Source organism: Megascapheus bottae, chromosome 12 (genome assembly GCF_031878675.1).
Source record: "Megascapheus bottae isolate mThoBot1 chromosome 12, mThoBot2.hap1, whole genome shotgun sequence".
NCBI classification, from domain to species: domain Eukaryota; kingdom Metazoa; phylum Chordata; class Mammalia; order Rodentia; family Geomyidae; genus Megascapheus; species Megascapheus bottae.
This window is the reverse complement of record NC_143520.1, coordinates 28,047,983-28,192,161: the sequence shown is the minus strand read 5'-3', so window position 1 is coordinate 28,192,161 and position 144,179 is coordinate 28,047,983. Positions and strand designations below refer to the sequence as shown.

Here is a 144,179-nt window from a genome sequence, read left to right as displayed (position 1 = left end):
AGCAGAACTAGCTCTGTTCACTGTGAATATTCTTTCACACTTCAAGTAATATCACTCTAGAAAATATCTTAAGAGAATTACATTATCTTCTTGATTATCCCACAAACATAATATCAATTAGCTCAACATTATCACACTAGGAGTAATTTATAATTATATAAATTCAGTGTTTAATAACTTCCCTATTATCTGGACTATTTTGAAAGTAGATATGATGGAAGAAGAGGAAGTGGAAAGTAACACAAGTAACACTTCGCATCTTATGAGGCTAAATAAACAGAACTGAAATAATAAATAAATGTTTTTCTTTGTGGCCAACTCTCCTGTGCTTAAAAATAATACTTGGGGTTGTTGGTCTTCCGAAGTCATGGAATGGGAGACCAAGAATGAAGATTATGGTAAGCAGTGCTGTTTATTCTTTATGATAGAGGGACTGCCATTTGAGAAGTTGTGATGGTAAGGATGGTGGCACTGATGATGGTGGTAATTTTCCAACTGTCTTTATGGACCACACAAAGGAATGGGTGATGGAAGCCAAAACTGTGCAATTCAAAGCCTCATTAGTGGCTCAATGTAAGCCCCCAAAATGCAGCCCTGATGGAAGCAGTAAGTGCCAAAATGGTCTTTGTTTCCTGTTTTCCTCCTACCCATTTCCAGCTTTTAATTGAGGGATCATTTGTTAATTTAATTTGCTTTCGACAAAGGAAAGAGAATAGATTCCCAAGAAGGCTATCTAAAAGTATTCTTCAAGATGGAAAACTTTGAGAGACATTCCCTTTAATTCTGAGCATCTCTAATATTCAGGGAAACTTCTGTGGATTTTCAAAGAGGTTAGTGCTTGCTACCCATGAACATGTTTGGTGGGATCAGCCATCCTGCCTGAAGGAACAACTAATCAGAAGAGTAAAGAATTTGCACTCTATCCAGCCTAGATGACCACAATGGTGATGATGATCTTGATTAGCACAGAGATAGGAAAAGAAGAAAAAACTGACTTACTATCCATATTTCCAATGTCCAGATTATCTGGATTCTATCACGCATCACTGAGTATACTGTAATGACATCTTAATGTAGAAAAAATAAGGATGCCAAATATCCCAAGTTTAATTTACTTTTTATAAAGCTAGCTATGAAGGAACTTTTCAAAATTCTTATTAAAGAAATGTAGGCATCTGCCCTGAAATGCAGAGGATACAGAAATGGTAGCTCTCATTTTTATAATAAGAAAAAAAGCTGAAAATTGAAAAACAACTATTTTTTTGACTCATCAGAGGAGAAATGATGTGGGGCAAATACTAATTGAAGTCAGAGGAAATAGACAGGTTGGGAGACTAGTGGCTGATTGGGGGCAGACAAAGCTGAAGTTTATAAACTATTAAGACTAGACACTGAACTTGAAATGGGAATGTATTGTTGAAGACTGACTGTAGGACACCTTAGGAGAGGGACACTCTTTGGGCTATATTATTTATTAGAAGGTTTCATTTTTTTTATCAGTCCTGGGGCTTGAACTCTAGGCCTGGGCACTGTCATTTAACTTCTTTCACTCAAGTGAGGTGCTGTACCACATAAGACACATCACCACTTCCAGCATTTTGGGGTAGTTTATTGGAGATAAAAGTCTCAAGGAGTTAATTTACTGGGCTAACTTTGAGCAGCAATCTCAATCTCAGCCTTCCGAGTAGCTAGCATTGCAGATATGAGCCACCAGTCTGGGCTACATCTCACATTTTTAATGGCTTTGGCTTCAGAAACAACATCAAGTTTCCACAGTTAGTAGCTGATTTTTTTTCAGAGTTCTGATTGGGAGTGAGGAAAGTGATCATTATAAAATGTGAGAAATTTCACTGTCATACCGGCTTACTTTTCAGGGCAAAGCTTTTTCCAAAGCTTTATCCTACTGGAGAAGAATATTTCTCCAACTCCATTCCAACCTAGCCTCATTTCCTCACCCATGTATGTGTGCATATGTGTAAAAACATTTCTCCATTTTTCTACCACATACAGATAGTGAAGAAACAGCAGATTCCAATCTAAAGAAGGCCCTCACCAGAACACAGGAATGCTTGACACCCTGTTCTCAGAATTTAAGTCTTCAGAACCATGATAAATAAATTTACTACCTAGTCTATGATCCAGCCATAATGAAGTTCTCATGAGAATCCTTTGTAGCAACATTTTTGGATGAAGGAACATCAGCTTAGAGAGTAAAATAACTTGCTCAGCAGCACATGATTAGTACTTTAGATTTCATTCAAATTCAGCCAATGCATTTACAGAGTCCATGTGTCCAAATAAGGGTCATGGGAATGTCACAGCAATCACATTCCAAGTAAAGGATGCCTGGCAAATCAAAGCCCATTTTCAAAGGTATGAAATGTTAAGGGACCATTTCCTGATATATTCTGGCCAAAATATCCACAGCATAATTTCTTCTATTTTTTTTTCTTTCTTTTTCTTGCAGCTCCGGGAGTTTGAACTCAGGGCTAGGCACTGTCCTAAGGCTCTTTTTCTCAACTCTAGCACTCTACCACTTGAGCCACAGCATCATTTCTGGATTTGGTTCTTTTTTAGTGCTAAATTGGAGATAAAAGTCTCACAGACTGTCTGGTCTGGCTTCAAACCCCCATAACCCTCAGATCTCAGCCTCTTGAATAGCTACATAATTTCCTTTTTATACAACCTTATACTGGCAACTTCCAAAAGAAGTTCTTGTTCTATAAAGAACATCTAGAGGCTTTATCTATGGATGATTATTTGGGGGACATGTGCCTTGAATCCTTCTGTTTTCCCTTCCCTATCTCTGTCTCTTTCCTCAGTGCTTTAATCCTATAGGACACTTTCCTTCTATCAACTCTGGAGCAAAATAAATCACTCACTTTGTTTCTTCCCCAATAAGATATATTTGCATGGCAAATATAAATATAAAGCACTCAAGTGCTTGAGATTATGAATAAGAAATTCAGCTTAAAGTTTTCCATGTTTCTGGGATTTTTCTGAGAAGACATGGCCTACTTCTCATATGGCCTAATTTCTACTCCAATCACAGAAAAATGAGTTCTGATTTGATCACTCTGCAATGTTTATGTCTTTGTTGATACATCTTGCACCCTACTTTGATCGATGCTAGAAATTTTTATGCCAAAGAAGCTTTCTTTTCCAGTATCCAAGATGAGCATTTGCTAGAGACATAACCAGAAGAAAATAGCAACTACACCCCAAGTCCACTAGTGAGAACAGAATGAATATAAAACAAGGAGTTTAAGTTTTTTTTCTTCGCTCTTCCTAAGTGTGTGAGGAAGTGAGCTTTCTTCATGGTTTCAAGGACTCTGGAGAAATTTTATGTAATCACTACTTCTGACAGTTTTCCATAAATCTCTGGGAAAAAAAGACAGGAAAAGGTTTCAGAGCTGGTCCATGGGGACAATGAACTTGGAAAGAAGCCTGAGAATTCATGTGACTCAGCGCAGACACGTGGGTTGGTTTATGCACTGAATGCCTTCTTTCTTGTGTGCTTTCTTATACACCAGCTTCAGATAGTTCCTTTCACAACCTTACCACTGATTCTGGAATCAGGCAGAATTGTTTTTGAGCCTGATGACATTGTATTTCTAGTGAAGTCAGCAGAGGAGATGCCATCTTCTGTTTCCTTCAGCAACAACAATCAGGCAGATGAGTACTTGGAGACTGTACTAATATAACACATTTCTTTATGCAAAACATCTGTTTTCAGGACTAGAAATTAAATTTTCTCTTTTATTACTCACTCATCATGAATCTAAAAGATTTTAATGAGATCTATTTAGCAATTGCTAAAAATCATGTCTATAGAAAACACATTTATTTCTTTATACAAAAAATGCACCTCTTAAACAACAGCAAAACTCCATCCACAGCTCTTCTGGCTGTTGTGCCCTTTTGTTGTTCTAATATTGGGATTCAGAGAGTTCTCTAAGTTTTGACTTTGACAAGCTTCCTGTATCAGTTTCAGTGCAGCTCGCACATCTGTTTTTCACTGTGGTCCAGAGACAGATGTGACCACTCCAATAACTAATTTGCTAAATGTGATTTTGTTTTCATGGATATCATCTTTGGGTTGATAAATCTTTATAAAATCCTCCTGAAATAGTCTTTTTTCATCCTAATCCTTGTGCATCTAACAATTTCTGGGACCCTGTTTCTCACACACAGGAAAGAATTTTAAGGAAAACAACTGGAGTCTGCTAGAAAAAATGGAATTTTTCAGGTGAGGAACTGAATCTGGAATTTTCACAGCCGCATGAGCTTGGTCAGGAAAGGAGGCTAGGTGAGGATAGTTGTATGGTGCATGGTTCCGGGAATTCATCCATCTCTAAGTACACCCAGAGGAGGAACGTTTAGTTAGGCCAAATGTGGATTACCTCACTGCAGGTGCTGCAGAAATATTACAGCTAGGTCACACTCAAGTCCTGCAGTGTGGACGGCTCTTTCCTTCTTTCCAAATGAGATTTGGGCCAGTGTAGCTCAAAGTTCTAGACTTTGAGGCAAGAGGAAGGCAGACAAGTGGGGGCAAATTTTGCAGTCTATAAGGTTTGGGAATCAAAGATAGAAATGTTAATGACTCCATAAGAAACTCTGAATCCAGCATAAGGAAATAGCATAAGCTCAAGACCTGATGCATGAATTAGGAAATGCAGAAAAACTACTGATAGACAGCATTAAAAAATAATATATATTCTAATAAGCAGTCAGATTGTAAATGCTGAGCTACTACTTGCTGACAAATTCTTTATATATGTACATATGTGTATATATACTTATATATTAATGTATATATATATACTTATGTGTTTATTTACATTTGATGACTGTAGAGATACATCCACAATTGCTTCCCAAAGTGCTCTGCCAAATGTATTTCAGAAGAAAAGTGAAAATATTTAAAGAACTTAATGTTCCCCTACTATCTCCTCTTCTACTTCTGGCTTTTAAAGCAGAGTCACTGGCATCGATTGCCAGGGCAAACCATCCGTGGAGACTGAACAAAGAAAGGTAAAGACAAGGGCAGGAGAAAACTCAGGAAAGACAAGAACAGAGCTGCCATGGTGCAGGAGTGTCCTATTCTCTGCCTACAACCCAAATATTCCTATTTAACAAACGGAACTTCCTTCTTTCCTCCTGTCCCCACCCCCAACCCATCGTTTCCACACCTGGGATCTCAAACTAGGCAAGGAAGTGTAGAAATAGAATGTAAGATGTATTGGGTTGTTTCCAAGTGGAGGGAAGGAAGTAGAAGCCGGATCCCACAGCTAAAGCACATGAAGTTTTTCCTAAGGGGACAAGGAGCACATAGCTTTGGGAATTTGAGAAAGAGTTTTGTTGCATGTCAAACCCTGCTTTGTGCCTTCACCCTTCTCCACTTCTGAGTCATTTCCACATGTTTACAACTGCTGAGCTTTCACGCGGAGGTCATGTGATATATGTTAACACCTCTGCTGGGTGTGGGAGCCCAGAACAGCTGCCCAGCATGTGTTTCCAATGGTCTGGAGTATGTTCTAGCCAGAGCATGTCCTCAGGAGTCTAGTAAAACACTTCATCCTGTCTTCCCCTTTAGTTTCTCCGGATCTGTGCATGTGGGAATTGTGAGATAAGTGTGGAACAGAAGGATTGAAATGAAACTTGTCTGTGGGGTGGACACAGAGGTTCTGATGAGGGGACAAGTGTGCAGGAGACATTCTAGTTTTGTATGGGTGACAAATCAACAGACCATTCTGTTGATTGGGCATTGAGGTCTCTGAGTATAATGAGTGGCTTCAATAATCCAGTGTTTCAAAATTTTTCCACCTCCAATTATATAACCCAGGAAATACTGAGTTCCTTCCTCCCTCTCTTCCTTCCTTCCTTCCTTCCTTCCTTCCTTCCTTCCTTCCTTCCTTCCTTCCTTCCTTCCTTCCTTCCTTCTTTCCTACCTTGGTTACTTCTTCCCCTCTTCCCTTCCTCCATCCCTCCCTTTTTTCCTCCCTCCCTCCCTTTCTTCTTCTCTTCTTCTTACTCCACTTCTCTCTCTTTAAGTAGTGCCAATGACCCTTGATACAGATCTTTTCAAGTTTCTGATTCCAGTAATGTACCAGAAGCACTGAAATGTTCTTCAGCATCTGTCTTTGCCCAAGGATACAAACATTTAATCATGAACTCAAATCTCCAAAGAATGGGTACCTGATTGATATGGAACATCTAATTCCCTAACCTACTGTGGGAGCCAACTGAGGTATATTATATATATATACATACATATATATATGTATATATATACATATATATATATATTCTCTTCAAAACAGTGCTGAAATAACAGCATAGCCACTGGATATAAAGTTTTGCTTGTGCAAGATGACAGATATATTTTGTAATTTTGGACCAGCCCTCCCATTTTCTAGCCCATTCTCTTGCACCTTGGATAGGGCTAATATTCTTGTTGCCTCAAGCTCTGGCAATATCACTGTATCACATAGATTGGTTTTCTGGATAGCTGATATGATTTACAAAGACCGTCAGAATAGTCTAAACACTTCACTACTCTGGCCCCATCCCAATGTCATATGTTTTATGAGATGACTTCCAATTGTAAATAACTTGAAGACAGCTATTCTGTGTTAATGGTGATATTTACCTTGCTAACAAAAGAACTTTGTAAATCATATTTATTTATAGGAAAGGATAGTGAATTGCATTGTTTTGCTTGTATTTTTTTCCATGAAGCCAGAATTTGAACTTGGTGTCAAACCCTTTCACTCATTGGCTAGCACAGGCTAGTGAATTTCTATCAAAATGACTTAAAAATGTAAAAAGCACTCCCCACACACACAAGCACACGCATTTTCTTCCAAAAACATGCAAGAAATTTTGTGTGTATGAGGAAACAGAAAGTTGTATCTTTGAAAAAGTTTTTGAAAGAATTCCTTCTTCAAGGATATCAAAAAGATGGTAAGTTGGTATTCTTCAAGAGACAGTAAGTTCCGAAATTTGATTTAAATACATAACAAAAGAATCACAGGCTGTATTTCTGATTCCTACTCTAACTACCACCCCCCAAAAAATCCATAGAAAAAGGATTTGATCTTTTCCCATTGAAGGAAACTGTTATGACTCATTTTTTTCTATCCTTGGCTTTTATTTGCGTACCAACATACTTGGCAGATAAAGAGGCATTTGAATCCCTTAGTCATACGGTTGCCCCTGAAAGTATTCTCTACATCTTGTACAATTTTAAAGAAGTAAATAACCATTATACTAGTATTTTATTGTTTTAAAAATCAATAATAAAATAAATATATGTATATATACGTGATATATATCTACACAATATATTTCCCATAGAATAATATGGTCAAACACTTTACTACGCTTACTAACATTGAATCATTCTTAAATTCCATGTACTATTCTTGTCTTAGGAATTATCTTTTCCTTACAGCTTATTTTAATTCTGTGTGTGGGGGGTACTGTTATCATTTCACATGTGTATAATATATTCCAAATAATCATATCCTCTTTGTTTTACTCTCCCTGCTCCTCCCCTTCTTGAAACAATTTTTTTCTGTTTTCAAAATTGCAACTCATCTATTTCTACCATGTTCATTCTCCTTCATCTCCTTGTTCTTTTAATGAATATTTTAATTGATGATATTGTATCTTATTTTTTTTCCTGTGCTTTCTTTGATGATCTATCTAGTATTTTGGGCAATGTTGAATTATCTAATCTTTGCAAATTTAAAACTGATTTGTGAACCTCCTTTTTCCCTGTAAAACTAATTTCATAGACATATGCTTTTTATTTTTGCATCTCATATGGGAGTTCGCTAATGGTTCTTTTTTTTACATGTGTTGGATTGTGTTCTGATTTTAGCACATTTATTCACACAGTCTTAGAAAGTATAATGTTACTGATGCTTAGATTACTGAAATATTTCTAAGTAAGATACAACCTGACTGACTTACTTCTGCTATTTCATGTCACCCCATATTCGATGTAATTTTTTTAAATCTGTCATTAACAGAGCTGACATTTTTGAGTTAACTCTATTGTCATGGGATCTGTCATATTAAACTTTTATTATGTAAACTAGCAAAAATGTGAACATATTCTCTTCGAGGTTTTACAAAATTAAATTTGTATGTCAAAATAATTTATTACTTGGGGACTAGGAATGCAAGATCAATGGTAGAACATTTGGCTACCACGTGGGTTTCCATGGGTTCCATCTCTGCTACTATGAACATTGTTGGTTTTTTATTAAAATAAAATTGTTACTTAGTTATTAAAGCTGGCATTATTTATTAAAAAGGGCTATCAACTTATGCTGTAAAAGTAAGTGGTGGGGTTTCGAGGTCAGAAGATGGCACTAAGACAATAGGGACCCAGCCTAGCTCTCTCCCACAAAAAGAGAGAATCAGGGAATGCCAACTATCTTAAGAAATCCACAACAACAAATTCAAGAAGCAACAGAGAAGTGCTCAAACTGGAAAAGAAATCCAGTTAAAGTTTATATCCAAAGTTCTCAAAGAATCCAAAACGCGAGGACCCCCTCCCCCACCCCTTGCTGCGGGCTCCAAGCCGTGGAAGCCGCAGCAGAGGGCACTAGCAGGTGGCAGAACACAGACGTAGAAACCATCAAAGACTGGAGGTGGACAGCACAGGCAGCTGTAGAGACCAGAGGGGAATCGAATGGTCCTCCAACACCTTGGAGCAGCTTACAGCCAAACACCAAGCAGTCAGTAGTCCAGGGGGTTCCCCCAAACCCATCGGAAAAGCAGAGCAGGAGGTGAGCTACAGAAATAACCCACACCCGCCACCCCGCCCAAGAAAGACTGGCAAGTGGAGAGGGGCAAGGAGTTCAGAATCCTATCCCTTCCCCCAACACCCCTCCAGGCCATTGACTGGAGACTGACAGGTGGGCGGGCACTAAGACCAAGCACCCCACCAAAGGGGGAAGAGGTGTCCCTGCTCCCATCCATCCAACAGCCTCCTCTTCCAGGCCACTGAAACTGGAGGCTGAGGAGCGCTGAGACCCTGCCTTCCAACAGCCTGTGGGGGTGGGCAGGAGTCTGGGAGCAAGCCTCTGTTCCACCCAAAACTGAACTCTAAGCCAGATGCCCACCTGCTGGGAGTCTCCAGCAAGACAGCACCAAGGGGCTCCCCACAGAGTCACAGACAGGCTTTCTGCCAAAGCTATGGAATCACAGCAGGGAACTGAAGGGCATACCAGCAGGGGCCAAGCTCGCCCTCTGAGAGTCAGAAAGGTGTGGCTCCCAGAAAAACAGAATGGAAAAAAGACAGCCTCTTCAACAAGTGGTGCTGGCAGAACTGGTTAAGCACCTGCAGAAAACTAAAGTTGGATCCTTCTTTGTCACCCTGCACTAGAATTAACTCAAAATGGATCAAAGACCCCGAAGTAAAAGTGACACACTGAAAACTTTACAAGAAGGAATAGGAGACACACTAGGCCTCCTTAGCGAAGGTCGAAACTTTCTCAATAAGGACCAAGAAACAAAAGAAATCAGAGAAAGGCTGGATGAGTGGGACTGCATTGAACTGCTCAGCTTCTGTATGGCAAAGGACATAGCTAGTAAATTAATTAGGAAGCCTACAGAATGGGAGAAGATCTTCACTAACCAAACAATGGACAAAGGCCTCATTTCTAAAATATATCAACGGCTCAAAAAATTCAATCACTCCAAAACTAATCTCCAAAGAAACAACCATCCCATTGAAAAATGGGCCAAAATCTTAAAGAGAGTCTTCTCTGAAGAAAAAACAAAAATGGCCTATAGACACATGAAGAAATGCTCAACATCTCTTGCCATTATAGAAATGCAAATCAAAACAACTCTAAGATTCCACTTCACTCCAGTTAGAATGTCCATGTCAAGAAATCAAATAACAACAGATGCTGGAGGGGATGTGGCCAGGAGGGATCACTACTACACTGTTGGTGAGAGTGCAAACTCATTCAACCACTATGGAAAGCAGTATGGCAGTTGCTCGAAAGATTAAACATTGAACTCCCCTATGACCCAGCAATTCCACTACTTGGCATTTACCCAACTGTCCAGAAACAAGGACACACTAAAGCCACTAGCACAATGATATTCATTGCAGCACTATTTACCATAGCAAAGATATGGAACCAACCCAGATGCCCCTCAGTTGATGAGTGGATCAACAAGATGTGGTATTTTTGCACAATGGAATTCTATGCTGCTGTCAGAAAGAATGACATCGACCCATTTGTAAGGAAATGGAAAGACTTAGAAAAAAATCATATTAAGTGAAGTAATCCAGACTCAAAGGAACATAGATAGGCTCAATGGTTTCCCTCATTTGTCATAATCAGTAGAAACCTTGGACTCTCCTAGCAGAGACTTGCAATAGAGCAAAACCTAGATACATAAGGCCATATAGTATGAGGCTAAATGAAAGGCTCTCCAGGATATAGAAACAAAAGCCATATAATGAGTGATTGTTGTCCTTAATGTACTAAGTTATCTCTCATCTCTTTTGCTGTCCCTTGGTTATCTCATATTGTCATGGTATTTCACTTTGTTATCTGATATATTGGATATATGCGTATTTGGTCATTTGAAATTGGATAGGGAAGGGGGAAAAACAAGATGAGGAGTTGGGATAGGGGGAGGAAAATGGGGACCAAGACATGAGAAAAGGTATCAATGTATGCGAAACAATGCACCTTCTATCTGGCAAATATAATGTAACCCTTCTATTAATTACAATAAAAAAATATATGAAAAAAGAAAAAAAAAAAGAAAAGTGCACTCCACCTCGCAGCCCACATCCTCACCTGGGCCCCGCCCCTGGGAATGGGGTGGAAGCCAGTTGGGCTAGTCTAGCTGAGAGCAGTAAAAAAAAACACCCAAACCCCAGGCCCTTTGCTGGGCCCCGCCCCTGGGTACAGGGTAGGAAAACCGATGGAGCTAGTGGACACTGAAGCGCTCAGCTCAATCCCACCGCCCACTGTTGGGCCACTGGTTGGGCTGAGAGCTAGCTGTGCAGCAGCACACAGCTGCAAACTCTGACCTATTTAGCAGCGGAACTAATTTGTCTGAGAACCACAAGTATACACAGACTCCCAGAACCACCAGTCCCAAGCCAAGTAAAGACCGCCACCTACCGACCACACAGTGAACCTACAACAACTGTCCTCGATGCCTCGGAAAGCACAAAAATGAATTATGACATATATAATCAAAGTCCCGCACAAAGCCAAGAGGGAACAAGAGAGAAGGGAAGAGAGAGATGTTATCATCCCAAGAAATGACACCTGAAGAGACACGAAATATGACTCTATTCAAGGGGATGATTCTGGATATAACTAATGAAATTAAGGCAGAATTCCAAAAACAAAAGCAGGAAATTGCCAAGGAGCTCTTTGAACTCAAAAGAGAAGTGGAAGAAAAGTTTAAACCCTCTCAGCAGACATGATCAACTCAGTGTCCACAATTCAAGCAAAAAATGGAGGCATTAAGCAACAGATGGACTGAGATGGAAAATAGAACATCAGGAAACTAAGATAAAACACAAGAGCTGGAACAGAGAATCATGACCCTGGAAAGATTAGTCAGAATCCACCAGAGAGAACTCCAGGACCTGGCAGATGCAGCCAACAAATCTAATCTTCGTATGATAGGAATTGATAAGGGTGCCGAATTCCAGGACAAAAGAATGCAACCATTATTCGCCAAAATCATAGCAAAGAGCTTCCCCAACCTCAAAAGGGAAAATACTGACATTATTGAAGGTTTCAGGATTCCAAACAGGCAAGATCCTAGTTAAGACACTAGACCCGAATACCAAGGAATTGATCTTAAATGCTGCAAAAACAAAGAAAGAGCTATACTACAATGGGAAAAAAAAATAGAATTACAGCAAATCTCTCCACGCAAACCCTTAATGCAAGAAAAGCTTGGAAAAACATCATTCATGTCCTGAAGACCAACAACTACCAACCCACACTGATATATCAAGCAAAACTAGTATTTACATTTGAGGGAGAAACAAGAATATTTCACTCCAAAGAGAAGCTTTGTGAATGTGTGCACACTAAACCAGCATTACAAAGAAATATTAATTACTCAAAAACAAGTTATAGAAAATCAAGAACCCCCATCAAGAAGCAAATATCTATAATTCACTAAACACAAAAGGGGGAAAAGAGAGAGAGAGAGAGAGAAAGAAACTTAGAAGTAAAAATAAATAATGACAATGGGCACTGACTACTTCTCCATAATTTCCCTAAATGTGAATGGACTAAACAATCCAATCAAAAGACACAGAGCAGCAGACTGGATTAAGAAACATCACCCATCCATATGTTGCCTCCAAGAGACCCACCTCACTGCCAAAGACAGAAACAAATTCCAAGTGAAAGGATGGAAACGAATTTTCCACTCCAATGCACCATGCAAAAAGCAGAAGTAGCAATCTTAATCTCTGACAAAATTAATTTCTCAGCAAAATCAGTACATAAAGATATAGACCGCCACTATATATTAGTAAAGGGTACAACCCATACCCATAATATTACAGTTATAAACATTTATTCCCCCAACACAGGAGCACCCAAATTCGTCAAACAAACTCTCTTAGAATTACAGAACAAGATAGACTCAAACACAATCATAGTGGGAGACCTCAATAACACCACTCTCAACAAATGACAGGTCAACTCAACAAAAGTTAAGCAAAGACGCCATCAACTTAAATGACACCATAGACCAGCTGGGCTTAACAGATATACACACAGTCTTCCACCCAATGGCAAAACTTTTTACATTTTTCTCAGCAGCACTTGGAACACACTCCAAAATAGATCATATAATAGTTCATACAGAAAACTTAAGCAGATACAAGAGGTCTGATATAATCCCATGCATTCTATCTGACCACAGTGGAGTCAGACTAATTCTGAAAAATGCAGTCAAAGTCAAAAAACATTCAAATACTTAGAAGCTGAACAACATACTTCTGAATAACTGCTGAATAACAGATCAGATCAAAAAAGAAATTCAAAACTTCCTTGAATGTAATGACAATCAAGAGATATCACAAAGGAACATATGGAACACAGCAAAGGCAGTTCTAAGGGGCAAATTTATCGCACTAGGAGTGCATATTAAAAAGACAGAAGAAGCTCAAATAAACAAGATTAAAGACCCCACAGGAATAATCACAATAGATACCCAAGAAATTCAGTCCATAATGAATAAGTACTACCAGGGCCTATATTCAAAGAAACAAGAAAATCTAGCAGAAATGGATGATTTCTTAAATAAATATAGGCTACTCACACTGAACAATGAAGAGGTAAATGAATTGAACAAACCAATCTCTTATAATGAAATTGTGGAAGCAATCAGGGAAATGACAACCAAAAAGAATCCAGGTACAGATGGTTTCTCTGCAGAATTCTACAAGACGTTTAAAGATGAAGTAACACCTATACTCTTGAAACTCTTCCGAGAAATAGAAGCAGAAGGAGCAAGACCAAACTCATTATATGAAGCTAATATTACCCTCATTCCCAAACGAGGCAAAGACCCAACACAAAAAGAAAACTACAGACCTATCTCTTTAATGAACACAGATGCAAAACTCCTCAATAAAATATTAGCCAACAGAATCCAGAAACAAATTTAAAAAATCATACACCATGATCAAATAGGCTTCATCCCACAGATGCAAGGCTGGTTTAACATTTGCAAATCAATCAATGTATACATCACATCAACAGAGCTAAGGATAAGAATCATATGATAATTTTTCTGGACATGGAGAAGGCATTTGACAAAATATAACACCCATTCATGTTGAAAGCACCAGAAAAAATAGGAATAAGAGGTACATTCGTTAAAATAATTAAAGCCATATATGACAAACCTACAGCCAGTATTATACTAAATGGTGAAAGACTAGAACCATTTACCTTAAAATCAGGAACTAGACAGGGATGCCCACTCTCTCCACTTCTCTTCAATATAGTGCTGGAACCCTTAGCCAGAGCAATAAGGCAAGAAAAGGACATCAAAGGGATCCACATAAGGAAGATGACATGATCCTCTACTTGAGTGACTCAACAAACTCCACTCCTAGAATTAATAAACTAGCAAAGTGGCAGGATACAAAATTAACCTTCTGAAGTTCAGTAGCCTTCTTGTACACCAACAATACACAAACAGAAGGCCAAATCAAGAAAATGATCCCATTCACAATAGCCCCCAAAAGAATAAAATACCTAGGAATTAACTTGACCAAAGATGTAAAGGAATTATTTAAGGAAAACTATAAAAGCCTAACGAAAGAAATTAAAGTGGACACTAGGAAATGGAAAGACATTCCATGCTCATGGCTAGGGGGAACCAACATAGTGAAAATGACTGTACTGCCAAAATTGATATACAAATTCAATGCAATCCCCATCAAAATCCCAAAGACGTTCTTTACTAAAATAGAAGATACAATCCAAAGATTCATATGGAACAAGAAAACACCTAGAATAGCCAAAACAATTCTAGGCAAAAAGAGCAATGCTGGAGGTATTACAATACCAGACTTCAAACTCTACTATAAGAGCCATAATAACAAAAACCACCTGGTATTGGCACAAAAAACAGACCAGAATATCAGTGGAACAGAAGACCCAGAAATAGAACCACATACCTATAGGCAACTTGTATTTGACAAAGGAGCCAAAGATATACAGTGGAACAAACACAGTCTATTCAATTATCGGTGCTGGCAAAACTGGGCAGCCACATGCAGAAAACTAAAAATTGACCCTAGCCTTTCGCCATGCACAAGCATTAACACAAAGTGGATCAAAGACCTCAATGTCAGACAGGAAACCGTGAAACTGCTACATGATAGAGTAGGAGAGACATTGAAACTCATAGGCACAGGCAAAAGATTCCTGAACAGAATCCCAGGGTCACAACAGATTGGAGAGAGACTCGACAAATGGGACTACCTAAAAATAAAAGTTTCTGTACAGATAAAAGCATAGTCGCAAAAGTAAAGAGACAGCCAACCAACTGGGAAAAGATATTTACCAATAATACATTTGACAAATGCTTAATATCCAGTATCTACAGGGAACTCAAGAAACTAATCCCCCCCAAACCCAACAAACCATTTACTAAATGGGCAAGGGCACTAAAGAGAGACTTAATCAGAAGAAGAGGTTAAAATGGCAGAAAAGCACATGAAAAAATATTCATCATCCATGATCATAAAGAAAATGCAAATAAAAGCAACCCTAAGATATCACCTTACCCCAACAAGAATGGCCAAGATTTTGAACTCAGACAATGACAGTTGTTGGTGGGGTTGTGGAGAAAAAGGAACCCTACTACACTGCTGGTGTGATTGTAAACTAGTTCAGCCACTCTGGAAAGCAGTGTGGAGGTTCCTTAAAGAACTGAAAATAGACCTTCCCTACAATCCCGCCATACCACCTCTGGGCATCTACCCTGAACATCTGAGGTTTGAAGCCAGCAGGGCACTAAAGTCTGTGAGACTCTTATCTCAATTAACCATTGGAAAAGTGGAAGTCAAGCTGTGGCTCCAGGGGTAGAGATGTAGCCTTGAGCTGAAGAGCTTAGGCCCAGAGTTCAAGCCCCATGCCCGACAATAAATAAATAAACAAACAGATAAGAAAGAAAGAAAGAAAGAAAGAAAGAAAGAAAGAAAGAAAGAAAGAAAGAAAGAAAGAAAGAAAGAAACAAAGAAAGAAACAAAGAAAGAAACAAAGAAAGAAACAAAGAAAGAAAGAAAGAGCGAGCTGGGTGTGGTGGCTCAAACCTGTAATCCTATCTACTCAGAAGGCTAAGATCTGAGGATCAAGATACAAAGAAAGAACCTGAGACTCTTATTTCCAGTTAACCTCTAAAAAAATGGGAAGTGGGGCTTGGCTCAATGGTAGGGTGGTAGCCTTGAGCTGAAGAACTCAGAGACAGTGCCCAGGCCGAGTAATAGCTCCATGATTCACCAAAAAAATAAAATAAAATAAATAAATAAATAAATAAATAAATAAATGGTTGTGTTAGCACTCAACATTGAAGTAGGCAGAGCATAAAATTAGAAAGCCATCTTAAAAAGTGGCTTCTTGTTTTTCTTTTTCACTACTTTGTTAGTCTTGGTGTTTGAATTCAAATCATGGGTGCTTGTCTCTGAGCTTCATCACTCAGGACTTGCACACTCTCACTTTGACTCACAGCACTACTTCTGGTTTTCTAGTGAAAAACTGAGATCAGAGTCTTATGGGCCTTCCGGTTGGGGCTGGATCTCAGCCTCCTGAGTAGCTATCATACCCTGACATCCTGTAACTTCCATTTCTTTCTCCCTTTATGTTATTCTTATCTCACAATGGATGTGGTCTACCTATTTGTGTTATAGAACATTATAGCTGAAAAGGAATATATACATTATTTTCCATAAGAGTTTAACAATCCCTATTTACAGATGAAGAAACCAGAGCCACAGTTCCTTGAGCTGGTGGATGAGACTTACTGTTTCTACTAAGGGAGACAGAAAGAAAGAGAAAGAGACAGACAAACAGAAGACAGACAGAGACAGAGACATAGTGACTCTCTGGGGAACAAATTTCTTACCAGGACCCAGTTTTTATGGACTTTCTCTTAGATTATTTTATATTGTAATACCAGAATATTACTGAATGAATAATTTATAATGAATAGAAATTCATTTTTCTCAGTTCTAAAGGCTAAAATGCCAATACCATGGAAACAACCAGAATCTGGTTTCTGGCAGTGAATTCTTTCTCATGTCCTTACATGATTGAAGGGCAAAGGGCAAAAAGAGGACAAATGTTGTGCCCTCACATGGTAAAAAGGAGCAAGGATACTCTCATACATTTGTTTTATTGCACATTAATTGATCTGTGAGGACAGATCACTTTCCTCTCATTAGGCCTCATCTCCCACCTTTGTTGTATGGGAATTGTATCATTGAGAAGGAGTTAGATCATACCAACAGTAAAGAGTCTCTAGCTATGAATTACTGCTTAGAAAAAAGATCAGTTCAATTTCCAAATGTAGAAATAAATATATTAAAATTAATGAAGACTCTTACATTCACATGGCTCCAGTGATTTGGGTTACTAGTTAGCTAATTAAAAAAAATCAAGGTAAACAACAAAACTAATTTTAGACTGTGCTGATTAGAACTGCCAAATAATCTTTACTTATTTATTGTAAAGGTGATGTAAAGAAGATTATAGTTACCTTAATAAGGTAACGAGTACTTTTCTTTTTAAAGTGTTACCTGCTCCCTCATTTTCCTCCATTTTCCCTCCCTGCCACTCCTCCCTGCTAAGCTGTAAAGCTGATCTCCAATGTAGTAGTTTCTATTGTGTATCATTGTTGCCTTGTGCATCCTTTATCCCGCCATTTCTGATATAGAGACTTCTCACTAACCAATCAGATGCCTTTTGTCTCTTGCTCGGTTTAACACATCATTAAAATTTTGCATTTTGTAGAATTCTCCAAATTTTCCCCTGACCCAGGCCACCGGAGTGCTAAACCACCGTTGTCTTGGGTTGTGCCATTCATGAATTGTCTGTAGAAGTGGGTTTTTTTAATTGTAATTAATAGAAGGGTTACATTACATTCACCAGATAGAAGGTGCATTACTTCACAAAGATTGATACCCTTTGCCCTCCCCCTTCCCCCCGCTCTTCTTTATTCCCCCCCTTCCCTATCCAATTTCACCATAACCAATTAAGCACATATAAAATATATCAGATAACAAGGTGAAATATTGTAACAATATGAGATAACTGAGGGATAGCAAAAGAGGTGAGAGATAACATAGTACATTAAGGACAACAATCACTCATTATATGGATTTTGTTTGTCTTTAGAAGTTTTAGCAACCTTCTTGTTTATGTTTTAACACACATGAATGTGCGAGAGCACATGACTAATGATAATCAAGAGCCTTAGAAGGGGCCAATGAGCATGGAGGACACCCTAACCTATCCTTCATTTGTTTCATGCTGTGTTTAGCTCTGCTTCCCACATTTCACTGAGCATAGAATGGAGACTTTTTAAGCAAGTGGCAGAAGGCTGTAGAAGTGATACCAGTTTTAACATTCTAGGTACCACGACTGTTGTTAAAATTACCAAAGTTCTCTGAGGCCTCATCAAGAGAAAAATTTTATTTCAATGACTTGAGAAAAGTTTCAAAAATCCTAATCTAATGGTAAGACTTCCTTGGTAGAAACTATGTATGCTCACCGCACTCAAGGTGACCTCCTTAGGTCATTCTGTTTAAAACTCCTAAATAAAATAGATGCAGTCCCCAACTAGTGACATATTCCCATTATCCATTTATCAATCTGATGTCTCTCCTCCCCATTTTCAACCCCAAGAGAGACAAGAATACCTGAAAAAATAGCACTTGAGCCCATTAATACTTCTTTTCTCTCCTCAATAACATCTGCAGTGAATTAAGTTTCCACTGACATGCAGAACAAAGCATGAGTCATGGAACAGCAAATAGATGTGCTCCTGGCTTCTGTGCAGAGGACATAGCTTTAAATCCTGAGGGCAGCCCGCTCTGTAGCAGATACATGGACACATGAAAAATAAATAGTTCGTATCCATTTGTATAGTTGCAACTATACATACATATGTATGTACATATATACATGCGTACATACATATACATAAACATATGTGTACATGCATACGTGCGTACATGCATACATATACATATATAAACAGACACATAAATGCATGCACACACATATGTGCAATGGGGAGTGAAAGAGAAGTTTACTACATAAGGAAAAAAGTCAGGGCAATTTTCCCCACCTCAAGTAAATATTTCACAGTTTCACAAGTTCTATGTTGATTCCTAGAGATCTATGGTTGAGTTTCTACAGAGCTAAGTTGATAAAATTTAAGGAATTAAAGTTATACATTGCTTCTCTGTTATTCTGAGTGCTTATTATTTTTTTCTTTATCATAAGAAAGCACTTACCAAGTTATTCATTAGATCTGTTAATAAGTTCTGTACGAAACTCTACTTCTTGTTCAGTAGGAAAAATGATTTTCATCTGCTGTAGAGATGTTAAGAAGATATTTCTCCAGAACTATAAAAGATAATGGTACAGAATGAAAAGGAAGAGGCTCTGAAGAAAAGCAAACCTTAGATTGAACACTGTATCTGCTACTTACTAGTCACTTATTTACACCATATAAAGACTAATCTAGAAGGGTAGAAACAGAAACAGAAAGCTCCTGACAGGACATAGATTCTCAGTAACATTGTTATTAAATTTCAACCTCTTCTCCTAGTACTCAGAGCCTGTAGGACAACTGAATTCCCAGTCAGGTTAATTATTGCTTGTCACCCTTGCTGAACAAGCTTACCCGGTCTTCCTTCATTATTCCCCTCAGTTATCACTGGAAATCTCTGAGATGATGGTGCTAAATATGAAGTAAGAAGCAAGTCCACACATGTTGTTCCACTGCTTCAAAATCCCTGTCTCTGCTACTAGTGACTTCCAAAAGCAAAGCATGACTACACATCATGACTAAGACTTCTAAGGTTTCTGCATGTCAAAGATGCAATTAAGGGTGGGGTGACAGAGGAAAACAATAGTGAGTAGCCAAGACCCTTTGGCTTATAACCAAAGCACTCAATATTGGTCTTAACAAAAAAAATAATTAGGGTGTTTTGGCTTAATAACATCTATCTATAAAGATTCAAAAAGGGCTAGGAAGCTTGGCCTCTTTCTATTTTTGTCCCTGCTTTTTTTGTTTTTATCTTTGTGGGCTTCATTTTATATAGGCTTTTGTCTTGTGGAACTCCCCATAGATTCAGGATTAAATCTGCTAAATCTCATGTCAGAGAGGGAGAGACAGAAACCTCGTCAACCCATTTTCCAATGAAAAGGTTGGAAATACATTCCATTGGCTTGTCTTGCTTTGTCTGTTTGTGAACTAAACAATGTGAGGAAGACGATTACATCTTTGTCTCCTATACAATTTCCCCAGACACGATGCATGGGGCCAGTTCCATTCACATTCGAAAAATCTTGAATGTAGGAGACAAAATTCCTTAAGCAGCTTTAACAGAAACATGCATTGATTCTGGATAGAAAAAAAAATGACTTCACTTTTAGTGATCCTCCTAACTCTAATTAGACTATCTCCAAGACTTTAAATAAACTGCTTATGAAATTCAATTGTGGCAAAAAAAATTTTTACAAGCTCAGTTTTTCTCTTGACTAGAAATCTACTTTCAGTGTAACTCTATATCTTGTCCTTATGCCAGTAAAAGGATAAATGGTATTTCACTAGCAACCTGCCCAGACCATCATTGCTCCTTTCTACTCTATTCTATTGTCCTTGCACTGTCACATTTTTGAGCCAAATACTGTAATTCTCTTGTAGATCAATCAATGGTTATGGACACAAAAACATGTCAACTGCTTTTAAGTTATGCAACTATTGATCCAATTTGAGTTGATTTAGAGGGGCCTTCATTCGTTCCTTCTTGTTGCCATCCTCTTCTTCCACCTCCTCTATCTCTCTTCCTTTCTCCTCCTCCTCTTTCTCCTTCTACTCCTCAATATTATTTACTATTACTACTATGTCAGGTGATCAGTATTCTCAGATGTTCACACTGTCCTGTTGTGTGTCAGATTGGGCACTGGTGGCTAGCCTAAAGCTTTCAGCAACATCTAGGGCCCCTGAGATGGGTGGTATAAGGCAATTCACTACAGCTATGAGTAAACTCCAGGGATGGAGGTTGTCATGGTGCCGCCTATACAAGAGGAGTCCAGCATCACAAAACCAGCACATCTAGTGTGCTTTCTCACTGCTCTACCAAGATCCTGTTCCATTGGGAAACAAGCAAATGCAGCTTGTCAGATGCTATTTAACTTTCAAAACTAGAATCGAAGTAATATCAGCTACATTTGCTTTACATCTGATTTCTAAAATATAGTATGAGATGTCACAGTGACTAAATATAAGAGAAACCCAGAAAGAAAATTCTCTTCCCTCTGTATTTTCAAAGATAACATTCCTGAGCCAAAGAGGAAAACTGAGCTCAGCTAGTGGAATACTTTAAGGACTACATTTTATTTCCCAGAGGCCAAATGTCAGTTACTTAGAAAGAGCCTTAATCCATGATGTGACTGCGTTCATAGCAGTGTTCTCTTTACTGACCATAGAACAAGACTCAGAAACTGTATCCATTACACACTCAAACTCCAACAGAGTGTGACTAGTGAGGGCAACAGAATTTGATATGACTTCCTTATTCAAAAGGCTCCATTTACCTTATGCCTCAAACAGGAACTCTCTTGCTCAAATATTGCAAACTTGGACATTCCTTTTCAATAGTGCTATTTTGTAAGAAGTAGAAAACAAATTTTACTGACTTTCTCAACTATCCCCAATTGCAGCATAATTATGAAGACTCAGTCAAGTTTATTTTATATACATAAAAACTGCTGCCAGGTGATGGTGGTTCCCACCTGTAATTCTAGTACATGATTTGAAGCCAGCTCTAGCTGAAAAGTCCGTGAGATCCTTCCAAAATTGTGAAAAGTGGACCTTTGGCTCAAGTGGTAGTGTGCTAATCTTGAGCTCAGGGACAGTGCTCCCCAACTCTGAGATCAAACCCCACGACTGGGGTTTAAGTTAAAAGTGCCAGCATCAAAATAATGGAATTGATATATTTGACCTTCTCCATCTCAGTATGCACACACCGATTTTTTTTGTCTTATAAGAGTACTCTATTTAAATTCATTTCATATAATGGAAGGAGAAATAGGTATTTTTAAAGATTCTTTGGTTACATGCTTGATTAGAGAATTACAATTCTCTACAAGCTTTATTGCTCATTGTATTTTTTAATCAATAGTGTAAATGACAAATTATGATCAACCCAAAGTTAATCACAAACATCTTGGAATTTATTAACAGAGAATATTGAAAATATTTGACATCTGATGGAATGTATAACTAAAAAAGTATAAACATATACTTTAAAATATTGATATGGATTATAAGAAAGATAAACTAAATTCTTCCATGCTCTCTTCATGCCTCCAAGAAGAAAATTTCAAAGGCTTTTATAATTAGAACCTTATTTTTTACATAATACTGTAATCTCATTGATTTAGGGTTATAAATACCCTGAATGTTTTTGTAACTTATTGGAGCTGAAAGTATTTATTTTGGTTTTTTGATCACATGCGTGATATAGAGATTTTTGTCTTTAATCACTTAATATCCATTTCTCAAAGAGGTAATTGATTAGTTATCTCAGAGACCGATTTGGGGTGATGTGGCTGGAGTCAGAATCAAGTTCTTAGTCAATGACCCACTGCCTATTGGTGAAATGCCCAAATTAAATGGCCATTTGATTGAACTACATGGCTGGAAGCATTAGCGATTTAGTAAAGCCACCAGACTGATAGCACGACACTCTCATATACATAAAAGAGGCTGAATGAAAAGATAGATGTGGACAGCTTTCCTTCCAAAACAGAATTTTAGTCTCAAGTGGAAGGAAAGCCAGTGCTTTCCCAGACATACAAAGAAGCCCTCCTCTCACTCCTCTAAATGGAGTCATTGTTGAATATACACAGATGCCACGCCACCCAACACACACACTCACACACCAACAGAGGAAATGACTAAATTATGGCCTCGGGGAAACAACTCCATACAGTCTCTTATTTTTGTTTTGTTTTATTTTATTTTATGTTGGTTAACTTAGTCTTTGTCATGCTATAGTCAATGAGTCTTCAAAGTCTTTCACAAAACTTCTGGTTAAACTGATCACAGCTCTAACATAGCTCACTTAAATGCCTGAAAGAGATAATTTGTCCTTTTATTTTTCAGTTGTCTAAATGGCTGATTTCCAGGAATAAATCACATCACTATGTGATGACTGACCTAATGTAGTAATTATTTCAAAATAGCAACTGCCTGATAAATTCATTCAAAGCCAGTGCATGTGGTAGTGAGGAATTGATCCCAGGGCTTTTGCATGCTAGACCACACTCCTTATTTTGACTTCATTGTTTCTGATGATTAGTTCAATTCTTCGCCAGGTATTATTTCTCTTTTTTTTAATTTTTTTATTGTAATTAGTAAAAGGGTTACATGATATTTGCCAGGTAGATGGTGCATTAAATCACATACATTGATACCCTTTCACGTGTCTCTTATTTCAGGTATTATTTCTCTTTATGAGTGCTGCCCTTCTGTGTCTGGCTGGACAAGTAGGAGTCTCCAGTCCAGTCCTCCCTGATTGATGCACAGACTTCTTGTCCTTTCTGTCCAGATGGTGGTTACCAGAAATTAAACAATAACCCCTGAGGGTATTTTCCTACGCATAATTCATTAAATTCCAGAAGTCCTGTTTTTCTCTTTTTCTTTCTTTCTTTCTTTTTGCCAGTCCTGGGGCTTGAACTCAGGGCCTGGGCACAGGTCCTTGGGCTTTCTTGATGCTAGTACTCTATCACTTCAGCCAAAGCACCACTTCTGGCTTTTTCTGTGTATGTGGTACTGAGAAATAGAACCCAGGGCTTCCTACATGTTAGGCCAGCATTCTGCCACTAGGCCACACTCCCGGCACTTAAGTCTTATTTTCTTATACTGAAGTAGGTACCAGGTAGTGTTTTGATATAAGATGTTAAATAATCATGTCTCCAGAATAGAGGGAAGGATTGAGGGAAAGAGACACAGGCAGATAGATTGAACTCACAACATACTGTGGCCAATTCCAAATCATTAGTGCAACCTCACTGAACATAAGAATTGGAAGAAGCATACATCTGCATGGTGCAATGATTTTGTCTACAAATATAACATGTGTAAATAACTTTATAAGAATAAATAATAGTGCACTTGTTAACCAAAACAGCCAGTATCTCTTTTCTCTGGCATGTAATCATAGCTATTCGGGAGGCTGTTGCTTGGGGAACTGCTGTTTGAAATAGTCCATGCAAAAAAAAATTCAAATTATCCACTAAAATGCCAGAAGAGGCATGTCTCAAGTACAAAAGCTCTAATCATAAACAAGAATGGTGAGGGAGAGCATGAGTTCCTGAATTCATAATAAATATAAACAAACAAAATATAGAAAAATCTTAACTTTGGGGTACTGATAATCTTTGATTTTCAATATAACTATAGGTTTATTAAATTTAATTTTTACTAATGGCAGCATTTAAAAAGTTCAATCACATCAATGAATTTGTGAAATTCTTTTTTTTAATTGTATTTTACTGTTGGGCTGATGTAAAGAGGGGTTACGGCTATATTCTTCAGGTAGTGGGTACATTATTTCTTGAACATTGATAACCCTTTCCATGTTTTTCTCACATTTTCCCACTCCCCCTCCCAATTATCTTGCTTTTCCTCTTTCCTCCCCTATTTAAAATAAACAAATAAACATATTCAATATACCAGGTACTAAAGTCAGATACAATGACAACGTTAGATAAACCACAAGGAGAGAACCAAAAAAAAAAAAAAATGGAGAAAGAGAGAGAGAAGAAAGAACCTTACACAGTAGGTTGAGAACAACAAATACAAAAATAAGACTACTTTTTCTATAGCCTGGAGTTCATTTTGCTTATCCTCATCCTATATGTTCATATCACATAGCTATTGAACTATGAAAAGACTCTGAAAAAAATCATACTAAGTGAAGTAAGCCAGACCCAAGGAGACATAGGCTGCATGGTTTCCCTCATTTGTAATAAGTAATACATATCCAGGATTCTCATAGCAGAATTTGTTAAATTATATCAATGTTTTCAGGTCTAAAATATTGTCATTTTTTCAAAAGGAAGTTTGTTTAAAGCATTTGCTTTACTATTTGATCCTCATAGCAACTCTAGAGATTTGGTGCTATCATTGGTCTCATTTCACAGATGAAGAAATTAATTCAAAGACTAAGTTACCTACAGTCTCACAGGAAGCTAATGATAGATCCAGGACCTTGGTAGGCCAAGCTTAAGTGTCCTCTTTCACTCTGTGTTTTCTTTCATCTAAAATAAAAGACTATGGTAGGGATATTTTTGGTTGATCATTCAGGTTTTAGAAAACTAAATGGACTCCTGCTTTTAATATTTGCTCAAGAAAATTCTGTTAGTGCTTACTAAACCATAAAAATAAAAGTCACATGGACATTCAATAGCTAAGTCCCAATTGAGTATGGTGACAAAGGACAAAAAAGTTCTGTTTTCAAGGCATTATTGGTGATCTAAACTAATCATGAGGGATCAGCACACATATCCAATTTAGGGACATCCTGTAAAATAACTCCTGTTCTCTTCAAAATGTCAGTTCAATAAATACACAAAGAAAACTAAGGACAAGTTTCAGGTTAAGTGAGAGTAAAGAGACACAGAAACAGGACACATAGTTTCTGTTTCCCTTTTGCAGTAAACAATATTGGGATCACCAGAGAAACTAGAATAAGAACCATAGACTACTAATAAGGACTAATTAGATAACATTATCATACAGATGCTCATTTTTTTATAATTATGCTAATATATAAGAAAATTCTTCATTGATAAGGAATAGCCCTTAAAATATTTAGGAGTGAAACAACATTAGGAAGCAAATTACTCTTAAATTCAGAAAAGCAGCATATAAGGATATATGTATATGTGTGTGTACATAAGTACATGTGTATAAATACATGCATGCATTTATATGTGCATATATATGTTATATACATATAGATGTATATATAATATATGTATGCTTTTTGCTATATGCTCAAATAAATTCCACAAGTATACCTTAAGACATAAATAAAATTCTTTTTTTTTTTTTTTTTGCCAGTCCTGGGCTTGAGCTCAGGGCCTGAGCACTGTCCTTGAACTTTCTCAAGGCTAGAGCTCTACCACTTGAGCCTCAGCACCACTTCTGGCTTTTTTCTATGTATGTGGTACCGAGGAATCGAACCCGGGTCGTCATGCATGCTAGGCAAGCACTTTAACCACTAGGCCAAACTCCCGGCCCAATAAATAAAATTCTTATGGAAATTCAACAGCCAAGTCTCAGCTAGTCCAGATTGCAAACAAAGGACAGAAAGCCGAAAGGTTAGTTCTATTCTCAAGGCACTATTTGTAATCTGAACTAATCATGAGGAGTCATCACTCATACCCCAACCGGAGACATCCTGTAAAAATAACTGGCCTGTTCTCTTTGAAATGTCATCAGAGAGACATGGGAGGACCAAAAAGTAGTAAAATGCCCAGTCTGAATAAACTGAGTCAAAGAGTACCATGCTATTTTCCTTGAAAATTTTCTGTAATCCTCAAAGAAATTCTAAATAAAAGGTTATATACAATCCCAAAAGTTAATAATGAAACTTTCTTCTCTTGTTCCATAATGAATGCAAACAAATTAACCTCCTTATACTTGTTCTTTATATACATGTATATACATTCAGTTTCTCTCTCCTGATCTCCTTTTTCTATCTGGACTTCCACTATTTTTCTGAGAAAAAGTTAAAAACCTCAGTATGTTGAGTTGATGCCCACCCTCTACACTAGCTGCCCTTGGGTAGTTTGCATTATCTGGTTCTAGTTTCCTCTTAGATTTGTAGCAATGGCTGTGTGCATACAGCCTTCCTTATCTTATCAGTAGCCACAAGCTAACAATGATTGACATGGCTGACATGACTCAGATAATTATGGAACTATAAAGTGCAAGGTACAAGATTTCCAGTGTTCCAGGTTCAGCCAGTAGCTGAACTGAGTCAGAACATGTGTCTCCCTTCCAAGCAACAAAGGACTTGCCTGACATCATACCAATAATTTAATAATTTTTACCACAGTGTACAAAAAATGGTAAAATCACTTTGAATATTACACAAAGAGACCTGCTTCTTTAAAAACATTCTTCATAATAAATGAAAAGGCTAGGTGCTGGTACTTTGTGCAAATTCTAGGTACTCCAAAGGCTGAAAATCCATGAGACTCTTATCTCCAATGAACTGACAAAATGTTAGAAACAGAGCTGTGCCTCAACTGATAGAGCTTCAGCCTTGAGTGAAAAGTGGGAAACAACATGAGGCTCTTAGTACCTGCACTAAATGAATCATCGACATCATCAATTGATTCAAAAGTGAAAGTGAATAGATTGTCTTTATATTAGTATGCTACCTCCACAGTTTCCCTTTCTGTTTAGTAAGTTTTATAGTATGTTTTGTTGTTTTTTTTTTTTAAGTGCTGGGTGGCTATGTTGTGTTTTACAATATATGTTCAAAGGTCAAAGGAGTATGTTTTTATTTCACAAATTGTTCACTATTTCATTATATCAAATTTAAAAGTCCAAAAAGACAATTCTGTCCTACCTTTAAGAAAAATAAAATAAATAAGAAAAAAAGCAAAAGTATTGGAAGATAGCAACAGCTTTCATAACTACTTCTAATGGAAACCAGGAAATTTGGTTTTATGTAATTTAGGTCATTTTATCAGAAAGCAAACCATTTGTCTTTGATTATGCCCTTGCCAGAAGATCCCCAATTCATTAGTGTGCTATTAATGAGGCTGGATTTTAAAGCAGGTGTTGTTAAGTGCAATCAGAGCAGCTTTATTAAGCCACAAATTGTCTTGCGATGACAAAGGAAGTCAGATTGGTCCATGGCAGTTAACCTTTGTCTATATGCATGACCTGGCTGATTAAACAGCAATTGATAATGACCTTGAGACTAGCAAAGCCAGGAAAGGGTGACGCCTGATGCTGGCATTCATTGTATGTGATATGAGTGACAGGATGATCGTCTCTTTAATTTAGAAATCTATAACATAATTCCAAAATTAACCAATATTGTGGTGCAATGAGCCGCTAATTTATGTGTATTAAACTGATATTTTCATATGCATCTTATTTCAGTGTAAAATATTACTGATGAGAGAAAGATAGTTAACTTCAATTTGAAAGTGTTTTGACTGGCCATCCTTAGTAGTTAGAAGAAGATTGGAAAACAAAATAGATTTGCTTTCCGATATTCACTGATTTCTTTAACAAACATACTGAGCTCCCATCATGTTGAAGAGGCTGGTGAGTTAAACACGGATCCTGTGTCTGAAGAGTTGACAATGGGGTGATAGACAAGCAGTCTGATTTTATTACAATTTATTCAGTGTAACAACAGTTTATCCTTAGCACCTGAGAAAATTTCTTTCTGTTACTCTTAAAATCTTAACTGACTCCAAAAATGCAAAGGTAGAAACAGAAGATAAGGAAATTTAAATTTAGAGAGTGTATGTTACATGTTAGATATCACATTCTTAGTTCCTCAATGAATGCTTATCATATTGCTAGATAAATCTGGTGGGCCTCATTTCACAGACCAAAAAAGAAAAAAAAAGAACTCATAGATTTAGTATTTTACCTGAGTTCAGTTAACTACTAAGAATCTCACATCAGTCTCTGTCTCTAAAATCCACACTATCCTAAAATACCATGTGAAAACACTCAAGAAAAATAGAATGAATAAATGGAAAAAAAGATGTGCTTTGTGCTGCCAGTTGTTGATATGTGTGTTTTTGTGAATGTGAGAGTGTGTGTGTGTGTGTGTGTGTGTGTCCTACTTTGTTGTTTGGTTTTTTGGAATATTACAGTGGGTGACACTGCCTTTAAATCAATTTCAAACAGCATCTGACATTACGTATTTCCCCATAATATTTGCAAGTTCATATTCTTGAACACATTCTATGACTTGATCATTTACCAGGCATCTGGCTCCTCTTTTTAGAAGCTTTTATGAAGTATTTTCTCAAGATAAACAATACAAAGATGAATATAATGTAAAGTTCCATTAATGCGTATGCTTCCCATCTTGGTATTCCATTTCATTCTATAGTATGTTAATAAGTATAATATGTTTAAATAGATTTGTTTAACTGTTAAATAAAATAAGAGGGCCCTTTTCTTACAGCAGGGGCTTTCAGAACCTTTAATATGCTAATGATATTGTGACTTTCCCAAGGAAAGAACAACATGGTATTCCAGGGTTCCCAAGCTTTCTTGACTAGGAATCTCTTTGTCCTTTGAACACCAATTAACAGCCACAAGAATCAGAGTGTGCAGAACCCAGAGAGGCCTTGTCTCTAAAACATTAAGCAGCCAAGTAACAGCTTAGAGTAGGGAGAGAGTTTGAAATAATCTGAATGAACAGGATGATCATTAATCAAATAAATATAAATGATGTTCATAGGAGTTGCCTAAAGCAAACCTCAATAGTTACTATAGCTATTAGGTGAGTCTCCCTAGCTCCTGCACCTTTTCCAAATGACATTTGAATGAGCTATTCCTTTTCACATTATACAAAAGGTAATTAAAATATTAATTGGGGGAAATTGAATGGGAAATTTTGAAATAAGCCCTGTAGATTTGGTAAGAATGAACTAAAACCTATAAATATATGAATTACTTGGAATTTCAATAAATGCATTATTCTAAGACAAACCTGTTAAAATTATAAAATCGTCTTTCAAAAAATACATTGTAAAATCGACTTCCCCCGATCAAAATCTCTGATGGACACTAGGAGTGTTGTGTCAATCTCTCCTGAGGAGGGAAATACCTGTTACCTCTTGAGGTTTTCACCATTGCTCTTCCACATTGTTTTCTGGTTGCCTTCATTCAACTGGCTGCCTGCTGGTAATGCAGTGCTGCTAACTCAATAAGAAACTTTTCAACTCTGCATCTGCAAGTGTAAAGCCTCAAATTACAGGTTATCGCTGCCACTCTGAGTCCATTTACCATGTTATAATTGTTATTGCTATGGTACTTCCTGCTTTGGTCCTGTTACTGAACGAATCATAGGAACCGTGAGAGCTGACCTGCCCTATAATTCCCCCTTGAATTCCCTGGAATGCATCCAAATATGCTGCAGAATTGTATCATTGCTGGGAAACGCCTGAACTCCCAGGGGAAAACAAGGAGCCTGGAAGCTGGAGTATTATGTTTAAAAAGACATCAAGTTGAGTTGCTAGGGTGTCATAATTAATCTGTTCTATGCAAATGTTTTTTTCAGAATTCCTTGGAAGATTGCTCAGGTCCACTTAATTTAATAAAATCCTATTTCTTCCTATCTCCTATTTAATCTATTACAAAAGAAGGAGATCTTCGAACGAGCTGATGATAAAACTTTTAACAAGCATTAATGGAAATGAGGCCACTTGTTCACTGGGTAGCACCATCAGATGACTTTTCACCAATGATAATGAGCAGGTCAATAGCAATGATGCCTGGGATTTGACCATTAGAACAGAACAAGAATGACCCTCATCTTCCTCCATGTGTGTCTATTTCTTTGTCAAATAACCATCAGGTCTGAACAAAGATTCTTTTTACAGGTGGAGCAACTATGCAGACCATAACTTGAATAGGTAGAATTATTTTGGAAAAAAAAAGGAAAGTATACTTTGTAGCTAGCAGCTATTTCAGTTTTTCTTAGAAAAAGAAATACAATTACAGGGTCATAATCATTTTTGGTAAATTGTATTTCTCTGCTGGGTCATCGGTACAGTAGGGATGGGGTACATATTCTTTGGAAGATAAATTGCTCAGCAGTATTCTCAATCTCTGCATTAGAAACGACTTGCAGGGATCTGCCAGGGGACATATTCTGTCTGCACAGGTGAACCCACTTTTCCCAGCTACCTTTCAGAGAGAAAGGCAAATGGAAAAACCTTAGAAGTGATTCCCAGGGAAATGTGAACACTGCTGGAACTGAAACTCTTATTTTTCACCAAAATGATGACTGTGACCATTAGACAAAAAGTAAGCAATATTGAAGATGGCATTGTTGGTGGTCAGTAAATAAACATGGATTGAAAATTACACCTAACGTGCCTCAGTTTTCCATATCTACTTTTTTTCTGAGTTGGGATATTGTTAATTTTGCTCTCAGAGTTAGATGCAATGTAGTGTGATAGCCTAGTACCATAATTCCCAGATGGAGCAGTGGGAAACCAGGGGCAGTGCTAAGGCTCAGCAGCAGAGTCCTCAACCAAAAAATCCAGTGGTCATCACTGACAAAGTGATCAGCACCACAGAGTTTGAAAGTTTTTGGATAAAATCTTTGCAAGTAAGACAGTTTGTAATTCACCAGTGATCCATGTGAACAAATACCCAAACTCCGCTGGGATAGAGAAGCTAAGAGGAAATTTGTGAATTAAGAAACTTGGGTTATGTGATTTCTTGAGTGTTTTCGATCCTTATTAACACTTAGATTCCATTGTACATAGTCCAGTCCTGAAAGTCAGAAAGTCATGAGTTCAAATTCAGACTCTGTTCCTTCATAGTTCTGTGCTTTTGATTAGCCTTTCAGAGTCTCAGTTTATGCGCCAGTTCTGAGTGATAGAGGAGGTGATGTGTGTAGAGTACTTAACACAGTAGTCGGAGTAAGGGTTGATTAGTGTGATTTGGAAGCAGAATACAGAAGAAAAGAGGATTCAATCTTCTATGTCTTAGAATTAGGAAAGGGAAGTCCGTCTGAATGCTGGTTTTCAGCTGTGAGGACAGGCTGTTTCAGAACAAATGAGTGAGATTAGGTTGTGTTACTGGACTCAAGCTATGAGAAAAAATGTTGACACATCACAGATATTTGATTAAATTACAATTTTTAATAATGGAGAGCAATTTATATTATGTATAAGATGTTAATATAACATTTCCTTAAACCCTCCCAGCTTTATTTTTATATGGCAAAAAGAGGGGGGGATACATAACTGTTGGCACTGTATTTGCAAACAAGCAGCAAGGAAGCCCTGCATTAATTGTAGAGATGAAAGCATGATGCTGTTTGTATTTATCTATGTGTATCAGGGCCCCAGACAGTTTGATTGGGGAAGTACTTCATAGCAAGAGCCTGAGAGGCAGCAGCTAAATAGATGCTTCTTTGCTGGGAGGTGTTCGGTATCAGACAGGGCTTTGTTGACCTTGTTCCTGTACACAATGAGTCTGTGTGGAGAGCTGTGTGCAGCAGTGCCTAGGCCTCTGTTTTAGTTCTTAATTTCTTTCACAGCATCAAAAGGCTTTTCTATTCAAAAGCTTTTCTTTCTCTTTTACCCCTGAGCCTCTGCAATTGAGGCAGAGCTGCAATCTACCAGCAGCAGCCTTTGTTCTGGCCTTTCAGGAGGCTGGGGGAACAGTGTGAGTCCTTCCTAATTAGCCTGTGGACCAATGGAATACTTCTCCAAGCCAGGAGAAGCTGCAATCCCACAGCCCAAGGGGCAGAAAAGGGGGAAAGGCCTCTTTAATTAAGGCCCAACAAAACCCAGTAAAAATGCTATTTTACTCTCTAAAAACGTCTTGTTTTTAAAATCCCTGTAAATGCTGGCACATGCACATGCTTTTAAACAGTGCCTTTGCTTTTGCCAATGTACTGTCAATCCACTTTGGCTGAAGATTGCAGAAATTATTGGCTCATAGAATTTTGGAAGCCAGCAGTCTCAGGCTGTGCCTGTATCTGCATTCAGACAAGGAACCCAGCTTGTCCTGGAGGCAAAGAGCTGATAATCAGGAGATGGTCACTACTTGTGAAAGTGACTCATGGTAGCCCATCCTATGAGCCTGGCATTTGCACAGGACATTCACAAGTGTCACCACACAAAAACCTCAACCTCCCTGGCACCACACATGTGTTAATCTATTACTTTTCACCATTGTTTGTCCCCTTTCAATTAAGTCTTTTAAATATAATGCATTTATTTTTTTTCTTCAGTGATTTTTTAGTAGCTTAATAGTCTGCAGGTTCCAATGCTAGTTTGAATATGGCACTGTGAAATAGCCTTCCTGTCTATCCTCTATCTATCTGTCTATTTATCATCAATGCCACTCCTGGGTCTTCCCCGGTACCAAAAAAAAAAAAAAAAAAAAAACGGATTAGGATTTACATCTTTATTTCTAAACCAAAACACTTAACTGTTATTTAAAACTTGCAAATCAAAAATTTTGAAGTCATACAAAGGCCGCCCATTTAGAAATAATCATTCTTAACATTTTCTTATGAAATAGACTCTCTATTCACTTGATCATACGTGTGGATATATGCTTAAGTCACAACATAGAGTTGCATCATCATTTTTAATGGCTGCAAACTAGTAATAGTTTGAAAAATAGCAAAAGTACAAAGGAACATAATTTTTGTGTTTACAGTTATTTGACTTGATTTTGAATTATCACAATATTCCACAACTTGTAAATTCTCATTTCAATGAGGACTTTTGTGTTTTATACATAACATAGTCTAGTTATATGCTTGATAAAACAGAATGCTGCATATATTTTACACAATAGAAATAAGAAATGTATACAAGCATAAGCAGCCTTTTTATTTATAATTTTCCATGACACTGATTCCAGTAGGACAGTTGCAGATAGTGTGAGTTAGTCAGTAAAGGCCAGTGTTCTCTGAAAGCTCTTTGTGAAAATGTCACAATATTTTGGCTTGTTTTAAAACTAGCCTATGTCTATACTGCACCAAATATTCAGTCAATTTCCTACAAAGTTGGTCAGGCTTTGAAATGTTTGGCACGTTTTGTGTTTGTGCTGCCATGCCTTAGGCATCAGGTTGGCACAGTCTGAGTTAGAGCACAGAGGCAGGGGAAACAATACTCTACTGACTTCGCTATTTGTACTGAAATACATTTGCCTTTAAAATAGACAACACACGATGTATTGGGACAAAGATGAGATTTTAAAACAGACTACTCACCAGGCAATGGTATTTCATGCCTATAATCCTAGCTACTCAGGAAGCTGAAATCTGAGCATCACAGTTCAAAACCAACCTAGGTAGGAAAGTCTAGGAGATTCTTACCACTAATAAACTACATACGGGGAGAGAGAGAGATAGAGAGAGAGAGTAAGAGAGAGAGAGAGAGAGAGAAAGAGAGAGAGGGGGGGGGACTAGCTGTGGTGGCTTAACTACTGTAATCCTAGCTACTCAGGAGACTGAGATCTGAGAACTGAAGTTCAAAGCCAGCCTCAGCATTAAAGTCCATGAGACTCTTATCTCCAATTAACCACTAGAAAACCTGGAAGTTGTGCTGTGGCTCCAGGGGTAGGGTGGTGGCCTTGAGCTGAAGAGCTCAGGGACAGTGCCAAGGCCCCACGACCAACAGGAAAAAAAGCTCAGGGACAGTGCCCAGGCCTGAGTTCAAACCCCATGACTGGAAAAAGAAGGAAAGAAAGAAAGGAAGAAAGAAAGGAAGAAAGAAAGAAAGAAAGAAAGAAAGAAAGAAAGAAAGAAAGAAAGAAAGAAAGAAACTCAGGCTACTCACAATCCAGTTTCTAACCACTGTCAAGACCTCAAGGACATTAATTATAAAAGGAAGAAAATGTCTTTCAGTACTGCCATAAATGACAAGTATGATAATATTAAGTTAGTGTTTCATAATTTATCGTATCCAGCAAGGACTCTCTTTTTTTCTTGTTGGTGGTGCTGGTCCTGGGGTTTGAATCAGGATCTGGATACTTACTGTCCCTGAGCTTTTTTGCTCAAGGGTAGCACTCTATCACTTAGAGTCACAGTAGTACTTCAAGTTTTCTAAAATAAAATGAGAAAATTCATGTGAGGAAAAGTCTTGGGTATAGTCTGCAGAGAACAAGAAGACACATATTCCACGGAAGAACATGTGGAGACTGCCCATTGTCAGCCTGGCGTGGAACTGGGTATTATCATGTAATTATATGCTTTCACATGTACCATCTTATTTAATTTTCCCAGTTATTGTATGTATACAACCAGAGCTGAGAATGTTTTGGTAATTTACCCATGATCACATACCTCTTAAGTGCTGGAGTTGTCCAGTGACAAGTTGTCTATTTCTATAGTTTATGCTTAAAAGCAACAAATCCATGGACAGAAATTCATAGGAAGCAACTTGAAGAAGGACATAAAAATCAATTTTAAAACCAATAGTACTTTCAAGTGAAATTTATGGCAGTAGAAAGAAAAAAAGACTTGCAGAAGGATGAAATAGAAGAAATGATTATAGACTAGTTCTTTTTTTTGGCCAGTCCTGGGCTTGAATTCAGGGCCTGAGCACTGTCCTTGGACTTTCTCAAGGCTAGAGCTCTACCACTTGAGCCTCAGCACCACTTCCGGCTTTTTTCTATGTATGTAGTACCGAGGAATCGAACCCGGGTCTTCATGCACGCTAGGCAAGCACTTTTAACCACTAGGCCAAACTCCTGGCCCAGATTACAGACTAGTTCTAAGTGGTAACTGTATGCAAGGAGAGCTCTGAGCCTTATTATCAGCAGAAACACCTGACTCTGTTTTAACAATTAAGAAAATCCCATCAGAGGAGAGGGAATTATTTCTTGAGGCTTGTAATAATCAGTTTAATCTTTATATAAGTGTACATAAAGAATCAGGTCTTGTCTCGTAATGTTTAATGGGTCTCTTTTTGATTTTCATCTCATATACCACCATAAACAAATCAAATTACTTCCTTTAATAATCTTCTTTTTACTAGTTAAAGTATGTAGCTATACAAGCCTCTCCTTAATACATAGTGACTGACCATTATTGTTCTTTTTTCATATAATTTTATTGTAATTAATAGAAGGTTTACATTATATTCACCAGATAGAAGGTGCATTACTTCACAAATAATGATACCCTTTCTCAAGTTTTGGACCCCATTTCCCTCCCCTAATCCCCTTCCCTCATTTTGTTTCCTCCCCTTCCCTATCCTATTTCAAATAGCCAGATAAACATATATACAGTATATCAGATAACAAGGTAAAATGCTGTAACAATATGAGATAACCAAGATGAGAGATAACAGTACATTAAGGACAACAATCACTCATTATATGGTTTTGTTTCTATATCCTGGAGGTCCTTTTGTTTATATATGGCCTTATGTATCTAGGTTTTGTTCTATTGTAAGTCTCTGTTAGGAGAGCCCAAGGTTCCTACTGATTATGATAAATGAGGGAAATCATTGAGCCTATGTTCCTTTGAGTCTGGTTTACTTCACTTAATAAGATTTTTCCTCTTTCCATTTCCTTACAAATGGGACAATGTCATTCTTTCTGACAACAGCATAGAATTCCATTGTGTACAAATACCACATCTTGTTGATCCACTCATCAATCGAGGGGCATCTGGGTTGATTCCATATCTTTGCTATGGTAAATAGTGCTGCAATGAACATCATTGTGTGAGTAGATTTAGGATGCCCTTGTTTCTGGACAGTTGGGTAAATGCCAAGTAATGGAATTGCTGGGTCACAGTGGAGCTCTATGTTTTGTCTTTTGAGGCACTGCCATACTGCTTTCCATAGTGGTTGAATGAGTTTACACTCCCACCAACAGTGTAGTAGTGATCCTTCCTGGCCACATCCCCTCCAGCATCTGTTGTTATTAGATTTCTTGATCCTGGCCATTCTAACTGGAGTGAGGTGGAATTTTAGAGTTGTTTTGATTTGCATTTCTTTTATGACCAGAGATGTCGAGCATTTCTTCATGTGTTTATAGGCCATTCTTATTTCTTCTTCAGAGAAGACTCTCTTTAAGTCTTTGGACCATCTTTTATTGGGATGGTTGTTTCTTTGGAGATTAGTTTTAGAGTGAATCAATTTTTTAGCTGTTGATATAAAGGAGCCAAAAAAATAGAATGGAAGAAAGACAGCCTCTTCAACTAGTGGTGCTGGCAGAACCACTTGCAGAAAACTAAAGTTGGATCCTTCTTTGTCACCCTGCACCAGGATTAACTTCAAATGGATCAAAGATCTGGAGGTAAAAATAGATTCACTGAAAAGTTTACAAGAAGGAATAGGAGATACTCTAGGTCTCCTTGGCACAGGTTGAAACTTTCTTAATAAGGACCCAGAAACAACAAATCAAAGAAAGTCTGGATTAATGGGACTGCATTAAACTGCAGAGCTTCTGTATGGCAAAGGACATAGATAGCCAACTAACTAGAAGCCTACGGAGTGGGAGAAGATCTTCAGTAACCATACAACAGACAAAAGCCTCATGACCATTATTATTCTTATTCAAACTCTAAATACTCGTCTGATTTTGAACTTCAGTAATTGTCCCTAAGCTCAAGATTGGTGTACACAGATTATAAGGAAGGACATTTGAATGCAGTCCTTGTGCTTTGTGCATTGTGCAATGGCCTTTGATAATGGGAATCATCAAAAGAAAAGGACAATTCTTTGGGGAAAGTAAATAAAGTGTTTCAACTTCACTTTTTCTGGCAAGTTTCTTCCCTAGTTAACCAATGTTAATGTATCAAGCATTGGCTTGACAATAAAGTAAACCTAATCTAGCTCTGTGTCAGAAAGGAGCATAAATCAGTACAGTAGTGAGCCATTACTCACTTTTCCTATACAAAAGACACATTACTTGAAAATGCATTATCAGAGAGAAGTGTCACCAAGGCTTGGAAGCTGACTGAGACTATGGAGTAGTATTCCAGTGTGATCTTAGGATACTATATTGGACCTGCTTTACCACTGCCCACAACATAAAGAAGGAAATTCATCTTTCAATTTCAAAAGCAAGGCTCTTAGGCTATGACAGGACAAAAAGTTAGTTAATGTTGAGTCATGATGCTTTGTGTTCTGTTATATATTTTGTTTGCATTCTTTTGTTTTAAACTTTTGCCTTTGCTCCTCTTACCCATGGGCTTTCTGTACCCATGACCTGCTTCATTTTGCTTTATTTAAATTGACAAAAATATTCTTTCCCAATTCACAACCAGAAACAATCCCAAATAAAGGTTAAAAATGGAAATAAATTATAATGTTCAGCTTTAAGTTGAAATCAAATTAGACAAAGAAGCATTTTCTGTATTTTCTGGTTACTGTTAAGTTGAAATATATTAGGTGTAACAAGTGAGAAAGAAAAATAATATAAAGAAAGCCAAACTGACTGCTTACTATAGTTTGTCAAAGTAGTATTTGGTATACAATTTGGAAAGAATGTTCAGAAATTTATAAGAGAAACTAAAGTATAATTCAAGAAAGATTTAAAAATAAGTGAAGAGAAATATTAGGCTTGATACATTTCAAAGGACTATTTCATTATTGTTGTTCTTTCACAGTGATTTTTGTTGTAACTATTAACTATATAAGCACTTTTCCATGAATTTTGTTAGTTTAGTCCTGGATTTATAACAAGATTTTTCTAGGGCTGTGCTCAAGGACATGTCTTTTGCTTTGTCTGAAAAATATTCCTATCTCTTTGAAATATGTTTAATAGAAGCTTAGTAAATATTCCTTGGATAAATATCCATGTACAAAGCAGGGAACTAGTGGTTTGGCTTTAGAATTCTCCAAATGAAGCAAAGAATAGAATATATAGAGATGGGCATAAGAGAATATCTGTTATGGGAGCTGACTTATGAAACTCTGAAGCTCCCAAGAGCTGCCTCCGCAAGCTACAGACTCAGGAAAGCAAGTGGTACAATTGAAATGCAAGACCAAATTTCTGAGAAGTCAGAGGGTTTCTCAGAGTCCGGCGACAAGACCTCTGATATCCAAAGACAGATGAATTTTCCAGCTAAGGAAGGAGCCAGAAACAGAGATTAAAGGACAGGGAAAGAGATTGAATCTGCTCATGCCTTTTTGTTTGATCTGTGCCTACAAAATATAGAAGATGCCCACTGGTATTTTAAAGGCTTGATCTTTTTCTTAGTCCATTGGTTCATGGGCTAGCCTCTTCCGGAAACTCCCTTGACAATATGACAACATGCTAATAATGTCACCAACTAGTGATCCTTAAAATAATTAATGATAACCTTCCAAACACTTGAGCTTCTTTTTCCTATTTGTATCCCTTCTGCTTTCTTTCCTTCTCCCTTGTCCCTTCTTTCACTTTTCTTTTTACCCTTTGTGTTTCTTGTTTTTCCTATTTCTCTCCGCACTTGTCTTTCTTTCCCTTTTCCTTTCTCCAGTTCTGTTTCTTTTCAGTACTGTTTGTTAATTTGTCTATTACTTAGCCACTGATCTCTCAAATTCTTCATTATATAGAGTCAGTAGTGAGTCTCCAGGATGGAAGTAGTTGTCCGGTATACTGGATTGACCACTCACAATTGTAAGTGATAATCCACATTTCTGTAGCTTTGAGTACCTGGAAAGAATTTTCTACCATCAGCTAACATCCTAGATATTGAATATATTTGCCTCGGTGTATTCTACAATGCATATTGTATTCTACAATGTATATTTTATCCACACTGCAATTCTGGTGAGATTATGAACATGGAAACAATATAAGGAAAAATAACATATTTCACAAAGGTTAAAACTCTACTAATGGGACAATGTAATCTATCTGTTGTATTATGCTCCTGTGTTCTCTAAGGAGTGTCTGAAATCTAGGAGGTATTCCCACATGCACACTTCCACTGGTGTCTCAAAAGCTCTCTGAAGGCAGTAATTGTACAATGGATCTCCGGCATCCCTTGATTTCATTGTGCTTGCAGCAAGTGCTCTGGGAGATTACATTTCTCTGGCTCAAGTCACTGTAACTGGGAGATTAATATTCACCGGCAGTTGTAATCAGTCTATGGAGACTTGGGTCACTCTAAATTTCAAAGGGTAGGGGAAATATTCACTCAAAAACTCATGAAGACTAACCCCAAATACCTCTCCCATTTTTGCTTGTTTACTTCCTGTCACCTTAAGAATAATCCTGACTTTCCTGGTTCTCTCCTAGGACCAAGGGCAGTGCTTTGAGTACTTAACTTGAGTTTACTTTTTATTTTATGCCAATCCTAGGGCTTGAACTCAGGGCCTGGGGCTGTCCAGGAGCTTTTGTGTTCAAAATCTAGTGTTCAACCAATTGAGCCACAGCATCATTTTTGGCTTTTTTGAATTGAGAAAATAAGAGTCTCATGGACTTTCTTGCCCAAGCTGGCTTGAAACCACAATCCTCAGAACTCAGCTTAATGAGTAGCTAGGATTACAGGCATGTGCTACCTCTCTAGGCAGAGTATATAACTTCTTAAACCTCCCACATTCCTCTTGTACTACACATGTGTATCTTCCATTTTCCAAATACCAACACTTTTGTTTCAAAGTATTCAGTTGCTATAATATGAAATGCAGCCCTAATCTGATACCATAGAGTCTATTGTCACTCTTCTTGCTTTGAAACCCCATTGAATTGGATCCTAACAGAGGTTTACTTCTGTTAGGAACTCAGTTCCATGACTGAGCTTCTCTTTCTCTCACAACTTCCATCCAGTAATTCCAGGTAGGAAAAAAAATAATGTGAGAGAGGGCATGTGGGGACGGAAATGGGGACAAAAACATAAGAAGGGGTATCAATGTGTGAGAAGTAATGCACCTACTATCTGGCGAATGTAACTGTAACCCCTCTATACATTACCCTGACAATAAATTTAAAAAAATAATGTGAGATGGTTCAGCCACTTTGGATGAAAATTTAATAGATTTCCAAATAATTAAATATATTCTTACTCTACTATTAGCAATAATATGCCTAATTATGGAACATTATTTGGCACTAAGAAAAGATGAACTACCAAGCCAGGGTAGATAGCTACATGAATATTAGTAAGTAGAAGAACCCAACATGGAAAGACTATATGATGTGTGACATTGTAGGAGACTATGAAAAGGTGAGTGATCACAGGGGTTGAGGAGAAGTTGGTAAACAGGGAGAACATAAAAGACATTTAGGGCAGAGAAAATACTCTATGTGATATACTATCTTGAATTGTAGAGTCAATGGTGTAGGCAGCATCAAGAATGAATGGACTATGGGCAATAAGGTTGGGCCAGTATAAGTATATTAACTACAACAAACTGTATTCGTGCTTCCCAGATACTTTGTTTGTTTGTTTTATACAGCAGCAGTCTAACTAGATGTGTTATCTACTTTCAGTTTGGCAAGTAAAGTTATTAAAAGGGTACTCTCTATTGTCTTCATGATTGCATAAATGTAGTGTTTTAAAATTTTATCTTTATTTTTACAGTTCTTACTTTTCTAGGATTGTATCACTCACCAGGAAGATCAGTAAGGAGTCCTCAGAAAACAATTAGAGAACCCTAGGATTCTTAGTAGCATTAATATTTGTACATTTTCTTTACTATACTGGTCTGAATTTTAGGGCCTCCCAAATGAATATACTGAAATTCGAACTCTGAGCTAGTGGTGTTGGGAGGAAAGGTCTTTAGAAGTTAATTAAATAATGAAAGAAAAGCTTTGTTGGATGTGATCACTGATTTTATACCCCAGGGAATCACTTTACCCCTGAAACCATGGTAAGAAGGGCCTATGGAAACCAGAAAATGGGCCCTCTGCAGACATACAATCTACAAGATCATTATCTTAGATTTCTTAACCACTTGGATGTTTGGAAGCACATTTCTCAGACTGATCCAGCTTAGAGCATTTTTGTTATAGCAACTCAAATGCACTAACTCATTGACCAGAAACAACTGCTAGGTAGATGGAACTTCTGACCTCTCTGTTACCTCTGTTTGTTATTGATTTCCCCCTTCCCAATAATTTAAATTCTTATGGAAATTCCACACAAGAAATGCCCAGTTTCTAAGCTTCTCCTGTTGCAGTGTACATGCTTGAAATATGGACTTACTAATAATTTCTTGACTTTCTCATCACTTTCTTAAGAACTACAACAAAGAAAAACCTTACACTCATTTTAAGTGTTCCATTGTGACATGTTCAGTGACTATATTGGTGGACACTAAAGAGCTATAGAGACTGTTATCTAAAAGTATGAACTACAGAGCATGGCTTTTCTTTATTCAACCTAGAATGTCTAACTGAATGGTGTAAAATAAAGAAAAATATGTAGGAGTGCCATCCATCAACCAAATTCTAGTAAAATGGACTTAAATTTTGTTTACAAATTATCTTAACCTGGTTCAAGTTCTAAAAATATTTTATTATATTAAGTAGTTGTAGAAAGGAGTTGACATTCGACAATCAGTTCATGAATAGAATACACCCTTTCAACATTCTGACACGCATAATCTCCCAAACCACCCCTTTGCTCACTTTCCTGAAATTTTGTAAGTTTTATGTTGGATTTTTGGCTGTATTCTCCACACTTAGCCCTGACCTTCTCGTATACCTTTGTGTATCACTTTTTCTTTTGTTAATGCATCAAGGCAAAATATAAACTCATATTCTATTATCTTACTGTCTTGAAACTTATTTCTTGGTTCCAATATCTCATGAGAGTAAAGAATTTTTTTGGGGGGGAGCATCTGTTTAGTCGGATTCCCCTCCTCTTCCATTTCCAACCCTCCTTCTCCTGCCCCCTCCCTCACAGTCTCCATTTACACAGTCCAACGAGCAGGCCTGCCAAACAGTCTCAAATGGGCTCCATCTGCTCACTACCTAATCTCTATTTAAATCAAGCTAAATGAACACTTCTTTTTCTGGGAGAACTGGGCACATTTCTGTAGTAGTATTGTATGGAAACATCTCTCCTCACATCTTCCACAGCATTCATTTCTGGGGTTTGTTATTCTTTAAGATCTTTTCAGACTATGTTGTAATTAGCACTGGAGCTTTTGCTTATTTTTAAAATGCTTGTCCAGTTAACACACACACACACACACACACACACACACACACACACACACACGAAATAAAATGAAAAGAAAAAGAATAGAAAAGCTTGTGGTTATTTGGCTCATTTTGTCAGTGAAGTTAGCCACAGCAGTAATTATGCTTCCCTTTTTAAAGAAAGCATTCAGAGAATGAATTACTCTTCTAAGTTACCTACATTAATCTCATCCATTAGATAGTGTGGACATTTTATCTCGGGCTAGCTACCAAAAAAAGTGTCTACTTTCTATTACCTTTCACATTTGACCTTCTTTTTCTCTTCCTCCATTTCCGGTCCTCAGTTACTCTAAAAAAAAAAAAAAGAAAAGAACAAAGAAAGAAAAAAGAAAAAGAAATCAAGGAAAAGAAAAGCAATGTTACTCTATTTATAATGATCAATTTGAAACAGAATGTATCTTGTGTTCTCTGAATGCACAGGAGGAAAAGTGGGTTTTCACAAAATCAAAGTATTTGAGCTACTTTAAGGAAGACTAGGACCAATATTAATTGGTTTCAGACTTTGTCGATATATTTTTTAATAAAACACAAAAAATTCTTTGACTGAAATTCAAATGGGAGCCTAATTTTCCTGCAGAGATTTTTTTTTTTTGATCTGTGAAAACTGTTTTTGTTCCACTCCCACAGAGGGAGGACATTTTAGCAAATTATTACGAATATCATGAGAAGTTCTTTCCTCTCTTTTTGAAACTTTAGAGTAGAGCCTATAACTTTTATAATCCAAAAATTATAGATGAGTTTCTTCCCGATTCACTCTTGACAGTCCAGGTTTTTTGTTTGTTTGTTTGTTTTGCCTTTTTTTTTTTTGCTCTTTAAGGTGTGGACCGTCCTGCCAGGGCTGGCTTTGAACTGAGATCCTCAGCTCTCAGCCTCCTGAGTAGCTAGAATTACAGATGTGAGCCACTGGTGCCTGGCTAGATAATTTCCTTCATAAGCATAACAATTATCTACTTTTCCAAGAATTTGGTCCCTGTTCTGCTCACTTTCCCTCTGTAAGACATTGAATACATTAATTAGCCTCTTTGATGTCTCATCTATTTAATAAGATAACATAATAAGCTAAATCTTATTAAGTATAATATGAATAAAACCTTATAATTTTGAGGATAAGACTCTCCTTTTCTTAGTATCTACAGCATCTAGTATTTTCTTACAATATAGGAACTTATTTTGATGGTTATTTGATTCCATGAGCAAAAAGTAGGATGGAGGAGTAGAAAGTCAGTGCTATGAAAAGGCTATATGTTCCATAAGGCCATATAGTATGAAACTAATTGAAAGGACCTCTAGGATATTGAAACAAAACCCATATAATGAATGATTGTTGTCCTTAATGTACTATGTTATCTCTCATCTCTTTTGCTGTCCCTTGGTTATCTCATATTGTTACAGTATCTCACTTTGTTATCTGATATATTGGATATATTTGTATTTGGTTATTTGAAATTGGATAGGGAAGGGGGGAAAACCAAGATGGGGGGTGGGGGGGGAGGGTAATGGGGACCAAGACATGTGAAAGGGTATCAATGTATGTGAATTAATGCACCTTCTATCTGGCAAATATCATGTAACCCTTTTATTAATTACAATAAAAATATTAAAAAGAAAAAAAGAAAAAGCTATATGGTGGTAAAGAGATTTAAAATTCTTTTTTTCACAATAAAGATTACATAATTTAATATAAATGACCAAAATCCTTAAGAGGAAATTAAAAGCAACTGTCTTTGGGCATTTTTGCTTTCTAATTAACACCTCAAAGCAGAGTCTAAACTAATAGAAGTTTTGATAATATTCTACGTACTTTTTATTTTTTATTATAAAGGTAATGTATAGAGAAGTTGCAGTTATATAAATTAGATAATGAGTATATTTCTTTTTGGACCATATCACCTTTTGCTTTGCTCTCTCTCATTGATGATGCATTTTTTTTCAAGCTCCAGTGGTCGTAATATCCCTGAGCCTCTCTTTGCTCAATGCTAGCTCTCTACCATTTGAGCCACAGTGCCACTTCCAGCCTTTTCTGTGTATGTGGTACTGAGGAATCAAGCCCAGGGCTTCATGCATGCTATACAAGCATGTACAACTTAGTCACATTCCCAGCGACTGATGACACTTTTTGTAAAGCATCTCTTAACTTACTATTGCAGTCAACCAGCATTACAACAGCAACAACAGCAAATATTATTACCGCACTTGCAATGTCCTGGGTACTCTGTCAAGTGGTTTATGTGCTTTATTTTACTTCATCTTTAAAAAATGACACAAAGAAGTTAGTATATCAGCAGATTCCCCACAAAGAGAAAGGTGACTAAGTTCTACAGCAAACAGTATGTGGACAGTACACCTTTGAGCCACTCTGTTCTTACCCGCATGCTGTTATATAATCCTGTCCTTACAGAAGCTCTGTAGTTCCATGCAATCCTGTTTACCCAGCCTTTCTTTGTTGCATTTCTGGATTTTTATTTAGGAAGTTTCACCTGTGCCAAGGAGCCCTAGTGTTTCCCCTCTCCCATTCTGTATCTGATCTTGACTTGGGGTCTTGGATCCATTTGGAGTTGATTCTGGTGCACAGTGATATAGAAGGATCCAATATGGGTTTTCTAAATGTTCATAGCCAATTCTGCCAGTACCAATTTTTGAACAAACTGTCTTTCCTCCATCTGATAATTTTGGCTCCCTTACGGAAGACATAGGTCTGCGGGGTCTTCATGTTTATTCTCAAGTCTGTTCAGGTGCTAGTACCAAGCTATTTTTTTGTAACTATGGCTTTATAATAGAGTTTGAAGTTTGGTATTGATATTTAGTTCTTTCCACTAAGGATTATTTTTGCTATTTGTGTGTTTTCTATCATTGGAAAGGTTGGCTACACTTTCTCCCAGAATTGCCCTCAGCTAAAGAGAGCTGCTTGCCTATAGGTACTCTTCAGATGTAGCAATTCATCTAATTCATTCCTGGATGCAGCCACACTAGGACCCTTCACCCATTTGTTGATTCCTTTAGGTAGAAAAAATACCTCATTCATATATATATATATATATATATATATATATATAAAGTTATCTTTCAGCATGATGCATAGAATAGAGTAGCTATAAAATAAATGTGCTTAAAAAGTAAATGGGCTTGATTCAATGAATGCAAATGAGAGGATGAGAGACAAAAACTAGTCAATGTAATGGAGATGTTTGGGAATCTTGACCTGTTGGATTTAATGAACCATTTTGTTTTCTTTCTGGCATTTGTGTCCCACCAAAATTTCATCCAGAGCTTAGGTATAAAGGACAAAGACGGCAGACACAGCTTGGGAGTTATCAGAATACAAATGTTGCCCTTTATCCTACGTGGCAAAACTGCAATTTTAAACATGAAACTGTACTTCCAAGTCTTCTTTGAAAGTGAATACAGATATAGGACAGAACTGTGTAAGGGCATGTTTGAGAGAAGATTTTTAAAGACTCCTTAAAATAATGATAGGCTCCACCACATTCTGTCCTTTTCCTAAGCATCTAATACTTCAACACCTGCAGGCAAAAATTGTGGGAACTGTGTGACAAGTCATTGACTGACCACAAAAGAAAAAGTACCAGGTATCATAACCCTATTATCCTGAATTAGGGTGTCCCAACTCAGAATTCTGCCTTATGAAAAAAATATAGACTTAAGCCAGTGTGTGCTTTTATGCATTTTATTTCATATGATACATACAATCCATAATTGATGTTGGATGAGATGCCTCTCCACCAAGAATTTAGAATTGGAAGTATAGATTTAAGGGGAGGGGAAACCCTCCTAAAACCACACCAAACCAAAAGAAAACAAAGCTGGAGATAGCTGGGAGCATTGATTAACACATGTAGTTTGAGCTGCTTAGATGGCTGAGATTGGGAAAAATTATCATGCAAGGCTAGAAAAAAACCAAAAAGGTAGGTATGGTGATCCACTGTTGTCTTCTCAGTTTTATAGGAAGGAGAAATAGAAGAATTGTGATCCAGTCCAGCTTGGTCATAAATGTTAATTCTATTTGAAAAACAACTTAAACATCAAGAATTGAGCTTAATCAGAAGAGTGCCAGGCTAACAAGCACAAGCCATGAGTTCAAATATAAGTACTAAAAACAACAAACAAACAAACCCTGGAGGACACTTGATCTAAAGAGATGAGTAAAGATTACACAAATCAGTTGTAGATACAGAAGGCTCCGAAGAAGGCAATGGTATTGAGGAAAAATGAATAATCAACATTTGAAACACAGCAGAGGAAACCATTAAGAATTAAAATATGGGACCAGGAGCATAGCCTAATAGTAGAGTGCTCACCTAGCATCACGAAGCTCTGGATTTGATTCCTCAGTACCACATAATGAGAAAAAGCTGGAAGTGATGCCATGGCTCAAATGGCAGAGCACTAGCCTTGAGCAAAAAGTCCAAGGACAATATCCAAACCCTGAGTTCAAGCCCCAGGACTGGCAAAAAAAAAGAATTATAATTTTGCCTGCAGATTTGATATTTAGGAATTTATGTAGCTTACTGCGCCAGTTGAAAAAATAACTGAAGCTAGGGACAGTGGCTCATGCCTGTAATCCTAGCTATTCAGGAGGCTGAAATCTGAGCATCAAGGTTCAAAGCCAGCCCAGACACAAAAGGACATGAGACTCTTATCTCCAATTAACCTCTAGAAAACAAGGGGTAGAGCTTGGCTCAAGGGTAAGGCAATATCCTTGAGCTGAAAAGCTCAGGGATAACACCCAGGCCCAGGTGTATGGTTCTAGTCTTGAGCTGAAAAGCTCAGGGATAACACCCAGGCCCAGGAATATGGTTCTAGTCTTGAGCTGAAGAGCACAGGGACAATGCCCAGGCAGAGGTCAAGCCCCATGATCCACCAAAAAAACAAAAAGAAAGAAAGAAAGAAAGAAAGATTCGTAATTCTTAGTGACATTCATTAAGCATGATTCATTTATTCAACAAATAATAGTTGAACACAAAACTACTACAAGATAGTATACTTTGCAATTATATTCAAAACAGACTGAGAACTTAGAATCACAACATTGATAGAAAAGTTTTCTTCTGTATGAATTAAATGAGATCATTGATTGCCTCGGGTTTTTAAAGTGCCTTAAATCTCTCTAATGAAGTCTTTGAACAAAGACCAAAATATAACATATTACTCATATATCATGGAACCCCAAATCTCTTACAGATGCTAAAAGACATATAGAATAGAACTTAAATGTTTGATTTAAAAATTATGAAATTGAGTCATAAGTCAGCTACATTTATTCAGACAGAAACAGTTGGCTTTTGCTAGTCTGTTCACATTCTATACATTTTCCTCAAAGAATATTATGAATGTTCAAATACTAACAGAGGAGTACAAAATAGAATGTTTCTGATATGAGATGAGAAATAGGCTACCATCAGCTACATGTGACATTTCTAATTTCTCTCACTTTCTTTGTCTATTATGTCAAGGAGGAGGAAAAGGAGGAAGAATTGGCACATTTCCTGTAGTGTGCACAGATGACACTTGTGGAGAATCATGTTGAGAGGCTTGACCTCTGTTGCATAATAAATGGATTTCTATTCTTCTCCCAGACCACCGCATAGCCACAAATCAGTAACATGGTCAATTTATAGATGGTAACAAAGCAAGCTAATGCAACAATATGAACTGATTACTACATGAAGAAACATGAAAGCGAGTGGGAAGATGAAAAGCACAAGACAAAAATACATATTATTTTGCACACTGGGTTTGGTAGCAACAAATGAGAGTGGTCATGAGGTCAGGAAGGTGATAAGGAAGAAAGAAATAGAGACCGTCCACTCCTGGGCATCTGCTTGAGATAGAGGGGTGAGAATTCTTCCTGTCTGGGTCACTATAATTTCAATTTCTAGCCCTTGTAACTCACCAATAGCTTTCCCAAGGGACTTCACAGAATATAAATGTGTTTCACAAATTTTGAGAGATCCTGTTTCCTTATGATATTTTGCTATTGCTATTGTTGGGGTGTATAGAAAACACTATGTCAATGAATGATGCTAGAATAACCTGACTGTTCAACAGAGGATACTTGTGTATGCTTTATTCCATACTCACGTTGAACTCAATGGGAGCCCTAGTTACAGGAAAAGAATGAGAGACACTACAAAAGGGACAAGTAAAAAATCAGTCATGATGAACCACATTATGTGTGAACAACGAATAAAACCCAAAAATCTAAAATGACAGTCATAAGAGATGGACAAATTTGTGTAAGTATGTATATTCTTATCACATTTATTAAAGATATTCCTTTAAGAAAATACATTTAGCAAAATACTCAATAACTTTCAGTATTTGGGGTTTCAAATGACAGTAATATACAAGAATATGTGAGATGCACTTACAATAATAAGTGCATATACAAACAAGACAGAAAATAACAACAAAAAATACTACTTTTAAGAAAAACAAAATTTGTTTCAGAAAAGGAAAAGTAGCCATAGAATCACACATGGTTCAAGCAAAACTAGTACATATATACTCACAACAATGTAAATAATGAATATTGATCTGCTCATATTTGTTTATTGCTAAGTCTTTAGGTTGGAGAATTGTATGTGTCATGGATATGTGCGTAAACATATAGCAAAACTAGGCACCAGTGACTAATTTCTGTAATATTAAATACTTTGGAGGCATAGATCTGAGTATTGTCGTTCAAAGCTAGCCAAGAAAGGAAGGTCCATGAGACCCTTATCTCCTGCTCACCACCAAAAAACTGAAAACAGAGCTGTGAATCAAGTGGTAGAGTAGAAGTCTTGAGCAAAAAAAGCTCAGGAACAGCAGCTAGGACCTGAGTTCAGGTCTCAGGATGAGCACCAAAAAAGTGGAAGGGGATAAATAATGTACCAAAGCTAAAAAGAATAACAGCAAAGTAAGCATAGTTGCAACAAATTTCATGGTACATGAAAACAGAAATAGTACAATTTTTTTTTTTTTTGCCAGTCCTGGGCTTGAGCTCAGGGCCTGAACACTGTCCTTGGACTTTCTCAAGGCTAGAGCTCTACCACTTGAGCCTCAGCACCACTTCCGGCTTTTTTCTATGTATGTGGTACGGAGGAATCGAACCCGGGTCTTCATGCATGCTAGGCAAGCACTTTAATCACTAGGTCAAACTCTCCGCCCTAGTACAATTTTTTTTTTAAGTGGTTGCCTCTGGTGATGAGGAAATGCTGAGTAAGATGGTGTTTGGTGATTGCCTTCCTTTAAAAAATAATTCCACATTTTTAAGATTGAGCTTGTTTAGTAATATAAAAATATCAAAATGCATTAAAATTGTCTACTCTAAATTAATGAGCAAAGAAAAATCTTACTATTAAAGTAATATTTGCACTAATGGTTCATACAGGTATTGCTTCTGTAAGAGTTAGTTGTTTTATTATTATATCAAGTTGTTGTACAAAGGAGCTGCCATTCAGCAAAGCAGTTTATGAATACAATGCATCTTGATCAATGTAACTGCCTTGGACATTTTCACCCCTCCTTTCCATTTTCCCCCTTTTCTTCATTCTGGGTTTCATAGAACGCCCTGAAGAATACTGCGGTTCCATAACATTTGTAAGTGTATGATTTGTTGTGAGGGAAGTACTGAGAAATGGAGGCAGGAGGAGGACTTTTGTTTTATCCACATCAGTAAACATAATTATTTGAACACTCAGATACTATTTTATGGATGTTAAATTTCTGCATAAAAGAAAATTTATGCCAATCTTGAATTAAAATGATAGTGAATTAGTCATTTCATTTATATTAGCATTTGTTTGCACACTATCCGAAGCACTGTAGGTGGCATTTGGAGAGAAGGATTTGACTGAATAATTCATTTATCATTTGGAGACTGGAAAGATACAATGGTGAGATGCAAAGGGACAAATCTGATAGAGTGGTATATTTGATGAGGTTAAATGAGATCATTACATACAAAACCATGTTGTACATTTTAGAGTGCTGAATAAATGGATGAATTAATTTTCACACCTGGAACAGATGCAAACAAATGATAAACCACAAATGAGCAAGTGGCAGCCCAGAGACAGGCTGTTTTTCAATGTGACCCAAAACCACTCAGAGCTTTCCAGAATTGATTAGCATCCAAATAAGCACCCAGACAGTTAAACATTTGGCTACAGGAATCTTACTATCAATTGTAGCAGTTAAGGGACATTCAATCTCTCTAAGTTGAGATTGATGGCTCTATGGGAATCATATGTGGTTAACTAGGTTGCACAGAGAGCTGGCTGAGTGCAGCCAACGTTTTTGCTTTGATCCCCATGTGGGCTATCTGGCTTGGTTCTATGCCTTAGCCACAAACAGTGCTCCAAACCCAGCAGTCTTAGCACTGAATGCCTTGGCCAAAAGATTAGATAGGGCAGTGTAGTAAATCCCTGTAAATCACTCCTGTCATTGAACAAAGGATTCAAATGTTATTCAATGGTACAGGTAACTAATAGCACATGTTAAGAGTAGTCAATATATTACTGTTTTTCTGGTGCTGCTTAATGCTGCTATGCTGGCAACAGCATTAACATTTCTACTTTCTCTAGGCTAAGGTACATAGATTCTCAAAATTGGATGAGACTCCTTATTCATTGAATCCATTCCACTGAGTGATGCCGAAATTCACAGAAATCTTTTTTTAGTGCATGATAATTACCCACAAAGTGGTTCACTATGATATTTTACACATGCATATACAGCTTTTAAATAAAACAATCCCTTCATTTACTCTCAATTTTTTCTCTATCCCTATGACTTCCACTTATTTAACAGCTTTTAGTAAATTTTATTTTGCTAATTTGATGCATAGATGAAACCCATTTCTGTGTTTCTTTACTCTCTAACATTCTCTCCTCTTCTAATCCTCTTAAATGGCCCTACTATATACATACATATATATAATTACTATTATTATATATATTATTTATTTAATGTTTGGAATGGGAGTACTACCAGGAAAGAATGGATATGATCAAAATATTTTATGTACATGTGTAAAAATGGCACTATGAAGTCTGTTGAATGAGATTGCTTTGGGAAGTGGGAAAAAGAAATGGAGGGAGAGAGTTTGATTTTGATAATTTTTTTGCCCATATAGACATGTCAAAGAAATCCACTTGCACAACTGATTCTAATTTTTAAAGGAATTTACAGAGTTCCTGGAATAATAATGTTGACAGTGGTCAGGGGACTGGAAAAGAGCCTTCCCTCCAAATGACTCACTGGATTTTTAGACAATGGTTGTGAAAGTTTCTTTCTGAAATGGATCAACTAGTCCTACTCTACTGTAAAATTGTCTGTAGTCAACCAATGTTCTTGTATGTCTTTTCTATCCTGGCAAGGTAATTCTTTAACCATCTCCACAGCCTGCTTTTCAATTTGAAACAGATATATTCTATATCATCCATGTCTTTCTGTAAAGAAGAAACAAGACACGAAAGAAACCAAGTTTTGGTCCTACTTTAACCCCCTTCCTCTATAAAATTTCTTGCCTATACGGTTCTATGAAAACATCACAAGAAAGAATAGCTATTGGCTGTCTGTGTAATCCCGCTGTTGGTCTCACAAGTTTTACCGTGTTCTGTCCTCTAGTACAAGAACAACCAGGGCATCATGTTAAGCACCAAAATGAAATGCTGGATTCGACCTGGTATTGGCTGATAAATTATTTTGCAAGTCATGTGGTTTCCACACCACTGCCTCAAACGAAGACCTATTCCAGCAGTCTAAAGATGCATCATTAGAAATTATTTCTATTAGGCAGTTACTGTACATTGATTCGACTGTAAGGCTGTATATAATTATACAAGTCAAAAATGTTAAAAGAGTGACTATATCTTGGATGTTTCTCCCTTCTCAAGCTCATGTTTAAATACAGTTGCAATGATATAAAGAGTTGTTATAATTAAGAAATTAGTTGAGGGTTTTCCTCTTCTGTTCTTTCCATCCCTATTTTCAGTTCTTAACTTGGGACTTTGACCAGCATCCTAGCATCACTTCATCCATGGCCCCCAGCAGTGCCGATGTACAAAAGCAAGTTAAGCACGTGATGGCTTTTATTGAACAGGAAGCCAGTGAGAAAGTAAAAGAAATCAATGCAAAGGCAGAAGAGCTCAACATTTAGAGAGGTCATCTACTACAGACCCAAAGACTGAACATTATGGAGCAGTTTGAGAAGAATAAAACACAGATGGAGCAGGAAAAAATATCGGATATCCAATGGGATGACTCAATCAAGAGTGAAGGTCCTCAGAGCAAGAGACAACCCTCTCACCCATGTGCTGAATGAGACAAAAGAAAGACTCAGCAAGGTGGGAAAAGCACAAACAGATACCATATGAAGCTACATGGACTGGTACCAGTTTATGGAGCCCCGGATAACTGCATTGAGGAAGCGATAGTTCCCTCTGATAAAGGCTGCGGCGCAAAAAGTGATTCTGATGTATAAAACTAAAATTAAAATGATAGTGATTTCAGATGAGTCCAAGGAAATAGCTGAAGAGGTTGAAGTCCACAATGGGGACAACCAGGTAAAGATATCCTTCACTCTGGAAAGTCCACTGGTTCTCTTAGCCCAGCCGATGATGTCAGAAGACCAGGGAGCTTTGTTTTGTGCAAATGCCAGTAGGAAGATTTTGAACTAAGACTCTGAGAGGTGTAGGCTGCCTGCTGCTCTGCATTTGAAAAACCAAGATTCTACAGTAGCTTCCTCTGCTTAACTAATGTTGCTCCATATTTACAGATGAATCCCCTGCTGTATCTAGTGTCCTGGTCTAAGGCAGGTGGTGTGAGGCCCATTCCTGGTTCCTCTGCGCTTCTACAACGTGAAGGTGAAATCACCTGGTGCCAGTGGATGTCTGTTGAGTTTTCTTCTGTCTCGCTGTTCTTGTGTCTAGTGTAGGTGTGTCCTGCATGTTCTCTTCCCACTCTTCGGTGTAACATGCACACAGAATGTTCATCTTCCTCAACTGCAGTAGTAAAGTCACTTTTCTCCATCTGTAAATGCGACGTAAAACCTAACCCATCAGTATCCTTTATCTACCAAAACAAAAGATTTTAAGAACAACAATCACAAGAGATAAAGCTCTTGTTACTGTAACTGACTTTGTTACCTGGTATATTTTTACATTTATTTGATTATTTGAAATAAGAAAGAGAATGGGGGGGGATAAGATGATTGGAAGGGAGTGGGGATGGGAAATGGAGACAAAAACATGAGAAGAATATCAATGTGTGAGAAATAATGCACCTCCTATCTGGTGAATGTAACTGTAACCTCTCAATACATTACATTTTTTAAAATCATTTTAATGACATTTGAAAAAAATTATATGTTAAAAAATGTGAGTTGACTCTGTGGGCTGTGGTCTTTATAAATAAATGAATGCCATCAAAAGTGAATGAGTTCATTATTATAGGAGTGAATTTATTATGGGACAAATAAACTCCTTTTATCTCCCTTCTCTCCTCTTTCTCTGGCCTGCTGATTAGATGATGCAGGAAGAAAGCCCCCCAGACTTGCTGGATTCATTCTTGAACTACTAGTCTTCTGAAACCATGAGCTAAAATGTTCTATTCAGTATATTCACTTTGTGGTATTGCATTATGGTAGCACAAAGTGAACTAAGAAACAATTGAGTATTTTTATGCAATGAAACTCTCCATTCCCATTTACTAATGTATATGAACAAATTATCTTAGTTCTTATAACCATAAGAACAAAAAATTAATAATATTAAAGCTGAATGCTGTTTCATTCTAGTAGTAAATCATGTAAGTGCATTTAGGAAGCAAATTTTTAACTTCAATTCTTGTTAAAAAAAATACATCTCCACCACAGATTTACTTTTTACGCTAGTAAACTTATATTCAAATCTGTAGTAACTGATGCTTGTTTGGTCAATTATAATAACTGGTCAATTATAATAGTTACAATAATTTTCTCAACTCAATCTGAATATTTTCAGCACTAAAAAACTTATGGCCATAAAAATGTTATTGTATATATATAATTTTGTACATATTCTGCTTACAGAATTATAGATGGTTATAGACATTTTCAAATATAGAAATTCCAAATATGGAAAACTGGAATAGAAATACGAGTTATCATAGACAAAGAACATGTCAGGAAAATTGGCAATACCAGCTTGACAAATTTAGTGAAATTAGTGAGATCCTATCTCAGGAAAACAATGTAAAAACTCAGGAAAGTAGCATGGCTTAACTGATAAAAGCTTGTCTACCAAGAATAAAGTCCTCATTGTGATCCTAAGTGTGCCTCCAACATTAATACCACTGCATGGATGAAAAAGACTGACCATGGTCAAAATATTTCATGTATGTGTGTGAAAATAGACTTAAAAAGCTTGTTGAGATTGATTTGGAAAAAGGTAAAGAGAGGAGGAAGGAGAAAACAGAGGGATGTCTCATTAAGGCGCATTGTGTTGATATATGGACATCTCAACTTGGAACTCCTTGAACATATAATTAATGTTAATAAAATCTTTAAAAATTACCAAAAAGGAAAGAAAAAGAACAATACCAAATTTAATACAGATAAAAATTAAGCCTATTTCTGTATCTTAAAGATAAATGATCACAGATGTCAAGTTATTACATTATTTAAATCCCATTGAATACATTTAGACATCTGAATTGGCTGTTTCATTTTTCAATGCCTCCCCCCCCCAGTATTACAGAAAATGTATTCTTTGTAATTAAAGATTTATATCTTTCTAAAATAGGTTTGATGGAAATTGAGAGATGTCCAGCTAAAACTGTCATGAAAGTTTTTTTTTTTTTAATGAGAACTGAAAACATTTTAGGGTATTTTTTCCCTCATGTATGCAAAATAGTTGAATTCAATCTCCCCAAGTCTCTTTGGGAAGCTTACTTCCACTAATTCTAGACTAAACTTCAGTATTTAAACTATTTAAACTTTTCATGTCTTCAGTAGAGGCAAGATGCCTACATCTGAAGCCATATACTGAGTAATCAGGACTTGTGTGGTGAGACAGAACAGGGGTCAGGGAGAAGAACAGTACTCATAGTCTTGTGCTTTGCTCCCCCTTTTACTCTTACTGCTGCCATCAACTCTTCCTATTACACCCTTCCTAGTGCAGGAAGCTGGCATTTCCCCACATTGACTCTTCATGATTCAAGTATTAGATGGTTGCACTTGGGCATAAAAAATGTTTCTTAAGCAGAGTTTCAACAGAATATCTATTTCACCTACTTGTGGGCCTTTTAAATTGTCAATGTTGTAATGACTGTCAGAATTCCATCTGTGGGCTCTCCACAGCCAATTTTTGTCATGCTGCACTTAAATGATTGAAACTACTCCTTGCTTATTGATTTTTATACCACATGACACAAAACCCTGTCTCTCACAGAGTTTTGAAAAAGCAGACTGTGATGCCGCCACAACCTTTGATTTGATTTGAGGGCCTCATTTCCTGCCTGATTGAACTCGTGTACTTTTATGAAAAATTGTTCAGCCTCATCAGACAATGATTCGGTCCTTTGAGGAGCACTGGAGTGGGAGGAACAAAACATCTTCCTCCCAAGGAAAAGGACATCTGGCATAGGGAGGCCCAACAAGAAAAGCAAACAACCTGGATGATATTGTCCCAGGTAGAGCCTGTGGAAAGGCAGTGCTTTGGGGCTTCAAAAAAGTCAGAAGCCTTATCTGAAATCAACAAAAGGGAGCTTGCAAATTTTACTTGGCTCTTACCTAATGTTGCAATTATTGCTTTTAAATAATTTTAAAGGATTGCCAATAGTTTTAAGCTTGGTTATAAGTGAGGCACATTATGTGTAATATATTATAGAATTGTATATATATTTATATATAGTTTTGTATATGTATATTTATAAATAGAAAGGTTAAATCTTTACCTCCTAGCAGCAATATATCTGTGTATCTACCTCATAGCATTAGGAGAGATGTACACTAGGTTGTCACATAATTCCTTCTAATTCCATTAGTGGCAATCTATCCTATATGCAAAATCATCAATAAAATAGCATCATGGGAATTTGAAATATCCTCCAGGGAATGGATTGATAATAAACTCAATTATCTAATGATTTGCCAAGTTAGGAGTAATCAGTATCTAATACCAGATGAGATAAAACAATGACCAAATCAATGACTGGAATCAAAACTACAGTTGCAATCCTGTTCTAGAGACCAGTAATTTCTCAAGTCCTCTGTGTTATGTCTTTATGGAGGAAAGAGATATGCTATTAAAATAATGGAGGAGTGGGGCTGGGAGTTTGGCCTAGTGGTAGAGTGCTTGCCGAGCATACACAAAGCCCTGGGTTTGATTCCTAGGTGCCACATACACAGAAAAAGCCAGAAGTGGTGCTGTGGCTCAAATAGTAGAGCACTAGCTTGAGAAAGCTCAAAGACAGTTCCTAAGCCCAGAGTTCAGGCCCCAGGACTAACCAAAATTAAAATAAATAAATAAATAAATAAATAATCCCAAAACAATGGAGGAGCCCCTTTTCTCTTCTCTGACAGTTCTTTTTTTCATATATTTTTATTGTAATTAATAGAAGGTTTACATTATATTCACCAGATAGAAGGTACAATACTTCACACACATTGATACCCTTTCTCATGTCTTGGTCCCCATTTCTCTCTCCCCACCCCCGTCCCTCATCTTGTTTTCCTCCCTTCCCCATCCAACTTCAAATAACCAATTAAGCATATATCAAATATATCAGGTAACAAGGTGAAATATTGTAACAATATGAGATAACCAAGGGACAGCAAAAGAGATGAGAGACAACATAGTACATTAAGGACAACAATCACTCATTATATGGCTTTTGTTTCTATATCCTAGAGGTCCTTTCATTGAGCGTCATACTGTATGGCCTTATGTATCTAGGTTTTACTCTATTGCAAGTCTCTGCTAGGAAAGCCCAAGGTTTCTACTGATTATGACAAATGAGGGAAACCATTGAGCCTATGTTCCTTTGAGTCTGGCCACTTCACTTAATATGATTTTTTCTAAGTCTTTCTGTTTCCTTACAAATGAGGCAATATAGTTCTTTCTGACAGCAACATAGAATTCCACTGTGTATAAATACCACATGTTGTTGATCCACTCATCAACTGAGGGACATCTTGGGTTGGTTCCATATCTTTGCTATGGTAAATAGTGCTGCAATGAACATCATTGTGCTAGTGGATTTAGGATGCCCTTGTTTCTGGACAGTTGGGTAAATGCCAAGTAATGGAATTGCTGGGTCACAGTGGAGCTCTATGTTTTGTCTTTTGAGGAACTGCCATACTGCTTTCCATAGTGGTTGAACGAGTTTGCACTACCACCAACAGTGTAGTAGTGATCCCTCCTATCCACATCCCCTCCGGCATCTGTTGTTATTAGATTTCTTGATCCTGGCCATTCTAACTGGAGTGACGTGGAATCTTAGAGTTGTTTTCGTTTGCATTTCTTTTATGACCAGAGATGTCGAGCATTTCTTCATGTGTCTATAGGCTATTTTTATTTCTTCTTCAGAGAAGACACTCTAAGTCTTTGGCTCATCTTTTAATGGAATGGTTGTTTCTTTGGAGATTAGTTTTGGATTAGCAAATCTTGTAGAAAAAGCTTTTACCTGCCATCTCCACTGTAGCGGCCAGAGAAGCTAAATTTTCCCAGTCCCTTAATTTCTCTTCTTTTGCTTGTATTTCCTATTACTAAAATCACCCCTCAATGGTATTTTTGTTCCTTGTTTTTATGGCCAAATGCATGCTATACATGCAAATTTAGGATGCCCACAAGGAAGCCAAAATTAAGCAGAAGTTTGCATCTCAGGGTTTCAGCTACCCGAGGAAATTTGGAAATTGGGCCTTTGCACGTGCTACCTCTTCCTGAATTCTCTTGCCTACATCCAATCTCATTCTTCAGTGAGGTAAGTAGTGTTCCATCTCCAAGATATGTCTAAACCTGACACTTGAATGTGAACTTACTTGAAAGTAAGATCTTAAGATATAATCAAGTTACAGATCTTGAGGTGAGTTCACAGCTGTAAAATGGACTCTAAATTCCATGACTAGTGTTATTCTAAGAGGAAGAAGAGGAAGATTTGAGCCAATTGGACTCAGGGGGAAATAGAAAGCATGAAGATAAAAGCAGGAATTGGAGGGCAGTCACAGGTCATGAGCTGCCAACCATTGCAGTCAGATCTGGAGAGGAAAGAATCATGGATTGAGCCCTTCCTCCCTGAGCCTTCTTGGAGTATATGTCAGCACGTTCAATTAAAACTCTTGCCTCATAAACTGTGAGAGAATAAATTCCTATTTTTTTAGGCCAATTCAGGTCATGATTATTTATTGGGCAAGTCCTAAAAAATCTGGTGCTTGGATGCTGCGGGAGAGAGTCTGTGAAAGACATCAAGAGCTACACTTCAGGGAAGAAAAAAACCTATCACTAAAATGGTAGCATGTCCTCTAAATCAGGCTCAGAGCACAAGCCAGACTTCCCTGGAAGATTATTTCACCTGTCATGAAAATTGTTTTGTAGAAAATGACATAGGATTAGGAGAACTGCCGATGTGATGAAAAAACATTTATTTCTCCAAGGGCCCTATTAGTTATCTGAATTTTTCTTCGAAGAAAATGAAGATAACAAGTGAGCAGTCAGTCTGCCAGGAAATCAAAGCATTATGAAGAATCTTATTTGTTTATAAAGATTTCAGTTGAATGGATGTTTGGAAACCAGTAGGAAGTTTATGCTCATTATTGAGTGTGGGATAATGGGTGTAGGAGGAGGAGGTTGTCACTTTATTGGTGAAAGTGTAGGTGCTACCTATTCTACAGCTCTCAGGAGTCCATAATCAAGCTCTCTCCCTTTCGGAACCTCCCCTCACCCTATTGAGATGTGCTGCCTAGGGGATCCCGGGAAAGCTCAGCAGCATACTGCCACTTCCATTGGGTACCTTTGAGATCTGCACACTGGCCCTTTGGTGATGGGGAAGTTATCTATCTTCCTCCTACACTTTAACTCTGCATGCATTGGTCAGAGACAGTGTCCTTCAAGTTATGCCCATACTGCTTCCTCTTCCCTTTTTTTGTCTAGGGAAAGAAGGAAGAATCTAGCCAATTCAACAGCTAACTCATCACAAGTCAAGGAGAAGGAAATACAACATCTTACTTTAATTTTTTTTTCTTTCTTAGGGATTCAAGAAAGAAATATCAATTTGCATGGTTTAACAAGTTTATGATTTCCTTACTTAACCCTTTTTATATAAAACAAACCTCAATGTTGGAGCTATGTGATTGTTTCGTATGAATGATGATGATATTTGATTTTAAAAAGGAGTAGGCCAGGCATAACTGTAATACTAGTTACATAAGATTCTTTGAGACTCTTATCTCCAGTTAACTAACAAATTTAATCTCCAGTAAATTAACTACCTTAAGTAGTAAGCTGCTGGCCTTGGCCACAAAAAGTTCTGAGACAGTACCCAAGCCCAAATTTCTAGTCCCAGTACCAGCACAAAAAATAAAAGTAGAAAAAAATGGTCACTTTTATGGATTAGAATTTATATTTATTATGTGTATAATGGATATGTAATACAAAATTCACTAGTACAAAAATATGCTAATGAAATTCTAATATAAGCACTAAAGTTGTAAAGCCCCAGTCTTAATCTAAAAAGATTTTCATGTCAGTGAATGAGCCAATAAAATTAAAAACAGTATTCCTTTGAACTCCTTATTTAGGAGTAGGTAAGGAAAGACACAGTGGTTTCATTTTATCTCCATTGATAGAAGAGTCTCCAGTGATTGCTACTAGTTTTAAAGTCTGGATCATGCCTGTAAGAAACAGATATTAATAATAACAGTTTTGTAGAATAGTTTTGCATTGTAAAGGTAATTTTTGTGTAGAAATAAATAACAAAAGAGAAAACTAAATCAAAACCAATTTGTAGGTCTTAGAAACCTAGTTTACCTCAGTTTCTTTTTATTTATCTACAGAAGAGAAGAAGGGCACTCAGAATTACTGGATGTACATGGTCATGGGTAAAGCACCCTGCCCCACATTTTCAGATTAACTTTCTGTGTTTTCAGTTTCCTGCAAACAATTATAGCCTAAAATAATGAAATAGCTCTTATTAGTAATTTCTTACTGTACATGATTTGCAAACTCAACTTTATCACACTCACAAACCTATATGTGTACATGTATGTATATATTTATTATGTGTGTGTAGGTACATGAGTATAGGAACATATATCTATGTGTGTGTATGACGTACTATCTGAAGTTTCAGGTAACAATTCTTAAGTTTTGAATATATTCTACACAAATAATATGTGACTATTATGTTTCAGTTATCATATTCCAGATACAAAACTATTTATTTTGGTAAGTAAATCTTATTATATTATGTGGCTCTAGGAAACAAATGATACCACATTAGTGGCCCAAAACGGGAAGTTACTTTGCATTAAATAACACATCGCAATAGCTGCAGCAGTCAGCCATAGAAATGAGACTGAAAGCACAATATCCCAAATCTTTGTCCATTAAAATGCTAGAAAATCTCTTCAAGAAATTGAGGGAAAAAAGGGTTACCTACAAAGAAAGGAGAACATATTTGGAGAGTTTATGTAGACATTATTTACAGACAAGAAAAATTATTTAAAATGCCATGATTTTTCTAAAAAACCTAAGCCCAACTTTTTTGTGTATAAAGGATTTTTCTTCCAGTTCTGCTGCCATCCATAATTATTTTGTGTCAATGTGCCAGTTCAGTGTATATGCAGCTACAACAGTATGTGAACACTTAGTTTATTCATTTAGCCTCCTGAAAGAGAATGGGGGCCTCTTCACAATAGGATAAGGCAATGTTGATGTAGAAAAAGAAAGTACTAACTTAAATTGTGCCTAGAACAGTAGGTGACCACTGAAAAGCAAAATGGAAAATATATTCTTTCAAAATATGCCTTAGTCTATAGTACTTGAATTTTCTAATTTTTTTCATCAAACTTTCTATCATTTGGACCAAACATAGAAGAGAAATATTTTTAAATATTTTAGATTATTACATAGATTAATATGTATCTATGACATACAAACCCTCAGCTTAATTTTAATTATGTTCTAAAACCTAAGTGTCAGTGATTGTATATAGAGATTCCCTTCTTGAATACTTATTTGTTAAACATGACATTTGAAATATGATGTAAAAAGCAATGTTAATAAATTCTTTAATAAAAAAGTTTGTTTTAGGGTTGGGAGCATATCCTCTTGGTATAGTGCTCACCTAGCATGCACAAAGCCCGGTTCAATTCCTGGGTTCCACATACACAGAAAAAGCCAGAAGTAGTACTGTGACTCAAGTGGCAGAGCTCTAGCCTTCAGCAAAAAATGTCCAAGGACAGTGTCCAGGCATTGAGTTCAAGCCCCAGGATAGGCAAAACAAAACAAAACAACAACAACAAAAAAAACCAATTATTTTAGCTCAAGGTTTTAGAGGTTTCCCTCCATGGTTACCATTCTTCACTGAGACAACTGTGATGTGAAACAGAAAATCATAGTAACTGAAATGTGGAGAGGAGGATGCTCAACTCACATGGAGAAAAAGAGAGAGAAAAAAAAGAAAGGAGAGAGAGAGAAAGAGAGAAGAGAGAGAGAAAACACAGTAGGCATTTCCATGTCCCCACTGATTTGATTTCTCCAACTAGCCCCACCTCCTACTTTCTACCATCTCTCAATAATGTTATCATATTATGAATCAATCAAGACATCATATCCTTCCTGATCCAATCACTCCCCCAAAACCCAAGATCTGAAAAGTAATATATTGAACACAAAGCTTTGAACATATGAGCCTTTTGGAGGAATACTTCATATCCAATGTACAACATTATCATTATATTGACTGAAAAATCTTAAAGATCTACTTCAAAGAAACATTGTAGGCACAGCATTCATTGTAAGATTGACATAACAAGCAAACTGAGTGAGCACACAGAAAATCCTTGTGTTGGTAGTATATGAGAAGTATTGAATTAATTCTTCTATGCACAATATTACAAACACCCTTAATTTTTTTCTACCTTTTGCTAAGTACCAGGATACTCTTCATTTACATATGGTATCATGTTACATGATTTCTTGGTTGATTAGTTTATTTTCTCATCTGTTCATTCAACAAATATTATTTGAAAATTTATGGTAGAAAAAAAAGCTGTCAAATAGAAACAAACATGAAGAAGACATAACAATCTTGTCCTTAAGAAGCTCATAGTAAACAGGAAGACATAAATTAATGCATAAACAACAGTAATGTAATTGCAATACATTCTAGGGAAGAGAGGTATATGGATCATGGAAGAAAAATGATTAACCTTGTTTAGGTGAATCAGAAAGTTTTCCCAGAAAAGTGTTTATATTTAAACCGGAACAAGGAGATGGAAAGAAAAAGAATGGAGACAAGGGCATTCAAAGCCAAGGAAATGAAAAAGAAATCTGCGAAAATAGAATGTAACTCCAGACTGTAATTTCTCAGGACTTCATCCGGGCCAGCGGATGTTCTAAACATTTTCTTGTATTGACTCAGTTCATTTCACCATAAAGCTATAGGTAGGCATAGTTTTCAAACTAGAATATGCCAAGTGTATTGTTAGCATAGCTCTGATTCCAGCACCCTCATTGTCCAATGTCCTGATGAGAACGTATGTTGGGAGCTGAATGTAGGGTCAGGCTGGCCCATGAATCTGCATTACTGAGTAAAATAACCACAAAAAGAAACGAGCTGTCTTGTATGACGCCATGCCCATGAACTTTGAGCTATATCATCAGTACTGTGAATTACTTTCTGCTGAGACTTGATTATCATTATGTACAAGTGTGTTATCACTTTATCACTCTCTGCTGAGACTTGATTATCAGTGAACACCTGACAGGTTCTTGTTTTGTAGAGACTATATAAGACTGGAAGGAGAAAAAAATGACCACTGTGGTCTTAAGCTCACGGCCTTTGGCTGTAGTCTTGGACTGTAGCCCTCCGGACCCCATCTATTACTTGTCTTGTCATTTCTCTTTCTTTTCTCATCCTCACCCCCTATTCAAGTATCCGCCTTGTTGCCGACTGGCTCCAGCAAGTGGCGCCTGAACAGGGACATGAAAACCTGGGACAAAGATAGAGAACTCTGCTTTAGTGAGTGACATGCATCAGATAAGGAAGGTAGAGAGTGGGAGAGTGTATAGTCGGGAGTAAGAAATAATGGGACAAGGGCCAGGAGTTTGGCCTAGTGGTTAAAGTGCTTGCCTAGCATGCATGAAGACCCGGGTTTGATTCCTCGGTACCACATATATAGAAAAAAGCCAGAAGTGATGCGGAGGGTCAAGTGGTAGAGCTCAAGCCTTGAGAAAGTCCACGGACAGTGCTCAGGCCCTGAGCTCAAGCCCAGGACTGGCAAAAAAAAAAAAAAAAGAAAGAATGGGACAAGGTAAAAGCCGCAAGTTCTATGTGCAGGCCCCTAAAGAAAAGACCTCTGTACCAAGACATGTGAAAGGGTATAAATGTATGTGAATTAATGCACATTCTATCTGGCAAATATCATGTAACCCTTTTATTAATTACAATAAAAATATATAAAAAATAAAATAAAACAGAAAAACATATGGCTATAAAAAAAAAAAGAAAAGACCTCTGGAGATAAGTAGGAGTCGGTCGACCCCCCTGTATGTCTGTGTTTTATTTCTTCTAGAAAGTGCACTGTGGCCTAAAACAGAGAGGAAAAGCTGGACGCAGTAAGCTCTCTAAGCCTGGGTGGTCAAAGGACGCCTTGACGCCCCCTTCTAGGGTTCTTGTTGATAACAGGGCATGTCTGAGAGGATGTGTGAGTTCAAGTCTCACTGGCAAGACATGTCTGAATCTAATTACTGCTTTTTCTTTTGCTTGAGGCAGGTTAGGATGGCCTCCGCTGGCCAGCTACCAGGGAACAAAAATCTCCATAGGAGAGGCACCCCCTAAATTCAGGACCCCATGTTCTTTCCATCACTCTGATAGTTTAAGTCCAGGCATGCCATCAGAAGTTTGGGAGTTAATTGAAAGTCTCTGTTTCTCTGTCTTGTTCTTGTTACATGTTTTTCCTCATGTTTTGTGTGTGTGTGTGCGTGTGTGCGCGCTCGTGTGCGTGTGTGTATGCATGTGTGCACATCTTTGTTATCTATTTGAATATTTCTGGGGAGTAAAAGTTTTGGCCCCACCTGGGCTAGGTCTCAGGCCTGGTATGGCTCCTCCGACTCAGCTGCAATTGAGGCAAGTAGAGGTCAAGCTGCAAGCTTAGTCTAGTTTCCTTTTTCCTAAAAACCTGGCTGAAGTGATATTCTGGAGACAACTGGTGGCAGGACATAGCATGGTTCTCCCAGGTTTAAATTCGGCCCTGGCATAAACTGGTATGTGAGATGGCCTAGTCAAAATTGGGAAAATGACGAGTCATGTTCTAGGTGGGCTAAATTTGGTGCTGGAAAACTCCCACCAAATAATAATTTCAACTAAGTTGCCTTGTAAAAAGTTTTGTTTGGAACCTGATTCTCACCTGCAAGAAGACTGGCAAATCTCTCGAAATTAATTTTGCGTGCTTTAAGAAATTGTCAGCATGCTGTATAAAACAATGGATGAATTTATGCTTGAAACACAAAGGCAATTGGGTAACCTAAGTTTAAACTTCAAGAAAATGATTGGGTTTGAATGTTTCCAATGTCTCAAAGGATTATTGTTTTGTTTTAAAGATGAACTGGTTAAAATGATTTTTCTAAAGATTCTGAAATCTGCATTTAAAAAATCTGGTATTGAATGCATATAGCTGTCTACATAGTAAACATTGTATCCTTTTTAGCCCAGAGGCATTAGGGAATTTGCAATTTATTTCCTTGAGTTAAAGTTTGGAGACAAGTATCAGAAATTTAAATGTAAATTTGTTTATCAATGTCAGAAACTTTGCCTGTCTGTTTTTTAAAACTGTTTATTGCTTAATTGCTTGCTTGCTCGCTCTTATAAGTTTCTTTATATCAATTTCCAGCAGGCCCATGGAGAAAGACAGCAGATCCTTATTCAGAAGTTTGTGGACCTGAGGCTGTGGACCCCATTCATCTGTATATAGGCCTATATAGGTAACTAAAGCATTGTTAGGTTGGCAGAGATTAAATTCCCCAAACAATCAAGAAAATGCCTTTGCAAATGGGTGCTAAGTAGGCTACACTGTTGTAGCCAAAGAAAAGGTTTGTGTACTTGTTAAATGTTGTTTACTCCAGTTTGGAGTAAAATTTCGCTTCTTTTAAAATAAAGACAGGGGAGATGTTGGGAGCCAAGTGCAAGGTCAGGCTGGCCCATGAAGGGTCAGGCTGGCCCATGAATCTGCATCACTGAGTAAGATAACCACACAAGGAAATGAGCTGCCTTGTATGACACCATGCCTATGAACTTTGAGCTATATCATCAGTATTGTGAATCACTTTCTGCTGATACTTGATTATCATTATGTACAAGTGTGCTATTGCTTTATCACTCTCTGCTGAGACTTGATTATCAATGTAACACCTGACAGGTTCTTGTTTTGTAGAGACTATATAAGACTGGAATGGGGAAGAAAAATGACCGCTGTGGTCTTAAGCTCACGGCCTTAGGCTGTAGTCTTGGGCCGTAGCCTTCCCGACCCCATCTATTACTTGTCTTGTCATTTCTTTTTCTTTTCTCATCTTCACCCCCTAATCAGGTATCCCGTCTTGCTGCCAGCTGGCTCCGGCAAGTGTGGATGTGGAGAATAGTCTAATGTGGCTAAAGCTAGTTTATTTGGGAATAGCCCAAAGCAGAAACTTCCCTGTAGGCAGTTCATGCCTATCTTCTTAGACTAAGCTTACAAGTAGACTTAATTCAGCAGAGAAGCTTTGAGAAACATTGTGGGGTGCTCTGGCATTACAAAAGCCAGAAAATAGAAAGGGAGTAGTAAGAAACATCCATCACTTGCCATATGTTGGTCTAATTACACATACAAATGAATAATTCCCAACCACCTTAAAGCTGAAACACTGGATTTTGTCACTCTGTGACATTTTTATTCTCCAACCAGCCCTCTTCAAGTGTTAATATGACATATATTTATTTTTCAATATAGATAGTGTATTGAGGATTTTATGACATTGCTTAACATACTGGGAGATAGCTGAGGTGTGACAATTACCAGAGGGCTGGTATAGTGGTTTTATGGTTCCATCTCTTGTAGCATAACACAGAAGCACATGCACACATGCACATGCATACAGGCCCATGGATTCCTTTTCCTGAACAGATTCTTCTTTTTGTCAGGAAAGAGTGCAGGCAACTGGTGGAGACACACTTGATCCTGATATCAGTTGGTGCTAGTGTTGCTAGGCCTTCATGCAGCTCAATCAGTTATTGTTTCCCTTAGGAAATTGCATCTGGTCACTCATGAGGGTACCACAACTAATGGCTGGTACTCAGGTCAAAGGCAACAAATACATCCTTCGTGCTTCATGTGGAAAACTGCAAACTGAGAAAAGATCTCAGGAAGTGGAAATTTTAATCAGTGGACTATGAAGGATCAAGTGTGATCTGAGACCCCTGGATTGACAGAGTCTAAAAGGGACCTTATAGTGACCCCACTGATGCATTTGCACATGTATCATTTGGATTATATTCTTTGCCTAGTAGATCAGTAGATATTTATTTTGTACCCCTTCACTCTAAACTGTTAGATATATAGAAGATAAGCCTTTAAAAGATGGATAGCTATCTTTAAGGCTGATGCTTCATTGGACCTTAATTTGGAAGAAATAAAGGAAGAGAAAGAGCAGGATGTAAAAAGGAGGAAGAGGGGAAGGAGGAATAGTAAGAGAAGAAGGAGAAGTAGAGAAACAGGTCAGCATAAAGTCCCTGTATCTAGCACTAGTCAAAGTCACATGCCTGATCTAAGCCTGTAGGTGGAGACCCAGGCAGAGCCTAGCCCCTGGAACATACTAGAATACATATGCTAACTCTATTACTTTGACCTCAGATGTGATCTGTGGGGTTGCCAGCAGAAAGAAAGGGGTGTTTAAGGTGTAGTTCAGAGGTAGAGTGACTGCCTTGCAAGTATAAAACCCTGAGTTCCAACCATATTACTATCAAAAGTAAACTATTTGAAAAAGAGAGAAAAGAGAAAATGGCTTCTTGTTGCTAAAAAGTGTAGGACAACTATTTTTAATATATTTTATTATAATTAATAGAAGGGTTACATTATGTTCACCAGATAAACGGTGCATTACTTCACAAACATTGATACCCTTTCTCATGTCTTGATCCCCATTTCCCTCCCTCCACCCCCACCCCATCCAGAGAACTCAGAGTTATGAGATTAATGATCTTCCTAAGGCAACTGCTCTAGTTTACCCTGTTAGTGTATTACTCTCTCATCCAAAGAAATAATTTTTTTAAAGGAAGTTGAGTGTCAATGGCTCACACCTATGATCCTCAGGAAACAGATCTAAGGATCTAAGGATCTAACCAGTCTGGATAGAAAAAAAATCCACGAGAGCCTTATCTTCAATTAAGCATAACACAAAGCTGAAGTCTGAAGTTTGGACATGAGGTACCAAGTATAAGGTCACCAGTCCATTCTACTGAGATCACACAGGGTCACAGACTGATTTCTGTCACAACAGAGCATTTGTTTTAGAAACACTTAACTAACAAGCTGTGCTTTAGGTGAGGTTGGTGAAGCTCTCAGTGCTTTTTGGTGCTCAGGTCTCACTTTAAACAAAAGTTTCACCCAGGAAGAATTAACCAAATTCCAGAGGCAGAATTCCAGTGTGCTTTCTGTTATTGATGGATAAATCTCAAAGCTCTAACCCAATAGTTAGAGATAAGGGCCAGATTGACCAAAAAAAAGCACCACATATGTCCTTAGCCTCTTATACAGTGTCCCACAAGTCTCTAAAATAACATTTTAATTCCAGTAATAAAGGTTGATTTCTGAAATTAATCACGCCAATTAACAAGTCACTGATTAAAATTAATCTTTGACATTCAACATGTTAATTAACTGAACTTTTCCTATTGAAGTGCTTATAGTAGCCACTTCCAGAATGTGTCCTTTCAAATATAAAATTGGCTGGTTATCTCTACATTGTGAATTACTTACTGATTATTATGCTTGCTGCACCTGGCTTGTAGCTTAATATTACCCACATACAGCATATCACATTATCTAGGTTAGTTATCCTTTCTCTTGGCTGCACATTAGAATCACCTAAGGAGCTTTAAAAAGGAAAAATAAAATAATCGAATGCCCAACCACTAACCCCAGATTCTGATTTAATGTGTCAGTGGTAAGACCCAGATATAAGTATATTTTTTAAAGTCCTTGGGTGATTTTTAAACAGGGCTGACAATCACTGGTTTCTGCTTACATATTTTGAAATGCATTACTGCCAAGGTAAGAGCAATTAGCTGAGCCAAGTGGAGAAAGCTCTGTTTCAATGAAGCTGGTGTTCTCCAGAGGCCTCATGGGCACTAAGTATTAACCCTGTGATTTCTCTGGCCCTCAGACAGCCAAGGGAGCCATAGCACGTTTACTTCTGGACTCCAAAACATGTCTTGGCTTTCCTGTGTCCATTCTCTGCATAATCAATCCAATTTTGGGTAGCCAGGCCTTGGGAAAATACAAAGCAAAGAAAAGTAAAAGTTAATTAGAACATTGTATTTGCATGTAAAAGAGCAGATGTTCTACATAAAGGAATTTGTTTGAAAGACTCCATTCCTGAGAAAAGTTTGGGATGAGTCAGAACAGCTGTTCAGAATAGTTTTCTTTTTCCAAATCCTGATACTCCATGAGCAAGCTGTCCTGAATCAACAGCAGAGATGCAAAAGTTGAACTTATTTTAGCCACGGTGAGCAAAGAAGCAGATAGATACATGAAATGTATCTTGCCCTTGACTAGACCATATTTTATGCAAAAAAAAATGCTTATTGGGAAAGTATACTTATTCATTATCTTATTTATTTCTTTTTATTATTTCTAATGCATCCCTTTCATCAGACTTATTAAGAGGTGTTGACAGAATAAATTCCATATATGAATTACATATCACCTTTACACTACTGTGTATAGTTTCTGTCTATTCTAAATACTGGTTGTATTCTCTATTTCTTCATTGTCTTTGCCCTTCCCCCTTACCACACACACACACACACTCCCTTTCTATTTTATCTTGTGTCAGCAACTATCTGAAATACAAGCTCTATAAATTCCAAAGTAGATGAGAATAGAAAGAAATAATGTCTTAATTTCTTTGGACAGGGCATAGACTACAGTGGCCAGGTAGAATATTCTTAGACTCAGTATCCACATCTCTTGTTTCTTCCAATGTCTCCAAATAACCCCAATTTGTACATCCCCACTGCAAAAATAAATAGGGACTAACCACAAAGTCCAGGGCTTTCTTTCATTGAGCACCATAGATATTTACAATTTTCTCTCATGTCATTTAATGTTATGTTCCCATTTTACTATCACCCTCATACCATAATTGAGATTTCCAGTCTTTCCAACAGTGCATTTAAATTATGGTTCTCGTTTGGTTAAGGAATTATATACATACCGTGTGTGTGTGTGTGTGTGTGTGTGTGTGTGTGTGTGTGTGTGTGTATGTGTGTGTGTGTGTCCAGTGCCTGAGGTGTACCACACATCAATTAAACCAGAATATCTAGAGGCAGAATGGGATCCAATAATATTTTAATCATCTTAGGTGATTCCAATGACTCAGAAACACCGAGTAACAAATGAAGCTCCTCCAACCCATTCACCAAATCCCCAAAGTGATTCTTAGACTTTATTATGTAAAAGATTCTCTGTAGGGTAGGATGGTCAGATTAGCATATAAAAATGCAAATTCAATTAAAACTGAATCTTACTTATACCAAGGATAATTTTTAGTAAAAGTATGTCCTCTTTGAGCTACCTGAAATGCATGTTTAAAGGACATTTTGTATTTTATCTGGCAAAACTACCTCACAGGGGTTTATAACACTGCAGGATTCTGGACCCACTCTAATACAGTAAATTGAGAGTGAGTTAAGTTAATCATATATATCATATATATTACATATATATTATATATTATCAAATATATCTCGTATATGTTATATATATAATATCATATATATAATATATATGATATATATTTTTTGGGGGGTCAGTTGTGGTGCTGTCCCTGAGCTCTTCAGCTCAAGGCTACTGCCATACCCCTGGGCCTGGGTGTTCTTGAGCTCTTCAGCTCAAGGCTACTTCCCTATCCCTGGAGCCACAGTGCCACTTCCAGTTTTCTAGTAGTTAATTGGACATAAAAGTCTCATGGTCTTTAGTGCCTGGGCTGGATTTGAACCTGGATCCTCAGACCTCAGTCTCCTGAGTATCTAGGATTACACTTATGAACCACCATGCCCTTCTAAGTTGATCATATTTTTAAGATGAATATAAAGTTATATCATTTCCTATGACAAAAGAATATTGTTTCTTTTTTAATTTTTTTTTATTCTTTATTTTTTTGCCAGTCCTGGGGACTGAACTCAGGGCCTGAGCACTGTCCTTAGGCTTTCCTCAAGGTTAGTGCTCTACCACTTGAGCCACAGCACCAGCTCTAACTTTTGTATATATGTGGTACCGAGGAATCGAACCCTGGACTTCCTGCATGCTAGGCAAGCACTCTACCACTAGGCCAATAACTCCCTGCCCCATATTGTTTCTTTTATCAACATTATTTTCCCATTGGTGGCCTGGGCTTGAGCTCAGGGCCTGAGCACTGCCCTTGGACTTTCTCAAGGCTAGAGCTAGCTTGCATGCTAGGCAAGCACTCTACCACTAGGCCTTAAAAGCATCAATATAGGCCATGGGCGGTGGCTCATGCCAGTAATCCTGGCTATTCAGGCGGCTGAGATCTGAAGATCAAGGTTCAAAGCCAGCCCGGGCACAAAAAATCCTGAGACTCTTATCTCCAAATAAACTCTAGAAAACAGGAAGTGGGGCTTGGCTCAAGGATAGGGAGGTAGCCTTGAGCTGAAGAGCAGAGGGACAGCAATCAGGCCTAGTTCATGCCCCATGACCCACTAGAAAACCCCAAAAAACAAACAAAAAACCATCAAGATAGACACTAGTAAAGGTTGAGGATTTGAATAGGTTTCCTTCATTGTTCAGTCAGCACAAGAACTAGAATTGGGTTTAGTTACTGGAAGTGTATATTGGGTATACATAGTTACTGGAAGTGTGTATTTCATTCTCTTTCGCATTTAGACAGTAAGCATTCTGAAATCATTATGTATTCCTTATTTTTTTGCCTGTTTCCATTATTAGCACTTATGTAATTCTACATCTTGACCTGACATAGAAATTAAGACTATCAAGACCCTGGTTATGAAACATGATCACAAAAGTACCCTGGAATTATAGTAGAGATATTTTAACTCTATCCACAAAAGCAAAGAATAAAATGAAAACAACAGGAACAAAATATGGTCACTCTGTTACTCAGAACTATTAACAGAAGCTTATGATATGCAGAACTCTGTGGTAAGTGCTAGAGTCAAACTGAGAAATACAATCTGACCCTGCACGACAGCAGGAATTCTCAAACTTTTGATCCTAGATTGATGTCACACCTAAAGGAAGTTATTGGGAAAATCAAAGAGGCTTTACTTATCCATTAATACTTTTTAAAATTCACAATCATAATCTAGGCTATAAATGCTTATTAATATTTGAACAGGAAATAACTATTTTGTAAAGAATAGTGAGGAGTGGCATGTTTGGGGAAAATTTTTTAAATATCTGACTTAATAGAAGACAGCTGGACTCTCATAGCTGCTCCTGTGTTCAATTTGTTGAGTGATGTTTTGGTTGAAGGACAGAAGGAAAATCTGACCTCATACAGACATGTAGGGTCATCAGGACACAAGCTTTACTGGAGGAGCACACATGGTGACCCTGTGGTAGGTTAGACCCAAGAAGTAACAGTGATTAGAGCAGTAGTTTCAGCACATATTTGATTACATTGATCCTGGTTAGCTAACATTTTTGTCTGAAATGTGCATACATACACATTATTATCAAGCAAAGCACAAAATTTGCTTACAGTGATGTTCCTTGTTAACAATAAGAAACATAAATTCTACATTTTTAAAAGTGCTGAAAACTGTATTTTCTGTTTCCTTTCAAATCTTTACAGATTTGCTTTCATCCTATAATTGAGAGGAGTAAAAATGCCTGTTCGGTCACTTCCTTTCTTTAATGTATGTTTCCACTATTAGTATTTTTGTTAGTCTGCTATCTCTCTTTAAGAATTATTTCAAGCCATTTCAGGAAAAGTACTTATGTGAACCCAGAAAATATAATTCACCCAACCTACCTGAGCGACAAGAAGACTCAGCCATCAAGACTATCAGACTGATTGCTGCAGCTTTGTGGAATCCCGTTTTCCTCCCATTTTGGACAGCATCAGTGACAAATTACCAGTGGTAGGGATACTGAGGATGGGAGCCAGAATTAAGCAATGAGTTAATTATATGATTCATACTTAAATTTTGCATTTCCATCACTCTAAGTTAAAACTTCTGATATTTGCTTTCTGCCCCACATGTGTGGCCTGGGGTAGTCCCGCCAGAGCTGATCACTGCAGTGAACCTGGTGTGATTACAGCCCTATTACAGGGCAGGGAAGCACTTACAAGGGCCACTTGGCAATGTCAGAGTGCAGGAAAACCTTACTAGAGGAAAGAGTTCTTCAACTGTTTGAAGAACAGAAAAAAAGAAAACAAAGGATTATTCTGGTGATAGGAGCAGAACCTCCCAAACAAGGAGAACTTATGTTACTTTGATGGGAAAGCTTTTGAAATCTTCTTCTTTGAAAATTGTGGGGGGAAAATAGGAAGTTTTGATTGATTGATGAGCAAGTGACCAGCAAAATCACAGATACAAGACTCATTAATTTCTATTTGATACTGCATCTATTTGGCCAAATAACCTTAAGCTCTTATGTGGATGACTAGAGATGTTTACCATCTATTCATACATTTATTCAACATGTTTATTGAGCTCTACTGATAAAATTGTCAACATAAGAGATGAATACTTCATGAAGCATGTATGTTAGAGAAGAAAAAACTGATTATAATGATTTTAAAATGTGATGAATGCTATTAAGAAAAAACAAATGGGCTGAGATAGAAAAATCTATTAGACTAGTTAAAGATGACATCTTTAAAATGGTACTTAAACTGACATATGAACGATAAAAAAATCCCTAGTGTGACAGTACAAATTTGTTATCCTGACTACTCAGAAGATAGGAAGATCGAGAGACCTTGTCATAACACAAAATAGAAAATAAAAGGTCTGGGCACATGGCTTAAGTGGTAGAATGCTTGTATCACATGTGTGAGACCTTCTGTCCAACCTGTTTAAGCTGCAAATCCACCTCTCTCTCTCTCTCTCTCTCTCTCTCTCTCTCTCTCTCTCTCTCTCTCTCTCTCTCTCTCTCTCTCTCTCTCTCTCTCTCTCTCTCTCTCTCTCTCTCTCTCTCTCTCTCTCTCTCTCTCTCTCTCTCTCTCTCTCTCTCTCTCTCTCTCTCTCTCTCTCACACACACACACACACACACACACATGTCTGAAAACCCTCTTTACCATGCATGAAGGATTACAGGCTGATGGCTCATGCCTGTAATCCTAACTATTGAGGAGGATTACAGATCTCAATCTGAGGATCCCAGTTCGAAGCCAACACTGGCAGAGAAATTCATACAACTCTTCTTCAATTAATAAGTAAAAAGCTGGGGCTGGGAATTAGGCCTAGTGGTAGAGTGCTTGCCTAGCATGCATGAAGACCCGGGTTTGATTCCTCGGTACCCCACATACATAGCAAAAAAGCCAGAAGTGGCACTGAGGCTCAAGTGGTAGAGTGCTAGCCTTGAGAAAGTCCAAGGACAGTGCTCAAGCTCTGAGCCCAAGTCCAGGACTGGCAAAAAAAAACACAAAAAACAAAAAAACAAATAAGTAAAAAGCTACAATTGGGGGCCCAGATTGTGGCCTAGTGGTAGAATGCTTACCTAGCATGCACGAAACCCTTGTATTTTGTAACACATGAAACAGAAAAGGCCGGTGGGGGAGAGGGTAAAGGGTACCAAGACATGTGAAAGGGTATCAATGTATGCGAATTAATGCACCTTCTATATGGCAAATATCATGTAACCCTTTTATTAATTACAATAAAAAATTAAAAAAAAAAAACAGAAAAGGCCAGAAGTGGCTCTGGGTCTCAAGTGGAAGAGCACTAACCTTGAAAATGCCCAAGGGCCATGCCCAGGCCCTGAGTGCAAGCCCTAAAACTGCCACAAAAAAAGTTAGAGATGGAGCCATGGTACATGTGGTACAATGTCAGTCATGAGAAAAAAAAAAGTTGAGTGAGAGTTTGAGGCCCTGAGCAAGCCCCCAAGTATTGGCACAAACACACACACACACACACACAGAGAGAGAGAGAGAGAGAGAGAGAGAGAGAGAGAGAGAGAGAGAGAGAGAGAGAGAGAGAGAACATAAAGGAAAACCTTTCCATTAACAGTGGCACATGGGAAGGTCCTGATGTGGGATGTAGACATAAATCAACTTAAATCAACTTCTGTCTTTAGCTAGCCACACAGGGAACTTGAAGAATAAATAATGGGTCTGTGCATGGCACTTTGGCGTAACAGCTGCATTTTTCTGGTGTGTATGGTGTGTTATGTCCCTCTTCATTCTTCTTCAAGTGACTAAAATAGTGAAACAAAAACTTGCCATCTGAGCCATGCCCACTATGTTTGTCATCTAGAGAATTTTGCACTGATAAGATCACTCAGGCGTGAAGTGAGGACAAGGTTCATCATGGTCAATGCTCAAAAAAAGGGGGGGGACTTTTTTGGGGGGCCAGGGCCTAATGTTCTTGGACTTTCTCAAGGCTAGAGCTCTACCACTTGAAGCCACAGCACCACTTCCAGCTTTTTTGTCTATGTATGTGGTACCAAGGAATCAAACCCAGGTCTTCATGCATGCTGGGCAAGCCCTCTACCACTAGGCCAAACTCCCAGCCCATGGGGAGGAATTTTTAAGGTGAAGCAATATTTTTGCCAGTACTGGGCTGGAGTTCAAGGCCTGAACACTGTCCTTGGACTTTCTCAAGGCTAGAGCTCTACCACTTGAGCCTCAGGACCACTTCTGCCTTTTTTTCTATGTACGTGGTGTGGAGGAATTAAACACAGGCCTTCATGCATGCTGAGCAAACATGCTACCACTAAGCCAAACTTCCGGCCCTAGGTGAAGCATTTTTAAGATAAAATACAGGTTTGAACAAGCAATTACAAGAATATAGACAGGAAAATCCAAAGTCATGAAAGGAAGTAGAAATGTGTTTATTTCTAATTTACATTTAGTAATACATTACACTATTTAATGATCTTATTTCATGTTATGCTATCCTTTAAAGAATCTTCAGAAATATCTAGTATACCATTGCTCTAATAATTTAAAACATAAATATGAAAGGTGCATAAGTAATGTATTTCCATGGTTGCTGAACTAATGATGAAATATTAGGTCATGCTCATAGCTAATATGTTTGGTTTTGTAGACCCAACATTCTGCATACAATTTCACTTAAGTGATGTCCACTGGGAGTGTAGAGTTGTAGCACCAGAGGGAATAGGATTTAGATGTGTGCAGGGTACATTTCATTTTCCTGGTCTCTGACACTCAGCAACAATCAATGAGGCACTGATAGCATTATTGATCATAATGATGATGCTGTTGATCTTAGGAGTCATTCTAAGCCCTGCAGGCCTCTGCTCAAAGGATCTTGTTTCAAAAAAGAGAGTGCTTTCCAAGATGTGGTGAGTTTGACCCTTTACCCTCCGGGAGAATAAGGAGCATGTAGTTGGGAGTTGGGATTAGCCTGTGACTGAACTTTAGATTTAGTACCTTTTCAAATTCTCTTATCATTCACAGAAATGTTAGGCCTGGGTTGGCCTCACTGCCAAGGATGTCTGCCCTTGTGGGACTCCATTTCAGTTTCTGCTGCTAAACACAATGCACAAGTTCAGCCTTGTGAACCTCAAATGTCATTCCTCCGTCCTGGAAGTTCTGCCTTGCAATAGCCTTACTTTCAGAGTAAACCGGTTATGATGGCATAACTATTGCATGAACAAACACAACTTGAGTCATGTTTATTTTTCACCTTTACTGAAAATGTATTTAAATGATATTGCTCTTAGAGGAAAACTCCGACAAGCCTGTGAGTTCTAGCTATAATCCTTTCATGTAAGAAAAAATTAGTTCTCAATTAAGAACTCAGAATACAGTCCAATATGTTAATAAATAGCTAATTTAACAACTTTAAATCTTTTTTCATCTCCAGTTGAGATAGCATTAGCCATAACTAATGTCTCTGTCTTCGCTCATTTGTCTTTTCACCACTTTCCCCCCAAAGCACACTATTTCTTGGTAGCCAGTTTCTGATACTTCCAGGAGGGAGATGGAAATGGTTGATCTGGCCTCTGGTTTGCAAGATGGTGTCAGGCTCCCCAGTGATGGAGAACCACATAGGTCATTTTACTTTCCCAGTAGCTACATTAAAAATGAGCAAGCAAGTATACTGTTGATAATAACTTTTGTCTAACATACTCATATTTACAAACACTTCAGTATACAAATGGTGTATCAATTATTAATGAGATCCTTTATCATTCCTTCCCCAACATAAATATCATAAATCTCATAGGTAATTTATAACCAGGGCATATTTAAGTTTAGATGAGGCAAATGTGACTGGTGACTGTTATGCCAGACAGAGAAGATCTACTGAAAATCCTTTTATAGGCTTCAGCTTGTGAAGTGTGTTATTAAGGAATAATTGTTCATAGTCAAAGTTTCCCCATTTTAGGCCTACAATCCAATGGTGTTTTCTTGTTATTTTGTTTCTTAGTAAATTTACAGAGCTGTGCCTATATGTCCTCAATCCAACAATAAGACATTATCATCACCCCCAAAAGATCCTTTGTAATCATGCTCCGTATTTAATCTACATTCTGCCTTTATAGGTCTGCCTTTTATAATGCTTCTTATCAATCAAATCATTTGGTATATGATGATCCTTTTCATCTTCCATTCATCTTAATTGTTTGAGGTTAACCTGAATGTAGTATATTTCATTATTTCATTTCTCTTCCTTGCCAAAAAGTATTCCATTATATGGTTATACCAGAATTTGTCTGTCCATTCTTTGATTGATAGAATATTTACTTAATTAATTATGAGTGATTATAAACAATCCTATTATGAACATTTATGCTAACATCATATGTATAAATATCTCTCTCTTTCTCTCTCTCTCTCTCTATATATATATAATATATATATATATATATTTCACTTTACTTTATCCTGGTTGATTCCAAAGATTGAGATCTCTGAAACATCTGGAAAATTTGTGTTTAACTTGCAAAAAATTGAAAATTTATTTTCTGTCCACTGAGTCTTTTAAGATGCCCTTGTTCTTAAAAGAACATAAGAGACAGAGCTCTAGATATATATAATTTTCACTAAAACCTCTGCATATAGGGCTATGCTTTGATATCTAATGGTGATTAAATGTCCATATATGTAGATATGAGACCTAGAACAGAACAATTTAACATTGTCTTCTAAGTATTGAGAGTGGAGTGCATATCAAAGCGAGGAAATGGTAAGCAATCCCTGAAATCTGTTTCCAATAACTTCTCAAAAATAGGCAAGATGACATAGGAATCAAAAGTACATCAAGACAAAATCTTCTTGCATAGAGTTTCTAATGTAACTAGTGTATACAACAGTTTAAGGAGTTCATGGACAAGAAATTTTCAATTTATGTGTATTAAAGCACAACATGCTAAAAGGTCCTCTGGTGTCCTGGGAAAGGCAAGATTTCTGGATAAAGGTCAGTAGTGGTCAATATGACTTGGAAAGAGACCATGTCTCTCTCAACTGCTAGCTTTTAAATAACAGTGTCCCAATTAAGGGGGGGAGGAAGGAAAGGAAAGACATACTGGGAAGACTCTCCATGGATTCGAAGGAACTATTCTGTTGTTTCTTATTTGTAGCAGCTTAATAATCCTGTTGGGGTTTTCAAGAAAGCTTAAAGGCAAAGTCAGGACTCCAGTGATTTTCCTTGGTGTTCAGTGGAGAGGAATGGAAAAGACAATGTGTAGATTTAATCAGCATTTGATTTTCCTCATCCCTTTGCATGTAGAGAGGAGCAGCTGGCTATAGGTAATCTTGCTCTTGGGAATTATCAACTAAAAGAAAGAGACAAGCAGTAGCTTCTACAAAGGCAGCTTTTATGAGGCTGAGCAAAAGCATCACCAGGGAAGCAGCTGGGTTCACCATTTTCATCCAAGCAATTATTGAAAGAGATAGATGGTTTTCAAGGTCAGTGATAGAGAGGGGAACTAATGGCCAGCCCTTCCTCTGGGAGAACATTCACAGAAGCAAAATGGATGAAGATGTCAATTTCCTGCCTGCCTGAAAGAAACTAGGGCCAGATAGTCTTCTAGATGGAAGGCTTCTCTCATTAGACAAAGAGGACCAGAGTTTGAATCTCAAGTCCATTATACAGCTCTTCACTGTTAGACTCTGAGCATATATCTTAACTCTAAGCTTTGGTTTCCTTATTGGCCACATGTACCAATAATATCCATTTTGAAAATAATTTTAAGCATTAAATGAGATAATGAAGTAGGACTAACTTCCATCCCATCTTAGTAGCTAAACAAACTAATTTATCTACAAGTCTTCATCAAATAAATCTAGTATTACCTGTCCTTGCTTCCTATCCTCTCTTCTCCTCCTTCCTCCTCTCCCCTTGTCCTCTTGTCTCTGTGTCTTTGTTTCTCTCTATCTCTCTGTCTCTGTACCTTTGTCTTTCTCTCTGGTGTTACTAGTATTAGCATTCAGGTTGTATAGTGTTTTCTAGGGTTGATGCTCCACGACTTGAACCAGTCCCCCAATCCTTTTTGTTTCTAGCTATTTTCAAGAAGGGTCTTGTGCTTTTTGCCTGGACCTACCTGAGCTGTTATTCTACTTATGTTTCCTTTATGACTAGGAATATAGATTCTGTCCATTCCTTTTTAAATTGTTTTAGCAAATTTTTATTATTCTGTTTAAGTAGTTACACAAGGGAGTTGTCATTTAACAAAAAAAGTATATTGGCAAAATTTTTGCCAATAATTTTTCTCATTATTATCAAAGCTATTATCACATATAAGCCATATCATCTTTTAAATATATTATCCTAACAACTGGAATCAAAGCATATTTATTTTTGTAAACAAAATTCAGTGAAGTCTTCTTTCTATGCAAATTTTCTCTTTGATCAAAGCCAATTAACTATGATAATATGCAATTTCTATATTTGGTTTTTAACCCATTCAAGCTTTTTCATCAGAGAGCTAGTCTTTGGTAGGGCCCATTGGTTTTAGGGGCTTGGATGTAATGGTATGTAAAAGTGGGTTTTGTTAAGATACTTTTACAATCAAGCCCTCAATTGCTATGAATAGCAATACAGACCTAAAGAAGATGGTTTTAATCCCTACAAAAACCAAATTATTGCATGATTTGTTAACAGTCAAGGAACTGGTTTAGTTGCTGTTGTTGCTCATTTGTTTCTTTGGATGCATGGCCTGACATACTCACCTATTGACTCCAATGGATATAGTCAGAATTTTACACTGTGTTCCAAGCTCACATAGATCAGAATCCCCGAGAACATGGATAAAATGAAGATTCTTGGACTTGATCTACTAAAAATAGACTGTGAAACTGCTTAGCAAAATGTATTTTATACAACCTTCCACATGGGACAAATCTTACTTTGGCTGCATAATAAAAAAGATACTCTGGCTGGGTACCAGTGGCTCACACCTATAATCCTAGCTTCTCAGGAGGCTGAGATCTGAGGATCATGGTTCAAAGCCAGCCCTGGCATGAAAGTCTGTGAGAGTCATCTCAAATTAACCACTAGAAAACCAGAAGTGGTGCTGTGGCTCGAGTGGTAGAGCACTAGTCTTGAGCTGAAGAGCCCAGGGACAATGCCCAGGAAGAAGCGTCTGCATAGGAACTAGAAGGAGTTTCACGGTATTTCTCTTCATTTTCTATACACATAGCAGGTTTCCCCTTCATTTTTTGAAAATGTTCTACTTTGAGATTTCTGAGTCATTAAAGAAGAACCAGAGGATTAAGTATAATTCATACACAGGGCCTCAAGTTGATTGGTTTTTGATGAAGATAATGTCATGTATTTGCATTTCTGACTCCATTTTTCATTGAAGATGGATACAATCTCAAGTCACACTGGAGCCTCCAGTTAAAAATTACTCTTAAATACCAAAGGCAACCAAGGCTATATTTACAATGGACTTGCCTTTTTTTTTTTTACAACTATAGTCATTATTCTTGCATTCAGCCTTTTTCTTCTTATTAAAAGATTATATTACTTTGCCTCCCACTAGATAATGTTCAATCTACTTTCTAACTGCTTTTTAGGTTTAAACTGAAATAAGTCAATTTTACTACACAATATGTGTACTCAATATGTGGACTTCAACCCATTGAGTTCCAGTTTGCCTGTCTGGAAAAGGCATACCCCCTCTGGGTTTATAAATGAGACCGGCTGTAGTCTGCAGGTGCAATCATTTTGTAGTAGCCCAAGTCAAGATTTACATATGCAAATGTGGATGGATGTGCCCAAACTGAGTAATTGTGCATGCAAATAGGTGATTAAATAGACAATTACCAAATCTGCATGAACAAATGGAAGTTGTGCATATTCAAAAGGCAGGGACACCTGAACACCATCCAGACTCCAAGCCTGGGAAAACCTGGACCCTGGGCCTCACAGTTGCTATATCCCAGAGCAAACCAGGATCTCAAGTTGCACAAGTGGAATTTACACTTTGACCTCAGCTACCATGGTAATGACCAGAATTCTGATAAGGTCATCTACTAGAAGAACCATGGGAATGGGATTTGATTTCTGCCATTTATATACAAGATATAAACTGAAACTAAGAAGTTTTCCTATTTTCAGTAGGAAGAAATGATCTTTGGAAATTTTACTTTACCATTTTACAGGTTCACTCCACTAAGCTAAAAAGAAAAAAAAAAAACAAAGGTGTAGAGAATTCAATTCAAGATAAAACAACATATCACAATGGATGCAACTTTGGAACATGCTTTCTCACATCTGTGGTGCTGAAAATGAAGGTAGGGTTTGTTCGCCCTTAGGTAGCAGTTTTTAGTCTATCTTCATGGGGTAAAGCCAAACACCCATTGCTTTTAATTCTCCATTTCTTCACATTTCGAGATCTCAGTTCTCTACCTCCCACATAACAGTGATGGATGGTGTTGTCAGTGAAGTACATCAATGAGAAATGATTTCACATATCCAGGGGGGCTTTTCTGACAAAAGATTAGTGGCAATGCCTAGACTAGCCCACCAGGAGTCAGAGATAAGCAGAGTTTGAGAGAGCTAAAGAATACTGATTGCTAAAATTCTCATATATTTCAAGAGGTATTTCATTTCTAGGATATTCTATTTTTCCCATGTTCAGTTTTGTAGCAACTGCTTCAAACCTCTTACTTTACAAAGCAAGGCCATTACTGCAGACCATAAAATCAATTACTAAATTCAATCAATATCCTAGTTAAGTGGAATAATTTTTTTTTATTTTGCAACCTGTCAAGAAGATATTTCAGAATATTCTTACTAGATGCCAGAAGTGAATGGAAATACCCAGGATCTACAGATGGAGACAATAATATGCAGTCTGTGAAATCATGCAAACATATAGAAACATGAGCTACAGTTATTCAAAGCAAAAGCCACACCATGAAGATCTAACCTCTTGTGTAACACTTCATCATGATCTCTGTGCAGGTGCATTAGAAGTTAATCAAGGATATTTCTAGCATTTGCAAGTGTCATATGGAACATCTGGCCATAAATATATTTAGGGGGGAAATTGAGTAGCATAGTATTAGAAGCTAAAGAAATTAATTTTTACTAGTAGTACTAGCACTAGTAATAGTAGAAGTAGCAGCAGCAGTAGCAGTAGTTTATGTAGTTGTTTAAAACTGGCTTTAATTCAATTGGTCAATTTATGAGTGCAAAGATTATGATCAATGTCCTTCTCATCATTCTTGCTCACCTCTCCCAACCCCCTCCATTCCTTCAAGTTACGTGGTTCCATGTTCACATATGTACATTGAGTATCATGACTATATTTGCTCACCATTCCAACTATTCCCACCCCCGGTATAAATAAAGCCTTCAGTTCTTTAATTTCCATGAGTATCCAAAGAAGACTTTCACCAATATACAAAAAAATAGGGATAACAAATATCACAAAGCAAATATATGTCTGTGTCTATGTCTCTGTCTCTCTATATACATATACAGTGACAGTGACACGGATAGTTAAAAATGCAAAAGTAAATGAAGTTGCTAATACCTTAACAAATCAAGGTAACGAAACCAAACCATTCGATTCTCATTTCATTGAAATGCCAGGTAATTACAAAGGAAAGAAAAAGGGTTCATTTCTACACAAATAAAAAATAGAATTTAATTTTAGCATGTAAGTAGAGATGGTAAACAGATATGTATCTAGTAAGTCTCCACCTTTCAGCACACTGCTTAGGACTGTCCAGGATGAAATGTGACGTACACAGGCACTTCCACATTGCACATGGTAAAGTTAATAGTTTCCCGAGGAAAATCAATCACGTAATTGGTTTAGTCACAAACTGAAGTAGGATGGGTTTGTCCCCTGAAATATCCCTTTATTAGAAAGGGTAACTAGTATACTATTGTTGTTCAGACTTTTACATATTATTGTTTTTGAAAGTGAAATGAGCTCTTCCCTTTAAGGAACAGAGGTGGAAGACTAACAGTATTTGTTGTTGATAAAACGAAAACTTTTAAGCAGCAATTCAAATTCTAAAAAGTTCTGATCAACACCATGGGTAACATACCTGCTCTGTTCATCAACTAGTACACACACACACACAGGTGTCAGAAAATCTCTTCTTGACAAACACTTAGGACCACTGATATCTTAATTGGGTGTAGAATCACCTGCAAGCATACACAAACTAAATGGTACAGAGTGTACCTATCCTGTTGGGATTGGAAAAAGAAAGATTGTTTGCCACTTCACTGTAGAACTAAATATTGTTTTAACTTACAAAAGGATAGAATACACAAGCAAGCAAGAGTAGGAGACAGGAGTAAGGGTAAGACAGGAAAACGCTAGAGTAAAATTCAGTAAGTGTTTTCAACCAATGGATAAATGACTTTTGTATTAGAAACTCAGTGCACCAGACACTGTCAAGGATTACTCAAACTCCCTATCAAAACAATCATGTTGTTCTACACATATGAAAAATTGTATGTGATGTGTATCATGCATCCTGCCCCACAGGACTTTGTTTCTCTTGCTGATACACATTTATCTTGATGTATTAAATCCAGTTGGGTTGTGCCTGCCTTGTCCAATAATGTATGAACGTTCCCAGGGCAAGAGCCACGTCTTATTCATCTTTGTTCCTTTAATGGTTAAATCCATAGTGAAGTAGATGCCTGATAGATCTTTGGCGATCTTACCTTCTCAAAAGAAAGGGTATAATATATAATATACAAAAGGAATGAGTTCTGCCTAGCAAAACTTTGGCTTCCAACAACTCATATAGGAAAGGTTTCAATATTTCAACTTTACTCATGATCTTTACCATAGTTTCTGTAGACATTCTTTGCCAGATTAAGTACATATGCCTTTTGCTCCTTGTTTGCTGACAGTAGTGACCCTGAGGGCTTGACATTTGCATTCCAGAAGCCACCTCAGCTTCCAAATTCTCTCATATTCCTGACAGCATAGCTCCTGAAGCTGGGGTTCACACTGTCAGTTGCACTGGCAAAATAGAGATAAAAATCTCCACATTATTTCTGATAATAATGATGGCTCTGAAAGCCCGGGGAAACTTCAATAATTGCCTCAAATGAAACTTGTCTATGAAACTTTGAATTCTTTTCAATTGGGATATTGTCCTTTGCATGAAATGAGTTGATGAAAGTGGAGCCTGGGGTGTGGGGGAGAAACAAAAACGTTTAAATTGTGAATCCTGGTTTTGCTCATCAGCAGAGTGTGACCTGAAAAGGTGTAATGTGTATAGAAGAAGCTTCTTTTCAGAGTAGATCCAACAATAATTAAGAGATATGAAATTAACAGGTTTATTGTCCTTGAACTAGAAGGAAGAAAGGATTAACAATGACCAGTCTTTTTCCTGTCTTATCTCAGGGTAGACAATCTTAAAATATTTAGTAGGTCATTCTTTTTAGTGGTTCTGTTGTAGTTGCTTTCAGATAAGCAAAGCAAGGATTTTTATCTGGTCCTCTTGTATACAATGAGACTATGCCATGGGAAACGTTGCAGCTTAGGGATTGGTCTCCAGTGAGGATCAACTTGTCTTCAGGACCCTCATCTAAGAGCCTCTTTTTTGTGTGAGTAGCTCTACCAGAGAAGCTCATGCAGTCAGGAGAGGCGTGGACACGGCAGTTTTGGCATGCCAAGTGATACCTGCTCATCCATCATTCCATTTAGACAAATGAAAGATTACAGCCCTGTGAAAAAAGGCAGGCGAGCCACACAATGCTTTGTTGCACAAAGTAAATTGCTAGTTTCCTGTGATCTTTCTGACAAGTAAATTACTGCAAGAAAATAGCATAGATGGGAATACAATGACAAAAATGCAGAGGCTTGGTCCTTCAAAGGAGTTATTAGACCTCAGACACAAGCAATTCGAAAGGATCGCAGAACTTCACTCCACCCTTAAAGGGAGGATGGCTTCCCCCTCATGGTTCCATAGTGTATCATGAAGAAAAATAATGTGCCAGATAGGGTGAACAGTGGATTCCTCAGTAATCAAATATCCTCCTTTCAAACTCAGGAAGATGTTAAATAATGCATATACAAAAAAAAACTTGGCTGAGAGGATTGCTGTGATGATCACTTTTCCAACTTATCACAGAAGACAGAAGTCATGGAAAAAAAATATATATATATTTCAAGGTCACCATTTCTCACCCCAGAGTAGTTAGCTAGAAGGGAGGCTCAGAAAGGCCAGACATGCTCTATCTCCTTAGGTAAAAACAAAAAAAATCCAAAGATAGTCTCAACCTCTATATTATTTTTCACTTAATAAGAAATAAAATTTAAACACTTACTTTGTTTCTTAATGAAACAACAAAAAATCCATCTCATAAGAATTCATTTCCCTTTGGTTCAAAGCCAAAACCTGTCAAGCATTTTTCTAAAACTTGTATGAACTATTGAGACAAAAAAGTAAAACCTATGGTGGGGGTGGGGGGGAGGGTAATGGGGACCAAGACATAAGAAAGGGTATCAATGTATGTGAATTAATGCACTTCTATCTGGCGAATATAATGTAACCCATCTATTAATTACAATAAAAAATATATGAAAAAAAGTAAAACCTATATTTGCTAAGTGTAATAGTGTAGGCAAAGGTATCAAATACAATATATCCAAAAAAATGTCATATAGTAAACACTAAATACTATCAATTTCTGAACTTTAAAGGTACTCTGAGAATTACCTGAAAGTTGACACACTTCAAACAATTAATAATCAACTAAGGTTTTCAGTGAGATTGAGCAGCATGAAAGGAATTCTCCAATATATAAGACAAGGCTTCGGGCCGGGAGTTTGGCCTAGTGGTTAAAGTGCTTGCCTAGCATGCATGAAGACCCGGGTTCGATTCCTCGGTACCACATACATAGAAAAAATCCGGAAGTGGTGCTAAGGCCCAAGTGGTAGAGCTCTAGCCTTGAGAAAGACCAAGGTCAGTGCTCAGGCCCTGAGCTCAAGCCCAGGACTGGCCAAAAAAAAAAAGACAAGGCATCGGTGTTGATGCTGACAGGAGAAGCAGAGTATGCTATCTGTGGAGTTTCTCACATATAAAATAGAGTTCATGCCTAGAAAATGCGGAACTTTGGATCATTGAAATCCCTCGCCAGAAGATCTAGCCCTCAGCCAGCTCAACCCATGTCTTGTGTCTCACAGCAAAGGCAGAAAGTCTTCAGGCCTCATGAAGGGTATGAGGTTGTTGGAGGAAGCTACCTCAAATGGCACCAGGGAAAGCATAAGATCCAGATAATTCATCATGTTATATCTAACGCAATAAAAATAACCCTTGTTTTCCTGGATCAGGTTACAGAAGTCAGGATTCAGCCAAATTGGCTAGCGAGACATACACAAAATGCACAGGGGCTGGGCATCAGTGGGCTTCTGTAATACCAACCACTCAAGAGGCCAAGGTATGATGATTTCAATTAATCTCCAACTCAGCACCAAAAACAGTCAGATATGGAGCTGTGGTTCAAGTAATAGGCCTCAAGCAAAAAAAAAAAAGCTTAAAGACAGTGCCCAGACCCTGATTCAAGTTCCAGTACCAGCACAAAAAAATAAGAAGAAAGGGAGGGAGAGGGAGGGGGGTGGAAATAAGTGCTAATTATTTTCCCCAAAGCTGAGAGCCTCTGTGATCCCAAGTCACTGATGACAATTCTTTAAAAACTATATATATATATATACACATATTATATATTTTGTATATTATATAATTATATGTAAATAGGTACTATATACTATATGTAATATATAAAAAGTGGTGCTTCATTTTCCATTTCTTTATTGTTTTGTCATAGGTACATCAAGTCCACTTCCATATAAAAAATGGATCTATGGCCTTGAAATCACAGGTTTTTTTAGATGCCAGACCTATGACTTCTTCCTTTACATTTGAAGAGTGTTATTTGAGTTCAGTACAGCAAACATGTTTGTGCCCTTGCTGTGTAAATAAGACTTTGTCCCTGCCTTTGAAGACTTATATAGCCTTGTTCTAAAGGTAGACACATCATTACAAAATGACCTTTGGGACTTAGCTTTAGATTCTCTGTCTTTTTGCCAGCTATATCCCAAATGATCCTTTACTCCAAGGCATGTGGGTCACATGCACATGTACAAGAAGGAAAGACTTGCTTCTCGCTTGAATGAGCAAGCAGACTAGACATGCTTGAAAAGGTTACATTCATTGTTCCTTCTTTGCGAGCTGTTTATTTGAGGGATCCAGAGCTTATTTTGTTCCTAGGAAGTTTTCCTACCTGGTGTGACTGAGTAGGTCTCACTTCCTGATTCAGAGGGAGATGGGGGGCTAAGAATCCCAACTGAGTTTTGTGATTGCTGATATAGGACCACATCTGAGAGCACTAGTAAGCAAGATATAAAGTACATTGTATGTGCATGTAATGTGTCATGTCTAAAAGCATTCATGGCCATAGCCACAATTGAGGAATGTTTCCATTTCTTTCTGAATTTCTGTGGTTCCAGATCATAAGTTTAAGTCCTCAATTCATTTTTAGTTATCTCTTACAGATGATGTGAGACAAGTTCCCATCTTCATTCTTTTGCATGAGGGTATACAATCTCCTAGCAATATTTGTTGTGAAGACCATCCTTCCTTTCTTGTGTCATCTTGGTGGCCTTATTGACACAAAGTGAAGGTTAATTTCTTGTTATTTTGGGGTGTGTGTGTGTGTGTGTTTGTGTGTCTGTGGTGTATGTGTATGCCAGGGCACTCAAGGTCTGGGTGTTGTCCCTTAGCATTTTTTTTATGAACAGCTCGAGCTTTACCACTGAGCCAAACAAAGCTCTACTTCTGGATTTTTTCAGATTAATTGAAAATACGAGTTTCAAGCCAGGCGTAGTGGCTCACGCCTGTAATCCTAGCTATTCAGGAGGCTGAGATCTGAGAGTTGCAGTTCAAAGCCAGCCCATGAGATTCTTACCTCCAATTAATCTGCGCGGGCTGTGTTTGAATCATAATTCTCAGAGCTCAGTTTCCTGAGTAGTTTCAGGAGTGAGGCACCAGCACCTGATTTGTCACTGTCATTTATATAATTGTGTTGAAAAAGCATTAAACACATTTTTCCCTCCATTTCTGGCTTGACCTTTAATTCTCTGGTAGAATTTGAAGCACGAGTGGTTCAATGCAGTTCTATTTATCAGTTGATTCATTAATAGATCTAGCAATATAGCTAAAAACAAATCTGTGCCCAGTTGAAGTCTATAATAGTTCTCATGTTTTATTTTTGAAGATTTGTAGCTTTTACTTAGATATTAAGCTATGTGACCTGTATTGAGCTAAATGTAGCATGTTCTATGCTAAATAAATTGAAGTTTGGGGGTACTTGTTTCAGTATCACTAATTGGAAAATTTCTTACTCAAATAGCCTTATCACATCATCTCTCTCAAAAACTAGTTGTCCAAACATGTTTGAGAACATTCTACTTTTTGTATTTTATTTCACTGTTAATTTGTCTGTTATTAAACATCAATATCACACTTTTGTAATAAATGTAGCAGTATTCCTTCAGGTTAGATATTGTTAGTTTTTCAACTTCATCCATTCCTGTTCAATACTTCTTTACCTATTCTAGTGATTTTACATCTCAATATAAATTCCAGAAACAGTTCATCAATTTATGTGGTTGAATTTTCTATTTTAAGAACTTTTAATATTTATATCTTCTTTTGTCTCTCATACAATTATAGTTTTCAATGTACAGATTTTACTTCTATTTTTCCAGATTTGTCCAATTGTGTTTTATATGCTTATGCTTTTTTAAGTTGTCTTGTAAGTTACAGTTTTAATTTCTAATTTTTGTTACTAGAATGTAGAATAACAATTGATTGGTTTATAAAATGTATCCTTTATACTTGATAAACTCCCTCATTACTGTAATTATTTAAGATTCCATCTGATATGGACATTGGCAATCATATCACATGTGAATCAAACCAGTTTCATATCTTTCTTTCCAAATTGGATGTCTTTTTTAAAAATTTTTATTATAATGCATAGAGGGGTTAAAGTTATATTCACCAGATAGAAGATACATTACTTCTCATACATTGATACCCCTTCTCATGCTTTTGTCCCCATTTCTCTCCCCCCACCCCTTCCCAATCATCTTTTTTTCCCTCCTTCCCTTTCCTATTTCAAATAAACAAATAAATTATACAATATATCAAGTAACAAAGTCAGATACAGTAAAAATGTAAGATTAAACAAAGGGAAACAGAGTCTCACAATAGCTCAAAAGATATGTACATATGACCAGATATGAGGATGCTAAGTGAAATGAATTCCAAGATATGGAAACAAGAGCTTTTGTTGTTGTTGTTGCTGTTGTTGTTAATGCTCTGTGTGAAGTTTTCCTTTTTTCCCCCATATATTTTTTTCATATATTTTTATTGTAGTTAATAAAAGGGTTACATTATATTCACCAGATAGAAGGTGCATTACTTCACAAACATTGATACCCTTTCTCATGTCTTAGTCCCATTTCCCTCCCCCCACCACCACCCCTCATTTTGTTTTCCCCTTTCTCTATCTGGTTTCAAATAACCAAATACATATGCATATAATATATCAGATAACAAGGTGAAATACTGTAACAATATGTCTTCTTGGCTTATTACCTTCACTTATACAACTTAGCGTCAAAGCAGGGAGATTAAACATCCTTATCCTGCTCCTGAGTTTAGGAAAAATGTATTGAAAGTCACTCAGCAAGTTCAGACTGAGTTCTCCTCCTTCCCTAGAGTGCTGAAAGTTTTTATTATGAAAGGCTGTTAAACTTCATCAATAGGATTTTCAGTATCTATGAATATTTTTTCTTTTTATTTTATTGACATAGTAAATTGTAATGACTGAGTTTGAGGCATTAAACTAGTCTTCCATTCCTGGGTGAGTCCCTCCTGGTAACAAAGTCTTGTATTTATTTAGAGTTGTATTTAAGTTTACTTTTTTTTTTAACAAATGCAAGGATGTACTTTTAAAACAAATATTTCTATAACAAGGTAATAATCTCAGGTTTTGAAAGCCAGTTCCAATCTAAAACAAACCTTAATTTTAGTAAAAATTATATGTACTTCTCTAAGACCAAACTCAATATCCAGAGATTATTCCAATGAGTAAATATTTCTAACATATATTTGATCTTCCTTTGGATTTATTTAAATCATTACTTATGCATCTAAATCATTGACAAAGAAAGACAGAAAACTTAAAAAAGAATGAAGTATAAGCAAACATTTTAAATCACATGGAAATATTTTAAAAAGAACAAAAAGTATACCAAGTTCTTCCAAATGCTATTTTTATATTAAAGTAGTTAAATAAATGAAGACATCAGTTTATTAGCCAAGATTTAAATATAACATTTTCTGATATCTTTTCTGTCTTTTTGTTGTTGTTGTTGTTGGTCCTGGGGCTTGAACTCTAGGCCTGGGTGCTGTCTGTGAGCTCTTCAGCTAAAAGCCAGAGCTTTACCACCTGATCCACAGCACCACTTCTGATTTTCTGGTGATTAACTGGAGATAAGAGTCTCACAGTCTTTAGTGCCCAGGCTGGCTTTGAGTCATGATCTTCAGTTCTCAGCCACCTGAGTAACTAGGATCACAGGCATGAGCCACCAGTGCCTGACTGTCCTTTAAGTTAAAAATAAAATGTGTTTGCCTCCAAAGTTACTGTAATTACACATCTCACCTTGATGTGGACATTTCTGGGTATTGAGGATATATAATCAGCTCACAAGTTTTTAAAGTTCACTTTTGTGACAGGAATGGAGGGTGCTTTTATAAACAGGTTGTTCTCCCAGTTGCACAGCCATGTCAAGTGCCTTCTTTAGCATAGTGCTCTTCTCTTATAGGTTTTATGTTAATGAAATTGCTCCCCTTCTATCCAAATACCAAATCACCTTTTATATATTTATCCTCTCCCTATCTTATCCTGACCTTGAGAAACTTGTCCTTTCTTTACCTAGGCCTCTTAGTTTGATCTTGATCTCTAAGTTCTCTAAATGACATTCATAGTCAGATCTATAATTGCCATCTAAATACCAGATATCTAGGTAAATAAGGTCAAACGAGACTCTAAAGGTCTTCAGATCTAAATCTGATGATTGCATGTCTCTAAATGGTTCTAAGTTACTCCTATAGAATTAATTTTCATTTTCAAATAAATGTCCCTTTCCATGTTCCAGTTTATCTATCATTGGTTTTTAGTTGATGCTCAACAAATAACTTCATGATAATAACTGCAATAGGGAATTAACAGTTGAAAAATTTCTTTGGCATGATTCTCCAAACAATCAAGGGCAATGTGCTAGAAAGAATGCATAAAGAAAAGCAATTTTCATATTCTCTCACGAGAGGGAAAATTGATACAACCCTTTCTGAGTACAGTTAGGCAATGTATGTATCAGGAATGCCAGAAGTAATCAAATCCTTTGACCTCTGTACTTGAACATCTTGGAATGTATCCAAAAGAAATAAACAGAAAACACATACAGACTAATGTAATAAAGATTCAAAATACTATAAGTTATAAACAGAGTTCTGAACACACACCAACATCTAAACAGAGGATTTCTGAAAGAATTTAAAATATGTCTAAATGGTGAAAAGTTGTTTAGTTCAGTCATGATAATGTTCTGAAGCAATATTTAGTGATATAAATATACATTGGATTGAATAGGATTCAGACATTTAAAAAGAGTCTGATTGCAATGCTGGTTAATACTTACAGGCCAGGAGCCGGGAGTTTGGTCTAGTGGTACAGTGCTTGCCTAGCATGCACAAAAACCCGGATTCGATTCCGTGGCACATACATGGATAAAAGCTGTGAGTGGTGCTGTGGCTCAAGTGATAGAAAAGTCCAAGGACAGTGCTCAAGCCCTGAATTCAAGCCCCACGACTGGCAAAAAAAAATATTGACAAGTCATACACACACACACATACACACACACACACACACACACACATACACACACACATGTTAGATTATTAGAAGTTAATTTATTGCAAATATCCAAGGGTGATATCTTTGATCAATCAGATGTACTTTTATTACCAAGTTTACTTTATCTTGTAGGCATGCAATTTTATAAAATATAAGGGAACATTGTGAGTATTACTTAGTAATTCATACTTAGTACTCTAACTTTCACTTATCTTCTGTTATACATACATATACATGTATATTTATGTGTATGGATGTATATATATATATATATAATCAGGCTTGAGAATAGAAGAGAAAAGCAAAGATGGTTGAGGAAATCATTTGGGATAATTCTGCTGTGTTTTTCTTTTTCACCAGAGGACTGAAATAATCTCAAAGAAACATTCATAGGCATCACTATATATGTCACTTCTTCCATCATCTCAGCTTCAACTGACTCTCTTTTTAAATTGGAAAATCTAGTTCAAATTTTCTTTAAGAGAGCTGAAATGAACATTATTGCCTACAAGAAAATTAGTTCAAGCCAGCCATGAAGGAAACGAAGGCAGAAATATAAACAGAAAAATTAGATGAACCTAAAACCCTTCCACTGGGTTCTGGTGGCTCATGCCTATACTTTTAGCTATGCAGGACGCTGATAGCTGATAATGGCAGTTTGAAGACAGCCTGGGCAAGAAAGTCCATGAGACTTTTATCTCCAATTAATTTGTTGTGTTTCTGGGTCTTTATTAAGAAAGTTTCGACCTGTGCCACGGAGGCCCAGTGTATCTCCTATTCCTTCTTGTAAAGTTTTTAGGTCGTGTGAAAAGCATCAAATTCTCAAACATCCCATACTATGTCATTCTGGTTCACTTCATGTCTCCTATCCACTGTTTTTTTATTTTATTTTATTTTTTCTGTTTGTAGTTATGATAGTGTACTATTTGACTGTTTGCTAGCTAAGAGTTGTATCATAAATCACATCCCAGCCCTTCTTACTTTTTCATATATATATATATATGTATACATATATTATAGAACAATTTTTCTTTCTGTCAGTTCTGGGATTTAAATTTATGATTGAGTGCTATTCCTGAGTTTTTTGGTTCAAGTCTATTGCTTTACCACTTAAGCCATACTTCCCCTTCTGGCGTTTGGTTGTGAATTGGAAATAAGAGTCTTACAGACTTTCCTAGTTTTGAATCCCCATTCTCAGATCAGTTAGGGCCTTGTATGTTGTGTGGGGCTGGCTTTGAACCGTGATCCATAGATCTCAGCCTCCTGAGTAGCTAGGATTATAGGCATGAGCCACCAGCACCTGGCTTGCTTCTTATATTTTATCATGTAAATCAATAGGTAAGTTTAGAAATAAAAAAGAGAATCAAAAGAAAAATTATACTTTCCAGAGAAATAAGCAATTCAGAAATGTAGAGGAAATAGAAAAAAACAAAACAACAAAACAAAGTTATAAAAATAGAAGGACTGCTAGGAAGGGGACAGGGAAGAGGTTGCAATACAATGGTGGCTTAGGATCATGGTACATTCTATCCATGTATGTAAATATGATTAACCTCAGCAGTATGTATAATTGAGTATATGCCAATAAGTTTAGCCAGGCACCAGTGGCTTATACTTGTGCAAAGACATGAATTTTAGTCCCAATACCAATATACACCCCCACACACACATACAATATACAAACACATGATAAAGGCAAAGACGTTGTTGAAAGGGATTTCCTCTGGATGTTTGGGTAAGGAGATCATTTCTTTGCAAAAACCGTCCTAAGAATATTAAACTTTTTTACATCATGTGCATCAACATTTTCTCTAGAGCTATTAATAAAACATGACACAATTGTGGTATGATCTCAAAAAGACAAAAGCTGGTGCTTACTTTGTCTTTTTTATTTTGTTCTGTTTCTCAGACTTCTAACATGAAATACTTATATCGAACATTTTTGTGTGTGCTTTTAATACACAATCCCTGCCCTCTGCAGTTTATAGTCTTGTAGAACTAATGCAATATATACTGTTATAACAATAGAAAATCTTTCAATGTCCTGAGAAATTTGTTTTAAATCAATAATACTATGGAATTAACAGGAAATGACAGCCCATTGAGCTAACGGAGGCTTGGTTAAAAAAAAAAAAAAAGACAGTGTCTGGGCCATCTTTCAGCATGGAAGGCTACTGAGTGATGCCCCTCACAGAGCAGAGTTGGATAACGAAAGCTTAGGTGTTGTGGTATAACTTGCTCAGAGAACATATAGGATGAATTAAGCTGGGAAGGCTGGCTGCAGATATATGATAGAGGCTGATTCTGCCAGCTTAGAGCTTTCTGGGATTTCAAATGCTGTTCCCATGTACTTTGACCCGTTGTTTTCAGAAATGTAAATCTGCAGGAATACGATGGCTAAGTCTAGCTATTACATTATTCATACAAAGTTTCCACCTCCTGAGTCTTCCCCATATCCCATGCAAGGCTTTACCAGTCTAATTAAACTTTCATTCCCCAAAGGATTTTTTTCATGTTTTGGGTATATTTTACTCAGGAATCTGAGTTGTATTTTTTCCAAACATAAATTAAGTCACTCCCAACATACAAAAATAGTTATTCAGTAAGAAAAAATACCTTTAACTGTCTGATTGTTTTATATTCCTAGTGACTATTGAACTTACTTGGAAATAAGTAATATCCCTCTATGAACAATAGGTACACAAAAATCTTCATCAGTGACAGGGGTAGATTGTGGGCAGGCCCTTTTTACTCTCTCCTTCCCAGTTTTCATTCTGCTATTGATTTCTTTGAGGCCAAATTGCCCTGCAGTCCCATTAGATGAGCCTTTTGCACTCCCTTGACCAAAGGAATACATCCAAGGGTAGAAATTCCTGTTAGAATCATTTGGATTAAAGTCTCCTTACCAATAGGAAGCCCCTACCAAACTGTGAGCAAAAACTAAGAAGACAGCCATTGAAGGAATTTATCTGTCCTTCCCATGTCTCTATATTTTGCTCTTATATCTATGCAATTAGGCCTCCACTCCCTTCTTGGCAACCCTCCAGTTCAAAACTTTGGGGTGGTAGAGCCCTGTAGACATTTTCTCAGGATTGTATTGTGAACTCTTTCACTGACCCCTGGGATCAGCCCACAAAGTTTACTTCCATATTATGAATTCAACAGGACTTACCTAACAATCTTCCGTCAAGGTAACATTCCAGATTTTCTGTGTAGCCAGCCATTAGGCTGATAGAAGTAAAAACAACTGACTGATTTGAGCATCAAGTTGATTTAACCAGTGAACTCACTGAACAATGCCTCTCCTTTAGGGGCAGAGTCCTTGATTTTCATTCCCTTCTTACTCGTTTCTATGGAGCACAGCTAAATATTTGGGGCTGGCAACCTCGAGGCTCTTATCTATTGCCCCAAAACAAAATCTGTGGCAAGGGAGCTACCATTCAATGACTAATTTAATGCTGGAAATCCTAACACAGCACCAAGGACTTTATAAGGATAAAGGCAAGGAAACAAAATTATCCATTTACAGGTTCAGATAAAAGAATGGTGATATTGTTGACATATGAATAGCAGCTCCAACTAATTAATACATGGATCACAATAAAATCAGAAAAAAAAACCAGATGAAACCACTAGAAAAGTAAGAAGAGACAAATAACTCTATGTCAGTTAATGATTTAAGAATTTATTTACACTATGTCATTTGACTTGCCCAAAAAATCCTTAAAGGGAAAAGGAAAGATATAAACAGCTTGAAAACTGTGTATTACTCCATTTTTTCTGTAGTAATAAATAAGACTAAAATTTGAGTTAATAGTAAACCATATACTTGTTGCACATCATTTGTAGATTGATATTTGGTTCTGCTGAAGCCAACTAAGTTTGAACATATACTTTTTTTTTTTTTTTTTTTTTTTGCCAGTCCTGGGCTTGAGGTCAGGGCCTGAGCACTGTCCTTGGACTTTCTCAAGGCTAGAGCTCTACCACTTGAGCCTCAGCACCACTTCCGGCTTTTTTGTATGTATGTGGTACCAAGGAATCGAACCCGGGTCTTCGTGCATGCTAGGCAAGCACTCAACCACTAGGCCAAACTCCCGGCCCCATAACTAGGTGTCTTTTTATGATGGAGAAGAGAATCATCAGATGAGAAAAAGAACCACACGATGTCTATAAATATAATCATCTTTGTTCAGAACTATCACTCACACCCAGAGTCTAGTTGGAAAGCTTAGCTGCACAGAACCAGTGTGATTAGAAGGGATGGATAAATCTCATGACAATGGATTGATTACTGTTATTTTTACCAGGGCATAAGATATTGTTGGGTACAATAATCCAATGAATCTGAAGCTCTCACCCATCCAACTCATCCTTGCCTCTTCTAAATTTTATTTCATTAGGAAATCATGTAAATTTATAGGGAGATAAAAATGTGACTTTAGAGATGTTAACTATTTTGTCTGCGGACCAGTAAGTACTAGATTAAAAGTTTAAATCTAATGAGTTTAATCCTTAAATTGTGTTTCTTTCATACTTTGGTATGAATTCAAAATCTAAAGTTTAAAATAATCTATTTATGACCGGAAATAAATTATGTATGAAGTAAAATATGGGGAATTATTGAAATGCAGAACTGAAATATAAACTTGATCAATTTAAGTGAGAAACAATTTGACTGAGTGGTAGAAATTATTCTTAGAAGCCAGGCCTTTGTGGCAGATGCTTTGTAACTCTAGCTACTCAGGAGGCTGAGATCTAAGTATTGTGGTTCAAATCCAGCCTGGGGAAGAATGTCTGTAAGACTCTTATCTCCAATTAACCACAAGAAAAGCAGAAGTGTTGCTGTGTCTCAAAGTAGTAGAGTACTAGCCTTGAGCAAATGAGCACAGGGACAGTTCTCAGGCTCTGAATTCAAGTCCCATGTCTAATTTAAGTAAGTTTTATACTACTACCTTTTGCAAAGATGAGATAGGAAAAGGTAAAGATTGTTAACCTACAATAAAATTGTAAAAAATAAATAAACTCCTTTTCACAATCTTTCCTTTTTCTTTCTTCCTTCTAACCTTCCTTCTTTCCTTCCTGGGTCCCTCCCTCCCTCCCTTCCTTCTTATCTTTCATCAGTGGAGTTCCATGCTATTCATCGCAAAGGCTGGCTACTCAGTCTCTTCCTTGTGCTTGTTCAGTACTGACAAAGTTCTACAGTGTTCCTCTTTCTGCTACTACATAAAATCTCCAGTCACCAGAGTTCTCAGAAGAGATTCATTTTGAAAGAGGATTTCTGAAATAGCTATGTGTAACCCCAGAAAATGTGTTTCTCTAAGGAAGGAAAGGATCTTTATAATGAAAACTTTAAAAACCTGAAAAAAAATTAAAACAGATCTAAGGAAGTGGAATAAACCTCCCATGCCCTGGATTAGAAGAATTCATATTGTGAAAATGTCAATACTGTGAAAGGCTATCTACAAATTCAATACAATACCCATCAATATCCCAATGTCATTCTTTATCAAAATAGAACACACAATCCAAAAATTCATGTGAATTAATAAAGGAACTCAAATAGCAAAAGAAATCCTTAGCAGAAAGAACAGAATTGGATGACTATCAGTATCAAACTTCAAAGCAATAATAATAATAATAATAATAATAATAATAATAATAATAATAATCAGCTTGGTACTGGCACAAGAACAGGCCCAAAGACCTGCTATAGGAAACCCGGAAATCAACACACAGACTTATGGCCGCATAATCTCTGATAAGGGAACAAAATATACTGGCTGGAAGAAAGACAGCCACTTCAATAAATAGAAAAATAACCACTTCACCTGTGGAAAACTAAAGTTGGATCCTTATTTGTCTCCCTGCACCAGAATCAACTCCAAATGGATTAAAGATCTTGAGGTTAAAGCAGAACCCTGAAAATTTTACAGGAAGAAATAGGAGGCACACTTAGGTTCCTTGGCATGGGTCAAAACTTTCTTAATAAAGATCCACAAACACAGGAAATCTAGGAAAATTTGGACAAATGGGGCTGCATTAAACTGTGGAGTTTCTGTATGGCAAAGGACATAGCCAGCAAGATAAATACAAAGTCCACAGTGTGGGAAAAGATCTTCATTTGCCATATAACAGGCAAGGGACTTATATCTAAAATTACCTGCAGCTCAAGAAATTAAATCCCTCTAAAACAAAGAAACATCAGTCCCATTAAAAGGTGGGCTAATGGCCTCTGTTCTGTTGGATTATTTTCCTAGCAAGAAATCACCAATTACAATTATAAGAAGAGGATGGATATTTGATTACAGTAGAATTTAAAGTGTGGGTGCATTGTAAATTAAGAACATATACTAGGTCCACCAATTCTGGACACTGTTATTTTTGTTTGTTGTTGTCATTATGTCATGCTTCTTAATTATGTAATATGTATTATAAAACTGAGAAAATTTATCATTTTAAATGTGGATAAAAAATTGCATTTCTAATGAATCAGGTTTAACTTTACTGATGTTCTCTATTGTTTGGGGGTTTTGTTTTTTTGCTGTTATTTGCTATTTGTTATTGTTATTTGCTCTTTATTATTTATTCTCTTCCTTAATCTTCAGCTTTCTTTTTCAAGGCTAAAATAAAGTTTCTTATATATTAAAAAAAAAAGTGGCTTAACTAGTTTACAATCCCACCAGTAGTGTGGGAGAGTTTCTTTTTCTCCACAACCCCACCAGCAACTGTCATTGTCTGAGTTCAAAATCTTGGCCACTCTTGTTGGGGTAAGGTGGTATCTTAGGGTTGTTTTTATTTGCATTTCCTTTATGACCATAGATGATGAACATTTTCTCATATGCTTTTCTGCCATTTTAATCTCTTCTTCTGATTAAGTCTCTCTTTGTTTCCCTTGTACATTTAGTAAATGGTTTGTTGGGTTTTGGGGGGATTAGTTTCTTGAGTTCCCTGTAGATACTGGATATTAAGCATTTGTCAGATGTATTATTGGTAAATATCTTTTCCCAATTGGTTGACTGTCTCTCTTCTTTTGCGACTATGCTTTTATCTGTGCAGAAAATTTTTATTTTTAGGTAGTCCCATTTATCGAGTCTCTTTCCAATCTGTTGTGACCCTGGGATTCTGTTCAGGAATCTTTTGCCTGTACTTATGAGTTCCAGTGTCTCTCCTACTATCATGTAGAAGTTTCATGGTTTCCGGTCTGAAATTGAGGTCTTTGATCCACTTTGAGTTAATGCTTGTGCATGGTGAAAAGCTAGGGTCAATTTTTAGTTTCCTGCATGTGGCTGCCCAGTTCTGCCAACACCAATAATTGAATAGACTGTTTGTTCCACTTTGTATCTTTGGCTCCTTTGTCAAATACAGGTTGACTATAGGTATGTGGTTCTATTTCTGGGTCTTCTATTCTGTTCCTCTGATCTTCTGGTCTATTTTTGTGTCAATACCATGCGGTTTTTGTTATTATGACTCTATAGTAGAGCTTGAAGTCTGGTATTGTAATACCATCTGCATTGCTCTGGAAAGCAGTGTGGAGGTTTCTTAAAGAACTGAAAATTGACCTTCCCTATGATCCCATCATACCACTTCTGGGCATCTACCCTGAACATCATAACCCAAGATATGATAAGGACAACAGTTCAGCTATGTTTATTTCTGCACTAGTCACAATAGGCAGGCAATGGAAACAATCCAGATGCCCTACTGCAGATGAATGGATACAGAAAATGTGATATATATATATATGTATATATATATATACATACAATGGAATTCTACATAACCAACAGACAAGATAAAATAATGGCATTTGCAGGGAAATGGATGAATCTAGAGCAAATCATGTTGAGTGAGACAAGTCAAGACCAAAGGAACAAAAGGCACACAGTATCCTTAATATGTGGCTATTAGATCCAAACAGTATAAGAGAGAGGAATCAATATTTGCATACCCAATGCTATAGACATGGTATTGGTTATATAAACATAACTACATAGACATAAAAACCTATGACTCTATAGACATAATGTTTTATTTTATAAATTAATATGTATGTATGATATATAAACCCTTAGTCTAATTTTGATTATGTTCTAAAAACTAAGTGCCAGTGATTGTATATAGAGATTCCCTTCTTGATCACTTGTTTGTTAAACATGTCATTTGAAATATGATGTAAAATCAATGTTAATAAATTCTTCAATAAAAATAAAAAATTTAAAAAAGGTGGGCTAAAATCTTAAAGAGAAACTTCTCTGCAGAGGAAATAAGAATGGCCAATAGATAGATGAAGACATGCTCGATATCTTTGGCCATAAAATAAATGCAAATCAAAACAACTTTGAGATCTCACCTCAACCCAGTTAAAATGGCCATGATCAAGAAATCTAATAACAGGGCCAGGAGTTTGGCCTAGTGGTAGAGTGCTTGCCTATCATGCATGAAGTCCTGGATTTGATTCCTCAGTACCACATATACAGAAAAAGCTGGAAGTGGTACTGTGGCTCAAGTGGTAGAGCACTAGTCTTGAGAAAGTCCAAGGATACTGCTCAGGCCCTGAGTTCAAGCACCAAGACTGGCAAAAGAAAGAAAGAAAGAAAGAAAGAAAGAAAGAAAGAAAGAAAGAAAGAAAGAAAGAAAGAAAGAAAGGGAGAAATTTAATAATAACAGATGCTGGCAGGGATGTGGCCAGAAAGGATTGCTGCTACACTATTGGTTGGAGTGTAAACTTGTTCAACATTCTGGAAAGCAGTGTGGAGGTTCATCAAAAGACTAAACATAGAGCTCCCCTATGACCCAGCAATTCCACTCCTGGATATTTACCCAAATGTCCAGAAACAAGGGCATACTAAACCAACAGCACAACGATTTTCATTGCAGCATTATTCATCAGAGCTAAGATATGGAACCAACCCAGATGCCCCTCAGTAGATGAATGGATCAAGAAGATGTGGTACTTATACACAATGGAATTCTATGCTGCCATCAGAAGGAATGGCACCGCCTCATTTGTAAGGAAATGGAAAGACTTGAAAAAAAATCATATTAAGTGAATGAAGTAAGTCAAACCCAAAGAAACATAGACTCCACAGTTTCCCTTATTGTAACAATTACTACAGATCTAGGATTCTCCTAGCAGAGGATCACAATAGCTCAAAAGCTATGTACATATTGCTATTTAGGATGAGGCTAAGCAAAATAAACTCCAGGATATGGAAACAAGAGGTTCATCTTGTGATTATTGTTCTTAGTGTACTATGTGAAGCTATTTCTTTTCTTTTTTTTTCCTTTATTTTTAATCTCATGTTTTTACTGTATCTGATTTTGGTACCTAATATATTGAATATATGTTTATTTGAAAAGGGGAATGTAATGGGAAAACAAGATGAGTAGGAGGGGTGGGGGAGGGAAATGGGAGAGAAGCATGAGAAGGGGTAACAATGTTCAAGAAATAATGTACCTACTACCATATGAATGCCACTGTAACCCATCTATACATCACCTTGACAATAAAAGAAAATGTTTCTCACATGACCACCTGACCCTTGGCCCTATTACTAAAAGAACTAAATTTAAGTAGGCAGAACATCATGATAACTAACTGTACAACTAAGAATTTTCCTTCCAATTAATCTGTAAGCATGAAAAATGATTTAATTCTTGTGAAGAGGGAAAAAGCCCTCTTTCCTCTTATTCATGGTCGAACGTCAAGTGGATTTTATGCCCTGTTGAAAATAGATGTGTGTTTGCCAGCTGGGATGCTTCTACCTTTTTTCCCATGAGATTCTTCTTATTTGGAATAAACAAAAGCGTTTTTGGTCTTTTCACTTGAGAGAAGCCATTTTGTGCATATTGATGGTGAGGAACTGTCTCAGAAATGATTGCTGTTTATAAATTCTTCCTCACATCTTCCTTAGCCTCCAACTCCACTAAAACAGACACTTTAAGGGAAGAAGGATAGTGAGTGGGTACTTTTGCCTCTCTATTTCTCTGGTTAATGTGAGTGGTTTTCTAGATAGCAAATTTTAAAAGTCAGGCTCATTGCAATTAAAGAGAAAGAGAGAGGGGGGAGAGAGGGAGGATAAGGAAGAGGGAGAGAAGGAGGAAGGGAGAGAGAGCTGAATACATAATGTTCCTCCTCTAAGTCTGGAGAATGATGATATTTAATATGTATTTGTTGAATGAATGAATGAATGAATGACTACTTTGTTAAGCATCAGGACTTAGAACTTACCAAATGTATTAAAGGATTCTTATTTATCCATATTTGCATATGTACATATATTAGATAAATAGGTACATAAATATAAACTCTATTTTATGGTTTGGAATGCATTCAATGCCTATACGTATATTGCCAAAATATTTTTATGCTACATTAGGATTCAGAGTAAATTACTAAGGAAAGAACTACTTTTTTCATAAAGTGTTGAAATTATATTTGTACATTTAAAAAGAGACACCTATGGTTTAAGAAACCTTCCTTTTATGCAGAATTTGTTCATGCATCATACACAAACCGAAGCCCATTGTATGGCAACCTTTTCTTTCATGTGCTGCTTTTCCTGGTCTTCCTTGACTGACCTTATGGTGAGAGGGGAATAGAGGTTGATAAGAGGAGAGGGCTGTGAATAAGTGGATCATTGCTAATGTCAGAATTCCAGAAATGCTTGAGATGCCTGGATGCCTGGAGCATTCCTGCTGGAAATTGAAATAACATAACAGAATGTGTCTGCTTGCCCCCTTTCTGGCCCTGAGATCCTTGCCTCATTTATTTTGCACTGGAAAACCATTGCAAAAAAAAAAAATGGTCCTTAGCCTCACTGAAGCACTGACCTACCCTTAAATTGAAAGAAACCAATAACAGTTTTACTCACAATCCCCAATGCCAATATGTCTGAAAAAAATATATATGTTGTGAAGGAAGAAGAAGGGAAGAAAAGCTTTCATGAACATAACTTATCTTTGACTGTCACAAAATCAATAGGCTTTACAGAGCAGAGGAAATTCAATAGCTCGGTATTCATAATAAAGATTGGTTGGGGTAATTTGTCTCTCTCTAATAAGGCAGGCTTTGGACCCTGCGTTCCCTTCCTTTAAAACTCAGAAGGGGTGGGGATTTCTTCATCTCAGCCAAGTCCTCTTGCTTGTCTATTGTCAAGACTTTACAATGGTGCTGCTTGTCTGGCCAAGCCTTGCTTCACCCAAGAGAACAGACCTCACATTGGGGCGTGGAGTAACAGATGCCTAGCTTTATACCAGTATTCAGCCTCCCTCAGTCTGCCTGACAGCCTTTTCATGCATCATGGATTCATCTGTTTCAATGAAAAACCCAGAGCAATGCTGCAACTATTTTTTTTTCCTGGAGCCTACTTCATAGAATGGGTCCAGATAGTCACTCTGGAAACTAGACCCATTTCAGAAACGTGTGTGAAAAGATTGGAGTGCCCCGGCCTGACCCAACTCTCATCTGTACAAGGTTGTGTCCAGGCAGGCACCCATCCATGTGTTTAAACAAGTGGAGAGGACAAGGGACAATAAAGAAACTGGATATAGTAGCTTGAACTACCAAGCATGAGGCTTGCTTGAGGTTGGTGCACAGCCTCCATCTCAGGTCTTTGAATGTAGTAGGGAATTGATAGACATTCATCGAATACAGATAAATTTCTAAATTATATTGAATTCCTAATATGTGCCAGTCATTTGAGACACTATTACACATCTGCAAAATATGCTTACAAATCTCAAAAAAAAAAACAAGAAACAAAATAAAATATGGCTCTAAAAGGTTTAAAACTGTTCAGATAGTGGCATTTTTTTATCCAGATTGTATGAAAACCCATAATCCAGCTGTTAGGTATCTGACTCTAACTGCACACTCCTTTTTACTATTCCACAAGAATTATTTTAGCTTCATTGCTAGGCTAAGGAATGAGCAAGCAGAACCTATGTTAAACATTTTTGAGCACTAGTGTTGCCCTCAAATAAGCATCATCATTAACTTTAACTTTAAAATTCTGAGTTTTAGTCCTGCTTCTGTCCCTAAATTTCTGTGATTTTTTTTTTTTTGCAAACTAGCCCTTCTGAGTCTAAAACTGCTTTCTATACCATGACGATGAAGAATTCTTTTTCAGTATGGATATCTAAGAAAAGGAGTGGGGAGTTACTTGCTACCTCCTAGATAGTCTAGAAACACACTTTAGCAATTCTGACAGGCATAGAGTCCTAGCTAGGAAGAGAAAAGCATTAACCAGCACAACAGTGGAGAGATTGGGCAATACCAATTGAGTCCAAGCTCTCTTTTCTGCCCAAGCTGCTCTAGTGAACTCTCTTGGAAAAACAGGAAATGAACATCAGTCAATCAGTCAATAAGTAGTTACTTATTGACTTATTGCATACTTCTTGGTGTTGACCCTTGATTAAGCGGCAAGCCACCTGCAGGATAGTTCAGAGGATAGGGGGCTAAGGCCATATTGAAGAAGCAAAAGGATGGCACCCTGATCAAAACTGGCTGCAATTGGGATATTCAGCAAATAAAATCAGTAAAGTTCTAAGTCCTCCATTACTCTCCTTAGTTAGGACAGGTTCTCTCCTGACTAATCCTACCTTGATTTGAAGAGTGATCGTAGCACAGAATTGTGAGAATGGAGGGATTTGCTCTCTTCTTCCCCATGGTGAGCAGCTGGCAGATGAACTAGTTAAGGTTTAATGGAGGAGGTAAAATTAATGCACAGAGTCATGGAAACAGCTGTTAGTTACTTGAAATGTAATGAATGAAAGATCAAACAGCAAGAGTTAGAGTGGACCTGCTCCCACACATGTTCAATACAGACAGAAGTATAGAAGGAAAACTGAAGAACAGCATTTGTTAAAGCCCTTGGTACTATTTCGTACATTGCATATGTTAGGTTTGAGCTTTCTGTGACAGAAAGTAAAGTCAGAATGTATGGACAAGGTAGTAACATATTTCTGTCTTGCACGTGCATGTGTACTTAGTTTAAAGATAGTAGTCCAGCACTGAAACCAGAGGCTCACAAACATGATGGGGCTGGCTCCATTTTGCATGTCATTTTGTCATCTCATCTTCAAACTGAGAGAACTCTCTGATGATAAAAATTCAAGTTCTAATCACCATCTCTGAATTCCAACAAGCAGAAAAAAGAAGGAGTAGCTGGGCACCAGTGGTTCACACTATTCTAGAGGCTGAGATCAGAGGATTATGGTTTGAAACCTGGGCAGAAAAGTCCCTGTGACACTTTTTTGAAGGGACAACTTCACATTTCTTGTTGTTGTTCTTATTGTTGTTGTTTATTGTGAGGTTGATGACAGAAGGGTGACAATTACGTAAGATAATGAGTACATTTCTTATTGAACATCATTACCCCGTCCCTTGTTTTCTCCCATTTTCCCACCTCCTGGACTCCTCTCCCCTACAATTTGTAAAGTTCATTTGCAACACAGTGTCTTGTGAGTGTCACTGTTGTGTTGGTTCACCCTTTATCCTTTGTCTCACCATATTCTTATTGTCCTTACCTTCCTCAAAACAGACAAACATACATATAAGACACAGGGTACCAAAATAAAAAACAGTGACAATTGGGGATAAACCAAATGGGGTAAAAAATGAAGAAAAAAAAAATAATTTCACACAGTGCATTGAAAAACAAAAACAAAGAAAGAATATCCCTTTTGTTTCCATATCTTGGATTTCATTTTCATTAGCATCATTTTATATGGTCAGATGTATATATCTATTGAGTTATTTCTTATCTCCAATAAACTACCCAGAAGATATGCTGTGGCGTGGCGCAAGTGGTAGTAGAGCTCTAGCCTTGGGATCAAAGAAGCTCTTGGACAGTGTGCCGGTCCTGAGTCCAAGTGCTACAACAGACAAAAAAAAAAAAAAAAAAAAAAAAAAAAAAACACAAAAACAAAAACAAAAACAAACAACAACAACAACAACAAAAAAAACAGGAGTAAAGAGAGACAGTTCTATAATTCATTCAATAAATTTCTCCAAAGCTTCCAAGGACATTTTCTGCTTGTATCTCATTGTCTAAAACTAACAAGACAATTTAGCTGATGGAGATTCTCCATCACTCATCTACAACATAGCTGATCTATTGTTAAGGGAGAAAGGGAAGATGACTGTTAGAAAATAATTTGCAGCTATAGGCTATCCAGTCTACACAAAAAAACAATGTTAGAAATTCTATACCACCAAACCCTGAAGAGACTAGCAAAAGGGGTCCATTTTTAAAAATTATTATTATTATTGTTGTTGTTGTTGTTGTTGTTACTCAGCCTATAGATACAAGTCAATAGGCTGAACAAAGATCCACTATCACCCAACCAAATAAATTCATCCCAGAATTAAATTCAAAAGAACGTCCAAGCAACAGAAGAGAAAGAAAGGGAAGAAGGAAGAGAAAAAAGGAAGCTTGAGGAGGAAAATCTATTTCAAAGTTTTGAAATAAGTTGGCTATGAAAATTTTAGATACACAAAGGTCACTGGAAATCAGTTTTCTATCCCCCTAAAATACACAGATAAAGATTTTTACATCTATATACTCCATGCAAGATTCTCAGTTTTATATGTCCATATGTTCACAGTTAGGTATCTGTCACCAATTCCCAGATCTGTCACCAAATCAGCTATGTCTGAGAAGTAGTTATTTCAAAAACTGATTTACACAAACCAATAATCATGAAAATGTAAACTTCATATTATCTGTGATTGCATTTAGAAGTACGAATCAAATCAGATGTATAGAAAGAAACATTTTCTTCCTATGTCCTCTGTCATCTTAAGTGGTCATTGGGAATAAAATTTGACTTTTGCTTAAAAAGAAACTTTGGGCTAGGCATGGTGGCTCACACTTGTAATCCTAGCTACTCAAGAGGCTGAGATCTGAAGATTGAGGTTCAAATCCAGCCTGGGCACTAAAGTCCATGAGACTCATTTTTAATTAACCACTAACAAGCCGGAAGAGGTGCTGTGGTTCAAGAGGTAGAGTGGTAGCATTGAGTTGAAGAGCTCAGGAACAGCACCCAGGCCCAGAGTTCAAGTCCCACAACCAACAAAACAACAGCAAAAAAGAAACTTTGGAAACTTGAGGATTTGCAGCAGCCTTTTTTTTTTTTTTTTTTTTTTTTTTTTTGCCAGTCCTGGGCTTGAGCTCAGGGCCTGAGCACTGTCCTTGGACTTTCTCAAGGCTAGAGCTCTACCACTTGAGCCTCAGCACCACTTCTGGCTTTTTTCTATGTATGTGGTACCAAGGAATCGAACCCGGGTCTTGGTGCATGCTAGGCAAGCACTTTAACCACTAGGCCAAACTCCCGGCCCCGCAGCAGCCTTTTCACAGCCCCAGTAAATCAACTCATCACGATGCCAAGCAGATTTGGTGCAAGTAATGGAAAAAATGTATTTTTTTAGATAAACTATGTAAAGCAGGTTCAGTTACTATGACATCAAATATGAGTCAAAATGTTCCTTAAATGGAAAGCTTTAAAATGTATAGTATTAATGCATATGAAAAAATCTAGGGTCTTCAGAGAAAAAAATGTTTGTTTATTTTCATCGCAAATAGTGGTGAATTAGCAAAGGGAAAAAGTTAGTTACTTGCCTGGAAATAAATTCTAAATTTTAGTGGACAAATTCAAAAATTTCCAATTTAATACAAATAGAATATGCAGTAATGGTTATCAATTATTTAATTTGTTTCTTCGCATTCCGTAGTACCCTTGCAATTAAACTGAAACCTTGGGCTAGTTTTGCTCAATACCACATAAACAAATATGACTCATTATTTCTAGTCCATGTCAAATTTTCTTATTTTTTTCTCTCTTTCTTTGTAATTATAACTGGGCCTTCAGATTTCATGACTTAGACATACAAAATAGTTGATCCTAGATTCCGGAGTGATTCTATGGAGCAGAACTCCAATGAACCAATGTGAAACATAAAATGAAGGGTAAATAACTTTTTTCTGTGCTTCTAACAATGAAATTGCTTATTAACACTGCATAATGAAACTGATCCTGACTAAATCAAGAAATGCAATATAGCCCTGATATCTGTGGGCATATGGCTCAAGGAGAATGCTGCAGGGTGGAAACAGGAATTACTCAAGATGCATAGGGCATAGTACTATATTGCAGATTCTTGATTCATTTTTCTCATAACACCATAAAACTTGAGAAGGGGTATCAATGTGGGAGAAGTAATGTACCTACCTGGAAAATGTAACTAACCCCTCTATACATTATTCCAACAATAAAATAAAATTAAAAAGTTACACTGCTATAATAACTTTAACTTTCTAGATAAAAGATAGTAATTCCATGTGAATATGCCCTATTTTGCTTTGATGAATTTGTCAGCCTGTAAAATAAAATAGTTGACTGAGAACTGAAGAAGGAATATAACTGAAAGAAATACCTCCTGTGAATCACAGCATGTAATCAAGGGAGGATCAGCTTCCTCTTTTCCAAAGCCTGTTTTTTATAACAGTGCTCAGTATTCACCCAGGTTGAAGCATCTGGACTTCAGGCATCATTTAAATTTATCTCAGGGGCCGGGAGTTTGGCCTAGTGGTAGAGTGCTTGCCTAGCATGCACGAAGACCCACGTTCGATTCCTCGGTACCACATACTTAGAAAAAGCCAGAAGTGGTGCTGAGGCTCAAGTGCTAGAGCTCTAGCCTTGAGAAAAATCCAAGGACAGTCCTTAGACCCTGAGCTTAAGCCCAGGACTGGCAAAAATAGATAAATAAATAAATAAATTTATCTTAGTTTTTCTGTAGCACCAAATAATAGTTGATAACAGAAATATTTTTTTTGCCAGTCCTGAACTCAAGGCCTGAGCACTGTCCTTGGACTTTCTCAAAGCTAGAGAGAGCTCTACCACTTGAGCAACAGCACCACTTTGAGCTTTTTTTCTATGTATGTGGTACTGAGGAATCGAACTTGGGTCTTTGCATACTATGCAAGCACTCTAACACTAGGCCAAACTCCCGGCCCTGATAATGCAAATATTCTTAATGGAAAAACTATTTATTTTCTTACGTAAGAATTGTTCTATCTACTTTCTGTTCCTCTATGATGATATTGCTTATTATCATTGCACATAGGAGCTGATGCTGACTAAAACAAGATATGCAGTAGAACCTCGATATCTGTGGCTATATTGCTCAAGGAAGCTAAATGCTACTCTTAGGTTTCAACTTCATTGCAGCAGTCTTTCCTGATTCATTAAGCTGTAAAATTTTCTCATCTAAAATAATTTTTCAATGTCATTTGAGGAATTACACCCCTCCCAAAATGTGTTTGTGTTCTGGCTCTAAATTCTTGTACAGAATATGGTTTTGATGAGTAAGTACAAGTTTTAAGTGCTTCCTTCCATTATATGTATATGTCAACTGCTAAACATCTCAGGTTACCGAGGATGACTGTAAACTTGCTGTAAGAGCTAGTCATTTAGAAAGAGAGAGAAAAAAATTGGTTATTTTTCTTTGTTGCCATCCAGTGTTTTTCCTCATAGATTTATGGGCACATTCTAGTTATAATAAATGAGGAACACCATGAACTTGTTTCTTTAGGTCTGGATTACTTCACTTAATGTCTTCTAAGTTTTCCATTTCCTTACAAATGGTATAATCTTATTCTTTCTGATGGAAGAATAGAATTCCATTGTGTATATATACCACATTTTCTTTATCCATTATTCCATTGGGGGGCATCTGGGTTTATTCCATGCCTCGGTTGTGGTTAACAGTGCTACAATGAATATGATTGTGCTGGTATCCTTAGTATAGCCATTTTGTGTGTGTGGTTTACTGATAAATGCCCAGAGGTGGAATTGCAGGGTCACAAGGAAGCTCTATGCTTGGACATGTTAAATCATAAAGGTCCGTAGATAAAGAAGGATAGTCTTAGAGAAGATCACAAAGGTTCAATAGCTACATGCATATGATCAGATAAACATCTTTACCATCTTACCTTACCTCCAAGAAATGAAGCTTACCTTGTTGCTGATTTTGTTTCTGTACCTTTTGTCTTGCTTGTAAGTTTATCTATTTAGGGGAAAGTACAGGCAGCACAGAAATGGTGGAACAAAAGGTTAACAATGCAGCAGTGATACTCAGAAACTATGTTGAAAATGATCTAAACAGCTTGGGGGATGGGAGGGAAAAACTTGAAGGATATGAGGGAAGGGGTTACAAAGTTTAAAAAGAAATGTACTCATTACCTAACTTATGGACCTTTACAATAACAAAAGAAGTTATTTTTATCAAGAAGTCAGGAGAGCCCATGGAGTGAAAAGTGTTTTCACTGTTCTTGTTCTGTTGTCTTTCTAAAATCTTGTCTCTCACATTTTTATTTCACAAGGAAACCAGAAGTATTTGTTCCTCAGTTACCTAAGATTAAAATTTAAGAAAATGATTATAGCATTCTAGCTTTTGTGTCTACCATACATATTATCTCTCTAACCAAATCTTTTTATTTCCAGTCTTTTCTCCATATTTACAATGTAAACTATCATTTTTCTCAAGATTTGGAATGAATGGCAGTTTTGTTTGGAATAGAATAGTTCAAAACCTTGTTCAAAAGAAAAGCAAGGGTGGGATCTTATATCTCCCTTTATTCTGGGATAAGAAAAACCAAACCAAGTATTTTTTGCCTTGTCTTCCCTTTGAAATGGTTTGACAGTAGCTGATCTCTGTTAGGATAGCTCTTGCCCTGAATCAAACTTCTATTTATAATGTCTGCACATAACCCCAAAATGGAGGAAATAAAGAAGAAAATTATATACATAGCGCTTTAGTTAGTAAGTGGGATCAAAACCACAAGCGAACTGGTCAACCAGAAGAATCGGGAGTGGGTAGAGTTAGGGAGTTTAACACTCTCAGCATAGATAGCTCAGTTTCTGGTTGTGCCAGGAGGTCATCCACAGGTAACTCTCAGTCCTGTTCAGTGGGGAGGAAACTATGAACTCTCAGTAGCTATTACTGCACAGCTGGACACTTATGGTATGCACATTTCTTCTCCACAGGAAGAGAAAGAGAAGGAAGCTGGGTAAAGTCACCTTAAAAGGCTCATGGTAAAGTGGAAGCACATTAGAGAAGACCAAACATGTAGGTCCAGGTAACTTTCCAACTCTGGAGGCTTAATCAGGCCCACCTCATTTGTTTCTAATAGATGCTCTTGCCCCCGAGCTTTACTGTCTGTACCTCCTCCAGATTGAGAAGTTGGAAACATGAGATTGATGATGGTGCTGATCCCCTCTGCCAAGGTCACAAGGTCAAGATACCAAATTATTATGTACATTATAAAACACCACTTAGAACTTAGTCCTTCTGCCTATTTCTTGACAGTCCTACTTGACAGACCTACTAACAACTATGGCCTGGCAATACCAGGCTTCTAAATATTCTCCAGATTTTGTCACCTGCAAAGTCATTTATCCTGTGTATTCCCAAGAACTATGCACTTCCCTTTTTGTTGTTGTTTTTGGTTGTTGGGCTTGAACTCAGGGCCCGGGCACACTGTCCCTGAGCTCTTTTGCTCAAAGCTAGTGCTCTGCCACTTTGAGCCATAACTCCACTTCAGTTTTTCAGTAGTTAACTAGAGATAAGAGCCTCACAGGGACTTTTCTGCCCAGGCTTGCTTTGAACTGATATCCTCAGATCTCAGCTTCCTGAGTAACTAGATTACTGGCATGAGCCACTAGCTCCCCAGCTGGCCACTTCCTTTTCTAATGCTCTATTTGCAGTGTGTGTGTGTGTGTGTGTGTGTGTGTGTGTGTGTGTGTGTGTGTGTGTGTGTGGTGTTCTTGTTCTGGTCCTCAAAGGTACAAAAATCTTTCAGGGTCTAGGTACTGTGACTTTCTTTGTTTAAGGCCAACACTCTACCACTTGAGCCACAGATCCATATCTGGCAGTTTTTGGTAGTTAAGAGTCTCACAGGCTTTCTTGCCTGGGCTGAATTCCAACCATAATCTTCATATCTAAGCCTCTTAGGTAGCTAGGCATGAGCTATCAGCACCTAGCTATTTTTATTATTGTATCTTCATAGACTATCTTGATGTGTTTGTTCACAAGTCATTACTGTGGACTGTCACATATGATGATGCAACTATTTCTCCTCAAAATTCCAGAAAATGTGGCTTAAACTGCAAAATATATAACTCACCAATATGACAACATTCTGTGTACTGATAAACATACCGCTATTTATCTAATATAAACCAAGCATGAATCCTCTGTCAGTTCATCATGTCTGCACAGCAAAATCATGAAGTGAGCACCATTCCTATCTCCAGCTTAGAAATTAGGAAACTAAAGCCCACAGAAATTTGACTAAGCACCCAATTCCAACTGTGAACATTTTGAGGGCATAATTTTGAGTTATGTATCTCGAGTACTTGGCATTGTATCCACAATGACATACCTGATAAATGTTTGGATAAATGGGTGAATGACCTGATGCTTCTTCAAAAACTCTAAGTACTTCATAGAATTCAGTGCTCTTGGTTGTACAAAAATATGGAGTATGAATCAGTGCCATATTTCCTGTTAGTTAAGTCCCAACGGCCTTAAAGGATTGGTCTCAGCCCCTGGCACTATTGGGAGGCAATGGAACCCTTTAAGAAATGAGGGAGGCAATGGAGCCCTTTAAGAAATGAGGAGTCGCAGGCATGAAGTCATTAGGGTGTGCCCACAAAGGGATTCTGAGAGTTGTTTTGCTTTCTGATATCATGAGCTAGGCAGCTTTCCCTACCCCACAGTCCCTATCATGATGTACTGCCTTGCCACAGGCACAAAAGCAAGATGTTCACTGACCACGTACCAAATCCTTCAAATTCTAAGCCCAAATAAACCTTTCTTATTTATAAGTTGATTACCTCAAGTATCTTTGTATGATAAGCAAAAAGTTGAGTAGCCAAAAGACAGTCTTTCAACAGTTGCTTGTGGATTACCTACTCATGTCAGGCAGTCTTGTTGTTTGGATATACCACAGCCCTGCACCTTGGAGTTCTTACTCTACTAGTGGGAGACAAGCAAACAATACATAAGAGACCCAAGTATGAAAAACTGGGCATTGATGGCTCGTATCTGTAATCCTAGTTACTTAGGAGACTGATATCATAGGATCATGCTTCAAAATCAACTAACGTGCAAAAGTCTGTGAAACTCTTATTTCCAATTAACAAGTAAAAAGTTGTAAGTAGAGCTGTGGCTCAAGTGATAAAGCACCAACCTTGAATGTAAAAGCTGTATATGATCATGACACTGTAGGTGCAAGCCCCTATATCATCACACACACACACACACACACACACACACACACACACACACACACACACACAAAGTATGCAACCCTGGCTGATGGAATGGATCCTTACATAGGTCCTAAAACAGGAAGCAGTGGTCTGGAATACCAGGAGGCAGTAGGGAGACATTATAGACGGAGAAGTGTTACCAGAACTCTAATTCTGAGGTTGAGCTGTGGCTCAGGAAAATACCTGTGGTACAGGAAAATAAGAAAATTTGCATACAATGTACTTCGACTAAAGACATCATTCTTCTCTGATCTTAAAATCTAATTAGATAATTCATACTTTTATTTATATAGCCTGGCAACCTTAATCCAGATTTCAGTGAGAAGAAAACAGTCTCCTCTGTCCGTTCTTGGTCTCTGCCTCTCTTGGTCAGTCACCACTTCCTTATAATATTATTTCCTTGAACAGCATTCTGCTCTCCTTCATGTGAAAGTAACTTCAGATCTCACAAATTTTGCCATCAAAGGAATCTGATTTGCAAGTAAATTGGTTCTAGAGGAGGAGTCTGTATGATGAAATAGGAGTGAGGGATACAGTGGTTGAGAGGAACTAAGTTCTAGAAGGGACTCAGCTTGCCCTCAGCCTAATACATTAGTTTGTTGGTCAGGGCAGCTTTTGAAGAAACTGCATAAATGTGGCTGAGAAAAGAAAGTGTTGACTGATAATGTGTAGACAAAATGTATTCCTACTCAGATTCTATACTATAGCTAAGACAGTAATTGATTAGCTCAATTCAGTGGCAGATAGAAGGGGTAGTAAAAAGGAAATCATCCAAAAGGAACCTCTGTAATGTAATGTGCACTAGAAATATATTGTCTGTTTTGTCCGTCCATTTTTCCTTGTTTATTTTATTTTAATGTATTGCTGTCTAAATTAGTATTTCATTACTTAATTCTTCTTAATTGGTTCAACATACACCAAATGCCTTGAGAGAGCATGCTCAGTAATGGAAGGGTAGAGCTTTCTACAGCTAATAAGTTTTTACAGTAATCCCTCATCAAGATAGTTTACATTTGGTTGATTACAATATTAAACTTCCTACCCTGAATGCCTCTTAAATGGACGTAAATTTCCTAGCACAAAATTACAATGCCACCTTGGTTGCAAAACTTGGAGTTGTATATTTAAGGACAGCTTGCACACCTGAAGTTCACTCTCTCAGAAGCTTTGGATACACTGGTGACAGTAATTTCACAGAACTGAAGTGATTTTGCAATACATCTTGCCCGATAACTGTAATTATGAGGTGTCACCACTTATAGCTGGCTGTCGGGGTGCCAAAGTAGAGAAGTGTCTGTGATGAAAGAAATTTACAAGCAAACTTGAGTGTGAGAGTGTTTTTCTGGCAGGAGAAGAAGGAGAATGTGTGGGTTCTGGTGTTTGGGGTTGTGGGAAGCTATTTAGTTGAATAGAAATTGTGCCCAGGGGTCACAGCCAAAACCCATCAGAAACCACACATTACAGCTGGAAGTGTCCGCTTTGTGCTCCCCTGTGGAGTTGGGGCGTCTTCAACTCATACATCATTTATTCCTCCCATGGAGGGATTTCACAAAAGAGTAGTCTGGAATAGTTATCAAGCTGCCTGTGGGAGCCTCCTGTTTGAGGGACGATATCTCAACCACTTTGGTTTTGCACTTTCCCTTTCTTTCATAACAAACAACTTGCTTGTGATCCTTTTACACTTCTCTGGAGACTGATTTGCTAACCACATCCAGTCACATTCTTATTTGGTAACGTTGCTAGGCAAAGCCTTCAGTGAAGGAGATTGTTCTGGTCCTTTCTCTATCATAACACATGAACACATGCCGGCAGATGGTGAAACAAAAAAGAAATACATCTACTGGTTCTGTCAGTAAAACAGCTTCCTGACCACTTTCACGGGCTCTTCTTCTCGACTTCACTCAAAGTATGCTTGTCCTGGTGGCTCATGCCTGCAGTCCTAGCCACTCAGCCTGGGATATGAGGATCGGGGCTCAGAGTAAGCCCAGACAGGAAATCTGTGTGACTTATGTCCAATTTAACCACCCAGAAGCCAGAAGTAGGGCTGGGGCTCAAGTGGTAAAGAACTTGTCTTGAGCAAAAGAGCTAATGGACAGTGCCCACCCCTTGAATTCAATCTTCATTATTATCACACACACACACACACACACACACACACACACACACACACACACACACACACACTAACCTGTTCTGAGATCTCATGGCTGTTACCACTAATGGTCTTAGATTCACAAAAGAATCACTGGGTATTTAAGAACTCATGTAAAGATAAGCTCAAATGCAAATTATTTATTTTTTTGTGAGACAGGGTTTTGCTATGTAACCAAGGCTGGTCTCAAATTCACCATCCTCCTGGGTTCAGACTCACAAATGTTAGGATCAGAGGTATGTGTTGCCATGCTTTGGGAAAATTCATTTTAAATAGCAATGTGTACCTCGTGGAGATGTCAGACTTGTTCTCAAGCATTGAGAAACATCTCAGATGCCGGCACCTATTATTCTTTGCATCATTCAACTTGAACATAGCTCTCAAAGCACCCACTAGGTGCCAAGTACAGTGTGGGCGATATAAAAAAGACAGTTTTTATAACCACTCATCATGATCTTGAGAAACAAGTTTTGTGTCTTGGAATGTTTTCACATGCTCCTAACAGAGAAACTGCTTACTGGTGCTAGACCCATCTGCAAGGCAGTAGGGCAGGGAGGCAGGGGGAGGGGAGGAGAGAGATCATTCCATTCTCAAGCCCTCATGTCACTGACCTACAGAGGAAGAGCCTAACCCTTGAGCTTTGGGTTCCTGAGTTCACTAAAGATAACCCAAGGCAGGAGGGGCCTGGACAAGATCCCAGAGTAGATTTGCTCTTTTTGTCTATTAGCCAAGGCAATATTAAGAGAGAAGGGTAGTGGTGGCTCAGCTTCTTTCGGAATCCCTCTCCTCCCCAGCTTTTGTTGTATGTCAGCTCAAACCCCTAGCAGGACATGTGGGGAGAAAAGCTGTCACCATAAAAGGCGTCAGCTGCCTTGGGGTGTAAGTAGCTCTGCCAGCTCCTCTGGCCTGGGCATTGGCATCCGCACCATGCTTCCATTTAGAGGAAAATGAAAGGGGGAAATGAATAGACTTAAACCCTTTTACATATCCTTTTCAAGTACACCCCACCTCCAGGCACCCCCAAAATGGCCTCCTCAGGTTTTTCTTGCCTCCATTGCTGGTAAGAAGACAATGTGGGGAGGGTAGAAAAGAAATACTGCTGCTAAAAATGTGAAAGGACTCAATACTGGATTTTCTATGGTAATCCAGAATGCTGCTTAACAGAAGAATAGAGAAATTTCCCCCTTTCATAATATTAATTTATGTAGGGCCTACCCCAGTTCCTTCCTCTGACTCCATTTGAATTGCTTGATACCCACTTAATGAAATGCCATTTTTATTTCTATCACAGAGATCTTTGTAAGCTTAGGGAAACTGGACAGAGAAAGTAAACTTATTTCTGCTGCCTTTAAAAGATAGCAGTCAATCATCAAGCCAGGAAAATCCAGATATGAGGTAGAGAGTAGGTAAGAAAAAGGCCAGTATTTAGGAAGAAAGAAGTATTCTCTGTGCTTTTGAATTTTGACAATTTGTGTATTCTCTCTCTGTCTCTCTCTTTCTGTCTCTGTCTCTCTGTCTGTCTCTGTCTGTCTCTGTCTCTGTCTCTGTCTCTCTCTCTCTCTCTCTCCCTCTCCCTCCCCCTCCCCCTCCCCCCCCCCCTCTCTCTCTCTCTCTCTCTCTCTCTCTCTCTCTCTCTCTCTCTCTCTCTCTCTCTCTCTCTCTCTCCCTCTCTCCCTTCCTCTCCCCCTCTCTCTCCTCAATAGGCTTTTTTATTTTCAATGCACTTATGTTCTTGCCCTACTAGAGCAAAAGCATTCTATCGCCATTGGATTCAAAGCTAGCTACTTTGGAACAAGATATAGATCATCACTAGCTATAACTTTCTGTGCAGATTGTTAGATGTGGAAGAGGAAACGTTACATTCGAGAAGATGGCATAAAATAAAACCAGTTGAGTGAAATGTTGTTGGAATTATGGCATCTCTTTCCTCATGGGGTATATCTGCACCATTGCTACACGCAAGAGTTTCCTACCAGCCACCTCACTTTATAGATTACTGGGCTTCTCAAGTCTTTCATTTCCTCTGAGTTTCTAAAGTCTAGTTTTTTATTTCCCTCTATTTCCATTCATGTGCATGGTTGGAATCGAGCTTTTCTTTGTTTACGATGAAAAAACAACCTGAAGAGCCATGCAGAGAGATAGGAAAGAGCATTGTCAAGACCCTCCTGTGAAATGCTCCACGAAGTCCACAGCTCCCTTCAGTACTCCCTGAGCCCTTCGTTTACCTCTGCTCCCAACAATCAAGGCTCTTAACTACATCTATCAGGGAAGCTCAAACTTGAACTCATTCGTCAATGCCTAGCAATATAGGCCTTCCTCTTATCAAACTCTGTAATTTTTCAAGCACATATCTGTACTTTTTCTGGTCCAAAGCATCCTGTACAAATACTTTGTGAGGCTATAACTGTTCTACAGCACTTGTTTCCCATCCCCCAGGTTCTATCTCCAGCACTGCAAAAGAAGAAACAAGAAAAAGAAAGAAAAATTATGTTGTGAATATTCCGTAATGCACCTGTTTCTTCCCTTGCTCCCCTTCCCCCAGCAGTGAGACAGGAGCACAGGAGCAGGAATTGTGCCTTTCACCTTTAGTACTGTGAAGCCTGGCACACAGTGGAGAGTCTGTTTTCTCCACAGACTGGGAATTCTCCCCACCTCTTTTTTACTCCCCTAATTTGCCCAAATGTCTATTAATTGACCCAGAATATTTTCTTTATCTTTCTGGCTCATTGAGATAATAATGCCCACTATGAAGCCTCTCTGAGTTTGGAGTGATAAGAATATTTAACAGGGAAGTGTTTTGAATTTTTTATATATAAAGAACACACACACACACACACACACACACACACACACACACACACACACACGGCAGCGTTTTTATTGTTTTGTAAATTGGATGCTCCTAAGTTTTCTCCAACCCAGAAACAGAATCATAGATGATTCAAATTGTCCTGAAGCAATTTACTTAATGAATGTGTTAACAATCTTTTCCCTCATCTGTGAAAGATCAGGATTGAACAAAGGGTCACCATTCTCTTTCAGGTCTGGTTGCTCCCAGAGGACTCATCCCAGAGTAAGGGGCAGGTAAAAGTTGTGCTGGGAAGAAGTACTAATAGAGGCCCACCCAACCCTGATAGACTTAAAGGAGCAAAAATCCCTCAAAGGGCTATTTTGATTAGTACTCATGGCTGCCAGCTGTGACTCCAACCACAGTGACAAGGGCGGAGGGATAAATTGCCTTCCTCATTAAAAATCCAACTTGAGAAATGTCCTACAGTATAGCCAGGATCCAATTCTGATGACCAACCATCTTCGATTGGATTAACAATAAGTTAACAATAACAATAATTTCTTTCCTGCACATGATGTTATCTAACGCAAAGCTATTTTTAAAAATCAGTATTTTAGAGGGGAAAAATAGGAGAATGTGAGGGCTGAGGTAACATTGCCTTCCAAAAATGTGCTCTTTACTTGACTTATGTAACTGGAATCCCTCTGTACATTATCTTTATAATAACAACTAAAATATTTTATAAACTTAATATACTGGGTCTTTTCCATTAAACAATATCTGGCAAAATAAGCATGTGTTATATTAAAATAACTATATCAGAGGCAATCTTCTAAAAGGTAGCCAATGAAGTAATCACTACAGTGCTTAAAATTTTAGTGATTTATTTGTATAGACTTACTTCAAGTTACATTTTTCAAAACATAAACAAGACACAACTAATGTCCAATAGAAAAGCATTAGCTTGCAATATAGCCATGGAATGACTATTATCATAATTGTACTTTTGAAAAATATTTAGTAGTGAATTTACATATGCCAGGTCAAAACAAAATAACTATCTTGAAAATTTTCCAGTGTCATGGTACTTATAAAACAACATGCTAGTATTTTTCTGCTTTGTTTTATTTCTTACTTTTAATATTAGTCTGTTAAAATATTAAAAAAATAAAAGTAATTCATATGAGAATAAATTTCTTTAGTACATACATATATATAAATATACATATATATACATAAATCTTTCCTTTAGGTATAAAGTATCATTTAGGAAATTTTCATTTTGCTCTCTCATTTAGTATCTAAATCTTTCCTTGCTGGAAATTTTCATTTTACTCTGTCATTTAGTATCTAAATCTTTCCTTGCTGGCACACAAAAACATGCTTTCCCTGGGCAAAATTCATACATCTACACATGTGTATTTGCCCTTTGTCAACGGGCTGTACGTGTGTGTGTGTGTGTGTGTGTGTGTGTGTGTGTGTGTGTGTGTGTGTTTGCGTGTGTTTGCCAGTCCTGGGGCTTGAGCTCAGGGCCTGGGGTCTTATCCTGAGCCATTCTGTGCTCAAATTTAAGGCTCTACCACTTGAGCCACAGCATTACTTCTGGCTTTTTCTGGGAAGTTTATTGGAGATATGTGTTTCACAGATTTTCCTGCCATGGCTGGTTTTAAACTGTGTCCTCAGATCTCAGCCTCCTGAACAGCTAGGATTATAGGTATGAGCCACAGGTGCCAGGCTAACTTTTTGTGATTGACCTCTGAACAAAAGCTACACTCACACTATTATTCTCAGCATCCAATCCAGTTTCTTTCTTTGAAGTTACTTTAAATTGGAAACAAATTCCTTCAGCAATGGGAATTTGTGTATAGAAGATACTTCATTTTTAAAGAAATCACTGAAAGTGTAGAGGCTGTGTATTATTGCTTTATTTCATTACTTTATTTTGACTTCCTGTTACTACCACAGTCTATCTTCTCTTTCTGTTCTTGAAGCTCTCAGTTCTTCCCTCTTTCCTGCTCTGCACCCCCCTCAGTACTCTGAGCAGCAACCTCTGTCATGCCACCCACGAAGAAGTGTCACGGATGGTAGTCCCATGGGTAGTCTGGGCTACTGTCACCAACTATGCGCCTAAAATTCCATCAATAGGAAGAAACTGACTTCTGACTCATTCCAAATTAAGGGTATTTGTGCCTGGATTTTTTTTCTTTTTTTTTTTGCCAGTGGTTGTCTATGTATGATTTAAAGACAACCATTGGCTTGTGAAAAATCTTGTTCTATTGGGGAGGGTTTTTTTTTATGTTATAATAAAAAGCATTAGTAAATGTATCTCACAGTCAGGATCCTCTAATGGTTTCCCCCATAACTGACTGTCCAACAATGATCACTAAGAAGACAAAGAAACAGTACTAAGATTAAGAGGACCCTGACCAACCTAAGTGAAATTGTCAACCCCCTGGAGAGGCATTAATAGTTTATTGGGTATGGAAAATGTGCAGCAAAGTAAGGGGAAAAAGGCTAGCAACCTTTAACATTAAGAAAAATAACTATTATTGTGACCAGTGTAGCATGAAGCACAAACAGAGTACTCTCTGGGCAACAAAACATAACATGTAGCCTACCAGAGCAATTAATAAAATCAAAGCACCGTTTCTTGCAAATGGATATGCAGGAGAATAATGGTGCAGGGCTGTGCTGAGCTGTCATGCATCAGATACTACATCTGTTATGGAAATCAGGGGAAGTGGGGGCCTTTTGTTCATGTGAGAGCCCTCCCAACAGGGATTTGGCTGGAGTAGATTTTCTTGTTATTAAACATGATTTCTAGCTAGTCGAGAGCAGATGCTTTTGCAGCATTTGGAACTAATAACCAACCTTCAAGTGTATGCCACCCCTTAAAGAGGCTGGTACTGTCAGAGAGACCAATTTCAGCTCAAAGATAATGTGTTCAGTTCAGTTTCTACTTTGCACATGAATGACACTGATACCAGATGAGCCTTCTGGCAGGGGTTTGCTGAATACAGCCAAACAATGACACTGGTCCTAGAGAATACCAAATTGCAACCATGCCTATCTTTGCCTCAGAGTGAAGACTGGTTTGGTGAGGGACCACTCGCAGCCAACTCTGCAGTGATGGACTGTATGTAGTTGGAGAGTGGGGAATGGAAGGATATGTGCAAACCTACACTGAACATGACAGGTATTCCAGCCATGTCCTTCCCAGATGCTGACCTCTGGGCTATCACTTCAGTTGAATAATTCATGAGTCCTCAAGTCATCACCTAATTCACTAAAAAGCATGTCTTCTTGATAAACCACTTAAATTAAACTGTTCAACATCTTATATATGACATTATTATTATTTTGTTTTGTCAAAACCCGACACATTGATTTTCCATAAGTCAGACAACAACAAAGACAAACAAAACAGATCAAGCATACCTTCTATTCAATAATGCAGACATGAAGAAAACATTCAAGTTAAAATCTTGGCAGTTATAAATGAAATTCAACTTAAAGATGCTTTATGTTTCAAACTTAAAATCGGTATGTGAAAATTTCTAAAATGCAAAAGTAAAAATTGCAAATAAATATTTTTTTTGCAAATAAATATTCTTATGTATTATGGTGCTCTTATTCACTGTTACAATATAAACACTTGCTGGGGAAAAGTATAAATCTCAATGCCAATGGAGCATTTACTTTCTAATTCATTTCACCATCTTCTTAGTTTAAGAACTGTTCTGTAATTAAGTTTACTTCCTTGCGAAATAGACAGTAATTCAGGAATGAATTCAATACCAACATTGATATTACTTGAATTAACAGTACATCTGAAATTTCTACATATATTTATCCATATTTTATTATAATTTTGTCCAATTTTTAGAGGCCACATTTCCAGCTTGCTTATTAAACTCTTGGAAAAAGCATGTGTCTAGCAATGTAAGCTTGGACCTGTTCATTTTAAATTGCCACCTATGATTTTCTGTGGCTTGTCCCATAAACAACGGCCTTAATCTGTTGAGTTCTTTTTTATTTGGAGCTTGAACTCAGGCCCTGAGCTTTTGTGCTCAAAGCTAGTGCTCTACCACTTTGAGCCACAGCCCCACTTCTGATTTTCTGGTGATAATTGGAGATAAGAGCCTCAGAGACTTTCTTGCTAGAGCTGCATTTGAATAGTGATCTTCACATCTCAGCCTCCCTGGTAGCTAGGATTACAAGCATGAGCCACTAATGCCTAGCATTCAGCCTGTTGTGTTCTCAACTCTTTTATAGCCAAACCTATTTAAAAGATTCAGTTCAATTCATTAATAATTAATCCAGGGCACATTCTGATTGCATGTGACCAAAGTATCTGGTTGACTGATGAAATGTGATCCTGAAACATAAGCCTAACCATTCATCAGTACGCTGAATCCAATGAATCCTTTCCAACATGACTGTAAACTGCTTAGCGAATTTACTGATACACAGTACAAGTAGTTTGCATTAGTAAGTTGATTTCAGCTCTTTTAATTTTTTTCACATGCTCAATGGGACATTATTGGCTCATCACTACTATTCAGAGAAAGTAATAAATGAGTTTTTTTTAATCCTCATTTTCCAAATAGAAAAATTGAGCCTGTGGTCAATCAAGTAGTTCATGGGTATTATATAACCAGAAAGTAGTAAAACTGGAATGAAAACCAAAGGTTTCTGTCCCAATAAGAAAGGATCCATTAAAAAAAAAAAAACTAATTTTTTTTTAAAAACTTGCTTTTAAACTGTCTAATGCCAATATTATTTCAAAAGTGCAACTGATATTTTACTTCTGAGAGAACAGCATAATTCTTGTTAAAATAGCCAAGGTAAATGTGCATTTTCCTAAACCAAGGCTTTTTTTCTGTGATTGCTAAGATGTTGCTCTGTTTAAAGGCTATTGGATATAAGAAAGTTTTCAAATGATCTATAAACAGATACATTCCATATACTGTGATCCAAAAAGATATAGATAGTGAGGACATATCTTTTTTTGTTTTGTCATTATTTTACACAAACTGTGTTGTTAACCTTAATGTCCTGGCCACTTTCCAGAGAAAGGATTATAATTTGCCTTGCTAAAAAAATGCTCCCTGCTGTTTTAATTAGGTATGGTATTTCCCCACCCCTTACACTCAGTCTGGGGAGCAGCTCTGTCCTGTCAACCAGCTGCTATCACTCACTCTGGGAGGATAAAGCGATTCTTCTAATATCAAGAGACAAAGCAATCGCCTCAATGCTGCATTTCCGAACAATTTATAAACTTAAATAACTGTTGATTAATATTTTAAAAACTAAATAATATAGTAAGAAAGGAGCTTTTCAGATTATCTCTAAGCTGGATCATAGAGAAACCACATCCACTGGAAACCAGAACACCAAATTATTTTAACCAACTCTGATTTGAAAATTCCACCCAGTTCTGTGCTTAAAAAAAGAAAAAGAAAAAGAAATCCAGATCCCTTGACTTGTTTTTTGCACAGATGTGTATTTGATAGGCATAGCAGTAACAAAAGTTCAGCATGATCCTGAAACCTTTACCAAATGGTAAATAATTTCACATTCTTTTGTGGCATCCTAAATTTGAAAGGCAAACTCAAAGAAACCATTTAAACAAAAGGAGAATAAATAAAAATAGTAAAAAAAAAAAAAGGAACATTCCACATTTTGCAAGTGGATTTGTGAAGAAAAATGAAATATTCATAATGTGTTACTGTAAAACAGTTTTCATGGGATTATGTGCAAAAGGCTATATCCCATATGGTGTTGCAGGCTGGCATCCCAGAGAGCTGTCATAAGGTGAGAGCTGGCTTGACAGAGGCAGTACCCATCTGTAGCTGGGATAGTGCTGCCACCGAGAAAGCCTTCTCCATAACTGGACATGGCACAAAGGCCAGATGCTCCTCCCTGAGCTCACACAATATGATCCTTTGCGTGGTAGTGATGATGGCTGTGTTTCACTCCACCCCCCAGCTCATGTGGGGTCCTGACTCCTCCATGACAATAAAAAGAAATCCTAATTAGTATCACATCCTCCAGACATACATATCAGCAGATTGCTTCACGAAGACCCCACAATTCACACCGGGTATCCTTCTGTTTCACTCCATCCATTTACTCCCTCTTCTTTCTCATGAACAACTATGGCTGGAATTGGAAAACTTAGTCAAGAAATCACAAGACTTCACAGTTGCTTAAATTAATGGAGGTTAAATGCCAGACATAAACACATGTTATATTCATGGTTTAGCACATGAAACTTCCCTTGTATGCCTCATATTCAGGAAGATAACCATAAAGTGAGAGATGCTAGTTTAACACAGTGTGAAAAAACAGAGCACTTACTCTAAGATAAATGTGGCAGCTCTTATAATCTGTAACTTATAGTAATGATTATCAAATTTTAAGAAATTATATTAAGGTCACCCTTAGGAGACCTCCCAGTTTTTATGTCCACAGAAGAGTGACTAGAATGTTACACCATATTAAATTAGCTCAATAAAAGGACAAACGTAGTTGGGTGCCTATGGCCCATGGCTGTGATTCTAGCTATTCAGGAAGCTGAGATTTGCAGATGATAGTTGGAAGCCAGCCCAGGCAGAAAAGTATGCAAGACTCTTATCTCCAATTGACTGTTCAGGAAAAGCCAGAAGTGGTGATGTCGCTCAAGTAGGAGAGTGCTAGCCTTGAGCACAAAGAGGCTCAGGAACAGTGCCCAGGTCCTTAGTTCATGACAACACACTGGTTTTTCCAGTCACCCCAATATAGACAAGATGTCCTCTGAATTGTGGTCCTAATAAGAGGATTGAAATTCGATGTCCCTACCTAGATTCAACACTCAGAAAAGAAGTTGCTTTCAGGAAAGAATGGAGGGACTCTGACATTTTTCCTCCGATACTTCGAAATCACAAGTGAAAATATGACTAAGTTCTACCATTGAAACTGATAATTGGGTTTACTAAAGATACATTGAATTCTACATACAACAAAAATGAAAGGACTTTTTACCTTAAAATAGTTCCTTGCCATAACTTTATTATGAATATTAATAATAGCTGTCTCAACGCCTGTTATATGTTAAAAACATCACCATGCCCTGAGGTGCTAATAAATAATATCTATTAAAGACAAGATTTTTGTATGAAGTAACAATTATAATTACAAATCCACTAGTAATAATTGTGGATAAACTTTCTAAATCATTATCATATTATGTAAGAAACAGCTCATCAAGTAATAAATGAGGTAAGAAACTTACCATTGTCTTGCAAATGACATTGACTTAGCCTTTCAACACCATAACATCTTCAAGATTGCGAATATCCCTAGATATTACATTAGTTGTGCTCACAAGTGCATTCTCACTGCCATGATTCTTCTGTGGCTACTCCTCCTTCTGCTACATCATCACTCCCCAAAGCATTTGGGGGACTAATAGGTTTGCTGCTACTGGGTTTCTGATGTTCCCCAAATCTCTTCTAATTCATGACAGCTTTGCTCACTATGAAAAGGAGGAAGGAATTCTCCTCTTCTCAATAACATGCCATGTCTGTTTTCGTTCATCTCCAGAACATCACTGTATACTTCCAGAATGCTAGTGTGACTTTCAAAGCTGGCAGGGTGGTTCTTCCCTCCAGATCTGCTGAAATAAGCCCTTTCAGGGAAGGGATCCTATGAGATAATCCTTTAGCATTTAAGTAAATAATGCCTTCAGGTTCCCTGCAAAGAATGTGTGGTGACCTACTTTATCTGTGAAATTAAAAGTGCATCTGGGGAGATTTTCTTCAAGCAGATCATTTAGGGTTAGGTTATAAAAAAGAATCAAAGAGATGAATTCTTAGTCATATGATCTATGCTGGTCATGAGTTTATGGGCTTTAAATCGTGGAAGGGTCATTTCATGATTGGGAGGGGCTCTTTTGGGTGATAGCTTGCTCTAAAAGTTGTTACAGTCACTTTTATATGTTAATTAGTTGGAAAGACAGAAGGGAAAATACTTGTAGAATTTATACACATTGGCCCTTAATGCTTATGATCAGCAGCGGCATATGGCACTTAGACTCACAATTCATTTGTCAAGTCATGCTATACCTAAGTCCAAGAGAACCGAAAAGTACACTCTGACCCTATGCCTAGAAGGCAAAGAGCTAGAAAAACTAGACTAAAACAGTGATTATCATTCCTTAAAACAATCTCTCACAACATTGAATTGGAATTTTTGCCTCTAGTGATGGAAAAGTAGTCACAATTATAATGACCAGGTTTTCTGTGCCTTTCACCACTTATATTCAAAACTCTCAAGAATTGGTATCATTCAACAATTGACTGAAACTTGGTTCAAAGGAATGAAAGGCAAGAATGCTGACAAGGAAGATAACAGGAAAGAGATAAAAATCTGAAAAGAATCTGAAAGGGAAGGATTAGATTTAATGACGTTCCAGGCTCTGTGGTGGCTTGCTCTGTGAGTCTAGCTATTCAGGAAATGAAGATCTTGAGGATCACACTTTAAAGCCACAGAAAAGCTCATGAGACTTCACTCCTGAAATAACAGAGCCTAAAGCAGGCCAGGATATATAACTCAAGTGGTAAACCACCAGTTGAGCTAATACAAGGCCCCTAATTCATATCCTAATAAGACCCTCAAATAAAGTTAATGAAGAAAGTCCTGCAAATCACCTATGTGGAAACACAAAAAGACAAGAATGTGAGAGGAGTGGTGGGTGACATTGTTTCACTGGTGGATCTCATGTATATTCATTACTCACATAGGCTTGAGTGGCAGTTAGGAAACATTATAAAAAGCCAAGATTAAATGTGGTCTTTGTGCTATCGAAAATGAAGGGTCACATGAAGTTTTTGAAGACAGGTTGCTGATTGCAATGTAAGAAGATAAATCTGATCCAGAAGTTGATGGATTAGAAGAAGAAAGACTGATAGAGGGAAAGTAATTAGTGCACTATTGCTGTCAGCAAGGTTTAGACAAGGAGAATGACAACAGGAATGGTGAGGAGAAACAGCTGGGAAAAACTTAACTGGGCAACCTTTTAAGAAATCCAGAGTGGGAATCAGAAGGAAACCTTAACCACAGCCTTGATCTGTAGTCCTTTTCACACTGCTAGATTAATAGCAATCATTGAACAGACCCCTCTGTGTGAGTGTGAGTGGAGGGGGTGTGTGAGAGAGTTCTCATGCTCTCACGTATGTGTCTAAAGGGGTGGGTAGGACAGTAAGAGAGAGAGAGAGAAAGAGAGGGGGAGGGAGGGGGAGAGAGAGAATGGCCAACTCAGGTTCTTATTTTCCACCGGTAAGTATCTGAAAAGACTCCCATACAACCTTTTTCATCTATATGTGGAAAGTCATAAGACTCTAGTTTCCATTAAGGCAGATTCTTAAAAAATCTTTCTTTGAGGCCAGGCACGGTGGCTCATGCCTGTAATCATAGCTAGTCAGGAGGCTAAAATCTGTGGATCTCGGTTCAAAGCCAGCCTGGCCACTTAAGTCCCTGAGAGACTTATCTCCAATTAACCACTAGAAAACCAGAAGTGGTGCTGTGTTTCAAGTGTTAGGGCAGTAGCCTTGAGCTGAAGAGCTCAGAGACAGTGCCCAGGTCCAGCGTTCAAGCTCCATGACCGACCCCCTAAAAAAATCTTTCTTTATATTTGGCAATCCAGAGTGTCCTACATTTCCCTTATCAGTTCAAATTATACCACAGGGTGTGGTGGTGGTGGTGGTAGTGGTGGTGGTGTTGGTGTGTGTGTGTGTGTGTGTGTGTGTGTGTGTGTGTGTGTGATTTTATTTATCAGAGACTATTCCTTCATTTTTGGCATTTGTTTATCCTGCTAATGCTGTCTTTCTAGAAACAGAATAATCCTAAATATTTTCTTTCAATGCATTCAAGAGGTTTTGCTCATGATATTCTCCCAAGTGACAGGTTTGGAGTGTCCCCATCATGAAGTGCAATTTCTCCAAGTGATCAAGATTGAAGACTGAGCTGTGCTTTCTCTTCTCCATCTTTTGTGTCTGGCAGCACTGGGTGATAGCAGGTAGTAACTACTCTTATAAAATTCTCTAGTACTTATTTTATTCCTGCTCTTCTTCTGTTTCTTGCACAAACTATAATGTGACTATTATGTAACTGTAATGATGCCATAAAATATAACTCAAGACATTTGAATTTTATACCCAAAGACTTGGAAGCCAAGTCATTTTATAGTAAGGATAGACAGATAGTTATTGTGCCATCCGAAATGCCATTGGGAATGCTACTAAAGTCACAGTGCAGCAAGGTCACTTATGTGTAAAACAAAAGTGGAGATAGCTGAGAGTTTGGCCTAGTGGTAGAGTGCTTGCCTAACATACGAAGACCCATGTTCAATTCCTGGATACTACATATATAGAAAAAGCCAGGCCAGGGGCTGTGGCTTACATGTGTAAACTGAGCTACTCAGGAGACTGAGATCTGAGGATCAAGGTTCAAAGCCAGCCCAGACACAAATGAACCTAAGACTCATATCTCCAATTAACCTCTAGAAAACTGGAAGTAGGGCTTGGCTCAAGGGCAGGGTGGTAGCCTTGAGCTGAAGAGCTCAGGGACAACACCCAGGCCCAGGGGTAGGGTGGAGCCTTGAGCTGAAGGGCTCAGGGACAGCACCCAGGCTGAGTTCAAGCTCAATTACCAGCAAACAAACAAAAAAAAAATGTGAAAGGGTATCAATGTATGTGAATTAATGCACCTTCTATCTGGCAAATATCATGTAACCCTTTTACTAATTACAATAAAAAATAAAATTAAATTAAAAAAAAAAAAGCCAAAAGTGGTGCTGTGGCTCAAGTGGTAGAGCTCTACCCTTGAGAAATCCTCAGCACAATGTTCAGGTTGTGTGTTCAAGCTCCAGTACTGGCAAAAAAAAAAAAAAATGGAGAGGGGCTGAGAGATTGGCCTAGTGGTAGAACACTTGCCTAGCATACATGAAGACCCGGGTTCGATTCCTCAGTACCACATATATAATAAAAGCAGTGGTAGAACACTAGCCTTGAGGAAGCTAAAGGTCAGTGCCTAGGCCCTGAGTTCAAGACCCCCCCTGCCAAAAATATGGAAAAAGTTTTTAGAAGAAAAATGTTTTGAAGAATCCCAGTACCATTTTTTTTTTTTTTTTTTTTTGCCAGTCCTGGGACTTGAATTCTGGGCCTGGGCACTGCCCTCGGGTTTTCTCAAGGCTAGTGCTCTACCTCTTGAGCCAAGGCACTAGTTACAGCTTTTTCTGTGTATGTGCTACCAAGGAATTGGATCTAGGGCTTTGTGCATTCTAGGCAATGACTCTACCATTAGACCTCACTTCCCAGCTCTAATTCCAATATTTTTGCTTTAGAATACATGGTTTAGTACATATCTGTTAGAGAAAGTCAGTATAGATAAACATAGAATCTGGTGATTGTTATGAGGTCAAGAGGAGGGGATTCCACATCCCTCCAGGTGGGGATTCCACGTCCCACCAGAGTCCACCACACAGAGACAGTCTCATATTAAAAGGTGAATTTATTGGGGAAGTAGATGATGAACTGACCGGCCAGGGACACAGTGCAGACTCGGGAGCTGACACTGTGACCCCGAGCAGCTCTCACGCTGGGTTTTTTTAAGGGCAAAACCCATGCGGTTGAACCTGGCCACACAAGTGGCCAATGGGATAGTTACATCCACAGAGGGACTATTGCCAGCTCCAGCCACACGCAGGTAGCCAACAGGGTTACAGTCCAGTGTTTGAATTTACCTATCACCTTAGTTGGAGTTGGCGCACAAGGTGGGAAGGTCTCCTCACAAAGCAGGCCCACCCCCACCCAAGTGGATATCCCTCCTCATGGGGGATGGGGAGAAGGTCAAGGTTGCCCCTCCCTGGAAGGCAAAGGTGGCTGGGCTGTACCACTGTCAACCTTCCACAATGGGGCTGGGAACTCTTAGGCATTCCTGGATGGCGCCAGTCCCTGCTCCCCTTAACACTTCCTGCTCCCCTTAACAGTGATGTCGGTGTCAAATGACCTAAGAACATGCACCTCTGCAGTACTATGCAGAGAAAGCTGTCACCCAGTACTCAGGTTCACATTTGACCTGGCTCAGTGACTGCACTCGGGTTCATTTGCTTCAAAGATTGTCAAAGCACTATATCTGGCAAATACCATGTAACCCCTTTATTAATTACAATAAAAAATATTAAAAAAAGAAAGAAAGAAAGAAAAAGAAAAAAGAGTTGCTGACTCGCAGCAGAAACAGGGAGGTCCTTTGGTGGCAAAGGACGACGCTTTTCAGAAGCTGCAAAAAGGAATGGAAGACATTTTCATATGACCACCCGTAGTAAGTAAGTCTCCCTCTAAACTCAGAATGGGCAAGACAATAAGGAAACTCAAAGACTTCGGACCTAAATCGCCAATCCCAGTAACAGCCATGTCGTTCTTTGTTCTTTACGGTATAAATATCTGTGTGAATTATAGAAACTCTCAGAGCATAAAGGATGAACTTCATACTTTAAAACTCTAAAGGTATATATAATATACCATGTGACAAAGTCAGATACGGTAACAAAATGAGATTTATTTGAAATAGGAAAGGGAAAGGGGTTAAACAAGATGATTGGGATGGTGTGGGAGGAGGGAAATAGGGACAAAAACATGAGAAAGGGAATCCATGTGTGCAAAGTAATGCACCTACTATCTGACGAACATAACTGTAACCCCTCTATACATTACCTCGAAAATAAAAAAAAATAAAATGAAAAAAAAACTCTAAAAAAAAAAAACTTTAATAAAATAGGGTTGCGTGACCATAGTAATAGATAAATGGACCAGTGAAGTAGAAAATAGATTGCAAGAAGGCATATACATCTGTGATGAAATTTGGTATGTAGTGGGTTTGTTATATAAGAAAAAGACAAATGATTTCTTAAATATAGCTCAGAAAATAGGATGTCTTGAGAAGAATAAAATGTAACCTCTCTTCAAACCATACATACACACAAAAATTTTGGATGAATTGAGGACTACATATACAAAGCAAGTCCATACAATCTCTTAGAAACAGCATGGAATCATTCAAACATGATTATATATTCATCTGTACTTTATGCAATAATCATTCAAACACTAAAGTTTATGTTTGTTAATATGGAAAGGCATCTACATAAAGGTATCTATATAAATATATCTATATAACAATTTCTTGAAAATACAAAGAGTGTAATTCCTCTATGCAGTCTCTGTGAACATAAACATGTATACATACACACTCATATATGTGTGTATATACATATATATTCATGTGTACATATTTATACACAAATGAAAAATATATGTTTCCATATGCACATAGAAAAGAGGTGAAGACAAATCATTTTTTTACTGTTTACAAGACACTGAAGGGAAATGTTTGTAAGTAATTGAAATACTATATCCTTTCCTTCAGTATTTTTGTGTATTGTTTATAAGATATATCATTGCTTTATTTATTTAGTGCTAGTCCTGGGGCTTGAATTCAGGGCTTAGGCACTGTCCCTGAGTTTCTTGCTCAAAGCTAGCACTCCTATCACTTCTGACCTTTTTGGTAGTTAATTGAAGATAAGTCTCATGGGCTTTCCTGCCTGAGCTAGCTTTGAACCACGATCCTCAGATCCTAGCTTCCTGATTAATCAAGATTACAGGCTTGTATCTTCGATTTTTTTTTTAGGGCATTATTGTTTGGAATACTTATTCCAACTCTTCAAATAAAAATATGAATTGTTTTGTCGTATGCTAACCTCTCCCAAAGTTGTCCCAGCCTTAATCTGCAACCTTATTTCTTGAGACATGTTCTTCCAGTGTGGAAGAAAAGGGGACTAAGCTGTATAGCCTGTGCCAGCCTGAATATCACCTTCCTTCTGCAGATTAAATCACTGTGGTTTCTTGGAGCATCCTAAAATTACTTTTGCCAGTCTTAAGGCTTAAACTCAGGCCATGGGCACTGTTCTTGGGTTTTTCAAGGCTAGTACTCTACCACCTGAGCCACAGCACCATTTCAAGCTTTTGTGTGTGTGTGTGTGTATGTGGTACTGAGGAATTGAACCCAAGGCTTTGTGCATGCTAGGCAAGCACTCTACCACTAGGCCTAACTCCCAGCCCCAACTTAAATTTTTTTCCAGCATCACATAGCACAACTTTACACTTGAATTTTTTTTATTTCTTTATTTTAATACTTTATTCTTCTGAAGCCATTATGAGGACAGAGTGTGTGGTATGTTTCTGTCTGTACTGAAATCCATCATTTGACAGTGCCAGACAAGTATGGAGAGAATAAGGACTGACTGAGTGAATGAGTGAATGAGTGAATGAGTTATGAGTTAATTGCATGGGTAACTAAATTAATGCATACATGAATAAATAAATTATTTGAGTCAGAAGCCACTATTTGCAAATATATAGGTAAGAAAAAATGACAGACACAATTATTGATCACACATAACCCTAAGAAGATTTAAATAGGATGTCTAGATAAGTGGTAAATAAATGAACATTAGCTCCTGATTTTCTTTGGAATCTTTTCCAATAAAAAAGCACGACAGGAAGTGGTGAGTGATGAAGGTCAGGTTTGTTATTTACAAAGCTTGCTTGCATTTTCCAGCTGCATTTCAGGTCAGGCCTGGCAAGATAACATGATACCCGTGAGAGTTCTTCTTTGATTCTGTAAATGAATGTTCTAAAAGCATGCCAGTGAAAAACACAGCCCTCAGACCCTGGAAGGAGCCTAATTCCAGGCTGGCCTGAGGGGTTGGGGGGGGGGGGAATCAATAGCCTTAACAGTAAATGAGACCTGCTTCTTTAGAGCTCATGTTGGCAATGGGGGAACCCTTAGGGGCACTGATATTGGCACTGGTTCAATCAATTTCCTCTGACTCTGCTTGATAGCAGATAACAGCAGGGCCTGAGGATGCAGAAGGGTGTGCTGAGCCAGGGAGAGGCCACCAGGAAAGCTCAGCTGGCTGGCAGAGCTGGTTTTTCCTGCCTGCTTCTCTCCTCTCAGCTATTGGAAGGAAACTCATGGGGCATCTACCAAGGCAAGAGCCTGACCCTGGGAGTGTTCATTATATTCAGGAATTGAAATTAGAGCTCAAGTCCTGAGCTTTGTTCTCATCAGGCATTTGTATTCTGCCCAATAATGAGGAAGAAATTAAAAGATTTTCAAAGTTAATATTTCATTAATGAGGCTGATAACTCTCAATAAGCATAGAACTTATCAATTGTACTACTAAAGATAGAGGTTTCAAACCCAAACTTTTCCCCATGATCTTACCAAGAAAAGGACACTAGTTTCTTAAGGCAGTATCCATGAATTAGAATCAATAGCTATAAAAACAAATTTTACTTTGTTGTGTTTTTAAGAGAAGAAACTACTTGGGAAGAGAAATTTGATTCTTCAGCAAGGACATACCCTCATCTCCAATCCACACTAAATTACCCCTTCATCAGAGAAGCAAGATTCCTTCTTTTTAAACAATGACATCATCTAAACTTTTAGTCACTACACAGCCTTACTGTTTATGTATTTTATTTGTTTTCTTGTTTAAACACAGCCAATTAGTTTAGATTCCAAGCTTTCCTTCCTAACTTTAATTATGGCATTGATCTAAAAATCACACAGTGGAAAAGGCTGACTATCCATTCAACTTTGGTAACTAAAAATAGTCTCCATATTTGTTTGCTGCCCCACAACAACTACTTTCCCCTATAATATAAGATGTATATATTCATTTGATTGATAAAAATTATTACTTATAGATCGTTGTATGGGTTTTAGGATATGTCAAGGTTAATGTTGAACTACCATCCCATTAAAAGGTGGACTAATGACTTAAGGAGAGAATTCTCTAAAGAGAAAATAAGAATGGCCTACAGACACATGAAGAAATGCTCCACATCTATGGTCATAAAAGAAATGCAAATAAAAACAACTTCAAGATTCCACCTCACTCCAGCTAGAATGGCCATGATCAAGATATCTAATAACAATAGATGCTGGTGGGTACATGACCAGGAGGGATCACTATTACACTGTTGGTGGAAGCATAAACTCATTCAACCACTATGGAAAGCAGTATGGTGGTTTCTCAAAAGACTAAACATAGAGCTCCCCTATTACCCAGAAATTCCACTACTTGGCATTTACCCAATCGTCCAGAAACAAGAACATACTAAAGCACAACGATGTTCATTGCAGTATTATTTACCATAGCAAAGATATGGAACCAACCCAGATAGCCTCAGAGGATGACTCGATCACGAAGATGTGGTATTTATCCACAATGGAATTCTATGTTGCCATCAGAAAGAACGACATCACCCCATTTGTAAGGAAATGGAAGGACTTGGAAAAAAATCATATTAAGTGAAGTAAGCCAGACCCAAAGGAATATAGACTCAATAGTTTCCCTCATTTGTAATAATTAGTACACATCTAGGACTCTCCTAGCAGAGGATCACAATAACTCAAAACCTAGGTACATAAGGTCATATAGGATAAGACTAAATGAAAGGAAGTCTAGGATATGAAATCAAGAGGTTTATTTTGTGTGATTGTTCTTCTTAATGTACTATGCTATTTCTCTTCTCTTTTGTTGCCCTTTGGTTAATCTCATGTTGTTACTGTATCTAACTTTGTTACCTGGCATATTATATAAACATTTATTTGTTTATTTAAATTAGGAAAGGGAAGCGGGAAAACAAGATGATTGAGAGGGATTGGGGAAGGAAAATGTGTACAAAAACATAAGAAGGGGTATCAATGTGTGAGAAGTAATGCACCCTACTACCTGGTGAATGTAACTGTAACACCTCTATACAACATTTCTATACAATAAAAATAAAAGTTTGAAAAAAGAGTAAGTTTAACAAAAGGTCTGCCCATTTTTTTTTTTTTTGCCAGTCCTGGGCTTGAGCTCAGGGCCTGAGCACTGTCCTTGGACTTTCTCAAGGCTAGAACTCTACCACTTGAGCATCAGCACCATTTCTGACTTTTTTGTATGTATGTGGTACTGAGGAATCGAACCTGGGTCTTCGTGGATGCTAGGCAAGCACTCTACCACTAGGCCAAACTCCCAGCCCAGGTCTGCCCATTTTTTTTTTTTTTTTTGCCAGTCCTGGGCTTGAGCTCAGGGCCTGAGCACTGTCCTTGGACTTTCTCAAGGCTAGAGCTCTACCACTTGAGGTTCAGCACCACTTCTGGCTTTTTTTCTATGTATGTGGTACCAAGGAATCGAACCCGGGTCTTCAAGCATGCTAGGCAAGCACTTTAACCACTAGGCCAAACTCCCAGCCCCCAGGTCTGCCCAACTTAAAAGGAATTTGAGATGGGAAAAAATCTTAACACTATCAGAGGGGAAATTGTCCTATTTTTCCCCGTTTCTAGCTATGTATTAGGAAATAGAAAGCCTAATTATAAGCCAGCATTTTTGTCATTCTGCTTTATTTTATAGAGTAAAGCTTATTACTATACATGAACGTTCGTGCAAGTGTGTGCCAGTATCTCCACTGACTTCTGATTTCTTCCAGTCCTCTGGAGAGAGGAACCCAAAGCAGATAAGCCTGGTTCAGTCATGAACACCCAGACATCAGCCTCACCAGAGAACTGGTGAGTTGAAGGTCTGTGCATGATCTTGATTGATAACAAGGACATTTGGGCTCTGCCTGGCTTCAATTAAATTCTGTTTAATTCCAGTCATTTCTCATTCTCTCATGACTGCCCATCACTGCATTTTCTTAAACACCAAGCAGGAGTTTTGGTAGCTAAGGAAGAAATTTGCCAGCACTGAAACCATTCAAGAATCAAGCAGTTCTGTGTTCAAATTCCAAGTTTGTAGTTTATTTATATCTATTTTTATTGTTACATATTGGCTATACAAAGGGTTATACAAAGGGTATATATTGGTTATACAAAGAGTATATAAAAGGGTGGTATTTCCATACATACATGTAATATACTTTGATCAAGTTTACCCTCTATATTTTCCTTTCTCATTCCTGTTCCTCATGCTTAATTTGAAAACAATTTTAATGGGTTGCCACATACTAACTGTGCAAACTTGCACAAAATATTTCTCCTGGAAGCTGGGTGCCGTGGCTCATGCCTGTAATTCTAGCTACTCAAAAGGCTGGGATCTGAGGATCAAAGTTTAAAGCCAGCCTGGGCACAAGAGACGGAATCTTATCTCCAATTAACCACTGGAAAATGGGATGTGGGGCTGTAGCTCCAGGGTAGGGTGGTAGCCTTGAGCTGAAGAGTTCAGGGACAGTGCCCAGGCCCAGCATTCAAGCCCATGACCCACCAAAAAATAATTCTCCTTGAGCCTCAGTTTCCTCCTTTGAACTCTAATTTGTATAATTTAGTATGAATAAAATAAAATGTAGAAAGTCCTTGGAAAGTGAGTATACTGTTAAATAAACTTAATTTTATGTAGTAATGACAAGTCAACACACCTTTTGGACTTCTGCAAATATTTATACTTTCATAGATACAATCTCAAATTGCCTGATTTTTAAGAAGATAGTAAACATTTTTGACTGACATAATATCTAAGGGAAACCATCTTATTGTTATTTCTAAAGTTAGTATTTATATTTTCCTCCTTTATACAATGAGAACATACTTATTAAAGAATATAGGCCTGGAGTTTAGCCCAGTGGTAGAGTGGTTGCCTAGCATGCACAAAGACCCAGGTTCGATTCCTCAGTACCATATACATAGAAAAAAAGCCGGAAGTGATGCTGAGGCTCAAGTAGTAGAGCTCTAGCCTTGAGAAAGCCCAAGGACAGTGCTCAGACCCAGAGCTCAAGCCCAGGACTGGCAGAATAATAAGGAAAGAAAGAAAGAAAGAAAGAAAGAAAGAAAGAAAGAAAGAAAGAAAGAAAGAAAGAAAGAAAGAAAGAAAGAAAGAAAATACTAGAAATACAGATTTTTAAAAGCACTACTCCATCCTCCATACAAATATAACAGTGATTAATACTAATTATAGACTTTAGTCACTATGTCTATATGCATTCATACATTGGTTTTAAACAATATGCTATTTAACAATGTCATCTTTCCTTAAAAGTAGGACTCCTATTAGAAGTCTATACAAGTTAGTAACCAAATGCTATATGACCTAAGAGAAGTAAATTTTTTTGCCAGAAGGCTGATAGCTTGCGGAATGAAAAACATAGTTTATCACTTAGTATCTCAGAAAATCCTATCAGCAACACAATATATAGGTATGTATATATAGTAAAGGCAAAGAGGGTCTTCTATATTTAGATTTGATTGAAAATAACTATCTGTACAGATGAACAAATATTCTTGTATAACTCGATCAGGGAAGATATTCTATTTTGGATATATCACAATCAATTTAATCAGTTTCCCATTGAGTTACAATACTGATTAAAAAGTGAAGCTCACCAGGTAGAATATACCTGTACTTCCAACACTCAAGAGGCAAAGGCAGTAATTAGGACACAAATGTGAGGTCTACCTGGGCTGCAACCCTGTTCCAAAAGCAGAACAAAAAGAAGACATTTCTCAAAAACTTAATGAATTGTGGGCAAATTACTTCATCTCTAGTGAGATCTTTTCTTGCCTCCTTTTGGTCTTTATCATTAATTGAGTGGGCTGAGCTAGTAAATGAATAGAAGACAGTAGATGTAGCATCAGAGCTAGCTCTGTGGTAAACAACAGCAATGTGGCACCAACAGCAAACTGGTGGCACCTCAGTTGGAGCAGTATCTGCTGAACCTCTTCAGAGAATGTGTTGACTAGAAGAGATGGGCAGCTTCCAGCAGCAGTGAGTGCTGGTAGCTGAGAATTACAATGTTACAATGGCTCCCAAATACTAGGGTCACTGAAGCTCAGAACAATAAGCCAACAATATGAATACCTGGAGACATAATTCTGTCTTTTAAATCCTGAGGCAATAAGCTGCTAGCTCTCATAGGCTGCAAGACTGAGTCTACCAGTCAAGCCTCTAGGTCTGGGACTTCAAGGGCTCAGAACTAGAAAAGTGTCTCCTCCACTACTTGCAATTCCTTTCTTGGTGAATCCAAACAATACTAAGGAGCTAACTGGTAACAGTGAAGTTATGTTCTAAAAAGGATTAGGTAAGGTGAAAATATCATAAGTCAAAAAGCAAATCTAATAAATTTGCTAGCAGACATAATACAATTGTAAAAAATGCCTAATGCAATGCCCATTTTCTAATAAAATGTTCAATAATTATGTAATCGACTGAATCCTATATTGAAAGAGAAAACAGAATGATAATATACCTCTTTTTGCACCATTGTAAACATTTTTAAATCTTTATTTTCAGATACTGACTGCATTCTTTTCTTGCCTTTTAGGCTGATTTGAAATTTTTTGGAATTTTTTAATTTTTTTCTTCCTTCCAGTATGTTCCATAGACTTAAAAGCTGTTCATTTAATTGTAAGTCATCAAGCAATACCTAGGATTCAGGGATTCTGGTTTGCTGTCCTCTGAGGAGAGTATATAAAACCACAGAGGACTTCCTCAGCTTGGGAAGGAACAGATGCAGAACCCTCATAAAAAGAATAAAAAAGAAAAGAGATACTTTAGGTAGAAAATATATGGAGTCCAAGTACAAGTTCTCATTTTATTTTCACCTGTGCCTAAGAACAGTTGTGGGGGCTCCAGAATTAGAGTTAGTTGGATAATTTAGGAGGGAATAAATGACCATTTTTATTCTTTTATTATATAGTGTGATCTTTTATGAATGTCTTTGTAGGTACACAGGCCAGAATACCCATTCCTTCCTCAGAGTCACAGAGTCCTTTATCTTAGTTATGTCAATCATTGGGAAGTCAGCTACTGTCAAGAATAGGTTTTCATATCTTGACTCCATTGTTTATTAGTTATCTGAGTCTCAATAAGCCAGACCTAAAGAAACACAGGCTACATGGTTTCCATCATTTGTAATAACCAGAACAGGTCTAGGATATTCTTAACCGAGGATCACAAAAGCTCACTCAATAGCTATGTGTATGTGGCCATATAGGATGAGGCTAAGCAAAATGAACTCTAAGATATGGAAACAAGAGGTTTATCTTTGTAGTTGTTTAGAATGTACTATGTGAAATTATTATTTCTTTTCTCTTTTCCTCCCTTATAGTTTATCCCCTGTTCTTACTGTATCTGACTTTTGGTACCTGGTATATTGTATTATGTTTATATTTATTTTAAATAGGAAGGGGAAGGGGAAAAACAAGATGACTGAGAGGGGATGGGGAGAGAGAAAGTAGGAGAAAAGCATGGGAAGGAGTATCAATGTTTAAGAAGTAATGTAACTACTACCTGGAAAATGTAACTGTAACCCCTCTGTACACCACCCAACAATAAAATAAAGTTAAAAAAAGGTTTAAAAAAATGAAAAACCAAGTTGAACCAACATAAGCTCAGAATTATGTGTCTAGGTTTTCTTGGTTTAAATGTCAGCAGCTAATTTCTCTGTGCCTCTCCCTCAATGGAAAAACAGAAAAACATACCAGGATTTTTTTGAGTGTGTATGTGTGTGCAAATCAAACGAATAATGTACATAAGCTTTTTCCTTGACCAATAGCTGCACTATAGTTAGTAGAGTATGTAATTGTCCCCATTTCTGTGAATCTCAGACTGTGGAGGCTTTCCCTCGGTCTGACTTCTTTAAAATTAAAATAATATATTTTTGTGAATTGCAGATTTTGGTGATATAAATGTTCAGTTTATTTTTGTCTTGCATGCACTTTAGAGAAAGGTATTGAGGAGTTTGCAAACCTTCTTTAAGTAACATTTGAATCATATACCTACTGAACACCTCTCTAGCTGAGCTATAATTGCTATACATTCTGTAGAATCCTGGTCAGTGAAGTTCAGTAACTTGCCATAGTTACCCAGTGCCTTTCACTGAAGCTTTGGATAGTTTGCTAGCCTTTGTAGAATGAAGCAGAAAATAGTAATACATGAAACCTTATGTCACCATTTATTGTAAATACGGGAATATTTCCTCTGGAACAAAAGAAGTATCAGGTAGGGAGGTTAAAAACAAACTCTTTTTTTGTTGGTGGTGGTGGTATTGGTAATGATTTTGCGGCTTGAACTCAGGGCCTGGGCACTGTCCCTGAGCTCTTTTGAGGGCTAGTGCTCTACCACTTTTGACTCACGGTTCCACTTTTGGGTTTTGAGTGGTTAATTGGAGATAAAGGTTTCATGGAGACTTTTCTGCCCAGGCTGGCTTTGAACCTCGATACTCAGACCTAAGCTTCCTGAGTAGCTAGGATTTTAAACGTGAGCTACCAGCATACGGAACAAAACTCCAAACACCAAATGTTCAGTCTCCTCAGCAAGGAAGTCTCCAATTATCCATTTATACCAAGTGATAGCAGACAACCTAATTCAATTCTGACACTATGTATAGTAAGCCAAAGTACTACAATTTAAAGGCCTTGTTGCACAAAAATGTTCCCATTTCAGACACTACTCACCAATTTCAGGTTATGACTGAATTTTTTTTTTTTACTAACCAGCAATACACTGTAGATATCCACATCTCCCTTCTCAGATTCAATAATTTCTTGAAATAGCTGATGGCTTTATTTACAATGACCAGATTTTCATTAATTAATATATATATATCAACAACTGCCAGATGGAAGCAATGCACTGGGCAAGTTATGGAATTGGAGATTCTGAGGAGCTTTTAGGTCCTCTCTGTCACGCCACTATCTCATTATTGATATGTAGACCAACACAGAGCTTCCCAAAGAGTGCTATCTAGGGTTTTATTACATAAAATGCACAGATGAAAGCATAGGTCAATCATGATTGGATTGATCTTTAGGCCCTCTCTACTACTAGGAGGTCAGAAAGTCGGACTGAAATGACTAATTCTAGTTACATAGATTATTTTTTTGTTTTTGTTTTTGTGTTCTGCCAAGCAGTTCCCACTTCTCCCACCTCATTTGCATAAACTCAGGTGTGACCGAAGAGTGCTCATTATGAATGAATAAAAGATGCTTTCCTCACCCTTATCATTCAAAAGAAACTGCACCAGAAACTGGAGGCAGAGAGTAAATGCACATTTTATTATTTTTTCTGGAGTATCTAGTACTGCAGAAAAAGAAACAATATCAACATGTGTTTGGCAAAAATCTCCAGAATATCTGGAACAGAGCCCCAAATCCTCCCAGGCCGTGTTCTGCTAACTACTGTTCCAATGAACCTCAGGCTTTTCAGAGACTATTATAAAGGTAAAAGATTATACTTGCTTTGGAAGCACTTGAACAAGTAACATGTTCATTCCTTTTTATCCCTTAGGTTTGTACATAATTTGGGGAGGAAAATAATCCAAATGGGGGTTGTGGGGGTAGAAACACAGGCAAAAAATAACCTCTCAGTTTAACTACTAATATTACGTACTTTTAAATCGAAGTTTTAATTTTGGAGTTGTTAACGCTGTTTTTGTATCTTTAAAATCCCAACAGGGAATTTTAAACTAAGTAATTAATAAAGGAAACAATTTGGAGAAATATTAAATATTATTAACCAGCTGAATGATTTGTCAACTATAGTATCCTCGTCACTGTTGATATTTGATTCCTTGATTTTAACTTCCAAAGTTTATGTCCTTTCTGTATGTATAGGTTTGTAATAGAAAATACAATTTAAATTACCTAGAATCAAAAAAAAGTTACTATTAAACTGTGGATCAATTCAATTGATTCTTTTTTAATTTTAATTTTATTGTTGGGTGATATACAGAGGGGATACAGTTATATACACAAGATAGTGAGTATATTTCTTCTTGGACATTGTTACCCCTTCCTATTCAATTAATCTTTAAGTCAAAACTAATCACTTGTACAATCATTATGGTTGTAAACAGTGTCAACAATTTAAGCAAGCTAGATAATTGATTGAACATGAATTATATAGATTCAAAATATAACAGAGAAATAAGTTATTTTGAAAGTAATAATATTTTATTATGCAATTAATGATTTTAGTTTTACATGGGGGCAGATTTATTGTGTTACCAAAACAAATTAATAGTAGAAGAAATTAAGTAATAGTGTATATGTACATAGTGAAATCAAGGTTTAGTTATTGTCTAACTTTTGTTATTTAAAGGTAAGGAGTCAAATTAGGCAATATTTCAATCAAGCAAGAAGCATCAAACCTGTGCTGGATTTTATCTGTATGGAGGACATGTCCTGTATCGTGGAGAAGAGTTTTGCTTTGAGTGATAGCTTTTTAAATCTCTGCTACGTCTCAGAGGTACACACTGAATGCCGGTGTCTCCCTGTGTTTTGCCTCAAGTGAAAAACACAAATGTTCTCAAATGGAAGAAGGAAGGAGACCACACATGTAAATGAAAGCTTTCAGACATTAAAATAAAACTAATTACGTGCATAGAATTCTTTCTGGCATCATATGCTTTGAAGTAAAGGATGGCAAACCCAGAACTTTTATGTGTGAGAAACTGCCAGGATAATGTGTCCTCAGCAAAAAGATATGCATAAACTATGTTACAAGTTCTCCTCCAAATCAGTGGAAGAGCAGGTTTTCTGTTCCGGAGTTTACCTATATAGGAAACAATTATGTTTTTGAAGATGAAAGCCTGGCAGAGGTCCTGGGAATAAGCCAAAAACTACTAACATCCTCTGACAGGATGTGATGGATGATTTTTTATCCTCAATGCAAAGAATAGAGATATAATCTTTGCATTTGCCAATTTTTAAAAGAAAGTTAAAATACACATACAATAAGAAATATTGGATATTTCAATATCTGTGAATAAAGGAATTTTTAATGCTATTACTTAATCTAAGAGCAATAGATACTATTCCTAACTCTAGGAGTTTATTTTTAATATAGTAGATTTTAACCTTTTATCAGATGTACACTTTGGAAATATTTTGTCTTATTCTATGCCTTGCCTTTTTACTCTCTTGATAGTTTCATTGATTAATCATTAATCTTGGAATAAATAATTTTTATTAGCTCAGTGTTGGTGTCTCTCAACTATAAATCCTAGCTATTCAGGAGGCTGAGATCTGAGGATCGTAGTTCACTGTGAGAATCTTATCTCCAATTAACC

The 144,179-nt window shown here is 37.5% G+C and overlaps 1 long non-coding RNA gene and 1 pseudogene across 1 annotated transcript; one reads left to right on the top strand and one right to left on the bottom strand.

Moving 5' to 3' along the window:
• Positions 1-39,047: 39,047 nt before the first annotated feature.
• On the bottom strand, positions 39,048-96,016 carry LOC150056377 (uncharacterized). The gene is made up of 3 exons (XR_016537311.1): positions 95,916-96,016; positions 42,921-42,973; positions 39,048-39,186 (listed from the first exon to the last, which is right to left on the bottom strand). It is a non-coding gene; the product is annotated as an uncharacterized LOC150056377 (long non-coding RNA).
• On the top strand, positions 52,730-53,369 carry LOC150056378 (V-type proton ATPase subunit E 1 pseudogene; annotated as a pseudogene).
• Positions 96,017-144,179: the final 48,163 nt, after the last annotated feature.